Source organism: Vipera berus, assembly GCF_964194415.1.
Source record: "Vipera berus genome assembly, chromosome: 2".
Lineage (NCBI taxonomy): Eukaryota > Metazoa > Chordata > Lepidosauria > Squamata > Viperidae > Vipera > Vipera berus.
This window is the reverse complement of record NC_138203.1, coordinates 235,890,147-236,028,874: the sequence shown is the minus strand read 5'-3', so window position 1 is coordinate 236,028,874 and position 138,728 is coordinate 235,890,147. Positions and strand designations below refer to the sequence as shown.

At 38.8% G+C, this 138,728-nt stretch overlaps 4 protein-coding genes across 7 annotated transcripts in view; 3 read left to right on the top strand and 1 right to left on the bottom strand.

Moving 5' to 3' along the window:
- The window catches only part of MCM2 (minichromosome maintenance complex component 2), a 21,778-nt gene extending 14,190 nt beyond the window's left edge, over positions 1–7,588 (top strand). The window contains exons 13-16 of one of the 2 annotated variants that reach the window (XR_014025121.1): positions 55–297; positions 1,345–1,527; positions 4,549–5,283; positions 5,886–5,999. Coding sequence is in view for 1 of the 2 variants with exons in the window: in XM_081317727.1 (XP_081173853.1) it covers positions 55–297; positions 1,345–1,527; positions 4,549–4,704; positions 5,886–5,996 (693 nt within the window). In the remaining variant the exon portion in view is untranslated. Of the gene's footprint in view, positions 1–54; positions 298–1,344; positions 1,528–4,548; positions 5,284–5,885 lie in introns of both variants that reach the window. The other variant, XM_081317727.1, reaches the window with a different exon arrangement.
- An 18,329-nt stretch (positions 7,589–25,917) lies between these two features.
- PODXL2 (podocalyxin like 2) lies at positions 25,918–91,608 on the top strand (the record flags this gene model as incomplete). Its single annotated transcript, XM_081317734.1, has 8 exons — positions 25,918–25,963; positions 47,684–47,974; positions 75,220–76,088; positions 77,232–77,306; positions 82,609–82,765; positions 84,896–84,957; positions 90,645–90,824; positions 90,951–91,608. 8 exons carry the CDS (start codon positions 25,918–25,920, stop codon positions 91,158–91,160), a joined length of 1,890 nt encoding a protein of 629 aa, XP_081173860.1. The 3' UTR covers positions 91,161–91,608.
- A 14,739-nt stretch (positions 91,609–106,347) lies between these two features.
- FERRY3 (FERRY endosomal RAB5 effector complex subunit 3) lies at positions 106,348–109,851 on the bottom strand. Its single transcript, XM_081317735.1, has one exon. It carries the CDS (start codon positions 109,843–109,845, stop codon positions 108,220–108,222), a length of 1,626 nt encoding a protein of 541 aa, XP_081173861.1. The 5' UTR covers positions 109,846–109,851; the 3' UTR covers positions 106,348–108,219.
- A 482-nt stretch (positions 109,852–110,333) lies between these two features.
- Positions 110,334–138,043, top strand: ABTB1 (ankyrin repeat and BTB domain containing 1). 3 transcript variants are annotated; one of them, XM_081317739.1, is made up of 12 exons: positions 110,334–110,608; positions 113,913–113,975; positions 117,499–117,554; positions 118,634–118,778; positions 119,419–119,578; positions 120,628–120,673; positions 121,208–121,324; positions 121,862–121,977; positions 126,544–126,642; positions 127,058–127,225; positions 131,349–131,549; positions 135,076–138,043. In XM_081317739.1, exons 1-12 carry the CDS (start codon positions 110,553–110,555, stop codon positions 135,280–135,282), a joined length of 1,434 nt encoding a protein of 477 aa, XP_081173865.1. In that variant the 5' UTR covers positions 110,334–110,552; the 3' UTR covers positions 135,283–138,043. The 3 variants fall into 3 exon arrangements, with proteins under 3 accessions (XP_081173865.1, XP_081173864.1, XP_081173866.1); XM_081317738.1 differs by having other exon boundaries at positions 131,346–131,549; XM_081317740.1 differs by lacking the exon at positions 121,208–121,324 and having other exon boundaries at positions 131,346–131,549.
- The last annotated feature ends 685 nt before the right edge of the window (positions 138,044–138,728 follow it).

Sequence of the window (138,728 nt, the reverse complement as noted above, 5' to 3'; positions counted from 1 at the left end):
TAACATTGGTGTTTTGGATTTTTCTTTTTTCTTTTTTGCAATTCTTTCTGTAAGGATGAAATGCTGGCTCGATTTGTTGTCAGTAGCCACATCAAGCATCACCCAAACAGCAAGGATGCAGTAAATGGAGAGTCTCAAGAGATTACCCTCCCTAATACTTACGGCGTAGAGCCCATTCCCCAGGAGCTCCTGAAGAAATACATTATTTATGCAAAGGAAAAAGTCCATCCCAAACTCAACCAGATGGACCAGGACAAAGTGGCCAGGATGTACAGTGAACTCAGGAAAGAATCCATGGTAAGCAGCCAAGGAGGTGGGAAATCCTACGTTTCAGGGTGAGACTATTACCTGCAGAATCACTGCCCATCTCACCAGTTAAATAGAGCTGGACGGAATGTTGGTTCCAATAAATCTGAAATCTGGTTTTTTTCTTAGAAGTAATTACATGGTTGGTTCGTGAAAAAGTTCCCAAATCTATAAATGAGTACTAGATTTATCAGAACCCACTCAAAAAATATGCAAGTCTTTGCCTTCTTCTGAACTCTTTACTACTTAATGCTAGATGAAATTGTTCACCAAAATATCTCTCGGTAACTATTGCATCAGTATATACCTTGTGCTAAAATTGGCTTTGGATTACAGAAACAGCTAGCCTGATGTTTGGACTTTGTTCTCCCATCCTTGGGGCTGATTGGTTGGTTTCAACAACTTATCTAATAGACAGCTGGTAGCCTTTTGGCTGGACCTCAGTTCAAGGATCAAACAAAAAGGGTCCTGATTCCTGAAAAAAGAAGTAGGGGGAACAACCCCCTAGGAGGCATATTCCTTATAATCTATACAGTGCACTAGTTTGCCAGCAGATGGCAGAGTCCTCCCTTAATCATTGATGCCTTTTAAACACACTTTTTTGGGGGGGGGGAGATGTTTTTTTCCTATTTACTATCTCCTGTGCACCATTAATTGTTTTTAATTAACTTCATGCAGCATTAACAACTCCCCAGAGTAGAAATACAGGCTGTAACTTAATGGTGTGCAATTTTGGTCAGTTTCTGAATCATTTTGTGTGGCCGAACAAGGGCCACACTCTAAAATAAGCTAAGACAGGGTCCACTGTGGATAAGGTCAGCTCTTTTAAGAGGTAAAGTAGGTGCCTTAAGCCTGTCAGTCCTTAAAGGCATCCATTGACCCTCTTCAAAACTCCCCAGCTGCTTTTCACAGCACACTTAAGTGGGGCATAAAAAGAGGAGCGTAAAAAGAATGCTGGCAAGTCACAAGCCGTTCTTGGGGTGCCCTTTTTGCATTGCTGGTATCAGTCAACAGGGCCTTTCCCTTTTCTTCCTTCAGGCAACTGGAAGTATCCCCATTACAGTGCGCCACATAGAATCCATGATCCGAATGGCGGAGGCTCACGCTCGCATGCACCTGCGGGATTACGTGGTGGAGGACGATGTCAACATGGCCATCAGGGTTATGCTGGAGAGTTTTATTGACACCCAGAAGTTTAGTGTTATGAGAAGCATGCGGAAGGTATGCAGAGAGGTGGATCCTTCTGTGGTGGTGACGGTGATTGTTTCATTTGGGATGATGGAAAAATACCGGGAGAACTTAAATTTTGATGGAACTCCAATGGAGATTCAGGAAACTGGCTTTAAACAAGGTCTTGGATATTTTGCATATACACGTTTATGCACTGCACACTATTGTGGAAGTAAATTACAGAGCCTATCTGTCCTGTCCTTCATTATTCTGTGTGTAGTATGTTGAAACTTAAACTGGATGACTGGAAATTGCAGGGGAGGATAGATGGAGAAATTATAATTTTTCTCCCAATTTATCCAGAATTGTTAGGTATCCTGAAGAGTCTCTTAGGACAGGTGAGACTGTCAGCTATATTAGCACTTTGATCTTAGAAGATGATGAAATGTCAGGTTGAAAGAAGAATATTATTTCTTACTTTAAAACATTTCCTTTGGACTGTTCAAGAGATGAATAAATGTCCTGTGTGGTCCTCAGTAATGAATCCTGGAGAATGATGCCAGATGGCAAAGGAGTAGGCTGAGGGCACCATCATCCACACTGCTAATGAATGAAATAGCTTTTGAGATGAGGGTTGGAAGCTGGAGACACTAAATATTAGAATTGGGCCAACTTTGCCTTTGATGAGAGCAGAGAGAGATCAATTTCTAATCCACTCTTTAGGGAGTTTACTGAGTGATCTCAGATCAACCTTAGTTTGGAAAGCTAAAATATGAATAAATAACCATATTCATTATCCTGAACGTGTTGTTAGAGTGGTAGGATTAAAATGTACAGTGAATGAAAAATTATGTTGCGTATTTGTGTCTAAGCAGTTTATAGACAACTTTGAATCAGTTCAGTGCTTACAAAATGTGAGTACTTTAACAATGTTTTTAACTGCTTCCTAAACACTTTAAAAAGTCCAGAAAGTCCAGACATTTGAAGACTTTCTTACTCTTATATTTTTGCCCTCCACCATAAAAATCAAGTGTAAGGGGGGAAAACTCCGTTGCCCATCTTGGTATTTGGCAAAGGCATTTCTGTGATCCTTGCTTTGATTTAGTAATTATCCCTCCCATTTTGATGAATAGATAATGAATAGCCTGTTGTTCTTCCTTTACTGAGATCCTGTCCCCTTGAAGGCCGTGATGGATGGTTGAGGGGCAAAGTGGGTTGTTGGGATATTGGTTTGGGTGTTCATATGATTGGGTGTGAGTATTTTAGCCTGAGAGGAAGGAGTAGAAGGGCAGGGTGATGGTGAGCAGAGAGCAGGCAGGAGCAGTGGGACAGTGATGGGTAGAAGGAAACATGATGGGAACCTGAGGCAGACTGCACTAGGCCTACTGTTTGAAAATGATTTTGGTATCCAGCCCCAACTTCTACCTTCAGGGTCCTACTTCTGAATGCCAAGTAAATATGTAATAAAGCTTCCCTTTGTCTTGGATGAGGGCACCAACCTGGCATGTCTCATCAAAACCTGATGTCCCAGTGTCCACCTGGGTTTCAGGTTTCCATCAACCGAGACCCCAGTAAAGAGAGGGGTGTGTGTTATTATTGCTGTCCATGAATCCTTGCAGGCCCTGAGAGGCAGGGCGGATAATCAGATGTGAAACAGTCTTCTGAAGGTGGGCTCCAGTAAGCAACTGTTGGTTTACCACCCTTTCTGCTACCCAGCATCATCCCTGCCTGAATTTTGGTAGTTAAATTCCATTGCTGGGCTGGCGACAGAATCCCAGAGACAACAGTTGAGGATTTTAATCGGCTTCCATGCAATATTGAGCTTGGGGCAATGCAGGAACTCCTGGCCTGTATGGATGTGTCCCAAGTCATTGATGAGCCAATTCAAATAAAACATTTTGTTTTTTAACCTTAATTATTTTTATTGGTTTTGAATTGTGTTCTATTTAATTTTATTTTTGTTATGTCGTGAGCCACCTAGAGACATTTGGAGTTGGGTCTGTGTCTTAAAATCAAATACATTAAGCAAAATGGGGTAAAATTCAGTGAGATTAATTTCTAATTCATGTTTTAGATGCTTGCTCATTGAATTACCAAAATTCCAGCTTCGAAACCTTTTTCCCCCCAGTTAATTGTGTACTATTCTTCGGTTCTCCCCTGGGGTTTGATACAAATAAATAAGCAAACAAATAAATTAAAAGGTCCTGTGAAAATGTCTTGGAGCCTTTTCTCTCTTTATCTATTCAGCAACCAATCTCTCTTGGAAAGCTCTGTTTGCTCCCTCAAGAAGATGGGACTGAATCCTCAAAAGTCCCTTCAGTAGGCCAGTATTGAGTTTAAATTAGACAGTGATTAAAATCCTTTTGCATCAATAAAAGGCATCCGTTTTTCATTGAAACAGTTGTAGAATGTTCCCTTTTTTCAACAGTGATTTGTGCCTTTTATCATCTCTCCCTTGATTATTGCAATTCACTCTGTGTGGAATCATGCTAGGAGATTATGTACAATATGCTTACTCCCTGTTGACTAGTTGGTAGAAGCTACTCCAGCAGGAGAATGCCAATTTTGTGCAAGCTGCATTGTCTACTGGAAAAGTTCTCGGTCTACTTCAAGGTGCAGGTGATCCCTTATAGACTTGGGTCCTTGCTCTCTCTAAGGATGTAGAATTTGCTCACCTGATACATGCAGCCTGGAGAGGGGATGTTGCAGATTTTTAACCCTGTCAACTTTTAAGGGGAACAGGGTTGTTGTTTTTTACTGTAGCCCCCTCCCCCTAAAACAGTTCATCCATCCAGACGTCTCCTGTCTTACTAGTATTTCAAAAGGCTCTGTAAAAAAGCAGTGTTTTTCCAATGAACTTTCAGATAGGATTGGTAGTGATTAGGGTATCAGTGGAGTGAGTGCTCAGGGACGTTTCTGTGTTTGTATTAACTTAGTTTGTGTACGTGTATTCATTTTGATGTAAGCTTCCTAGGTTTGATTGTTAAGCATCCTATAGGTGTAATAAAGTAGATCATTTCAGATTGTTGTTGGCTCATTGCTGGCCTCCCCTCTTGTTCTTTTTGTACACAGACTTTTGCCCGGTACCTTACCTTCAGGCGAGATAACAATGAGCTCTTGCTGTTCATTTTGAAACAACTTGTATCAGAACAGGTAATGTATCAGAGGAATCGCTACGGAGCACAGCAGGACACCACTGAAGTGCCGGAGAAAGACTTAATTGATAAGGTATGGAGCATTTTTCCCTTCTGTGGACATTGTACCAAGACTAAATCTAGTTATTCTGCATCTTCTGGGTTTCCCTTTCGAAGATTTGAATAAGTGGGCTTTGAGCACTAAGTCTTTTGTCGTAAAGAAAAGAATGAGATATTAGACCAACAGGCAAAGTTGCTCGCTTCTGGGGTTGCATTTTTGTATTGTTCTGAACCCCAAAATGTGAGAAACTAGTGCAAAGGCTTTCTGGGGCCCGTGATCACAAGGACATCATAAAGAGGGAATGATCTCACTGGAAAGGGAGAAATTGGGATTTTTTTTTTTCTCTTACAGATGTTTTTGTTGGTGGTGAGCTGAGTTGCAGTTTTGCATTCAGTGGGATTTTTGGATGTTGAATAGACCCATTTTGTTTTCCATGAAAATTACAGAAAGCTTGCAATGCATGCTGGCAGATTGTTGCCAAATGTCAGTGTTACCTGGAAAGAGAGCATTGGGTATCCCATACGATACATCCATTATAACAATCCTGCCTTGTGAGCCTCCAAATGGACTACTGTAATGGGACTACCCTTGAAGAACATACAAAAACCTCAGGTGGTCTAGAATGTGGCAGCATACATACTTAGTTGTGGATGTACCTTGGTTAGCTTCTGCTCTGCAAGCTGTATTGGCTTTCATTATGGTGCAGCTAGATGACTGTTCCCTAGAACAGAGGTCCCCAACCTTTTGGGCACCAGGGACCGGTTACATGGAGAGAGGTTTTTCCATGCACTGGAGGGGGTGTGGTTTTGTGTGCTGCCTGCACACAACCTGCCTGGATGGGGCTTTGCTTGTTTGTGGGGCCCGGTTCCTGGCATGCCGCGGCCCCGTGCCAGTCCCCTGACCGCGAGTTGGGGGACCCTGCCCGAGAATGCTTTTCATGGAATGGGACTAGCTTATTTGCAGGTCTGCCTCTACCCAGTTGTTTTTAACCTAACCTGTTTAGGTCTGGCAAAAAAAGGAAAGCTGGGCATTCTGACAGATATTGTGAATAGTAGACATTGCAAATCAATAACCATATGTAAAAGTTTATTCTGGCCAAATTATATGTTTCAATGAATATCTCAATGGAGAGAAGCTGCCACAACATCTCCCATTTTTCTGCAAATTTGATTGTCACTTAACTATCCATGTCCCTCTCCCTTTCTCCTTGCCAGGCCCGTCAAATCAACATCCACAATCTTTCTGCCTTCTTCGATAGTGAGTTGTTCAAGACGAACAAGTTCAGCCGTGATGTCAAGCGGAAATTGATTGTACAAACTTTCTGAGGCAACAAGTTCACAAGTGGTTGGAGACATCAGAGCTATGCTTTCTCTTCTGTTGTAGCAGTCTTCAAGGCTCTTCCCTATATATTCCAAAAAAGAATAAGAAACTGCTGAAAGACCTGTGAATAGAACATAATAGAACGGAATGGTCTTGTGGTTAAAAATACAGAACTTCTGTGAGCCTGCATTTGCTGGACGAAGCCCCAGAGGAATTGTTTCCTGTTTGCCTCATTTTGGGAATTGGACTTGACATTGATAGTGGTGAATGGGTCAGTTCAGACTGTGCAACAAGCAGTAATACTGTGCTCATGTTCATTCTAGAGCATCTGCTGCTTTCCATTTCTCCTCTGTTATGCCCTGCTTATTGCTTCATGTGCTTGTTATGAAAAGCTGAAAACATTCTATGTTGAAGATTAGTAGAAATTCACATTTGTTTTCCTTTAGAACTATGTTAGAGATGTGCAAAACTAGTCAGAGGGACATGCCAGGAGCACCCCAAAATCTTGCCAGAAGCAGTTCAGCTGCGTGGGCCAAAGGAGGCTTAACATAGTTAACCAGAAGTTCTTTTCCCAAAGTAATATTTTTTGCACATCCCTGAAGATAATGTTTTTTTCTTATATTTTTGCCCAATAAAGTTAACAGGACAATGTTTACTAAAAATAATCCCCAAAGATTTTAAAATAGCTTCTTAAAAATAAAGGCACAAATTAGTTTGCTGTTTAAAAATGGCCCTATTCCATAATCAGCTGCTTCATTATGACTGCTGCATTTTTAACAATATGCTTTTTGGATAATGTTTATCATTTTTCCTCTGTTGTTTGAACTTTTGTATTAAAGATAACTTACATCCAGTTGTAACTCTTAAACTTTTCAAATCCATTTTTATATCAGGTTTGGCTGGAGATGGCACTTCATCAAATAACTGGGTCCTCCCCAGCATTTTAGCAAGCAGAATCAGAAAGAGTAAATATCTAAAACCCAATGTTTGTGCAGAAGCAAGATTTCTCCTGGAAAAATAGCAGGAATAAATTGTTTACTTGTCTTGAATTTTTGATAGAAGATTAACTATCAGACACTAAAGACAGAACATCTCTATGTCCCTCAAAATGTTTCTTTTGCACTAGTGCTGGGAGAATGGAGTGAAGTAAATAAAGAATAAATACAACAAGCTTTAGGCTTGCCTACTCATGATCTGAATCATGAAGCCAAGAACCTCTGTTTTTATTCCCACCTTTGTGCTTTAAGTTTAAATTATTTCCTGTTTAGAGCTCTTCTGAATCTTCACAACTCAATCTATTCTATGCAAGGGAATGGTCATTCTCTTCTCCTGTGTTTGTAGTTCCATTAGCAACTTTTCATGTGTCTGTTTTAAAGAGATCTCGGAGAAGGTTACTTGAGAGGTAATCCTGTTTATTATGCAACGTGGTCTGTTTATTATGCATCACTGCGCTCTAGAAGTTTCAACCTTTCTCTTTATAGGCTCCAGTGTTTGATTTCAAATATGTTCAACGATAATGCAGTTGTTTACCTTTAATTTCCAGAATGTTCAACCTTGCCAGATACCTTGTGTAGACTAATAAAAATTTAAAATACAAAATCCATTTTTGCTACACACTAGTAGACATATGCTTTCTTTGGAAAAGTAGAAGTACAGACCTAGATATTTAGCAATTGCATCTGCACTGAAATTGACTGTTGGCTCCATTGCTGCTGAAAGAGCTTCTTGGATTGTTACAAGAATTGAATTCTTTTTTTCCCCAACCCAGTGGTTAATTCCATATGACTCTGTGTTCGACCCTAGAACTCCTAATCTGATATCCTTAGCAAAGTCCATAAGGTTAGAGGCTCAAGGATTTATTCCCTGCATAGCATGTCATTCTGAGGTCCAGAATGTTGTGTTGATAACAACAACCATATACATCCCATTTCGAATGCAATATTACTGTCTAGGCCAGTGATGGCGAACCTTTTAGAGACCTTATCAATAGTTAAAATAGTTTTCCAAGCCTCTGGCGTTTTTCTTCCCTGTAAAATAAAATTAATCATATTTTGCAAAGCTTATAAAAGTTCATCGACACATTTATAATAATCCAGTAATCCATATGGTCCAGGAACCTTTTCCCAGTTTAATCTTTTTTATAGCTTCAGAAACGTCTCTTAAAGGTCCACTTATACAGTGATCGGTATTATGAGCTGTGGTAAAGGGCTTGCCACAGAGTTCTGCTGTAGGCACCCTTTTAGTACAACACAAGCAAATTACCCTAGTGGTGAACTATTAGGCTGCATTAGAACTTAATAAACCAACTACAGGTAGTCCTCAATTTATGACCACAATGATGCCCAGAATTTCTACTGCTAAGCAAAACATCCCCTTCATGGATTACTGCCTTGTCGTGGCGAAGGGGCTTGCGTAATTCAATGAAGCTATGAGCTATGCCGTGCAGGGCCACCCAAGACGGACAGGTCATGAATCAAGGCAAGCTGGACGTGGTCAAACAAGAGATGACAAGACTGAACATCGACATCTTAGGTATCAGCGAACTAAAATGGACAGGAATGGGTGAATTTAATTCAGATGACCATCAGGTATACTACTGCGGGCAAGAATCCCTCAGAAGAAATGGAGTAGCCTTCATAGTCAATAAAAGAGTAGGAAAAGCAATACTGGGATACAATCCTCAAAATGACAGAATGATCTCAGTTCGAATCCAAGGCAAACCAATATCACAGTAGTCCAAGTCTATGCCCCAACCACCGGTGCTGAAGAGGATGAAATTGACCGGTTCTATGAAGCCCTACAGCACCTTATAGAACTAACACCAAAAAATGATGTCCTTATCATGGGGGATTGGAATGCTAAAGTAGGAAGCCAAAAGATAACTGGAATAACAGGCAAGTTTGGCCTTGGAGTACAAAATGAAGCAGGGCACAGGCTGATAGTATTTTGTCAAGAGAATACGATGGTCATAGCAAACACTCTTTTCCAACAACCCAAGAGACGGCTCTACACATGGACATCACCAGACGGTCAACACAGAAATCAGATTGACTATATGCTCTGCAGCCAAAGATGGAGAAGCTCTATACAGTCAGTAAAAACAAGACCAGGAGCTGACTGTGGCTCAGACCATGAGCTTCTTGTTGCAAAGTTTAAGCTTAAACTGAAGAAAGTAGGGAAAAGCACTAGGCCAGTCAGGTATGAATTAAATCATATCCCTGTTGAATATACAGTAGAGATGACAAATAGATTTAAGGAATTAGATCTGATAGACAGGGTGCCTGAAGAACTATGGACAGAGGTTCGCAACATTGTACAAGAGGTAGCAACCAAAACCATCCCAAAGAAAAAGAAATGCAAGAAAGCAAAATGGCTGTCTGAGGAAGCTTTGCAAATAGCTGAGGAAAGGAGGGAAGCGAAAGGCAAGGGAGAAAAAGAAAGATACGCCCAATTGAATGCAGAATTCCAGAGAATAGCTAGAAGAGATAAGAATGCCTTCTTAAATGAACAGTGCAAAGAAATAGAAGAAAACAATAGAATAGGGAGGACCAGAGATCTTTTCAAGAAAATTGGAGAGATGAAGGGAACGTTCAATGCAAAAATGGGCATGATAAAGGACCAAAATGGCAGGGACCTAACAGAGGCAGAAGAGATTAAGAAGAGATGGCAAAATTACACAGAAGAACTATACAAGAATGAGCTTAACGTCCCTGATAATCACAATGAGGTGGTCACTGACCTCGAGCCAGACATCCTAGAATGTGAAGTGAAGTGGGCCTTAGAAAAGCTGAGCAACAACAAAGCTAGTGGAAGTGACAGTATTCCAGCTGAGCTTTTCAAAATCTTAAAAGACGATGCAGTAAAAGTGCTACACTCAATTTGCCAGCAAATTTGGAAAACTCAACAGTGGCCACAGGATTGGAAAAGATCAGTTTACATTCCAATTCCAAAGAAAGGCAGTGCCAAAGAATGTTCAAACTATCGCACCATTGCACTCATTTCTCATGCTAGTAAAGTTATGCTTAAAATCCTACAAGCTAGACTCCAGCAGTATGTGGATCGAGAACTACCAGAAGTACAGGTAGGATTTCGAAGAGGCAGAGGAACTAGAGATCAAATTGCCAACATACGCTGGATCATGGAGAAAGCTAGAGAGTTCCAGAAAAACATCTACTTCTGCTTCATTGACTATGCTAAAGCCTTTGATTGTGTGGATCATAACAAACTGTGGCAAGTTCTTAAAGAGATGGGAGTACCAGAACATCTTATTTGTCTCTTGAGAAACCTATATGCGGGCCAAGAAGCAACAGTGAGAACTGGACATGGAACCACTGATTGGTTCAAAATTGGGAAAGGAGTCCGACAAGGCTGTATACTGTCGCCTTGCCTATTTAACTTATATGCAGAGCACATCATGAGAAAGGCAGGGCTAGATGAATCAAAAGTTGGAATTAAAATTGCTGGAAGAAATATCAACAACCTAAGATATGCAGATGATACCACTCTAATGGCAGAAAGTGAAGAGGAACTGAAGAGTCTCTTGTTGCGAGTGAAGAAGGAGAGTGCAAAAGTTGGGTTGAAACTAAACATTAAGAAAACCAAGATCATGGCATCCGGCCCTCTCAATTCCTGGCAAATAGATGGGGAAGAAATGGAGGTAGTGACAGATTTTATTTTCCTGGGCTCCAAGATCACTGCAGATGGGGACTGTAGTCAAGAAATTAAAAGACGCTTGCTCCTGGGAAGGAAAGCCATGGCAAATCTAGACAGCACACTAAAAAGCAGAGACATCACCCTGTCAACAAAAGTGCGTATAGTCAAGGCTATGGTCTTCCCAGTTGCAATGTATGGCAGTGAAAGTTGGACCATAAGAATGGCTGAGCGCTAAAGAATTGAAGCCTTTGAACTATGGTGCTGGAGAAGACTCCTGCGAGTCCCTTGGACTGCAAGGCGATCAAACCGGTCAGTCCTAGAGGAGATCAACCCTGACTGCTCTTTAGAAGGCCAGATCCTGAAGCTCAAACTCCAATACTTTGGCCACCTAATGAGGAGGAAGGACTCACTGGAGAAGAGCCTAATGCTGGGAAAGATTGAGGGCAATAGAAGAAGGGGACGACAGAGAATGAGGTGGCTGGATGGAGTTACTGAAGCAGTAGGCGTGAGCTTAAATGGACTCCAGAAGATGGTAGAGGACAGGAAGGCCTGGAGGAACATTGTCCATAGGGTCGCGATGGGTTGGACACGACTTCACAACTAACAACAACAACAAGCAAAACATTTGTTACGTGAGTTATGCCCCATTTTATGACTTTTTGCCACAGTTAAGCAAATTACTGCAATTAAGTGAATCTGGCTTTCCACATTGACTTTGTCAGGAGCCAGCTGGGAAGATTAGAAATAGTGGTCACATAACCCGTGGACAGTGCAACTGTCATAAATAGAAGACCATTGTCAAGTGCCCGAATTGCAATCACATGACCATAAGAATGCTGCAACCATCGTGTATCTAAAAACCAGTCAAAAACACTGGAGGTTTTTAAGAAGAGACCGGGCAGCCATCTGTCTGAAATGGTATAGGGTTTCCTGCCTGAGCAGGGGGTTAGACTAGATGACCTCCAAGATCCCTTCCAACGTTACTATTATTATTATAGGTCACTTTTGTCGGTGCCATTGTTACTTTAACAGTCACAAAACACATAGTTGTAGGTCGAGGACTCCCTATACCCATTATTCTGTTTTTGTTTATATGTTGCCCATTGTTTATGATGTCTAGTTTTAACAAATTCCATTGTGGAGTATTGTAAACTGCCTTGAAAAAAATGGTTTGAAAAGCACTGCCGTTTTCAGTAAAGAAACATATTTAGAACAATATACAGTATAGGAAGAAGAAGGTAGCCATCTTCTGAATTCCAGTGATTCCGACAAGAATCTATTATTCAAAAGAGATGCTTTAAAGAGCTTAAACCTCTTAAGTGACTATATAAAGCAGGGTTTACCAACCAGGGGTGTGAGATGATATTCCAGGGGGTGGAAAAACTTGGGTTTTCAAAATTATAGTGTATATGCATAATTTGTTGCCGTTATTTTGTAAGGGGTACGAGAATATATCAGAAGCGTTCTAGGGGTGTGGGGTATAGAAAAGGTTGGGAACCCCTGATATAAAGCCATGTGTTAAGTATCATAAACTCCTGTGTAAATCGTGCTGAATTTGACTATAATCTTGATCTTCTATTTTTGTAGTTTCACTATTGGTTTACTACTAGGCCTGAGGCAAGATTGCATTTTCACTGAGAAAAGAGTAGAGGATAGGGGCCAGGGGCGAGGATGTCATTATGATTATTTGACTTGTCTCTTGCAGGAGGATAATGTAACGTTTTTGGTACAGCAAGTAGTGTATACTTTTGTTTCATCCACATGGTGTAATTGCATGTAGAGATGAGTATTTTAATAGGCTGTGGTATTACCAAATGTATAGCTATTCCAGTAATTTATAAGATGCAACCCGGTAGAGACTGTTGGTATTTTACTTTATTTTGCAACATACAGATGGTGGCCATATTTATATGGCAAACTCTGTGCATTCAAGTGCTTAGGGAAAAATTGACACACAAATAATTGCTTTACTGCAAAATTAGTGCCAATTCTGCTTTGGCATGCTTGTGCTGCATTTTTTAAAATTGATTATGTGCCCTCAAGGTATTGTCAACTTTTGATGCCCACATAGATATCCTTTTTGATAATCGGTCTCCAATCCATCTCTTCAAGTCTCCCAATGGTACACCCATTACTGCTGTAATCTAATCCATCCATCTTGCTGCTGATCTTCCTCTCATCACTTTTCTTTCTCAGCATCAGAGCCTTCTTCAGGCTGGAAGAGAAGATTCTGTTTTCTTCATCCAAATGAAAAAGTAAGCATGACCTTTGGTCGGCAGAATTGTAGGACAAACTCCAAGGGGTGGGGGGAGGAGGCAGGTAGCTTTATCCCCCAGTAACTGACCCAGCAACAGTAAAATCATAGATAAGATTTTTCAAAAACAGAAAATAATGATGGGTGAAAATAAATAAGTTATAAGCCTGAAAAGGCAATGTAAATTTACTCTGCCTTTTCTCCTTTTGTGGTCTTTGTGCAGTTCCACATGGAGGTCTCTCTCTCTCTCTCTCTCTCTCTCTCTCTCTCTCACACACACACACACACACACACACACACACACAAACACACACACACACACACACACAAAAGTTTTTAACCTTCCAGTACAGGATTGTGCAATGATTTTGTAGTTGGCGAACAACAAAATTCACCGCTGAATGCTCCATGGAAAGAGGTAGCAATAAGATGATGTTATTTGGAGGAGAAGGGTACGGAATCCTGCTTCCTATTGGAATGGATTTGCTTGTTGTTTTGAAAAATCAAACTTATCAGGAGCCTCATACGATTATTGCATTTTTATTTTCCTTTTTCAAAGAGCAGAAAATTTCGACGTACAAAAATTCAGCAGTGGCTACCCAAATTTAGCTGAAGAATCTTAATGGTCGGTCTGTCTGATTGATTTTTATCCTGATTTTATTATTTTTTTATAATAACTGAAAATAGTGAACATACCTAATACTTCTTCCTGTTCCTATTTTCCCCACAACAACAACCCTGTGAGGTGAGTCGGTGAGTGAAACTGACTGGTCCAAAGTCATCCAGGGAGCTTTCATGCCTAAGGTGAGAGTAAAGCTCATAGACTCTTGGTTTTTAGCTTGGTGCCTCAGTCACTAGGCCAGATTCATAAAGAGGACCTCAGTTGCTTCGTAAGAGCAGTATTTCCAGCTGGAGACATTTTCCCTTTTTAGTGCTGTCTCTTGAATTCTGTATTTAATCTGGGTTACTGTATTGAAGAAGTATATTTTTGTTTTATGGTGCCCAGCTCCCAGCTTTCACTATCTCCTTTTCCTTAGTGAGAGACCATGGTGGACCTCTCCAAAGCCTCCCCCTTTGAAAATTTTCGAGGCAAACATACCAAAACGGGTTTCCCATGTTGAATAGCTACTGGATACTGTTAGCTTCTATGTAAATGGTTACCTTGATCTTAGACTGTGCATTCCCTTTAAGATGAATTTTCTAAATAATATATTAAATTTTGGTATATACAGAGATAATTATCAAAAAAAAATATGTTTGTCCAAAATATCCTCATATTTAGGCGCATTTTCCCCCATATGCAAATAGTCTTCCAGTTTAAGTAATACTTCTGAATTCACAAAAACATCCCTAAAATATGTAGAAATTGCATTAGGAGTCAGACCTAAAGTCCTTGGGTAGCTGTGATTAGGACAGAATAAAATGTTAATGAGGCAAGGTCGCTGACAGACCTTGCTGAGTGTGTTTACTTCTGTGTGTTTATTTGGCCATGAAGCTGAATATTTCCAACTGCATCTCACAGCAGGGTGAGTCTTGTGGCAAAATGTCTCAGTACTTTCCCCATGATCTCCAAGGTGCCACTTAGCCAACCCATACTCATTTTTTGATATGATTCACAAGGTATTTTTCATCAACTATACAGCTGTTACTGCTTGCTACAGATACGATTTCAACTCTTCATACTAAGGAAAAGGCTAACTTTTGTAGCTGCTGCCTTCACACAACCACAATTTTGGCCTGAAACTTTACAGAGAAGAATAACTGCATTATTATAGGAAGAAAGTTGTAAATTTGCTAAGTAAACAAAACCAAGTTTATGTCTGATCATTAAAAGCGCAGTACTTCAGAAATCAATTGCAAAAGATACTTTGGGGTGTGCAGGAACATAATACAGTTTGTAGCTCTTTAAAGTAGCCACATCTTTCCCCAGGATCATGTGGCTGACTCCTGCATAGGGATTATACATTTGAAATACTACACAGTCCATAATAACTGTTTGGAATCAAATCTGAACCACTGCACTGCCACACTGGTTTACCCGTTTAATTGGCAAGATACCTAGCTGAAAAAATTGACTGATTTGTGCAGTTGTTGCTGGCAAGTAATGTTGGAAACCATTTTAAAATATTTCTGTGCAATAGAGAACAATCTATATTTTAAAATAGTTAATCTTAATTTTGCTTCCCTGTTAAAAAAGAAGTCTTCAAATTCAGCTTAGCCCTACCGTATGAATGCATTTATAAAATCCCCATGAAGGGTATTACTATGACTACCATGACTAATGGCATTCAGAATACCCTGGTGGGGAGAAAATGGAGATATTCTTCCAGCTGCATAAATTGGAGAAGAAAGCAAGGGCCTTGGGTGGCAATGCTCTTTGACTGAACATGCACCAATCTTTCAAAAGATACTTGAGCATATTGTTGCCTCAGGCTTCTCTTATCTGCCTTTTCCCCCTTATTCTCTTTATTTCTGTAGATTAACCTTGACATAAGTCTTAGTTTAGTTTTAGATAGATCAAGATCTCTGAGATATTGTACCATTCGTTTTTAATGATTATACAGCTGCCTCCTTTCCCTGACACAATCCTTGTTTTTCCTTTCCTTAATGTGTTTAAATTTCTTAACTATACAAGTAGTCCTCAACTTATAAGTGTATGTTTAATGGTTCAAAATTATAACAGCCTCAGAAAAAGTGACTTATGTCCCATCTGAAGTTAAGTTTGCCACACAGTCCCTATAGTTATGTGATTGCAATTCTGGTACTTGGCAACCAGCTCTCATTTACAACAGTTGCAGGGTTTTACATTCATATGATCATTAATTGCAACTTTCCCAGCCAGCTTATGATAAGCAAAGTCAATGGGAGAAGTTGGAATAACTTTAACAACCACAGTGATTAACTTAATAACCATGGTAAAAATGGTTGTAAATTGGATTGGTCACGTGATGACTTACTTAATGACTGCATCAATTAGCAAGCAAAAATTACACAGTAATGGTTGTAAATCAAGGATTTCTTGTACTTATGTTCAAATGTTGGACCAGCATGTATTTCTTTGAAGAAGCATTTTTCTCCTTGATGTCTAAATGTATAGAAAGTGAAAACTGATATGATTGTTTTCCTATTCAGCCATAAACCAAGGAATATTCCATTACTTGGAAATGATTTGAAGCTTCCTGCTCTGGATCAGGATTCAAGAAAGTCAGCTCTAGAGTGTGTCAGGCTTTATCAGTCTTTACTGGGTTAGTACAATACAGCCTCCAGATATACCAATTTTAATTCCCTGAATTCTCATTGATAGCACTAATGGCTGAAGTCCAAGTCCACACAATTAGAGGACTCCTACAATGAGGAAATCTAGATTGGGTACTCACTGAGACTGGAAAAATGAGCCAGTCACTTTCAGGACCCTGGAGAGTTCACTTCAAAATGTTACACTACTGTATGAGGTTATGTCTCTGCACATTATGTCTATGGAGATGTATGAAGTTATATAGTTTGTTGGTAATTCAGCATGTTCTGTGTTCTGAAACAATTCTTGACTTTTATCAACTAAGGCAAAAAAAAAAAAAAAACAACGCCACACCCCTGCCCAGACTCTGTGACAGAACTTAGATCACAGAAAATATCTGACATTTTGGAAATGTGCAATGCACTGCTTCCAATAATGGCATTTAGGGAATGGCCTGAAGGCTCAGCCAAGAATGAGCTGGGGAAGTGTTCCTTCAGCTTTTTAAAGCTTACAGCATTAGGACTTTAAAGACTATTCCAGCTTCTTGAACTGGACTTAGTAATAAATAGGGAACTAATGTAAACCCTCCAAATTTCATGTAATGTGGTTCTATCTTAATTTCTTAACGTCTCCTAGGTTCCCTACATATAACACACGAGAGCAATTCAACTTGAAACATACCAGAAACTAGATGCCTACTCAGGAAATGCATTGTTGATGAAGCTCTCTAAATCTATTTCAGGGTTGTGCTTAAGGGGAAATAAAAAAAATAAACATTGTAAATAAATAACTGACCCCTTTGAAAGCTCCCTAAGTTAATGATCTCTGCTATAATTGGGGTAGTCAGTTCTGAAGTTCAACAATGCTTCCTCCTCCTTCTCCTCCGTCTCTACCTCTCCCCAATCCTTTGTTTTCCCACTCCATTAAGCTTTACCAGATACTAAACAAAGGCAGAAAAATTCTCTCTCTCACTTGTCTCTATCATCTTCTCTTCCTTGTCACTCTGTTTCTAAACAAAATAGTCCTAAGCATCCTAACCCTTTCGCAAAAACATTCTGTCTCTTATTCATTTGTTTTTATATTTTGCACACTCCCCAGGTCTCCAAGATTTTTATGGTGTGCAGTATCCAGAATTGTACATAGGGTTCTAATAATAATAGGATCATAAATCTGTGAAAGGCAGGCTTATTTTTGATCTTTTGCCTAATGATCCCTAAAATGGATTTTGCCTTTTTCAAAGTTGCAGTACATTAATATTTTTTTCTTAAACCACTCAGCATAATCCCAAGATTAACTAATATCCTATTCAATTTCATGAACACTGAACAGATCCATATGAAAATTGAAAAAAAAAGTAAAAATAATTAGTTTAAAATGACAATCGTATCACTGTAAATCATGGTTTTTAAAAAAACAAAAACAAAAAAACCCTAAAGCTCCTCATAAGAACCATAACTTCACTGCCTTCCTAAACTCTAAAAAGTAAAAGGCTCGCAGAGTGAGTTCCTCTGTCAAAGACAATCCTATAAATTTATATATTAATATATCTTGTGAATTTGTGGTTCACAAGACAAAAAAATACAATAAAATAAAGCAACATAGATATAAATAGGCAATAAAACCCAGGACAATACAGACTGTCCTCATTTAGTGACAGTTTGAATATAATGGTGCTGAAAAATATGACTTATGACCAGTTTTCACACTAGCGACCATTGCAACATCCTCATGGTCATGTGATCAAAATTCAGATACTTGGCAACTGATGTGCATTTATGAAAGTTACAATGTCCTGGGGTCATGTGATCATCTTTTTTAACCTTCCCAACTGGCTTCCGATAAGCAAAGCCATGGGGGAAGCCAGATTTGTCTAACAATTGCATGATATATGTATATGGCAGTGATGGCGAACCTTTTAGAGACCGAGTGCCCAAACTGCAACCCAAAAGTCACTTATTTATCGCTGGGTGCTGGGTGGGCGTGGCTCACTGGGTGGCCGTGGCTGTGGTGGTCATGACAGATTGGGTGGGTGTGGCCAAGGTGGGCATGGTCACCTCAATGTTGCTCATGGGGATGGACACCTGTGGGGGCTGGGCAGGGATGGAGGAGATCCAGGGGGTCTCTGGCAGGTCGGTTAGTAGGCAGGAGGCTCATCCTGCGAGGTGAGATGAGGGAGGGTGGGGGTGCCATTGCCATGGGGCAAGGCAAGGGCCGGGGCAGCTGCTGCCTGACACCATCGGCCCCCGCACACAGAAGCCAGCGAGCGCATGGGGGCCGACGGTGTCCGTCAGCAGCCACAGCCTGCCGGCCCCTCGACCAGCGCACTGTGGGGCTCTGCAGCCCACCACCAGCAGTTCAAAGAAGCTGCCTCTGAGCTGGATGGCCAGCCAACAGCTGAGGAGGTGATGCAGTGGGTCGTGCCCAGGATAAGGAGAGCATGCAAGGCTAGGAGGGATGGGACGGGGGGAGGGAAACCAGCCGTGCCAGGATGCATCCGGCCACATGGGACCTCGGTGAGTTAGCAGGCAGTTGCTTGAAGAGGGACGGTTGCCATCTCTGGGGCATGGCAAGTGTGCCCATAGAGAGGGCTCTGAGTGCCGCCTCTGGCACACGTGCCATAGGTTCCCCACCACTGGTATATGGCGTCAGGCCCCCAATAGCTCTCTGGAACAAATTAAACTCCTATGAGAGGTCTTTGCATTCCACATGTGGCTTGTAGGTCAGAACCAGCCCTTTGAACTGTAGTCTGAAACAGCATAGCAATATTTCCCTAAATGCATATTTTCTTCATATTTCTTTCATTTCATCATCCTTTTTTTATACTCTGGCATGAACATAGCTCCACATACATCTGTTGCACTCTGCAGTTCTTTTTACTCTCTTCCAAGCAGCTTCCATTTTACTTTATCAGTATTTTATATTTATTATTTTTTTAGCAATTAATCTACCTTTCATTTGAAACTCATAGTTTCTTGGAGTTAGTTTAGTTTAGTTTAGTTTAGTTTTATTTGATTTATATACCACCCTTCTCCTTGGTAGGGACTCAGGGCGGTTCACAGGGCATATATAAAAAAGACAATACAAAAATTAAAAAAGATTAAACCCATGCCCAATTAAAACAGTAATACAAATTTAAAAACAATTAAAAACCCATAATCCCCCATCAGGCCAGACCAGCTATACCAGTAATGGTAGCCCGGACTCCCTCTACATATTTTTTTTTTGGGGGGGGAGGAGTTGTCTCCAGGCTGACAAAGATCTGCACCAAAGGGTGACTCTCTAGTGTTGCATATAATTTGTTATGGGATTCATCAAAACCTCATTAATGCAATAGTCCAGAAGTCAAGATCGCTTTGCTGTATTTATAATCTGGGTGGGTTTGAATTTTGTGGGCTTGGTGGTTGGTGATTTGATGAAGTATCCATTATTGAAAGTTGGACGTAGTGTTAGTTCTGTTCTGATTGGTCCACCTTGTCAGTCTGTTGTGAACAATTCAGATGTTAACCTGATTGGGAGGTAAATTATATCTAGTTCTATTGTTCTGTTGATGGTTCATTTGAATGAATGCCGTTTGAGTGCCAACCTTCCAGGAATTGTCTGGCTCTTCTGCTCTTTGCTTGGTTGATTATTTCTAAGCTATTCTAGTCAAATGTGTGGCTCATTCTGAGGGCATGTGGCTGATCTTGGTTCTTTATTGTAGTTTTGTTTTCTGATCTTGGTTCTTTATTGTAGTTTTGTTTTCCTTGTTTCTTTGCTGTAATTGGCATCTTGTCTGCCCTATGCAGTGAAGGTTACAGTCTTGTTTCTGTATATGTTGCCCTTTCTTGCTTAGTAGAATATGCAAGCTTTCGGTTTACACAAGATTCTTTGTACCATTTTTTGTAGACTTGTGGGCAGCAAGGATGCCCAGCAGACAGAGTACTCTGCTGGCATGTTCAAACTGATGCTTTCATTTCTGCTTCCATTTTTCTTTTTCCTCCCTGTCCATTTTATTCCAAGTTACACATGACCACCATCAAGAAATTGTCTGTTCCACTTGCCAAACTTCCCATTTCCTTTGTATTTGTTACTAATTCTCTCAGGCTTTAATAATGAACAATTAAATCAGCCTTGCTTATAGATGTACTTTTTCATGTTATGTATGAATAGAACTAGGTTTAAATCACATCTCTGAAGTAAGTGAATAAAATTAGTTGTTCAAACAATGAACAGCAGAGAGAATTGGACAGCAGAATAGCACAATAGTAGTATACAGCATTTAAATTTATATGTAAAATTCTGGCTTATAACGTAACTCACTCTGGGTTTAATAGCTGTTCTTTGTTACCCCAACCTAGACGTGTGGCAAATCGTATGCACGCTTTAATAGCTGTGATAAAAAATTTAGCACCCTTAAAGGTAATGTTAGGCTTAAGGTAAAGGTAAAGTTTCCCCCGCACATGCGTGCTAGTCGTTTCCGACTCTAGGGGCCGGTGCTCATCTCCGTTTCAAGGCCGAAGAGCCAGCGCTTGTCCGAGGACATCTCCGTGGTCATGTGGCCGGCATGACTAGACGCCAAAGGCGCACGGAACGCTGTTACCTTCCCACCGTAGTGGTCCCTATTTTTCTACTTGCATTTTTACGTGCTTTCGAACTGCTAGGTTGGCAGAAGCTGGGACGAGTAACAGGCGCTCACTCTGTTACGCGGCACTCGGGATTCGACCCGCCAAACTGCCGACCTTCCGATCGACAAGCTCAGCGTCCTAACCCACTGAGCCACCGTGTCCCTGATAATGTTAGGCTTATTGTAACATAAAAAAGTGAGGCTAAACCTACCAGATGGTCACCATTCTCATTTATTGTTGATGGCCCAGTTACTTTTACCCTCTTGCTTCATTCCCACCTATCCATTTATGCCATCTATATCGTATAGAAATTTTCTGTCAATACAAATTATGCTGAAATAGTTCCTATTTAATTTAAGAAAGCTTCCTGTATTTCTGTTCCTGTTTACTATACACTTCCTAGGAAAGCACGTATCTCCAAACATACACATCCTCTCCTTTATAGCTTTTTCTCATTTGAATAATTTGAGGATACCCATTGAGAATTCTGTTCCCTGCCAATGCAGCTGGCCCCAGCTATCATTAATACGTTCATTAGATTCATCCTTCTTTTGTTCAGTCATTTGGAGAGCCTTGAATGAGAAGAAGCTGATAGAAAGCATTTTGGCTGAGGCTCAAAGGAGCTGCTGTACCACACAAGGTCAGCATTGCCCTGCATGCAATTGATATCTGCTCCTGTAGTCAGTGGTATTCATGTAGAAATATAAAGGAATAGGCTGTGGGGCAAAGATGGGGAAACTGGGGGCTCTGCAAGTATTGCTGAACTACAAATACCAGAAGTCTCAGTCAGCAGGAGCAATTCTAGATGGGCTAGCAATAGAGAACAATCAATTTTACAATCTCTCTAAGGCAAAGGCCTCACAAACTGTTTTAGAATAGGCAATTTAGTGACCTCTAGACATTCTCGACTAAGAGATACTAGGATGGAACTGATAGAAGCTATCACACAAAACATCTGGAGGGCACCAGAACCTATAAAAGGGGAAAACTGGACTGCAAAATCAAAATGACAGCATGCCAGTTTAGGTTAAGTTAGGATGGAAACAGATGGGGAAGGAAAAATGATGCTTTAGAAGTTAAGAGGGACAACTACAGAATCGTGGGGCTCCAGATTAAGGGGATTGAAGAGCAGAAACTGTTAAGACACATAGGAGATGAAGTTGATCACACAAAGCAAGCTGAAATGTACCAACACCTCCTTCACCAACCTCAGAGGTTTCCTCCCCAAAATACATTACAATACTTGCTCTGACTGACAATGAAGCTCTTGGATAAGCAGCGAAATGTCTCAAACTAAGAACAAAAATAAGGAAATATTTGATGTTGAAACTTGAGATTTGTACTAAACATTTATGTATGTTACTGAACTATTGATTAACCCAGCCACCACGTTGCTTTTTAAATACTTAATTGTAAAATTAGAAAACTGATAAAATATTATTTTAAAAAAAGTAAGTCCATTTGCCATGACTCAGTCTTCAGACAACTTTACCTGGATAACTGTATGTCATTAACATACTGTTTCTGTTATTTGATATCCTGATATCAAATAAGAGTTTTCATGCAGTTGCAAATGAGCTTAGGAAAAAATGCCAACAGTGCTGTCTGAGCTCCAGATTGTCTTTCCCCCTTCAAACATAAAGCACTGTGCAGCACATAAAGCACTGTGTCTACGGTGGGATGGTGATGAAAGAAACAAGATGGTGGCTTTCATTGTACAGAGATTACCACTGTTTTTATTATTACTTGCTATCTCCCTGGATGCCCCTGATATAGCCCAAGTACCTATGGATAATTTTGTGGAAAAAAGGAGACTTTGGCTATAAGCCATTCTTCAGAGATTTGGGGGAGTTGTAATATTGGCATATCATATCTGGAGATCAGCAAGCGAGGAAGAATATGGGAGAAGGCATGCAGGATAGCAATGGGTAAAGATGATCAGTCTTTTGCCTCATCTGGAATTCTATGATCTTGTATAAATGAAAGTGCTTTCCATTAATGCAAAGCCACTGCTAGTTCTAATCCAGATATGTTATTTTTTTAATGCAAAATATTCAGTTATCTGGAAAGGCATGTCTATGACAGGTTGTATCAAATGATTATTTTGAAATTATGAATTAATTCATAGAACAATTCACACAAATGTTAAGTGATAATATGATTTTAATGCACCCAAGACCTAGATAGAGTTATTTTAATGTGAAATACTCCTATTGGGGGTCAAAGTTCAATTTAATTAGCTGATGTGTCTCCAAAGACTTCAACTACTTTTCGCTGCTGACATTTCCCTGCTTTATTACGTTCTTCTGCTTACTTTAATTCCTCTTTCTTCAAAATATCTTTCTGAATACAGGTAATCCTTGACTTACAAAAGTTTGTTTAGTGATCATTCAAAGTTACAATGGCACTGAAAAATGCAACTTATGACCCTTGTTATAGTTACAACCTTTGCAGCATCCCTGTGATCACGTGATCAAAATTCAGATGCTTGGCAACGGGTTCACATTTATCACCGTTGCTGTGTCCCAGGGGGGTCATGTGATCACTTTTTATGACCTTCTGATGAGCAAAGTCAGTGGAGAAGCCAGATTGACCTAACAGCCAGGTTGCTAACTTATCAATTGCAGTGGTTCACTTAACTAACTGTGGCAAGAAAGTTTGTAAAATGGGGCAAAACTCACTTAACAAATGTCTCACTTAACAGCAGAAATTTTGGGCTCAATTGTGCTTGTAAATTGAGGACTAGTAGGACTCACATTCTGACACTTGCTGTACAAGCTCTCTCTTCCATGCCAGACATTTGCAAAATACAAGCTGCAAAACTGTGTTGGTCAACCAACATGAACTCTGAAAATGGTATGGCTCTGGGTTGCATACAAAAGGATCGCTCCAGGTCTTCTCTCTCCAGTGGGTTTAGGACAAGGCTTTTCAACCAGCGGTACGGGTACCACCTGTGGTACATTGGCACCTGGCAGGTGGTACGCGACCATCCTAGAAAAGTGGTAGCAGTGGAGGGGAATGGCAGCACTACACAAGCCTGTGCGAGAGACGGATGGAGCTGCAGGGCTGTCAGGGCTCAGCGGAAGCACCAGGATCAGCGCCAGGCTCCAGCTGTAGCTCGGCACTGATCCTGGCACTTCTGAGCCCAGAAGAAGCACCGATCAGCTAGAATGTTGCAGCATCTCCAGGGTCTTGTGATTTACATTCAGATGCTTGGTAACTGATTCATATTTATGATGGTCACATTGTCCCAGGGTCATGTGAAGTGACCAAAACCTGCTGCAACCAACCAGCAGACGGGGGGGGGGAATAAAAACCCTCACCTCACCCCCGCTGCCAATCCTCAACAGAAATGCTCACAACAATGAAAACCTTGGACAGGAGGAAGAGTGCAGGCAGGGAGGTGTCTTGCTTGGCTGTGACTTGGGGGGCACTTTCTTCAGTGCCATTGTAACTTCGAACAGTTACTAAGCGAACTGTTGTAAGTCAATGACTACCTGTATTTCATCACTTTTTTCCTTTTTTTTTGGTCAATTTTTTGACACTTTGCTAGGCGACTGGTGGTACTCTGATATTGCCATATCCTAAAAGTGGTACAATGGGTGAAAAGGTTGAAAAGCCCTGGTTTAGGAGATTGAATTATTTTGGAGGCAAGAAGCACAATGGAAGCAAATACCTTGGGGAGAATTTACTGGAGCAAGATAAAAATGATTAGAAACCAGCAACTTTTAACAGGCTCAGGATTATTTTACTGGATTTTCAAGTGACAAGATGTGAACACGCAAGAGCCAGTTTTAGTGCTAAAGAAACGTATGTTTTAACAGGGACTCTGTATCCAATGTTGGTTCTGTACATATTTAAGACCAATATTCTGCGAGCTTTCTTTGTAATCTGAACCTTTATGAGATTTTAAGTTGTGCACATCAAATTTCTTATGCTATATAACCTAACTTTTGGAACTTTTTGTTCCATCGCCTTTTTTTCAGGGGTTGGTGGCAAAGAACAAGCCAACTGTCATTGTGATCTGACTGAATTGATGCAGTTTCAACTTTTATTTCCAATACAGAATATTGCATTTTTTTAAAAAAAAATATTAAGATTATGGTAAACTCCTTGAAATGGGTTCAGAGTAAACCCCTTGCTGGGTCTGCAGCGAAACCCAGACAGTTTTGTATTTAGACAACTATTCAGAAGAGTTTCCCCAGCTGCAGATTAATTCTGAGAACCCCCTCGATGGAAAATTAGTCCCATCCGGCCAGGGAAAGTAGTGCTTCTCCGTCTACCGCTTGATCTCGGCCTTCGTGGGTTCTGCTCAGGCAAAGACCAAGTTTCAGATCTTGGTTTAGCAGTTTGTCCCCGTTAAGTTGCCCAATGAATAGACGGAATCCGCGGCACCCTCTCCCTCTAGGACCCGGGTGAAAACTGAAGCCGGGAAGGGGCAGAATGCAGCCCACTGCGCAATGCACACGATTTCATACTTCAGCATCTTGGAAACCTGGGAGACCCACAGCAGCGGCCACACCGATCCAAGAGGGGGCGTGGAGAGGCAGCGCGTTGAGTCGCTTCCAAGAGCAAAGCCAAGCCGCTGCAGCTGCCTTCCTGCCTCCATCCTTATTGATTTCTTCGCTTCTCGCATATCTCTCTCTCTCTCTCTCTCTCTCTCTCTCTCTCTCTCTTTTTTTTTAAGCTGAAAAAAGAGAGATGCGCGCGACGGCTTTGCCAAGGGTCTGACCGGCCAGCCGAGCCAAGCAGCCTGCATGCATTTTGCTTGTGTGGATGCTTGCCGCCGCTGCATTTCTTTGCTGGCCTCGGACCAGTGTCTATTGATCGGGCAACGTAGAAGCCCTCCGATTTCTTTTATTTTTTGTTTCTTCTTTTTTCCACCCACGCTCACACCCTCCGGCTTGAAGCTCCCCTAGAAGGGAGGGAGGGAGGGAGGGAGAACCTAGAGAGGTTTGCAGGGAAAGTTGCGAGTCACCAGGGAGGGAGGGAGGGGGGGGGTCGCGGGGGCGATGCCGTGTGAGCCCGAGCTGCTGCAGCGGCAGAAGAGAGAGGGCTCTTCAGTAACAAGAAGGGGCCGAGCCCTGTGGGCAGCTGCTGCAGCAGAAGCTACGTCCCACTGAAGGAGGAGGAGGAGGAGGAGGAGGAGAGGAGCACGGCGCCGGCGGAGTGGAAGCATCATGAATCCTGCGAGGCGTCGGGCGCTGCGGCTGCTTCTGGCCTGGGGTGAGCCTTTCCTGATTCCCGGGGTGGTGGTGGTGGTGGTGGTGGTGGGGAGGTCCGCTTCGTAGTAACGGGGCATGGGGTGTTTTCAGCCCGCGCGCAGGCTCGAACCAGGAGAAAGGAGGGTTGCTCCAAGGCGTCTTGGGACAAAGAGGCAGGCGGCGCGGCGCGTAGCTGGGAGCGGGCTCCGGGCTGCCTGCTTGCCTTGTCTGCCTCCCTGCCGCCGCCTATGGAGCCAAGGAGCGGCGCGGTGGGAGGGTTGCAGCCGCCCCCTGCGGGCGTTGGGCCGGTCTGGGCAGGAGCAGCGAAGTGGCGGTTCTGGCGGCGGCGGCGGCGGCGGCTGCTCCGCTTCCTTGCTCGGCTCGCTCGCTCGCTCGCCGCGTTGGGCTCCTTTAAGGCGCGAACTGGAGAGGGGCCGATCTCTTCGGCTGAGGTGGGAGCCCGAAGGGTTCCTGAGGCTTTCTTGTCAGGAGGGAGGTGGGAGGAAGGACGTCTTCATTTTGGCCGCGCAACGCCGTTTGGAAAAAAAAAGAAGGTATTTCTTTCCCAGAAGGTTTCTCTAGGACAGGGGTCTTCAAACTTGGCCCTTTTATGACTTGTGGACTTCAACTCCCAGAATTCCTCAGCCAGCAAAGCTGGCTGAGGAATTCTGGGAGTTGAAGTCCACAAGTCATAAAAGGGCCAAGTTTGAAGACCCCTGCTCTAGGATGTCACCTCAGGATTGTAAGAAGTTACTTTCCTCCTGGCTGGGTCAGTTAGACGCTGCTATTTTTTTTTTCCTGGGAGGAAGGACGTCTTCATTTTGGCCGCGCAACGCCGTTTGGAAAAAAAGAAGGTATTTCTTTCCCAGAAGGTTTCTCTAGGATGTCACCTCAGGATTGTAAGAAGTTACTTTCCTCCTGGCTGGGTCAGTTAGACGCTGCTATTTTTTCCCCCCTGGAAACACTTCTTTACTCTGTTCAGGAGGTACAAAAACCAGAAATAAGCCAACCATATATTGTACCCCAACAGATTTTATGCCCAATATGATTGGGTTAGGGTTCAGTATCTCAGCCAAATCCAAAAAAGCTAGCCTTCCTGAGTAAATCATTGGGAAAGCATGTCTTGGGAAAGCAACCCGTGATGAGACAAGACTTTAAAAACTTCTCAATACCGTTGTGCTAAGTTGTGGCTTGTTTCACCCCTAGTGCTAAGATAGAAAGCCTGGTTTCTAAACTACATCTAGGTTCACACAAAGCATTGGGCAAAATAAATAATCGGGTGTGCATCTTGGGCTTAAAATTAATCAGATTTTAATAAAATCTGAACAGTTAAAAGAGTTCTCTGTTGGCGTAAGAAGCTAAGGGTGAAAGAAGCTCAAGATGGGGGAGTTCTTAAGGGATACAAATAGGATAAAAGGATAAAGCTTACAAATACTTAATTTCAATGAGGGAAAAATGGAGGCAGCACAAGCCAGTGGGGCTACCAACAAGCTTTGTGAAGATCTAAAAAAATGAAAAGAGGATAAGTCAGAAAGGAAGAGCATGGACAGTAGATTGAAACTGTAGAGCTGGCATCAAGCAAACAAATGATCAAAATAAGCTGACAAAGGCGAGGGAAAACTAAGAATGATAAAGACTTCTTCAGTTTCATTCATGTATCCTAGATAGCTGGTGGAGGAGGTGAAAGAGAGGAAAGGAAGATGGAGCAAACTACAGATTGGTGAAACATCAGTGTCTGGGAAGATTCTAAAGTAATCGTAAAAAGATCTGTATTTAGCACTTTGGATATTTTGCAGTTGTTACCAAAGCTCAATATAGATTTATCAAAAACAAATCCTGATAGGGTAGCTTTGTCTCATTTCTCTGGTCAAATAACTTAATAAATTGTGGGTATATTTCAACTGCTTGAAGCATCCCGTGACATATAAATTGATAAGCTACCTAACTGTGGGGTGGATGACATAACAATTAAATGACTATTAAATGTACACATACATACACATCAAATCATGTTAACTTCTGGTGAATATCAGAATTAGTCCCTGCAGTTTTCAGAAGTGGTTTTGCAATTGCAGATGTCAATGATTCCTCATCAAACTGATATTAAGTGAAGTGCTACAAGAAACTGTCCTAGATCCTCAGCCTGTCATGTTTATTAATGATTTGGATGAAAGGTGACTAGAAAGTTTGTATGATTGGCAGATGGCATAAAGGTAGCTGGATTATCTATTATCCTAGAAGACTGAGATAAAACTCAGTGGAATTTAACAGGCACAAGTGCGGGAAACACTGGGAAACAAAGATCAAATACACAAGTACGAGATGTGGGGATATATGACTTGGTAATGATTTTTTGAGAGGGTTAACTGCAAATCGAATACAGTAGGAGTGAGCAATATGAGTTGGTTGCAAAAAAGAAAAATGAAATTTTAGGCTGTAACAACAAAAGTACCGTATTATTTTCTAGTAAGCTCTCCACTTGATTCTAGTTTGATCACACTTCATATCTAGTATCCACTTTTGGACACCATACTTCAAGAAGGAGTCAGAGAAATTGGAACAGGTTCAGTGAAAGACTGCGTGGCTCACTGGGAGACCATGTCTTATCTTGAAGAAGCTGGGTAGCATTTAGGCTTGTAAAAAGATTGTAAAAGATTGAAGAGATATGATAGCATTCTTCAAATCAAATATACGAAAGGACGTCACATAGGGGAAAAAAGTCAAAGTGTGTTTACTTTCCTTCTAGAATGAAGGACTCATAGTAATGGATTTCAGGTACCAAATACCAAATTCCAATTGAATGTTTGGGAGGGTTGTTTTTTTTGTTTGCTTTTTTGTTTTTTGGAAAGGTTGCTAGTGTTTTAACAATTTGCTAGTGGAACTAATTTCCCAAATAAATGGTTAGGCTCAGTTTCATAGTATGTGTCCAGATGAGGCCTGCACAATAATCTTATCTGGTATAGCTTAATTTGTATGCATGGAAGAGCTGGTTTGGGGTGGTCTATGTATGGATCACAATATTAGTGCTTTGGGCACAGACCTGAAATAAGTGCCTTTGGTCTGAGCGTGGACCCAAAACACATGTATTCCAGAAAGACACTTTCAGGAGAGTGAAAACAGGAAAAAGTCAAGGTCAGTGGCAATGGTGGTGGTTAAGTAGACACAGAGAAAGGAAGATGGGAAAGATTTGTATGCTCATCTGTGTGCCATTGCTGCCACCACTGAATTCAAGTATGCATATCCAATTAACCAGCCTGCTCCTCCCCCCCATCTTTCCAACGTCTTAGCCACTTCTGCCACTCTTCTTTGTTTGTGATTCAAAACAAAATACATTTCTTATGACAGGCATGCCTGTTACTTTCCTTGCTGCTTTGAGCAGCCAGTTGGCCCAGTGGCCTTTTTCAAGTCTTTGATTCTATGAATCTTGTCTTATATGAGAGCACCTAATGCTTGTAAATTAGCATGCTATGCCACCTCATCGAACTGTGGTTTATTCGTTCTTAAACAAACTCCTGTTTACGGTGATGTGTGATCACATTATTGCTTGTGTCTGTATAGTAAAAGCCTTTGTTTGAGACATCTCAACATGCCAATTTAAGCTTTAATAGAAGAGAATATCTCTAGCTCAGGGTTGAACTGAGGAGGGCTTGGCGATCTCTGAGCTTGGTTGTTTACTAACAGACGTTTCACTACCTGACTAGGTAAAATCATCTCTTTGGTAGTTCCTTGATTTGGGAATTATTTTCTGCTTGATTGTTTGGTGTTAATCCCTGCTTATCTGGGTGTTGGTTGCTCATCCAAGCTAAATCCAAATCCTAGACAAAGCTAAATTCAAAAACACCAGGGAATTCCTGGAAGCTTGGTATTCAGATGAATCAGCCAAAAAAGACACACAGAGATAAACCACATTTACATATCGCTCAAAAGAAACAATAAAAAACTAAAAAGGAAACAAAACAAACAGAACATATCCTCTCCAGCAACCAAAACCAAGATAAGCAGGGATTTAATACCAAGGAAATAATCAAGCAGAAAATAATGCTCTAACCAAGGAGAAAACCGCACCCCCACCAATACTGGCAGGGCAAGCTATTGTATATAAACAGGGAACAAACTGTACACTCACACTAGCACTGATGATGTTACGTAGTTGGCTAATGAAATGTCTGCAAGCAAACAACCAAACCTAAACAGCACCAAGGACTCCAGGGTTTAAGCTTTATTGTACAGTGGGAACAGGAAGTCATAATCACTGTACTTGTCTTAAATATTTGTTTCTTATGGTGGAAAAGTTGAAATTTTGCCTGTCTTTTGTGTTATTCTTCTTGCATAGACTGAAACCTCCACCTATCGAAAATACTTATTGAAACTCTTGTTAACTTTCAGCAACTTTGAAATTTAAGGGTCATTCCATATATTATATGATATCTGGGGAAAACAGTATCCTATAAGTAGTTCTTGCTTAACAACCACAATCAGGACTGGCAAATAATAATAATAATAATAATAATAATAATAATAATAATAATAATAATAATAATAATAATAATAATAATAATAATAATAATAATAATAATAATAATAATAATAATAATAATAATAATAATAATAATAATAATAATAATAATAATAATAATAAGAAGAAGAAGAAGAAGAAGAAGAAGAAGAAGAAGAAGAAGAAGAAGTTGGAAGGGGAGATCATCTAGTCCAACCCCCTGCTCAGGCAGGAAACCCTATACCATTTCAGACAAGTGGCTGGCCAGTCTCTTCTTAAAAACTTCCAGTGTTGGAGCATTCACCACTTCTGGAGGCAGGTTGTTCCACTGGTTAATTGTTCTAACTGTCAGGAAGTTTCTCCTTAGTTCTAGGTTGCTTCTCTCCTTGACTAGTTTCCATCCGTTGCTTCTTGTCCTGCTTTCAGGTGCTTTGGAGAATAGCTTGGCTCCCTCTTCTTTGTGGTAGCCCCTGAGATATTGGAACACTGCTATCATGTCACCCCTCGTCTTTCTCTTCATTAAACTACACATACCCAATTCCAGCAACCGTTCCCTATATCTTCCCTAAATCTCTTGCTAAATGGTACAATTGTTAAGCAAAACATGACAAGCTTAAAACATCACTTCTGCTGCAGTCACTAAGTGAATTGCAGTGGTTAAGCAAAACATCATGTGACTATGATCTGCAATTTTATTGGCAGCTTCTTCATTAAATGTTTGTTAAAAGACTCCTGTGAAGCTGCCAAATGTCAATCGTGTGACTGTGTGGACTGAGCCATAAAGTTACTTTTTCAGCACTGTCATCACTTCAAATAGATGCTAAACAGGGTAGTTGTCAAGCAAGGTTTATCTACATATATTACCTGACTGCAAGGTGCACTAAATTACAGCAAATTAGAAAATCGTAACAGTGTGTAAGCTATATCATATAATGTTGGAACACCCAAATTTTTATTGTTACGTATTTGTACATATGACTCAATTTGGGTATTAATATAGTCAAATAGGTCTCCAGTGTTGCTTGCCTGTCGAGACTGTTTAATGTTTATGTATTTCAATTTATATTCATTTTGTTTGCTGGAATATACTAATTTATCTTAGAAGCAATGAAAGAATCTTTGATGTAACTCAGTTTCCCATACTACAGTTGAACTGGAATTGCTGCTCTACTTCTGTCTGGGAGATTGTGTAATTTTGTACCACACTGAGAAAATTTTAACTTTTGGTTTCTCTTCCATTTCAAGATATCTTGATTCTTTATAACTCCTTTCCAAGAAAAAAATAGTGTAAGTGACCTTTCTTTTAACAAAACTGTCTGAGCAAACAACCTTAATTTATAATCTCAATGAGCTATGCACAATTTTAATTTTAAACATTTTTAAACAACTACTTTAATAAATTTATGGGTGATATACTTGGAAAGATACAAATTGGCTGTTCTGATGATCAGATGACTTAAACTACTTTTACTAATAGGCTCCATATTAATTTTCTACGTGTCTGAAGGAAATCTGTAGAGAAATAACTATATATGTTGGAAATTAACTCTAAAATACTCAGCTTTAGTATTAAATGTTAGGGACACAGCCTTCTGTAGATGTCATAGTTTGACTTGGAAACTTCTCCAAGTGCCAGATATTTGGAAGTTCTTAGACAAAGCATTCTGTACTAAAACATAGACTCAGGTATATTTTTGTCATATTATCAATATCTCTTTTTAAAAATTATGAGATAGACAGTATGAATTAGACCCATATATTGCAAGGACTGATACTCTGCCCTGCAGCCAACAGTTGTATGAGACTCATTTTGTTTGGACATAGAATCATAGGATTGCAAGGATCTCAGAGGTCTTCTAGAACAGTTCTGTGCTCAAGGCAGAGGACCTTATACCATCCTGATCAAATGGCTGTCCAGTTTATCTTTGAAAACCTCCAGTGATGGAGCACCCACAACTTGTGTAGGCAAGCTATTCCATTGGTTAATTGTTCTCACAGTTAGAAAATTTTTCCTTACTTCTAACTAAGATCTCTAACAAGCTTTTACCCATTACTTCTTGTCCTGCCCTCTGCAGCTTTGGAGAATAAGTCAATCCCCCTCTTCTTTGTGATAGCCCCCTCATGTCTTCCTCTCATCCTTCTCTTTGATAGGCTGGACATATATAGCTCCTTCAAACTGTTCACCACTATTTAACGCTGATTCTTGTCATTATCATGGAAGAGTATATACTCTCCTGGGATGTCAGAGCAGATCTGTCCCAAATCTAATCCTTTTAAATGAGTTGGATGACAGCTCTCCTCATCCCTAACCAGCGTGGACAATTTCAAATATATCTAATATTTGTTCCATACCATTTGGAGGAAGGCTCTTCCAGATATGAAGTTAGTGTGATGGAACCATAAGAAAGGGTTTTTGGATACACATTTAAGTCAGTCCAAGAATTAAGCCCAAGTTCCAGAGCTCAGCTTCGATCTGGTTAGATTTAGTCTTCCTTAGGTGGATCATAACCTTTTTTTATACAGTACTCTCTTTGTGGCTCCGGGTTTGTAAAGTAGAGGTACCATTGACTTTTCTCAGTAAACTCTTGTAAAGATAAATAGGGGCATGAAATAAAATGCACTTTCCAGGATCAAACTACAGGGACTATGAAATGACAAACTATTATTTTGCTGCATAGTTTCTTTATACTGGAGTTTAGAGGCAGATTCTGAAAATGGCATCTGGGAAATTTCTAAGCTGGCTTTATAGAAAATAATTTCTGCCATCCTTTACTTCTGGTTATCAGGTCTTAGGCTACTGCAATGAGGCCTCTAATAAAATTAAGCAGATCTTATGAAAATCAAGTGTTTTCATATACGGGAAGAAAAAAATAGAAGAACTAAAAGCAGTTGATGATGTGTTGGTATAAATGCAACGACATGTGGTCCTTTTCAAAGTGCTGGCAAGTAACCTGCAGCTGATGGACAGACTAATAAAAGACAAAATGGATACTTCTTTAGATGGCAGGAAATGCTAAGAGGGCAGAGAAAGATGAGGGATTCACGAACAATCCAGATATGATCAAATTCTTATACAAGTGATGACTCTTACATTTAAAGGAAAACTTCATAATGTTTTTTTTAAACAGGAAGTCACAACTAGAAGTTTGAAATTTTCCACAGATGGCTTTCTATTTATAAAGTCTTCCTTAAACGCATCCCCTTCTGTTTGTGTCTTGATTAGGTTCACAAAACAGGCTAGGACAGGTTCGTTGTGAACTGATTTTATTAGCTATGGAATAAACTACAGTTGTCTGGCTTCATACAAATACATTAAGCCAGAGAGACAAACTTCATTATATTTTAGCATACTGTAATGTATAAACTCAGACTCAATCTTTGGACTGAAAATTGAAAATACAGTAGTTCCTTTATCCTGGATCCTGAGGATGTCCAGATTGTTCCAGTTCTTATTTCTTCAGTGGATCTGCCAGATGTGGGCACAAAACTCCAGACAACTGCTAGTTCAGAGGGTTTCAGATTTTTTCAGAAAAAGAATCCCTGATCAAGAGTCAAAGCTTTGGTGATAAAAAAAAATGGCACTATCCAAGTGACCTTCTATAGTCTTTCAGAAAACTTCATCAGGATCTTGAAGAATGGTAATGTTCTACAGCTCTCCACCAGGAAAAACCTTCTGGATGACACTATACTGAAAAACGCCACCTTTTCATTGCTACCTAGTAGACACCTGCATTTTGGTAGCATAGATCTGCTAGCTCTAGTTGATCATTGTGGTCATAGTCACTCTCAAAAGTAATTGTCAAATATGACAGTTTCCTTGTAACACTATCAAATAAGACTATTAAAATTATTTGCCTAAATTTCATTTTGGCCAAGATAGAAATTGCTTCCCTCAAAGAAGTGCTGTTAACTTCTTCGTCTGCTAGACCTAAAATTTATTTTGGCCCTTTTAATTCCCATGGGTTCTCATTTGCAGAATGACTCCTAGATAGTGTAATTTTATGGCAATGAGAAATAGCAGACACAGTCTGAAGCTTGCTAAATTCTGGATCTAATTAATAATCAATGAAAGTTGTGACAGTTCAAAGGCTTCAATTAGTTTTCCTCCTGGGGCTGTGGTTATCCATGGGGGACCAAGGAGGAGAAAACTATAAAGCACAAATGAATACATATTTTTGATGACATCACTGCATATGCATCACTCTTTAGGTATCATCATAGTTTGCTGAAATTGCTACTGGATGGGAACTTTCTCTTGTAGAGGTCACAAAAGAAACTGGTTTCTCATATTGTGTAATACCCTAATGTTAATTTTATGGTGTAGTGGCAAACCAGAGGCACTTTGATTACAACATGGTTACGGCTTGTCCTGTAAACTCATCCCTTTGAGTGAATGTTTAAGGAACTAAGAACTATACGTGACAGAACATAGATCAAAATGCATGCATCTGAATAAGGAAAGCTAATGTAGGATTTATGGATCAATAGGGAACCTGAATGTAAAAATAGTGACTTCATGGTGTCCTGTAACTAAGGTCCTGTAGTTTGCCAGCCCTTCAGAATGTTTTTTTGGACTTCTTGGTTTAGTCTGCAGCCCTGGAATTTCCTGAGAATAACCAAAATTGCTTAGCTCAGCTACATGCTGCCATCCAGCTGAGCTGTCAGGCTAGAAATTGCTACTTTAGAGCTCTTTCCAATATTGACTGGCAGCAAACCAGCAGGTGAGATGACCCAGAAAGACACTGTTTGCAATTTGAGATACAGTGGGACTAACATTGATCTCCACAGATTTCAAACTAGAGTCTTGGACTTTAAGAGAGCTAATTTCAATAAACTTAGAGAGAGCTTGGGAAGGATTCCATGGATGAAAATCCTCAAGGGGAAAACAACTCAAGAAGCTTTGGAAACTTTGAAAAGTGACATTATAAAAGCCCAGTCTAACACAATACCAATGAAGAAGAAAAATAACAGCTCTGAAAAGAAGCCGGCATAACTGCATAAAGAACTCTCTGATAAACTGAAAACCAAAAAGGTATAAAAAAGGTATAAAAAGTTTGGGAAAGATTCCATGGATTAGAATTCTCAAGGGGAAAACAACCCAAGAAGTTTTGGAAACTTTGAAAAGTGAGATTATAAAAGCCCAATCTAGCACAATACCAATGAAGAAGAAAAATAACAGCTCTCAAAAGAAACCAGCATAGCTGCATAAAGAACTCTCTGATAAATTGAAAGACAAAAAGGACAAGTAGAAAAAGTGGAAAGAAGGTCACATAACTAAGGCAGAATATCAGCAATAACCCCAAGCCTGCAAAGATGAAGTGAGGAAAGCTAAGGCTCAAAATGAACTAAGGCCTGGACAAAAGTCTAACAAAGAAAAAAGCTTATTTCAACATGTAAAAAACAAGAAAAATGTCAAGGAAACAATTGGTCCATTAATGGGAGAAAGTGGCAAGAATGTGACAAACAAAAGGGAGAAAGCAGAACTGCTTAACTTGCATTCATCTTTACACAAAAGGGAAAAAACCCAACCTATCAAAAACAGTACCGTAAAAAACAGTAAGTAAAAACAGGCAAGAAAATGGTAAGGGAGTACCTGTCCACCCTAGATGAGTTCAAATCACCAGGACCAGATGGATTACATCCCAAGGTTCTGAAGGAACTGGTAGATGTGATCTCAGAACCACTGAACTATATCTTTCAAAGATCCTGGAATACTGGGGAACTACCAGAGGACTGGAAAAGAGCTGATGTAGCTCCCATCTTCAATAAAGGGGGGAAAAACTGGATCCAGGAAACTACAGACCTATCAGCCTGACCTCAATACCTGGGAAGATTCTGGAAAAGATAATCAAACAATGAATCAGTGAACACTTCGAGGCAAACAAAGCTATAATCAAAAGTCAATATAGGTTTGTCAAAAACAGATCATGCCAGACAAATCTTATTGTATTCTTTGACAAAGTGACAAAATTAGTGGACCAGAGGAATGCTGTGGATATAATTTACTTGGACTTTAGTAAGAAATTTGATAAAGTAGATCACAACCTACTACTTGATAAGATAGAAAAATGTGGGTTAGACAGAATCACCACCAGATGGATTCATAGCTGGCTGACCAGCCATACTCAGGGTGTGGTCCTCAATGGAACTGCATCTACATGGAGGGAAGTATGCAATGGGGTACCCTAGGGCTCTGTTTTAGGACCACTACTCTTCAACACCTTCATCAATGATTTGGATGAGGGGATAGATGGGGAACTCATCAAATTTGCAGATGACACCAAGCTGGCAGGAATAGCCAACACTCCAGAAGATAGGCTTAAGATACAGAAGAATCTTGATAGACTTGGACATTGTGCACTATCTAACAAAATGAAATTCAGTGGTGAAAAAAGTAAGGTTCTATATTTAGACAAGAAAAACCAAATGCACAGGTATAGTATAGGTGGTACCTTGCTCAATAGTAGTAACTGTGAAAGGGATATCAGAGTCCTAGTGGACAATCACTTCAATATGAGCCAGCAGTGTGCTGCAGCTACCAAAAAAGCCAACACCATGCTAGGCTGCATTAGAGGGATAGAATCAAGATCACATGAAGTGTTAATACCACTTTACAATGCATTGGTAATGCCACATGTGGAATACTGTATCCAGTTTTGGTCACCACAATGTAAAAAAGATGTTGAAACTCTAGAACAGGGGTGTCAAACTGCCAACCCATGGGTCAGATGCATCACAATGAAATCGCACCCACCCTATTGCTGGCAATGGGGAAAAAGCTCCGATACGTCACAGGTTTGACATGTCTGCTCTAGAAAGAGTGCAGAGAAGAGCAACAAAAATTATTAGGGGACTGGAGGCTAAAACATATAAGGAACGGCTGCTGGAATTGGGTATGTTTAGTTTAATGAAGAGAAGGATGAGGGGTGACATGATAGCAGTCAGTCTTCCAGTATCTCATGGGCTGCCACAAAGAAGAGGGAGTCAAGATATTCTCCAAAGCGCTTGAAGGCAGGACAAGAAGCAGCGGATGGAAACTAATCAAAGAGAGAAGCAACTTAGAACTAAGGAGAAATTTCCTGACAATTAGAGCAATTAATCAGTGGAACAACCTGCCTCCAGAAGCTGTGAATGCTTGAACACTGGAAGTTTTTAAGAAGAGACTGGACAGCCATTTGTCTGAAATACCGTAGTATAGGGTTTCCTGCCTGAGCAGGGGGTTGGACTAGATGACCTCCAAGGTCCCTTCCAACTATTTTGTTCTGTTCTGTTCCGTTCCATTTTTAGGTGTCTGGCTGGATTTCTATACTGCTGATTCAGTCGGCCCTTTCTTCTCCTCTGCTGCCAGAGGTGTTTCCTGGTGGCATTACAGCAGTGGCCTTTCACAGTTATCTTGAGACAATTTTTGCAAGAGTTCCTATGACATTCTTGTTACTTTTCTAAAGATTAAGGGCTGATTTTGGTATTGTCTCTTTCTCCTTGTTCTCATCCTCATTAGATCCTCAAGATTTCATAAATAAATAAATAAATCCTACATTTAAAGGAGGTAAGCTGCGTATGTGTGCACATCATAGTTTGACACATCATATTAACTTCCATCTATACTTTACACAGGTGGAAAGAATTGGGTGACGCTCCTGTAAATGTCCTTCCTTTCTGTCCACAGATAATTCTAAAATATTTATAGTCTTGTGAGTTTTCTACATGATTATCCCCTATGCTACATCCTGAATCATTAACTAACATTTGTTTCCCCTCTTGGTACAAGCTCAGAAAATATTTAGGGCTCTTGGGAAAGAGGGTGTGCTAAAATCTCTGTAGGGAGTCTCTCTTTCCCTGCTTGGACTATTATCAGAAGAATGCTGGCCTTTCACCTATGTTTTCTACAGTCCTAATTAGAACTGATTGCTCTGCTGGGCTTCCTAATTCTGCATTCAGAAACTTCTACCACCAAATAAGAGACAGTCAGCAAAAGGAAGGAGATAGAGAAAGGGGTGCAAGAAAAGTACAAGATAGATGCTTTGCAATAATTCTGGGGAAACAGTCAAAGGAGTTCTGTATGGCTCCTGACCTTTCTTCATATTTATTTATTTTTTATTTTTATTACATTTATATCCCGCCCTTCTCCGAAGACTCAGGGCGGCTTACAAGCTTAGCAGTAGCCTTCATTCTATGTATATGCCTGCTTGTTAGGGCTTTCACACACACCCCAAGCGGCATTATTACAAAGTCAGCTTATTGCCCCCAACAATCTGGGTCCTCATTTTACCTACCTCGGAAGGATGGAAGGCTGAGTCAACCTTGAGCCTGGTGGGATGCGAACCTGCACTAATTGCAGGCAGCTGGTGTTACTTAAGGAGGCATTAGCCCACTGCTCCACCAAGGCTCTTTGCACAAGTAAAGCCACTGAGATCAGTCCATTGAGCTTTACAGTCTGGAGGAGTCTCTCAGAGGTGCCACCAATGCCTTTTTTGTAATAAAAAAAAAAGGTGCCGGAATTCACACATGTCATACAACCCACCTTGCCTACTCTACAAGGTTCCATCTAAAAAAGGTGCCGGAACTTCGTTTTGGGTGCTCTATGACAAAAAAAGCCCTGGGTGCTACAATCGCTACTTTTTTACCCTGTTGCTTGTGAGTGTGCATGTCACTCCCCAAAGAAGCACTGACACTGTTACAAGAATGATATAAGCATATATTTATCCACACCATACCATTTTTTTGTCAAGACAAATAACTTACAATGCTTGTGCTTTGACTGCAGAAAGGAAGGTAGCAAATTATGGAGTGGAAAGTTTGTGCTGAGTCACAGATTTGAGACAGTGAAGTTGCAATGAGCTGTGAAAAATATTAACGGGAAAAGACTGCCCAGCATATTCCAATATGTCCTCAATATCCTTGTAACAAAAATGGTTTTCCTGCAGAATGTCATCTTAGCCTCTGGGGAAAAGGGTGTTGTAAGCAGTTTTCACCTCACCAGACCTTCTCTACTATTGCTCCTATGTGTCTTCTTGTCAACTCTAAAGCAGGGATTGAAATGAATCTCTTCCCGCCTCTGCTCTCTTTCTGTACAAAAGAAAAGAGATAATAGCAGAGGAACAGCAAGAATGGGTTGGCAAATCATTTGTTTTTAGCACTAATTCTGGGCCAGTTTTTCATCCATCTGGCAGGAAAAGAACAAGAGCAGTTTTATCTGATCGGGATAAAATTCTATCTGCAGAGAATAGCTTGAGATACTGGAGCTGGGCCATGGGTGTTCAGTAGACCGAGTGACCACAGGGATGCACTATGACTTCATCATGGGAAAAATACTTTTGTGTCCATATGTCAGGTGGTCTTATGTGAGTATGTAGGTTGCAACATTTATGTAATTACATCATAGTGCAGGTATCATTTTGATGTCATCCCAATTTTCTGAAGATGCTGATGGATCTTACCGAAACATTTGCAAATACTTTCTGATAGGTATCTTGAATGGTAACCAGAGGCATTGTACCACTGAGATATTGTTTGGTATTACATCTAATCAGACTTGACAAACATCCTCCACAACATTGCCTAATACTTTCAAAACCATTCCCAATTTTGTAGGGCAATGGATCCCATAAGCTGATTTTGCTTTTTGTGCAGATACTTTTTCTTCATATGAAACGGACTTTATGCCAGGCAGGTTCATCAAATCCAACTGAAGTCTCTTCACATTGTTTTATTGCACTTACCCTGGCTAGATTGACACATTGCTCTCCACCTTAGTCTATGGTTTCTCAAATAAGCCAGAATGATTGGATTTACACATTGCACTAACCATAAGTTACAATTTGCAACCTATATTATATACTAAGGCAAAGTGAAACAAACCATATTAAAGTTTGATGCAACATGTGAACCCTACCATTTTCTCTTTTCTAAACTGTTACATAACCAAGTTGTCTAGTAACAATGACTGAGTTCACACATAGCCATAACTGGAGGAACAAGTGGGGCAAGTGATATTTGAGCATTAATATTGCAACAGTGGGATTTGTATCAGTTTTGTGTCACCATTGCTTGCTGCCTATAGCAGTCAACCATAATAAATATTCTGTTCCTAGATTCTGGACAAGAAAAAGAGGAGTCAGGTTATGGATGTTACCACAGAACTCAATTAAGTCTTACATGATGTAGTAAGAGATTAACCTAGTCTCTTCAATCTCGAAATTTGAGAGGAAAAAATACAGACAGTTCAAGAAAGTCACAAAAAGATGTACCTGGAGCACATGCAAGATTCAACCTAAGTTCTATCTATGATATCCTTCCAACAATACACTTTAGTGATTCTGGGAAGTTCAGGAGGATAAAGCCAGGTTTATTTCCAGATGGTGGGTACAGGTCAAACAGTTAGAGATGCTTTTTTAGCAATCTGACTAACCAAGTGTGTGTTATGCTTGTAACAGTATTCAAAATTTTTCTAAAATTTTCAGTTCTTGAGGAGCCCATTTTTGCCAGGAGTCCCAATTCACTGACCAGGATTTCTGCATTTTTCTGTTCTCTGATCCTCAGCTTAATGGAGGCAATGGTCTTACATTAAAAAACTTGTTTTAGGATTAATAATAGCCCGTAATGTGACTCTGTGGGTGATACAGAATCTCCAGTGCTTTCCTCTTCTGATATATTCTTCAGAAAGAATTTATACTAGGTAGCAATGCAAAGTAGTTTTGTTTGGTTTTAACATAGCATATTATGTGCCTGTATCCAATTGTTATTTAACTGGTAAGTTGATTTTATTGATTATATGCTATCAGGTCATCTCTGATGGCTAGTGACCACATATATTTTCTCCATAACAATGTATATTCTTAACTTGATCTTCCAGATTTTTCTATGGTGCACTTGCCATCTCTGTAACTGAGTCCATCCGCTTTGCTGCTGACCATCCTTTCTCTTTCATTCCATCTTTCCCAGAATTAGAACTGGTAAACCATTGTTTAAAAACCGTATGCTTTAGTGTTGATGTGTAAACTCAGGTTTTGCCTATATGTCCTGTATGGAAAGGGAGATCCTTGAAGGTGCTTCCAGTAGTTCATCTGAATTCTCCTATGGCAAATAAAGATTATTAGGAAATGGCCATTTTTGAACCAGCTCCCTATTTTAACCAATTTCAGCTAGGTGGGTGCTTGGATATGCAAAGGGAAGTCTCTTAGTTTTAAGTTGGAGAGAAGAGAAATGGGCTAGCATGGAAAGAAACCATCTTACCCAAGCCTTATTCCTGTCTTCTGGACAAGATGTTTCAACATCATGTAATGCCAGAAAGGCTAGAAAAATGCAAAGCATTTCTGAGCAGATTATATTCATTTACAGAAAACGATGAGCTCTCAATGCACTTCATTTCCTTTCCTTTACCGAATGTTATTTTTTATAGACTTTCAACTATCAGGCAAACTGATAAAAACATAAAGGCTGTTTCCTTTCATACCTTTTAAAACGTGCGTTCAGTTTATTCCCCAATTCATGGGGCAGCCACATGATGTTGCTATTTTTAATCATCTTTCATCATGCTTTATTTCCTCTTTGTGATTTTTTTCCCCCCAAGGAGATAGTTCCACTTACACAGAAAGATGCAGGAGAAAAATGTAGCTCTTCAGAGGGTGGTTCTTTATTCCTATAAAGCACACAGGTAGAGTAGAATTGACCAGTGATCCTCTGCTTACTTCCCCAAACACAAATGTTCTAATGAACATGTGCCTTATACCAATATGTATAAATATATTCATTTAACGCTAGAATTATGGGATAATATTTTCTCTGCTCTTTTGTCTTTTATACCAGAAGAGGTAGCCGAAAAACATGGGAACAGGGATAGGATTTTTTTTATTAGTGGACTTTTTTTAGTGGACTTTATGCAGGATACCTGTGCTGGTAGCAGACAACCAGCAGATCAGGGGCTTCACGAGGTTTTACTGACCAGTTTCAACATTCCACTAGGTCACAAAGGTATCTCCTGTAGGGATAGGAAGCTTACACAGGTAGTCTTCAACGTACGACCACATTTGAGCCCAACGTTTCTGTGACTAAGCAAAACGGTTGTTAAGTGAGCTCTGCCCCATTGTACAAGCTTTCTTGCTGAAGTTGCTAAATGAATCACTGCAGTTGTTAAATGAATCTGGCTTCCCCATTGACTTTGATTGTCAGAAGGTCGCAAAAGCTGATCACATGATCCCAGGCCACTGCAGCTGTCATAAATACATCCCCAGTTGCCAAGCATCTGAATTTTGATCACGTGACGACAGGGATGCCGCAGCGGTCGTAAGTGTGAAAAGTGGTCACAGGTCACTTTATTCAGTGCCGTTGTAACTTTGGGCACTAAATGAGTGTTTTGTAAATTGAGCACTTCCCCAAAACCAGGGGTAGGCAACCTTGGCTTTTTTATGACTCGTGGACTTCAACTCCCAGGATTCCTGAGCCAGCACAGCTGGCTCAGGAATTCTGGGAGTTGAAGTCCACGAGTCATAAAAGAGCCAAGGTTGCCTACCCTTGCCCCCAAACCCTTTTTTTACAGTGACTCCCTGAGCCAATAATCATTAAAAAGTATTAGCAAGTTAAACCCTGCTTTTTCAGGCTGCTCTTTTGCTCAGCGTAAAGCATTTGTGCCTGATGGTGCAGAGGGCTTTTCGAAGGAGTTGTGCTGCTCACATAGCATTTCTAGACTCTCGACTATAAATCTTATGGCATTCCTTCTGCAGATTTTAATCAACCTTTGCTGATTCTCTTTTTTCCTCAGGCATTTGATAGATTCCTTTGGTTGAGCTCTCCCTTGCCCTCGAGCTAGTCTGCCTCCTGACGTAACTCCAGTCTTAAGCCTCCTGACTTGATCCATCTGACAGGTGGTTCCTTCAGACAGACCTCCTTTTTGGCTCCACAGCCGGACTATTATTTCATTGGGAGTTTTGTTCTTTGCTCTCTTACTATTTCCTTGCTTGGGAGATACCCTTGCATCTGCCATCCTCTTACAACGGGGCTCCCCTCCCCACAGCTGTTAGCCTGAGGAACAAACCTCCCTTTCTTTGATATCCACCCTGGGTAAATGACACGCTACAGTCCTTCTGCTGTAATCTTCTTGCCCCCATTGGTGGAATTTTTATTTCCTCTCTATTCCCCAATTCTTATTTTGCAGAGGGAACTGACCTTGCCTGCACCCACTTTCCCAGCTGAATTCTGTGAGCCATTACAAAAGCAGTAATGAAGTTTCCTTGTCAGAATCTTGCTGTGACTTCTAAATAGATGAAAGACAGTTAAGGTACATATGTACTCCTTTCCCACAGCATCCTTTGTGAGGTGTTTGAGCTGTGTGGCTAAATTGTTATTATCAGATTCCACTCCTGATGTACAAAACACCATTTTGGGGTAGTCCAATTAGATACATGCATTTATATTTTGTTTTACTTAATCTTATCTGGCTCATGCTCCAATTAAGACTCAAAGACTTTTGCTTTTTCCAAAATCAAAGCTTCACAATTACACATAGTTTTCTCTGATTCTTTCCCCACCTCTTGTAATACCTAGAGATAAATCTACATTTGAATTAAACTCCAGATTGAAACCTGTGCTGAAAGTATAAGGTAAAGGTAAATGTTCCCCCGCACGTGCGTGCTAGTCGTTTCCGACTCTAGGGGCCGGTGCTCATCTCCGTTTCAAAGCCGAAGAGCCAGCGCTTGTCCGAGGATGTCTCCGTGGTCATGTGGCCGGCATGACTAGACGCCAAAGGCGCACGGAACGCTGTTACCTTCCCACCGGAGTGGTCCCTATTTTTCTACTTGCATTTTTACGTGCTTTTGAACTGCTAGGTTGGCAGAAGCTGGGACGAGTAACAGGCGCTCACTCTGTTACGCGGCACTCGGGATTCGACCCGCCAAACTGCCGACCTTCTGATCGACAAGCTCAGTGTCCTAACCCACTGAGCCACCGCGTCCCTATTGCTGAAAGTATACAGCATACAATTATTCCCTTTTGTATTTTCATTAGTGTAATTTTATCTTAGCAAGATACAGTAGTAGTCTGCTTGGTAAATAGGATCATGCATCTTAAGGAGTTTAAACTAGTTAGACAGTTCAGTATTAAATGAGGATAAATAAACTGCTGAGACCTGATCTCTTGCACTAATGGGATTAGTTTTCCTGAAGGCCAAGTTCATCACAAGCGTCTAGGGTTTAATTCAACCTTAGACCTTTCCATAATGCATATAGAATAAAGGAGTGACAAATAGATTCGAAGTGGTCCCTGGGGATCTGTTTAAATGTAAACAGAGATTCTTGAGATCAAGTCTGCAATTTGTTCCTTCATGTGATCAGGTTTCTAAAGTAAGTTTTGAGCATGGGATGCTAATGATCATAATAGAATAATTAATAGAATAAAACCATAAAAACTTTTCTAAACTTACAGCCAGAAGATTCTCCTACTACTTTTTGACCTAGAGTTGCAATTCTCAATATGCTTGTCAAGAAATCAATTTTATTGCACTTAACAGAACTGTGTTAGGAGTAAAATATATTCAGTGCTTCACTGGAAATAGAACTATGTCTAATCTGATATAAATCAGATCTGATTAGAATAGAAAATAAAGAATTACTGTTTTCCCTTCAGTTCAATACAACTATTCATTCTTCTTCATTCTGTAAAGGTACAGATTGTAAAAGTTGAATTCTGCTGGTAGCTTCCTAGAAACTTAGATTGGAATTAATATTTAATTGCTGGTTTATTACATTTACTGTACATTCCACCACCACAACTCTTGGTGGTTTGTATTTAAAATGGTAATACTTTAAGAAGAATGGAAAGACTGATAATTCCTCCAAGTATGTTATTTACCATATAAATATATGCATCAAGGGTCTGTGGTCTGTTCCATGTTTGCACATGGCAACTTTTTTCTTATTGTGTATAACATGACCAATAATAGAATTTAATTTTTGTGCTTTTGTTCTGCCTAACAGTGACTCATGTTTGCATCTTATGAAACTATGCAATAGAACTGAGCAATAGTGAACTAATGTATGTGTCTTCATCAGATGGCAGCTGCCAGAAGGTCTAAAGCTAAGCAGGGCCATTCCTGGTTAGGATTTGCATAGGATACCCCCAGAGAACCCAAGGTTGTAGGATGGCTCTGGAAATTGAAAAAACATTTGGGAAGACAGTAACAGTCAGTACTGTTGTACAACTGTCAAGAAAAATATGTAGATGTTTCTGTGGTCCCTAAGATCTGACCTTAACCTATGCCTTCCAGACTAGGTTAAATTATAACTAGAATAATATAAACAAGTAGCTCTGGGGATTGTCCTACCCATGGCTCAAGTCCAATTATATGGGGATTGTGTAGCTACTTATGGCTGCTTGGGTCCACTGCACTCCATTCTTGCTTGGAGGTCATTGGAAATGGAAGCTGGTGTTACTGAATTTGAAAATCAAAGGATCCTAGCATCATAACAATTTGCCCTTCCATTACTCAGGCAGATAGGATTAGTCTCTTTCGTTATAGCCAGTATACTTATGAGCTTGAATGTGTGTTTATAATCCTAGCCCAATGTTTTTATTCCTTGCTTCCACGGTTTTCTGGATGCTGCTATACTGAGGTGCTAATAATAGCAGAGTGACAGCTGCTATGTGAGGATAAAAACAATCCTAGACACACAGTTCTGCCACCCCCTTTTCTTTTTGTAGCTTCCTTGTAGACCAAACAAAAAGAGCATTGAAGCAAGATATAATCTGACCTGCAAAGATATATTCTATAAATCAAGCATGTTTGGAAATGTTTTGATCTGAGTGCCTGACGGACTCAACCATGTGCAAATAACACTTGACAAAGTTTGCTATCCCCTGGGTTGCCCAGAGATGTCTTGGTCGGCTGCTTTATTCTGCAGTGATTTTTCTTTCTGCCTCTGTCATAACTTCTGCTTTCGCAAGCCTTTGCCTTTGCCTAAGCTATTCTCCTGGCTAATTTTGTTTTATTGATCTAAGATGAGGTACATGATTGGAGTGGGAGGAGAAGAAGCAGAACCTAGAGCAATAAAAGTTTCCAAAAATAATATTGAGTCAGTTGTGGAAACTCTCTTCCAGATAAACAATAGATAAATGAATGTTTTCTTACTATTCAGGTGTCCAGAATTACTGGACACCTGCTTCTTTTATTGATTCTTTCTCTCTTTCCATGCTGACTACATACACAATTAAATCTAGTCCAAAGATTGCTCTGGTTACCAACACCCTTGGTAAAAAATTTTTTTTAAAGAAGAATTTATTCAGCAAAATGAAATATAGTGTTTTAAGATATTGGACAACAATGATGTATCTAATGAGTCAGGCTGTAATTCCTAGTGTTGCATAGTATACACACCATCTATTATCTATCTGACTCAGCCAACAAAGGGAGTTACATGCATTCTTTATCTATAGAAACTTGGCCTTTCAAGTCAAGGAAAATGGTTTCAAGGCTCTTTTACAGTGAATTACCGTCCTAAATTAATGAAAGGTCTGTCTGTAGAATATTTGGAAATAGTAATGAATGGTGGACTGTTAACCGACAGTGTAATAATTGAGGATTATCTTGGAAAGAAAAAATGGTTTTTAGAAGTTGCACTGATATAGTGACTAAACATACTGATTTCCCTATCAGCATAGGAAAACTTTAGTCTCAGAAAAAAGTATCTAGTCTTACAAGACTGAAGCTTTGAAATTAGGTCTACAGTGATATGACCCTTTTAAGGAGCAATGTGACTATGAATTTGATAATTTAATTTTCCATGTTCTGTGGCAATTAGAAAGACACAAATATTGTCATAAATACTTCTAAACGTATTTGGTTACATCCATGCATACAGCAGAAACTCATGCTACTATGGGTAGCCTTTAATATTTCTTTGAAACCTTTTGAGGGCAGATGGACATTTCAGTGTACACATATACAGGGTTGTCTGGGTTTGTGCATTGTTTGAAGCTCTTCAAACTGATTCCATGCTAGCAATATATTATTTTTCTCAGCCACAAATACAATACACTTTTTTCCACTTGAGAATGACCTTTTCCCAGATAGCATATCCATCATCGTTATTGTGCATTTACCTTGAGAACATAGTAATATAAAAATATTTTTTAAAAAGCTTTCCACAGCCTGACATTTTATAGCTTCTACATATGAGACTGTTTTTGAGACCCTACAATTTTTTTTCTTTCCTTCTAGGTTCACACAAGCTAAAACTGATGTGGTTTTTTTTTTTACAGGTTGCCTGTGCATTTGCCTAGCTATGTCAGAAGATTCTAGTACCGAAGGCCTGAGCTCAACTTCTTTGGTAGACTTCACAACAATGTCCCACTTTAAGTCTCTGGATTCCAGTGAACAGACCAACCTAGAATTATCGGAATCTGATTTTGGTCCTGGTGCCCTGCAAGTCTCACCTGGTTCAGGATTTTTCAGTGAGGAAAAGGAAGAATCCAAAGTCCTCCAGTCTCAGTATTTATGGGAAGAAGGTGGAGACAGCAATGATTCCAGTGTTTATATGGGGTCAGCAGCAGGTAACAATCTTCCGACTATTTTCTTCTAAGTTTTGTTAGACATTTTTTGTTAAAAAAAAAAGTGGGGCTTGGGTTTTTCAAACAGTTTTTCCAAATCATGTATTATTAGAGGGAAATTAATTTAGAAGTTTCAGGTGGGACGTTTTTAGCCTTATCATTGTGGTGCATAAGATTACAGTATTGAAATAATAGGACGGTAATAATAATGGTATTGGAAGCCTCTAAGTTGCATTCCCCAACTTAGAAAGAATCATCCCACATGGTAACCAAATCTGTTTCAGTGCCATTTTCAGGTCTAAAAACTGATGGAAATGAATCTAAACCTCCATTTCATTTAAGAATGCTTGGGTTGATTGGTTTTGAAGTGGGACACTGTCTAGGAAAATTATTTTAGGTATTGTTCTGCAGTTATTATGTAAATCTCCTGCGTGTAATTATGGCTTTCTCAGGACTGGTCTCATTATGAAATACTTTACTAGGCTTGGGAGCATTCCTTCTTGTAAAGAGGAATTTATAATTAAATCCAGCTGACCATCTTGTTGTTGTTGTTGTTAGTTGCGAAGTCGTGTCCGACCCATCGCGACCCTATGGACAATGTTCCTCCAGGCCTTCCTGTCCTCTACCATCTTCTGGAGTCCATTTAAGCTCACGCCTACTGCTTCAGTGACTCCATCCAGCCACCTCATTCTCTGTCGTCCCCTTCTTCTATTGCCCTCAATCTTTCCCAGCATTAGGCTCTTCTCCAGTGAGTCCTTCCTTCTCATTAGATGGCCAAAGTATTTGAGTTTTAGCTTCAGGATCTGGCCTTCTAAAGAGCAGTCAGGGTTGATCTCCTCTAGGACTGACCGGTTTGATCGCCTTGCAGTCCAAGGGACTCGCAGGAGTCTTCTCCAGCACCATAGTTCAAAGGCTTCAATTCTTTGGCGCTCAGCCTTTCTTATGGTCCAGCTTTCACTGCCATACATTGCAACTGGGAAGACCATAGCCTTGACTATACGTACTTTTGTTGACAGGGTGATGTCTCTGCTTTTTAGTGTGCTGTCTAGATTTGCCATGGCTTTCCTCCCCAGGAGCAAGCGTCTTTTAATTTCTTGGCTACAGTCCCCATCTGCAGTGATCTTGGAGCCCAGGAAAATAAAATCTGTCACTACCTCCATTTCTTCCCCATCTATTTGCCAGGAATTGAGAGGGCCAGATGCCATGATCTTGGTTTTCTTAATGTTTAGTTTCAACCCACATTTTGCACTCTCCTTCTTCACTCGCAACAAGAGGCTCTTTAGTTCCTCTTCACTTTCTGCCATTAGAGTGGTATCATCTGCATATCTTAGGTTGTTGATGTTTCTTCCGGCAATCTTAATTCCAACTTTTGATTCATCTAGCCCTGCCTTTCTCATGATGTGCTCTGCATATAAGTTAAATAGGCAAGGCGACAGTATGCAGCCTTGCCGGACTCCTTTCCCAATTTTGAACCAATCAGTGGTTCCGTGTCCAGTTCTCACTGTTGCTTCTTGGCCTACATATAGGTTTCTCAAGAGACAAATAAGATGGTCTGGTATGCCCATCTCTTTAAGAACTTGCCAGAGTTTGTTATGATCCACACAATCAAAGGCTTTAGCATAGTCAATGAAGCAGAAGTAGATGTTTTTCTGGAACTCTCTAGCTTTCTCCATGATCCAGCGTATGTTAGCAATTTGATCTCTAGTTCCTCTGCCTCTTCGAAATCCTGCCTGTACTTCTGGTAGTTCTCGATCCACATACTGTTGGAGTCTAGCTTGTAGAATTTTAAGCATAACTTTACTAGCATGAGAAATGAGTGCAATGGTGCGATAGTTTGAACATTCTTTGGCACTGCCTTTCTTTGGAATTGGAATGTAAACTGATCTTTTCCAATCCTGTGGCCACTGTTGAGTTTTCCAAATTTGCTGGCAAATTGAGTGTAGCACTTTTACTGCATCGTCTTTTAAGATTTTGAATAGCTCAGCTGGAATACTGTCACCTCCACTAGCTTTGTTGTTGCTCAGCTTTTCTAAGGCCCACTTCACTTCACATTCTAGGATGTCTGGCTCGAGGTCAGTGACCACCTCATTGTGATTATCAGGGACATTAAGCTCATTCTTGTATAGTTCTTCTGTGTAATTTTGCCACCTCTTCTTAATCTCTTCTGCCTCTGTTAGGTCCCTGCCATTTTGGTCCTTTATCATGCCCATTTTTGCATGGAACGTTCCCTTCATCTCTCCAATTTTCTTGAAAAGCTCTCTGGTCCTCCCTATTCTATTGTTTTTTTCTATTTCTTTGCATTGTTCATTTAAGAAGGCATTCTTATCTCTTCTAGCTATTCTTTGGAATTCTGCATTTAATTGGGCATATCTTTCTTTTTCTCCCTTGCCTTTCGCTTCCCTCCTTTCCTCAGCTATTTGCAAAGCTTCCTCAGACAGCCATTTTGCTTTCTTGCATTTCTTTTTCTTTGGGATGGTTTTGGTTGCTACCTCTTGTACAATGTTGTGAACCTCTGTCCATAGTTCTTCAGGCACTCTGTCTATCAGATCTAATTCCTTAAATCTATTTGTCACCTCTACTGTATATTCAACAGGGATATGATTTAATTCATACCTGACTGGCCTAGCGCTTTTCCCTACTTTCTTTAATTTAAGCCTAAACTTTGCAACAAGAAGCTCATGGTCTGAGCCACAGTCAGCTCCTGGTCTTGTTTTTACTGACTGTATAGAGCTTCTCCATCTTTGGCTGCAGAGCATATAGTCAATCTGATTTCTGTGTTGACCGTCTGGTGATGTCCATGTGTAAAGCCGTCTCTTGGGTTGTTGGAAAAGAGTGTTTGCTATGACCATCGTATTCTCTTGACAAAATTCTATCAGCCTGTGCCCTGCTTCATTTTGTACTCCAAGGCCAAACTTGCCTGTTATTCCAGTTATCTTTTGGCTTCCTACTTTAGCATTCCAATCTCCCATGATGATAAGGACATCATTTTTGGGTGTTAGTTCTATAAGGTGCTGTAAGGCTTCATAGAACCGGTCAATTTCATCCTCTTCAGCACTGGTGGTTGGGGCATAGACCTGGACTACTGTGATATTGAATGGTTTGCCTTGGATTCGAACTGAGATCATTCTGTCATTTTGAGGGTTGTATCCCAGTATTGCTTTTCCTACTTTTTTATTGACTATGAAGGCTACTCCATTTCTTCTGAGGGATTCTTGCCCGCAGTAGTATACCTGATGGTCATCTGAATTAAATTCACCCATTCCTGTCCATTTTAGTTCGCTGATACCTAAGATGTCGATGTTTAGTCTTGTCATCTCTTGTTTGACCACGTCCAGCTTTCCTTGATTCATGGATCTTACATTCCAGGTTCCTATGGAGAAAGAATCTTTACAGCATCGGACTTTCCTTTCACCACCAGACATATCCACAGCTGAGCGTCCTTTCGGCTTTGGCCCAGTCGCTTCATTCTTTCTGGCGCTACTAGTACTAGCCCTCTGCTCTTCCCCAGTAGCATATTGGACGCCTTCCGACCTGAGGGGCTCATCTTCCAGCGTCATATCGTTTTGCCTTTTGGTACTGTCCATAGGGTTTTCATGGCAAGATACTGGAGTGGGTTGCCATTTCCTTCTCCAGTGGATCACGTTTTGTCAGAACTCTCTGCTATGACCTGTCCGTCTTGGGTGGCCCTGCACGGCATAGCTCATAGCTTCATTGAATTACGCAAGCCCCTTCGCCACGACAAGGCAGTAATCCATGAAGGGGAGACCATCTTACTCCTTGTAATAAACCCTTAGGAGCAAGTGTTGAACACTTGACACAATGAGAAAGATGAACTCTGGGGTTTTTCCTCCATTGTCAGCCTTGAATTGGCTTGATAATGAATTCTTGTTAGTATTAAATTACCTCCTTCTGTTTTTCAGTCATCACCCATCTTTCTTCAGTGGACTGAATTTGAATAATTATCAGAAAGTCAAATGTTCTCTGCAAAGCAGGCAGTGATGAACAGGAGCCATCATGTCGGCCCTTTCTGCATTTAAAATGATCTGTATTTCTATTGGACTGTCCTCCCCAAGACTATTTGACAAACTCTCTTAATAGTTCCTGTCTTTCCTGTATAGCAGACATGTCAAATTCGCGACGTCACGAGACGTATCGGGACTATTTTGCCATTGCCGGCAATGGAGTGGGTGTGGCTTCTGGATGATGCGTCCAGCCCGTGGGCCAGCAGTTTGATACCACTGCTCTATAGAGAAAAATCATTTATGCAAGTTTAAATCAAAACTAAAGATCAAAAAACCAAAAAGTGTAGGTAACTATTCATGTCAGGCTGGTAAGAAACTGGGAAAGATCTATGTTTGTCCTGTGAAATCCTAAGCTATTTTAACTAGACAGTTTTGGCCTGTGTTGAAGTCTCCCAGAACTAGCATTTAGGGATTTTCAGATGTAGAGTGTTGCCATCAGTTCAGGTAGGAAGACTTACAAATTGAGCAAGACACTTGTAGAATTCCAAACAAGTTGTCCTGAGTGCTTACTAGGGGCTACAAGTGGAGAGAAGATGAATTCCTGTAGACTTCAACAATTCTCTCTCTCCAGCCTCTTGATGTGTCTCGATGCCAAATTGAGCATATCTCATTTTCAGTCCATACTAATAGATATGACAAAGTTATCTGCATGGAGAAAGGTAAATCAACTTATAGTGTGCAACCCATTTTTGGGAATAAAGAATGCTTTTGGGTGGGGAAATTGCAACCAAAAAACAAATTTTAAAAACCTTTGATAATCATAATCATAACAGTAAAGTTGGAATGGACCTTGGAGGTCATCTAGTCCAACCCCCTGCTCAGGCAGGAAACCCTATACCATTTCAGACAAATGGCTGTCTAGTCTCTTCTTTAAAACTTCCAGTGTTGGAGCATTCACAGCTTCTGGAGGCAGGTTGTTCCACTGGTTAATTGTTCTAACTGTCAGGAAGTTTCTCCTTAGTTCTAGGTTGCTTCTCTCCTTGATTAGTTTCCATCTGTTGCTTCTTGTCCTGCCTCTGGGCAATTTGGAGAATAGCTTGACTCCCTCTTCTTTGTGGCAGCCCCTGAGATACTGGAACACTGCTATCATGTCACCCCTCTGTTCTGTACCAGCCTGCTACCGGCCCTGCAGAAAAGGCAACCCCTTTACAAACAGCAAGAGGCTGGAATAACGTCTGCCAAATTATTTACTACAAAAACAAACAAGACACGAACCAAGATACAGGAGCTTTGAAACACTATCTGAGTGGTTGCTTTCAGCAAACCAGCCCTCCCCCACACATTCCCTTTATAAAGAGTTCAGGGCGTGGCTTCTCTCTGCCTCCTTCCGAGAAGCCCCACTGCCTTCCTCTGTTTATTCCTACTTGACTGCCTCCTGCGTCGGGCGTCCTTGAACAGGGCCAGCTGTGGGTCACCTTCATCCACACTGTCAGGCTCACACAGCTGGGTCTCCATGGTGACCAAGTGGGAGGGGCCTGCCTGAGGGCTATCATCAGCAAGATCTTCAACCCCCTCAGCAAGGTTTTCAACACCCCCTCCTCCTCTGAGTCGTCCGACCCAACTGCCGAACCCACAGGCTGACCCTGAATCACAACACCCTCGTCCTTCTCTTCATTAAACTAGACATACTCAATTCCAGCAGCAGTTCCTTATATGTTTTAGCCTCCAGACCTCTAATCATCTTTGTTGCTCTTCTCAGTACTCTTTCCAGAGTCTCAACATATTTTTTACATCATGGTGACCAAAACTGGATGCAGTATTCCAAGTGTGGCCTTACCAAGGCATTGTAAAGTGGTATTAATATTTCACGTGATCTTGATTCTATCCCTCTGTTAATGCAGCCTAGCACTGTGTTGGCTTTTTTGGCAGCTGCAGCACACTGCTGGCTCATATTGAAGTGATTGTCCACTAGGACTCCAAGATCCCTCTCACAGTTACTACCATTGAGCAAGGTACCCCCTATATTATACCTGTACATTTGGTTTTTCTTGCCTAAATGTAGAACCTTACTTTTTTCACCATTGAATTTCATTTTGTTAGATAGCGCCCAGTGTTCAAATCTGACCAGATCCTCCTGTATCTTAAGCCTCTCTTCTGGAGTGTTGGCTATTCCTGCCAGCTTGGTGTCATCTGCAAATCTGATGAGTTCCCCATCTATATACCCTCAGCCAAATCATTGATGAAAATGTTGAAGAGTAGTGGTCCTAAAACAGAGCCTTAGGGTACCCCACTGCATACTTCCTTCCATGTAGATGCAGTTCCATTGAGGACCACATGCTGAGTACAGCCGGTCAGCCAGCTATGAATCCATCTGGTGGTGATGCTATCTAACCCACATTTTTCTATCTTATCAAGTAGTAGGTTGTTATCTACTTTAGAAGACAAGATATAACCACAATGTCATGATGATGCCTTGTAGGAAATGAATGCATGAATGAAAAATAGTAGTTGTATATCAAGTGTCAAGCAATATAAATAATTTTAACAAGGAAAGTATTTGGGCACTAGAGGTTTTGAAAGAACATGGGATAACTTTGTTTCATCAGTCCATCTACTCCAGCATTTGTTATTCACGGTGTCCAACTAGTTTATTCTGTTCATAAGCAGGAGCTGGAGATGTAATTCTTTTCCACCACTGTGCCCCTGGATGCTACTCCCAACTCAGAGGTAACAATGCATTTTCAGAATTAATGGCCCTTGACAGACCTCTCCTTTATCAATTCATTTAATCCCCTTTTAAAGCCATCATCATATTTTTGACAATAAATTGCAGACATTAATGAAGAAAGCTCTCACTGAGGACAAAAGAGTTGCATTAAAGAAAGTAAAACTGTGGAAGCTATTTCATTGTCATTGATATTTGAAGGGAGAGGCATTGTTGTCTGTGTATTAATTAAATTAAATGGGCATTTATAACTTTTCTCAAAGCAAATTCACTCTATTCACTCAACTCTTACCTTGAGTTGTGCATAGTCACCAGTGTAAATTCTTGGACAAAATTTCTCTTGTTCAACAAATTTAACTCTTGAATGAGTGAGCAGCCTTTAAGACCCCTCAAATGTTTTTTTAAAAAAACAAAGTAATATATTCAAATTTTGTCCAGCAATATTTACATGACATACATACTGCTTGTGCTTTGGAAGACAAATTCTTATGCATCCAGTGGATCCTTAAATGCTTCTTTAAGGACTACAAGGTTACATCTTCAGTTAATTTAATTAGTAATATCATTTAATCTATTGATTAAACAAAATAAAATAACCAGGATCAATTAATTGATATTAAGTAGAATATAATTTAGTTATTTATTAATAATGATGATCTTGAGAAGTAATCTTTTTTCATTCACAGAAATAATCATTTGTTTCACTATTTTTCTGACTATATTATTAAATACATATTTCCTTATAATCAGACTCCAGGGCAAATGAAGTCCAGTTACATTTCTTTATTTATAAGCATTATGCTCCAAAGATAGCTGCAGATAATATTTGCTTTGTTTTTGCCTGATTTTCCATTTTGGTTTTAATGTGTTTATGTAAAAGTAACCAATAGCGTGGGCTGCAGGGTACTTTAAGACTAGGATACTCTTCTTTCAAAAAGATTCTTCACTGAAATCCTCCAGCCAGTCTTTCATCTTGGAAGGCTGGTAAGTAACATAGGATATCACTGACATAGTTTTTCAATTTCAATTTTTCTAATATAGTGTGCTATTTTTTGTAAAAAAAACAAACCTACCATACGTCTTTTTTCCTTGGAATGTATTGCTGCTTCAGAATTTAGTAGAAACTTAAAAAAATCTTTTTAAAAAGATTTGTTTCACCTTTTCCACTGTTCCTTTTATTGACAGACACCACTTCTCTCTTATTCTGGTTCTCCAGGGATGGGAGGGGGAAGTAGAAAACTAAAGTCAAGATGGTTGCCCCAGTGGCAACACAATTGAAACCCCCCCCCTTCCTTTTTACATGCAACACACATAAAAAAGGCACAGTGTTTCTGTCCTATAGTTCAACCACCCTTTTAATTTTTCTGCTCCTCTGCCAGACACCTCTGCTGTTTCTCAATATACCGTAATTTGTAATCTCTATTGCAAGAATATAGGAAACAATAAGCTATGAATTTTAGTTTAATAATGGAAAATGTGAACGATGCTATACAGGTGTGTCTTCTCCATTTCCTCCCACTTATCTTTCCCTTTACCTGAGCAGAAAAAAGAGCCTAGGTGGGTGATTTTAGACTGATGTTCAAACATGAGGTGATATATAGGCTATAGAAATTGAATGAATGAATAAAACAAATACATACAGTACATACATACATGCATGCATGGATGCATACAAACATGCATATCAGTTTCATAGCCACCATTAAGCATTAGCTGCCAGGCTTCCCACCTGAACTATGCAACAAATTACAAATCTCTAGATACTTAACATTAATTCAGCTCTTGCTTATATTTGGCAGAGAATATCTGAATATGACTTGGCAAGTTTAGGACTTTTATTGCAAGAAGAATGGAACTATAAAAATAGTTGACAGCCTGCTGCAGTCCAAAGCAGTCAATCTTTATATATCTATGCTCCAATGTTTAAACTTTTAAATTTCTTTTTCCTACTTTTCCATGTTAAAGGATGCTTCGTCTTAGGTAGTGCTGGTCCTTCCTAGACTAGAAGTCACTAGAAGTCCTACTTCACAAGCTTTGGCCGTTAGACAAGAGCTGAAGCTGAAATATGATCCTAGCTTGTTTATATGCCTGAATCTTGTTATGCTTTCAGTCTACATTATCTTTGTTTATTTTATGAGTTTGCACAAAGAACAAAATTGTAGCTAAATGGCTGCTTTTATTTATTTTATTTATTTATTTATTTATTTTAATCCCATTTATATCCCGCCCTTCTCCGAAGACTCAGGGCGGCTTACAATTTTAAGCACAAACCAATGTGCTTAGCAATAGCCTTCATTCTATGTATATGCCTGCTTATTAGGGCTTTCCCCCCACAAGCGGCATTATTACAAAGTCAGCTTATTGCCCCCAACAATCTGGGTCCTCATTTTACCTACCTCGGAAGGATGGAAGGCTGAGTCAACCTTGAGCCTGGTGTGATGCGAACCTGCACTAATTGCAGGCAGCTGGTGTTACTTAAGGAGGCATTAGCCCACTGCTCCACCAAGGCTCTTTTATAAACGTACGATTCATTCATATTGTTGGTCAAAAGTCAAAATGTTAGTTTAATGTGATGATTTAATTGTGATCTATGATGTTAAACAGGCACTTTGAGTTGCCCATTAAATCAGTTGGACAGGGGTCAGCATGTTCAAGGTTTCCTTACAGTTTATCAGATTATTCTGCCCAATCTTGACCTGATTTTAGACCAGACAAGATGAGAAGGTGACCTTCTGCCTTGCTGTCCTCTCTGCTGCCTTCTTTGCTTTCATTTCATCTTACCGGTAGTTGGTACCTGTCCAGCCTGGTTCTACTCTGGCACTAGAAAGTGATATCTATTCAAATGAAAGCATTATATCTATGAAGATTTCAGTCTGGGAGAATTGAATCCCCACAATTGAACCCAAAATTTATGTTGCTAAGTGAGACAGTTGTTAAGTGAATTTTGTCCCATTTTATGACCTTCCTGGCCAAAGTTGTTAAGTGAATCACTGCAGTTGTTAAGTTAGTAACACGGTTGTTAAGTGAATCTGGCTTCCCCATTGACTTTGCTTGTCAGAAGGACGCTAAAGGTGATCACATTACCTTGAGACACAGCAACGGTCATAAATATGAGCCAGTTGCCAAGCATCCAAATTTTGATCACATGACTTATGGGGATGCCGCAATGGCATAAGTGCGAAAAATAGTCTTAAGTCACTTTTTTCAGTGTCATTGTAACTTTGAACGGTCACTAAACAACTGTTGCAAGTTGAAGACCATCTGTATATAGGAATCACACTGGCGCGGGTGGGAGGTAAAAATGTGCAGACTGTACAACCATCATCTTCCCTAAAAAAGTTTTCAATATATTGCAATCGTGCATGTTTGACACCTCTAAATCTTCTGTGCCTGTTTTTCCTTTGATGAACTCGGCTATCTGCTTCCTGTTAGAAATATAAGCTGCTGCATATACTACATGCCCCTGTTGACGTTAGAAATAGTTAATACAAAATTATAGCTCTCTGGCACAGCTGTATGTTTAGTGGCTGTGTCACAGCCTCACTCTTGTCTAGGTTTACACATCCCATCAAAGTACAGGCAAGCAACCTAGTGGTCTCCAATTGTTTAGACTAACATTCCTACAGTCTCTTTCCATTCCATTCCATTCCACGCTAAAGAGACAAGGGAAGTTGAAATCCAACATAAATGACTAGATGCATAAAGTGAACAAAATAAAATGATTTGTTTGTCTGATGTCTTTAAGAATCTAAACATCGTTTAAAATCAGGACAGTAGAGTAAACAGAACTCACCATAATTAAAGCATAGTATGACCCTAACTGTCTCCATTGGAAACACCTTGGGCAGAAGTCGATAGATGCAGAAATAAACATTAATCAACCAACTTGATCAGACACTTTCTAATGGAAAAAAATGAGTGTTCTTCGGTCTCAGGTAAGCCAAGGGAGCCATCATTAAAGTGGAGCAAATATTTTCTTAATAGTTTTAATTTAGAAATCCATGGGGAAGAGAAAGAATATATTGGTGTTTTGAGAAACCAACAGTCTGTAATTTGTTCATCTGTGACAGCATAAATTAAACAGAAAATTACACATGAAATTGATCAGATGAAGGAAAAAGGAAGCATGTTCCTTTTTAGACTTATTCATAAACATTCAAACCATGATTTGGAATTGGAGAAATACTCTATCTAACTCTATTTCTCAGTGACATTTCACTTTCTTAATTAATGCAACTCACTGAATTATTCAATAGATTTCTTTTAAAAGATTTATTAGAAACCCGCTGCTTATCATCTTACAGTGAATGAAAAGCGGTTCTAAATGAGAAACTTCAACTGGGCTTTTGTAAGCACATAACTTACGTGCTATTATTACAGTAATCAATTCATGACTTTCAGCACACCAGACATATGAGTAGCTTTTCATTGTCCTGGAAGGGGTTGGATGAAAAATAATTAGATTATTTAACAAAAAATGGTTTTTGTGTGTGTGTTAACTCAAGACATAAACTAATATTCTATCTAGGTCAATAAAGTTTAAGTAGTGGTTTGCAGTAATGTAGAACTGGGGCTAACAGGGTTATGCAAAATAATAATAATAATAAAATAATAATAATAATAATAATAATAATAATAATAATAATAATAATAATAATAATAATAATAAGAAGAAGAAGAAGAAGAAGAAGAAGAAGAAGAAGAAGAAGAAGAAGAAGAAGAAGAAGAAGTTGGAAGGGACCTTAGAGGTCATCTAGTCCAACCCCCTGCTCAGGCAGGAAACCCTATACCATTTCAAACAAATGGCTGGCCAGTCTCTTCTTAAAAACTTCCAGTTTTGGAGCATTCACCACTTCTGGAGGTAGGTTGTTCCACTGGTTAATTGTTCTAACTGTCAGGAAGTTTCTCCTTAGTTCTAGGTTGCTTCTCTCCTTGACTAGTTTCCATCCGTTGCTTCTTATCCTGCTTTCAGGTGCTTTGGAGAATAGCTTGACTCCCTCTTCTTTGTGACAGCCCCTAAGATATTGGAACACTGCTATCATGTCACTCCTTACTCTTCTCTTCGTTAAACTACACATACCCAATTCCAGCAACCATTCCCTATATGTTTTAGCCTCCAGTCCCCCAATCATCTTTGTTGCTCTTCTCTGTAGTCTTTCTAGAGTCTCAACATCTTTTTTACATTGTGGTGACCAAAACTGGATGCAGTATTCCAGGTGTGGCCTTACCAAACATTGTAAAGTGGTATTAGTACTTCACGTGATCTTGATTCTATCCCTCTATTAATGCAGCCTAGCACTGTGTTGCCTTTTTTGGCAGCTGCAGCACACTGCTGGCTCATATTGAAGTGATTGTCCACTAGGACTCCGAGATCCCTCTCACAGTTACTACTATTGAGCAAGGTACCACCTGTACTATACCTGTGCATTTGATTTTTCCTGCCTAAATGTAGAACTTTACTTTTTTAACCATTGAATTTCATTTTGTTAGATAGCGCCCAGTGTTCAAGTCTGTCCAGATCCTCCTGTATCTTAAGCCTCTCTTCTGGAGTATTGGCTATCCCTGCCAGCTTGGTGTCTTTTGCAAATTTGATGAGTTCCCCATCTATCCCCTCATCCAAATCGTTGATGAAGATGTTGAAAAGCACTGGGCCCAGAACAGAGCCCTGGGGCACCCCACTACACACTTCCTTCCATGTAGATGCAGTTCCATTGAGGACCACCCGCTGAGTACGGCTGGTCAGCCAGCTACGAATCCATCTGGTGGTGATGCTGTCTAACCCACATTTTTCTATCTTATCAAGTAGTAGGTTGTGATCTACTTTATCAAATGCCTTTCTGAAGTCCAAGTAAATTATATCTATAGCATTCCTCCGTCCACTAATTTTGTCACTTGGTCAAAGAATGCAATAAGATTTGTCTGGCATGATCTGTTTTTGACAAACCCATTTTGGATTTTAGTGATGACTTTGTTTGCATCAATGTGTTCGCTGATTTGTTGTTTGATTATCTTTTCCAGAATCTTCCCAGGTATTGAGGTCAGGCTGATAGGTCCGTAGTTTCCTGGATCTATTTTTTTCCCCTTTTTTGAAGATGGGAACTACATCAGCTCTCTTCCAGTCCTCTGGTAGTTCCCCAGTGCTCCAGGATCTTTGAAAAATATAGTTCAGTGGTTCTGAGATCACGTCTGCCAGTTCCTTGAAAACCTTGGGGTGTAATCCATCTGGTCCTGGTGATTTGAACTCGTCTAGGCTGGACAGGTGCTCACTTACCATTTTCTTGCCTATCTTAACTTGCGTTTCTATTCTGTTATTTATGGCACTGTTTTGGTAGGTTGGACTGTTTTTTCCCTTTGTGTAAAGACAGATGCAAAAAATGAGTTAAATTGTTCCACTTTCTTCCTGTTGCTTGTCACTTTCTTGCCACTTTCCCCCACTAATGGACCAATCATTTCCTTAACTTTTTTCTTGTTTTTTATATGTTGAAAGAAGCTTTTTTTGTTATTTTTGACTTTGGTTGCAAGCCTTAGTTCATTTTGAGCCTTAGCTTCCCTCACTTCATCTTTGCAGGCATGGGCTATTTGCTGATATTCTGCCTTAGTTATGTGCCCCTCTTTCCAATTCTTATACTTGTCCTTTTTATCTTTTAGTTTATCAGAGAGTTCTTTATGCAGCCATGCTGGTTTCTTTTGAAAGCTGTTATTTTTGTTCTTTGTTGGTATTGTGCTAGACTGGGCCTTTATTATCTCACTTTTTAAAATTTCCCAAGCTTCTTGAGATTTTTTCCCCTTTAGGATTCTCATCCATGGAATTCTTCCCAAGGTTTCTCTAAATTTATTGAAATTAGCTCTTTTAAAGTCCAAGACTCTAGTTTGACTGTTTTTCTATTGCTTGTGCTTCCAGAATGTTGAATTCTAATATTGCATGATCACTTCCCAAGGTTCCTGTGGCTTCGACATTTTCTATCATTTCATCTCTGTTAGTGAGAATTAAATCCAATATGGCTAATCCCCTAGTTCCCTTCTCTACTTTTTGGGAGAGAAAGTTGTCTGCTAGGTTTGTCAGGAATCTGTTTGATCTTCCACTTGGTGCAGAGTTTGTCTCCCAGTTGATATCAGGGCAATTAAAGTCGCCCATTACTATTGTGATGTGCTTCCTGCATACCTTAGTTAGCTGATTAGCAAAAAGTTCATCTATTTCCTCTGCTTGTTTGGGCGCCCTATAGTATACACCTATGGCAATGTCATTTTTCTTCCCTTTTATATTGACCCAAATGCATTCATGTTTACAGTTTTCATCATTGTTGTGCTCTATTTCTGTAGAGATAAAGTTATTTATTATATAGAGAGCAACTCCACCTCCTCTTTTGTTTAGTCTATTTCTTTTAAATAATTTAAATCCCTCTAACTGTGTGTTCAATTTGTGGGTTTCATCCCACCATGTTTCTGTAATGGCAACAATATCATATCCGCCCTCATTTACCTGAATTTCTAGTTCACCCTGCTTACTGTTCATACTCTGCGCATTGGTGTATAGACATTTGAGGCCTTTATGACTGACCCTGTGTTTACGTGCTACATAACTTGTGTGGTGCCTGAGTTCCACTATTATCTTAGATTGCCGGGGACAGTGATGTTTTGTATCAATTAACTCACTGTCCCTGTTGTTTAGTTTAAATATTCCTCTAGAAAAGCTGTGAATTTATTGCAAGTAACTCAGTCCCTTTCTTGGATGGATGTAGACCATCTCTTTTGTACATTGTTTCATTGGACCAGCTACAGACATCGTGACTAATATAACCAAAGCCTTCTCCTTTACACCACTCCTTTAGCCACATATTAAATTCTGCTATACGCTGGCCTTTTCCATTTTGCTCCTTATACACTGGTAAGACCTCTGAAAAAGTGAGCCTACAGCCTATTCTGCTGAGTTCCTGCCCCAAGCTCTGGAAATCATTCTGCACACAGAGTACAAACCTTTTGGGACAGATCGTTAGTGCCAAGATGTACAATAGCATCCACATCACAGTCTTTGCTGGCATTGTTGACTATTTTGAAAATACGCTTCTTGTCCCTACTGGCAGTAGCACCTGGAAGACACCTGACCTCTTTTGAAACCTCTGTATCTTTTCCTAAATTTACATCTCTTATAACTGAATCACCAACCATAAGGTGGCTTCTCTTTTTGGGTACCTTTCTTTTCTTGCATGACTGATGTGTAATACCTGATTTGCACCTCTCCCTGTCAAAAACAAGCTCATCTCGGACCATGGTCCCCTGCTTATTTGAGTTATCACAATTACCTTGACCTGTTTCCTTAATGTCCCTATTAGAAATAAGAGAATAATTACAAAATATACAAATTGAAAACACAAAAATGCTCTTTATAAAAAATGCACATAGTCATCAAATGTGCCTGTTTTCTGGAGCTATTGGTTTATTGGGATGTGTGTGTGTGTTCAAGTGAGGTCCTGGAAGTGAAGTCTTAGATGTACTATTAGGCCATGATGGAAAAAGACTCAGCTTCACCTCCTTATATATCCAACTGAAATTCTCTTGCAAAATAAAAATGGGACGTTGAGGAAGAGATAAACTAAGTTTTCTGGCTCATGCAGTGGGATAGTTTGTTATAAACAAATCAGATGTGGGAAAGCACATCTTTGCTGTGTCTGACAAAACCCTGCACCTTCCCCGTATTCCCAATCTCCAAGTCTTCTCATCTGCCTGGCATAAGCTTTTGCAACTGACTGGGTTATTTTGCCTTTTGCTGAGTCAGTGTCATCAGGCCCTGAATTCCAAAAACCACATGTGAAAGCAGGACTGTCTGTGTAACTGAGAAAAGTATTGAATTCACTGAGAAGGAAAATTTAAATATTTCCACGGGTGTTGTAGGATGCTTCCAAATACTGGATACTTCTGTTTGTGGATAGACCTAAGCGTTGCAGGTATATATGAAAATGGGACATTTGTCCTTCATATGAGAATTATATTGCTTTTTGTAATGAATCAAGCGGTGCTAGACTAAAAATGAGAAAGCTAAGAGAAGCAAAGGCTGCATGTAAAAATGTATTTGTCTGGAACACTGCAATAATTCCACTATGATGGTGGCACTAATCCTGATCTAAACCACAGCTTAGTAATTCTGTAAGTACAATGGCAATCTTAATGAGACAGGCTCTTTACTTTTCTAGTGGTAACGCCACAAGATTCCTGGGTCTAGCCCCAACCTATGAATGGGGTGTTGAAATTAAGTATAGTCCTCCACGTATAGCCAGAGTTAAGCCCAAAATATCCAGTACTAAGCAAGACAGTTGTTGAGTGAATTTTCCCCCATTTTACAACCTTTCTTGTCACAGTTGTTAAGTGAAACATGGCAGTAACATGGTTGTTAAGTGAATCTGGCTTCCCCATTGACAGAAGGTCACAAAAGGTGATCAGATGAGCTCGGGGTACTGCAATCGTCATAAGTACAAGTCAGTCGCCAAGTTTCTGAATTTTCATCATAAGTATGAAAGACAGTCATAAGTCCCTTTTTCCAATGCCCTTGTCCTTTCCAATGGTTGTAAGTCAAGGACTACCTCCATTAAATGCAGTATTATATTTAAATTACATTGAATATGAAATTAAATTAGGCAGATTCTGGTCTAATTAGTTTTGCTTCAAAGGAAGCATTTGGTTGTACAGATAGTCCTTGACTTATCAATTGGGGTCACAATTTCCATTGCTAAGCAAAGCAGTTGTTAAGTGGGTCACACCTGATTTTATGACCTTTTGCACAGTCGCTGAGTGAATCACTGCAGTCATTAAGTAAATCGCTTTGCTTGTCAGAAGCTGGCTGAGAAGGTCAGAAATGATGATTACATGATTCCTGGATGTTGCAACCATCGTAAATACATGCCAGTTGCAAGGACCCAAAATTTGATCATATGACTGGAGATCCTGCAAAGGTTGCAAGTGCAATGGCCAGTCGTAAATCACTTTTTAAAGTTCTATTGTAACTTTGAATGATCACTAAACAAATGGTTGTAAATTGAGGACTACCTGTATTCTTAGATCTGAATGACAAAATAACAGAATATTGCTCTTCCCATATAGTCCGACTCTGACAGATTCAGCTGTCAGGAGTCAGGCTAATGTTTGCTCTGTGCCTGATCCTGGACTATAAAAATAATCAAAGAGAAGAAAGAGTTCCATGAGTCCATGCAAGTAAGAGTGTGCACCAGTGTGTATTTCTTCTCCTCTGAGTCTTTTGTATCTCAACATATTCAGGAAAATAACCAAGAGAGAACTAAAGAACTACAAGAATGTATGCTGCATGTGGCTTGGTTCCCATCTTTCTGCATATTCAATACATACCTCACTATTTATGACCTTGTAATCCCTTAATTCGGGGTAGAGTCAGGGCGACTGGATGGAACTGAGCATTTACGGGCCAGATGCCCTTCCTGATGCCACGTGGAGTTTACAGCAGATATTTTTTCCTTGCCTATATACTTTAAAATCATTTTTGGTGAAAAAGAAGTAGGCTACTTTGTATAAGAATTATTTAATTAATGTTATGACATCATCTCTAGTTTTGCAGCTATGTTTTAAGCCCAGATTGACATTAAGTGCATATCTTTTAATCTCATCTTCAGCTACAGCTGAAAGACAACACCTAAGAAGCTTAACAGCAAGTCGTCCTCCGCCCAGCTGCTACTGGTTTGTTTACCTAGACTTAAAAACACAGTAACATTTAAAAGAATTCTTTCTCAACTTTTTTCATACAGTCATGACCCAAGTGCTACTCCTAGGTGAGAGCTTCTGAGTACCAAATGTTACCATTCCTAGGAGGATACTTACTGTATATCATTACACAGTTCACATAGCAAAACCTGTACCAGGATCTGCTAATTACTCATTGCTGTAAGAGATACAGTATTGTCACTTAAAGCTAACATCCTGGCTGGATTCCACATCCAATACTTGCATTATCTTTTCCTTAATTCCATTTTCTCATCTCTTTTCAAGGCTGTGTTATATGAGAATTCTCTACAGGAATATGCATTAACTATTTTATGTATTGCCACATTATAAAATACAGCACACATATTTTTTTCCTATCAGAATATCGATCACACCTTAGTCTAAGAAAGGCTGTGCAACAAACCTAGATGAAGTCTGAATTCTGAGGATAATTTAGCACAGAATGATATTTGAATAAGATAGAACAAAAGGCAAAGTATTGAAGGAAGGAAGAAAGAAGGAAGCAAGGTTGGTTTACAAGGAGAGAAAAATATGAAGAACTATAATGAATGGTGCTAGTATAAACTACTTGTATTTCTCTTTAATTTTTTTGGCTTACTATTTCTCATTTTTGTGCTCGGCATATTGTTGCTCATCTCAAAATAGAATATTTTAGAGATATAAATCTAGCTAGAGGTATAGAGATATGCGAAGAAGCTAGCTCTAATTTACATAGGAGTCATGCTGACATGTTGCTTGTTGCAGCATAAATATGCTTTATTAACCATTTTTGAGGAGTATCCTCATGGTATTAGTAACATCTCATCCCTAATGTAGAGTTGTCCTTGGTGGTTTTGGTTTGGGAGATCAGTTTTCCTTCTTCTCCTAAGAAAAGTCTTGCCTTCCAGACAATCTAGAAATGAGTCTGAGGCTAAAGGATCTGGGCATAATAATCTGCTCAGTTATCGGCTTGGCAAGTCTGGTGGGGAAATGTTCCCTACCCAACTAGTTGCTGTGCACTGTGCCTCCGTGGTCATTTTGGGTTTGGCTGCAAGCAAGAAAGACCAGACACCTGATCTTTCTCTCTTTGAACTAGAATAGCAATTCCCAAGAGACTGACAGACCTGGCAGCCAGGTCACATAGATACTTTTTGGTGTGTCTGTATGTTCCATGTAAATAGTTGGGTGAATGCTGAGAAGATGGTAAGTATGGAAGCAAGGAAAGTACACAGACACTCAGAGGTAAGTAGTGGAGTGTGAGAGACAGAAAAGACTCTTTGCCTGGCCAAAAATGATGTATGGGGAGTTGGCTTTAGTAGAAGAAAGGAAAGAACTAGAAGTGCAATATCTGCTCTTTTGCTCACAGAAGCATAGATATTTTGATCTTCTACTTCTTGGCACAATCAACTATTCCTAGTAAATTAATTGTGCCATCAGAAGAATAATGGACATTAAGGCTAAATAAATATTTAAAAATTAATAAGCCTTGTACCCCTAAACCTGCCCCACACATTTTCAGGAGAACAAATGGTATTCAATTTCCCTAGGTAGATGATTCACCAATACTGGTTGGCATCCACCAATAGCTGTCTTGAAATGACACCACGTTATATTGGTGGGCATCTACCAATAGCTGCCTTGAAATGATGCCATTTTATTGTATGAGGGGAGCCACACACAATGAAGTTTTTAGTCCTTCTTGAATGGCGGGTGAGAACCTGAGAACTGGAGAGAAACAATGAGACAATGCAGAAGAAATTGAGAGGGCTAAAGATTGCTGGGATTTGGGGCCTGCTGCAGAAGAGGTTTAAGCAGGCAGCTTCTTAGATGCAGAGTCAGAAAACAAATAAGAGTATGATGTATCATGGTTATTTGTGCCAGTCAAAGTATTATGGATCATTCAGGTGGTATTGAAGACATATTGATGAAAGAAGAGCAATGTGTCTGTACCTTATCTGGGAATGTTCTCTTAGGGACCTTACCGTGTCATAAACTTTTCAGTACGTACATTAGGCAATCCACATTGGAGCTTCTTTCATTGTTGGTTAAAGAAAACCAGAAAGAAACAGTCTTTTAATGGAGATAGATGCATTCTAAAAAGATGTTTAGCCATCTTATCATAGTATCATTAGTCAACATGTCCCATTGTTGCTATCTACTATTCATCACCTCTACTTTACATGTTTGAGTTATTTATTGTTTTATATATTTTACTTCATTTTCAGTTCCCTGTCTGGTGATGCATGCTCTAGCACTGAATTCCCCAACCTTTTGAGGTTGGCAGCCTGGAGCAGGGGAAAGGTGGGAAAGAAGGGATGGTTTTGGGGCGGGGTGACTGCATGAGCACATGCACGCATGTAAACACCCATTGCTTGCACTTCTGGGGCCATGAGAGCTTGTGCAAGAGGGCCCATAAGCACCCAAGACGCTTATGGCAATGCTTGGACCACATACACCTGTAACGCTCATGATGATGCTCATGCAAATTGGGCCACAAACACCCACAACACTCATGACACACAAGTTGTACCACAAATGCCACAATGCTCACGATCACACTTGCACAAATGGGGCTGCGAACGCCTGCGATGCTGACGGCGATGTTTGTGCGAGTGGGGATGTGTAAGTGTGCACTGGCCAGCCACTCACACGGCCTGGTGGTCAATAGCGCATGGCCCAGTAGTGGGCAATGGCTCACAGGTTAGGGACCCCTAGTCTGTATAACTCTGACAAATATTAGCATTAAAAATATGAATGGTTTTGGTATCAATTTATGAAGTGGTTAACTACTTCGGGAAATAGAAATCAGTGTTCTTAAAAAAAAGTCTCAGTTTTTTTAAAAAAAACTTAATAAGCATGCACTTGCTAGATAATTTGATTTCCTTCAGTTTAATTAGAGAAATTCATTATAGCCATTATTGTTTCTTGAAAGTTCTATAGTGAATCTCCCTTTTAAACTTCAATTATGGACTGAATTGTATTTAAGCTTATTATAGGTACATAAAGGAAGGTTGATTAAAATAGAAAAATGATTGAATCTAATTATAATAAAACTGTATCAATTGCAGACAGATTATTCAGAACTAAATAGGAAAAGGGTTTTCATAGGTAAGACCAAAATTTCCTCATGAAAAAAGTCTCTATCACATAGGAATGCAAAGGATTTGGGAAATCACTGTTGCATTATTCCTTACCAACAAGAGGACTCTTTTTAAAATTCTATATAATCATTATACTGGATGCACATTTGAGATTGTTTGTTTTTAGCACAGTTGATTATGAGGAAGCAACCATTGTGATTTGCAAACTATGGTTTACAGCTTAATGTGTGGGGGCAATGATGGTTTATTCCATGAAGTTATTCATTTACTTATTTAACTATACTTAAATACTAATAGCTCATATGATACCATTTAACTTAATTGTTCAAATATAACAGGTAATAAAATGCTTATTCTTATCCATTTTTTTTAAAAAAAATCTTAATTACAGTTGATTGCATTTTGTGACAATGAATTATGTAAGTTAAGTACTAGAAAATGCAATTATTACTGAGAGAAGAGAATATTTGTAACGGGCTTGAACTGTGAGGTCCTTGGTGCTCTCTGAGCTTGGGGGTTTTCTTGCAGATGTTTTTTTATCAAATTAGATAATATCAGTTTGGTAATGAAACAGTTGCAAGAGAACCATCAAGCTCTGAGGACCCCAAGGACCGCACAATGCAATTGTTATGATGTATTTCCACAATTTCACATTAAACTTACTGCTTGCCAATTGATAATGTTTTATCTGATTCTACTACTGTTACTCTCCTGCTTTGTTGCTTGTGTCAAGCAAATATCATATGGAAACATATCCCAGTCATCTCTACATGGTTGCTATCATACAGAACTATTACTCTTTTTTCTTGGCTATAATTGTGGCCAAAAGATATTGTTTTGCTATATGTTAATGAAGTGCTATTAACTACAAAGATTCATGCAAAATAAATATGTTATCTTTGCTAGTTTAGGAGGCAGTGGTAAGGCCCCTCCTCAAGAAACCTGCCTTGGATCCAGCTATTTTAAACAACTTTCGTCCTGTCTCCAACCTTCGCTTCCTTGCGAAGGTTGTTGAGAGCGTGGTGGCACGGCAGCTCCCTTTGGTCCTGGAGGAAACTGAGTATCTGGATCCATACCAATCGGGTTTCAGGCCCAGGTACAGCACGGAGATGCCATTGGTCGCACTGGTGGATGATTTCTGGCAGGCCCGAGACAGGGGTTATTCCTCTGTCCTGGTCCTTTTAGATCTCTCAGCGGCTTTTGATACCATCGACCATGGTATCTTGCTGCAACGTCTTATGGGGTTGGGAGTGGGAGGCACCGTTTTACGGTGGTTCTCCTCCTACCTCTCGGGCCGCTCGCAGACGGTGTTGACAGGAGGGCAGAGGTCAACCCCTAGGCCCCTTAATTGTGGGGTGCCTCAGGGGTCGGTGCTCTCGCCCCTTCTGTTCAACATCTATATGAAGCCGCTGGGTGAGATCATCCGTGGTTTTGGGGTGAGGTATCATCAATATGCCGATGATACCCAGCTCTTTATCTCCACCCCGAACCAAGACAGTGATGCCCTCGATGTGATGTCCCGTTGCCTGGATGCGGTACGGATTTGGATGGGGAAGAACAGGATCCAGCTCAACCCGGCCAAGACTGAGTGGCTTTACGTACCGGCATCTCGACTTGTCCAAGAGGTTCCATCTTTGGTTATGGGAGGAGAGGTGTTGCCTCCCGTTGATAGGGCGCGCAATTTAGGCTTCCTCCTGGACTCACGACTCAGTTTTGAAGATCATATTGGAGTCGTGGCCAGGGGGGCATTTGCCCAGGTTCGCCTGGTGCGCCAGTTGCGCCCCTATCTGGACCGAGATGCCCTACGTACGGTCACTCATGCACTCGTTACCTCTCGGATAGATTACTGCAATGCTCTCTACATGGGGCTGCCCTTGAAGACCACCCAGAGGCTTCAGCTGGTGCAGAATGCGGCCGCGCGGGTAGTGATGGGAGCATCCCGATACTCCCATATTACACCCCTCCTGCGTGAGCTGCATTGGCTACCAGTTGTCTTCCGGGCGAGATTTAAGGTGCTGGTACTTACCTTTAAAGCCCTACATGGCTTAGGCCCGGGATATTTGCAGGACTGTCTGCTACCGGGGACGACTTCCCATCGCCCAGTGCGCTCACACAGAGAGGGCCTCCTCAGGGTGCCGTCGGCCAGACAATGTCAGCTGGCGACCCCCAGGGGGAGGGCCTTCTCTGTGGGAGCACCAGCCCTTTGGAACCAACTCCCCCTTGAGCTTCGGATGGCCCCAGACCTCTGGTCCTTTCGCCGCGACCTCAAAACTTTTTTCTTCCATCAGGCTGACCTGGATTGATGATGGGTTTTTAAATATGTTTTAATTTTTAACTGTGTAGTTAATTTATTTTGGGGCTGTTATTTAATTCTTTTTTAATTCTTGTATTGTTGTTTTTTATTGTTGTTAGCCGCCCTGAGTCCTTCGGGAGATAGGGCGGCATATAAGTCCCAAAAATAAATAAATAAATAAATAAATAAATAAATAAATAAATAAATAAATAAATAAATAAATAAATAGGGCAGCTTCTGTGGACCTAATTAACTAGTGTGCCATTGTGTCTAATTTGTGTATTTCCTTTAATATCTTTTCAAGCTTTGGTCTATTGCAGGGGTAGGCAACCTTGGCTCTTTTATGACTCGTGGACCTCAACTCCCAGAATTCCTGAACCAGCTGGTTCAGGAATACTGGGAGTTGAAGTCCACGAGTCATAAAAGAGCGTAGGTTGCCTACCCCTGGTCTAGGTCTGTTAAGACATCAGACTAGAAACTAGAGTTCTAGTCCCACTTTAGACATGAAATCCAACTGGCTGATTTTAAACCAGTCAATCTCTCTGTCAGACCAATTTACTTCAGAGGGTTATTGTTGTGAGGAAAATAAGAGGAGGAAAGAATATTGGATATATTCACTGCTGTGAGTTATTTTTAAAAATAATAAAAGATGGGATTAAAAATCTAACAAAAAACCTTAAGCAGGAGAAAAGAAATAGCAAATAGGTAAACTGAGGAAGAAGTCCAGGATAAAGTAATTGAACAAAATAATTCATTTGCAGCCACTCTTTAATTTAGTCATACATGCATCCTATTTATAATATTTCCACTTTTCACTGGGCACAAAAAATGTTGCTCTTTGCCTTTTCAACAGTTAATTACTAGTCTTCCTGATTAAAGTACTTCCATGCTCTTCTATGGGAGATCAAATAGTTAAGAATTACCAAGAGCTCTGGTGCCATCTTACACATGTGAAGTATTGCACAAATCCCAATGCTCTGACCATTAGTCATGAACTAAGATTTTGACCTGAGCTTAGCTAATGAACCATCTGAACAAATTCTTCTGCTGAATTAAGCGATGCTGTTTATGTCCTATCCCAGTGACCGGAGGTTATGATGGTCTGGATAGAGAACTGAGCTCTGGCAAGACTAAGTAGCTCTGGATTTTGAGGCCCTCTGGCTCGGGGACTATTCCATCTTTGGTATTGGGTGAAGTTGCACTCCCCCAAACAGAACTAGTATGCAACTTTGGAGGATCATCCTAAACTCACCACTTTGCTCAAAGAGCAGGTGACAGTTGTGGCTAGGAGGGTTTTTGCACAGTTTCATATTGTGCACCTGGACTGAGAGGTTCTGCTCCCAGACACTCATGCCCTGGCCACCTCCTGGGCGGACGACTATAATGTGCTGTACATGGGGCTGCCATGGAAGAGAATCTAGAAGCTTCATCTGATGCAGAATTCAGCAGCATAGGGAGTGCACTGGTTGCCAATTTGCTTTAGAGTCCAATTCAAGATGCTGATTTTGGCCTTTAAAGCCCTTTGTTGCTTGGGGCCAGGTTATTGGAAGGATTATCTTTTCCCAGTTACATCTGCCTATCCTATCAGGCCCTTTAGAAGAGGTCCTGTCTACGAAAATGTTTCATCTGGTAGGATCCAGGCAATGGGCCAGGGCATCCACATTGTCTTCCCCAAGGGGAGATTGGCCACATCCTTGATACTCTTCTGGAAGTCCCTCAAAACATGGTTGTGTCAGCAGCCTTGAGGATCTGAAGGAAATGATGATCTAATGAGATAATTGTATTGTGTTAACGCCAATTTTTCCCTACTATCTTGTTATCAGTAATGTTGCCTGATGTCTTTTTAACTGTACTTTTTAATATTTTGATTGATTAGTTTTTTATTGTGCACTGTTTTGTTGACTGTCACTCATAACCTCATGACCTCCCATCTGGATTACTGCAATACATTTTACATAGGCTTGCCCTTGAAGAGCATTTGAAAACTTCAACTGGTGCAGAATGTGGCTGCTCGAGTAGTAAATGGTGTTTGATATTTGACACATGTCTACTGCTATGTGCACTGTACTGGCTATCAGTGTACTTCCGGGTACAATTCAAGAGGCTGTTATCACTTTTAAAGCCCTTCATGGCTTGGGGTGGGGTTACCTCAGGTCTGTCTTTTCCCAGTTGTTTCCACCCATCCAATTTGGTCCAGCAGGTTGGCCTTGTGCAGGTCCCATCTGCCAAGGAATGTCAGCTAGCAGGGATGAGGAGGCCTGCCTTTCTGCCATAGTGCTTGCTCTCTGGGACAATCTAGAGATTAGGATGGCCTCAGCCGTGTTGATGATGACAATGATGTCAGTGATGTCTGACTCTTGATGATTCTATGGGCCAAGTCTCTCCACATCTTCTGATCTTGCACTACTTCTTTCAGTTTTTCTATGCTCTGGCTGATGTCAGCTTTGATGGACTCCAGCCATTCTGTTTTTTGGCGGTCTGGTTTCCTTTCATCGCTAACTCTTCCAAACACAATTGCTTTCTCCAGTGAATTCCCCTGCATGACATGGCCAAAATAAGTGAGACACAAATTTGTGATTTTTCTTTTCAACGATATGTCTAGTGTTATGTGCTCCAGTACTTGCTTGTTGGTCTGTTGTATCAACCCCGTTGGCCTATTGTAATGCCTTGAAGAGTTGGCTATGTGCCCAGGCCTGGGATCCTGAGGGTGTTAAGAGTTCTGTTTCCTGGTTATGTTAACATCAATGGATTATAATTTTATCAGCTGCTGTATATTTTATTTTATTTTGTATTGTGCTTGTAGTTTGTTCTTAATTAATTATATGATTGCTTGCCATCCAGAGTCAATTGTTTGATATGGGCTGCCATATAACAAATAAACAGCATTTGATATTAATGTATAATACTTTTCCCCCTTGTATTTAGTGAAGTTGCATAATAATAGCCTGGAATTATTGGCTTTGATTTCTGAGGTGTGACTTCAACATTCAGTTCAGTAACATACCAGTAATATCAAGGAGATAAATAATGAGAATGCTGCTGAGAGCAGAAATGAAATCATGTTCTGCATATTGTCCATTTATTCTATTTTTTTATTTTTATTTTCTTAACGGGGCTAGGGAGAGATTCTACCACCCTCCACATTATACATTCCTATCAGTTCAATGCTTACCTCCCCCCCCCGCCACAATTCATTCAAAGGTTTGCTCTTCTACCTTTGTGTCTCTTGGAAGAGAGGCACTTACTACCTGTGAGAACAATATACAGATATGAAAATCAAGAGGGTGTACTTTTACGTTTTAGTCATCTCTCCATACGAGATACCTTCACTCTTAACAACATGAGTACATAAATCTTTCAGGTGGAAAATGGGCTCTGCAGGCTGTTCCCACTGCCCATGGGGTAGCCTGAGATTACATCCATCTGCTATGAGAATGCTGCATCATTATTAGTTGCACATCAAGTACCAGAATGAATGTAAAATAAAGAAATTCCTTTCTACATCAAATACTCAGGTATTCACTATGAACTGTGAGGATGTAATCCTTAAAACACATTACTGGTACTACTGTTACATATTTTCTTAGAAAATATAGCTTAGTACGCAAATGAATGTGAGGGTGACATTAAGACAGTGTGTTTATAAATTGTTCCCTAATAACATGGCTCTGGCTCTTTTTCTACAGCCTGCGTACAATTGTTGTAATTCATAGCCTGGACTCACATCTCATACCAACATGTGGTTTGCTTATTTTTCACCCAGTATGTGTGAATCCAACCCACTGTGGTTTGTAAAATAGAGCTTATGCTTCAGTAAATTGTGTAAATGCAGGCAGTTTTTGTTTAATCCATAAGCCATTATTAAACAAAATATAGGTTAGCAGAATGAGCAAATTCAGCCTTTAAATAATATGATCAGTATGCTTTGTATTATAAGCAGAGAATGCTTTCCCCTATCCTAGAGAGTATATGAGATAGATAGGATAAAATATAACAGCAAGGGGGTGTGTGCCTAATATGGATTAAATAAAATGTGCATGTACACATGACTTGCAAAGGTTTGATTTGTGAGTAGTATCTAGTGCTGTAGATCGAAAGAGGCATTTTAGAAAATTGACTAAGATGAAATTTCATAGGGAAGGGTTGCCAGGAGCTGGGGAAAAAATCCTGAAGTGTATTTTGAGAGGCAGAAGGAGAAACTGAGGTTAAAAAGAACAAAGGACAAAATAACATATTAGGTATCTTGACTTTTTCCTTAGAAATAAATGCAGGAGTTGGGGATGTTCCTATTTCTAGGACTACTCCTGACTTTGAATGAAATGTCTACCTGCAGTGTCATGAAAAAGCATTAACTACTTATTTTTTCCAGGTAAATTTTTTAAAGAGGGGCTGTTTGTGGGATTTCTGCTACGTGATTTAAGGAAACCCGCTCTTTTTATTTCCAGATTACAGTTCTCCACTTGCTTCTCAAAAAGCCTTGCCCAAAGAAAATGGAACACAAGTGAAAGACACCCAAGGAGGCCCCACTTTTCATCCCGTATCTGATTCCCTCGATCCAGACTCCGAAGCCCCTTCCACCAGAGTCCTTGAGGAAGAGGAGGAAGGATTGCTTCCTATCAACCAGTCAAAGGGAATGACTCAAAGCAGGCAAATGTCAAAAACCACTTTTTCTGAAAGACCTACGGAGGATTCTTTATATTCTATCCTGTTTTCCACCATGGCCAGCAAAATGGATCCAGCTACGAACAAGCACGGGAAAGAATCTGCGCTTGAGTATTCCTCTTCAGGCTTTGACCTAGGAAGCAGCATGGGACCCAGTCTCCTGCCCTTGTCTCCCATCTTTTCAACTGAGACTACTACAGACCCCCAGCTGGTCTCAGAACTTCCTCCCAAGATTACCCAAGAGAGCTCAGTGGCTGCAGTAGAAATAGCAGGGCAACAGTTAGCAACTGTCGCTGCAGTAGAAGGTGATCTACCAGAAGGAAAAGACACAACACAGGAGGAGATTTCAAAACCTGTAGCGGGAACCATTGCAGCTGAGAGGGAACTGACAAGAGAAGATCTCCTAGGTTCTCATGAAGACAATTTCCAAGTAACCGAGACTGTTTCCAGGACTCCTAACAGCCTATCAAATCCCAGCTCTTTGGGGCATTTTGGGGACTGGACCAGCGGACAAGCCCCTACTCCAACTGCTAATCAGAATAGCCAGGATACAAAACTGCCACTCATCACAACAGCTGCAGCAGAAAAGAGCTATACAGGACAAAACAGAGATCTCTTGCTTGCCTCAGGAGTTCCCTGGAGTTTGACACAGGTAAGAAAAGTGTGTGTGGGCCATTGAGTGATGAGTATTTAAATTTAGGAACTCCTGTGTTTTTAAAGGCTGGGAGAAAACAAATAAACCATTTAACCTTGTTTTATGTTATTTACATTCTTCATCGTTTGTGATCTGCCTGTTAATTTCTTCACAGGTGGTTATTTTCATAACCCGCACAAGCATGAACCAGAACTATAGTACTAAAGTGCCATAGATGTGCAGGATCAAAATCCTATTTTAAAAAGCTGTAACATTTTTCTATAGAGGGGCTTAAAACTGATTAATTGAAAATTAATTTCCAGGTTATCTTTAAGGCCCAAATCCTCTCAAGGTGGGTATATATGATAATATGAATAAAAGAAATGTGAAAATCAGTATACTGCAAATGTTATAATAGCCCTGCATATCAGTAAAACAAACAATTTTAAAAGAAATCTTCATTGAGTAATTAATTACTTGAATAATAAACTATCAAGTTTTAGTTTGGAGTAATTGAGATACATTTTTCAAAACCATGCTAAACCTCATATATTTAGAATAGCCTAGTAATGACAGCTTAGCATTTCTGCTTAAAGTCATGAAACAGTAATTCTAGAATTCTTAAAAGTTTGAATAAAATTTTTTAACAGTAAGACTTCTGTAGGCATGTCAACTATTTTGATACAGTTGAGTGTGTTTTGTTTCATTACATAGGAGCAAAAATTGCCAGTTTTTTGAGATTTTTAAATAGGTTTATTGTATTAATTGATCTATTTAATTTATTAATCTTTAAATTAACTGAACTGATTCTCATGATATTTGAAGTATTTTAATTTTTTCTCAGACATTCTTTTTTTAATTGTAATTGTGATACTATGAAGACCAACTCTGAATTAAGTGTTTGTTCTTCTGATGTTCTTTTGGTCATTTTTAAAGGTTCAAATAACCCTTGTTCTCAGATTCATCTACTGTGTCTACTTCTTTGAATACCCACATCAGATCTGAGAAATATGCTACCAGCTAGAGTGTAAAATAAGGGATAAAACAATTGATTGTCTGATTTGGGATAAAACTTCATATTCATTTTAAAAAATGATTATGCTGTTTCCCAAAATATTTCCATGTTAACTCAGAGATGTCTTCATTGGTTTTGTTTTGTAGATTATCTGTAAGGACTGGAACAACCTGGCAAGCAAAAACTACATCATCCTGAACATGTCAGATAACATTGATTGTGTGAGTCACTTGCTTCTATATTTAAATCTCTGGTTCTGTCATCTACAATTTCCCCTCCCTTTCAATAATGCTTAATGAAAGTGGTTTATTATTTCCAGGAAGTAGTAAAATACTATTTCATCATCAAGAGCAATATTTTGAATGTTCGTTTAAAATATGTCTCCTGCCACATTGGCCATTTATTTATTCATTTCATATATTTATATATAGTGTTCCATTACTGTAGATCCTGAAGCATTTTAACAAAATATGGCTGTAATATTTTTTAAACAATTAAATATGTGCGCATAAAGAAGTTTGGATAAAGTTTTTATATAATATTTCTGGACAGATTGCTGCTATAATACCCTTAACTAATATTCCTTTTCCTGCACATATAGTATCAATTTAGGGTGCTAAATTTAGGATGGGAGGATCTTTGGATCTGACTCAAGAGAGAGATTTAGACTGTTGGGATTTAGACTGGAATTGGGTATGTCTAGTTTAACGAAGAGAAGAGTGAGGGGTGACATGATAGCAGTGTTCCAATATCTCAGGGGCTGCCACAAAGAAGAGGGAATCAAGCTATTCTCCAAAGCACCTGAAAGCAGGACAAGAAGCAACGGATGGAAACTAGTCAAGGAGAGAAGCAACCTAGAACTAAGGAGAAACTTCCTGACAGTTAGAACAATTAACCAGTGGAACAACCTGCCTCCAGAAGTGGTGAATGCTCCAACACTGGACGTTTTTAAGAAGAGAATGGATAGCCATTTGTCTGAAATGGTATAGGGTTTCCTGCCTGAGCAGGGGTTTGGACTAGATGACCTCCAAGGTCCCTTCCAACTTTCTTCTTCTTCTTCTTCTTCTTCTTCTTCTTCTTCTTCTTCTTCTTCTTCTTCTTCTTCTTCTTCTTCTTCTTCTTCTTCTTCTTCTTCTCCTTCTCCTTCTCCTTCCCCTTCCCCTTCCCCTTCCCCTTCCCCTTCCCCTTCTTCTTCTTCTTCTTCTTCTTCTTCTTCTTCTTCTTCTTCTTCTTCTTCTTCTTCTTCTTCTTCTTCTTCTTCTTCTTCTTCTTCTTTTTATTATTATTATTTGCTCCTTCCCATTAAATGAAACTTATTTTATAAGTTGCCTTTTCCTATTTTTCAGAAAAAAGGAGACACCCAGGCATGGAATTCAGATAGCTATATAGATTAGAACTTGATGAGAAGTTTGCTGATAGACTGGTAAACTACCTGCAGTTTTAGTAATTGGCACCGCAGGCTTTAGAGTTATATCTTTCCTCCAGTTTGGAAACAGGCAGTTTAAATAGGCAGTTTCCTTCGGCAGAAGCTGTTTTCTTGTCCTAGTTTCTTAGGTAAGGCATATAAAAAGACAAAATGTTTTCTGTTTCTTAATATAATGAACAGGAAGGAGGGAAATAGTGTTTTTTTTCTTTTCCAACAGCAGCATAGCACAGCAGGACCTAGAAAATGCAACAGGTTATTTGCTCTCTTTAATTGATAAGTTAGCTATCCAACAAATTTCCAGACACTATTTAGTATTTCTTGGAGTTCAAATTATTGACAAATGAAGGAGATACTTTTTATGGGTTTGGATGGCTGGAATTAAACAGATTTAGTTCAAAAGATTTAATAATCAAATTTTTTATTTTTATTTTATTTTAATTCCATTTATATCCCGCCCTTCTCCGAAGACTCAGGGCGGCTTACAAGCTTAGCAGTAGCCTTCATTCTATGTATATGCCTGCTTATTAGGGCTTTCACACACACCCCCAAGCGGCATTATTACAAAGTCAGCTTAATTGCCCCCAACAATCTGGGTCCTCATTTTACCTACCTCGGAAGGATGGAAGGCTGAGTCAACCTTGAGCCTGGTGGGATGCGAACCTGCACTAATGGCAGGCAGCTGGTGTTACTTAAGGAGGCATTAGCCCACTGCTCCACCAAGGGTCTTAATCAATGATGGTGATTGGGTAAGAACAAATTTAGACATTCTTCAGTATACGTAAGTCAAGGAAGGATGGTGAAGGAGAAATCTGCTCATGCTGAACGTTTATTGTATTGCTCTGTTTGTAACCCAGCAGGAGTGGGTCACAGGTTCTACAGAGGCAAGGGAAGGAATATCTGTCTCTCAAGCTTAATTGGGTTGAGGATGCAAACAATCATCCTACTCTACAACGGATAAAGTGTTTATTTATAAAATTTAGATTGCCGTTCACCTCATATGAAGTGATTCTAGCTAACATACATCAATTAAAGCAATTATATAGAACAGTCATTATTATCATACAAAAAATCCACAAGGCACAACATCAAACACAATAATGGAACCATCACAGAATGCCACTGGTCCCCTGGGACCCCAGGCCTAATAGCATAGCCAGATCTTGAGGGACTTCTGAAATATTGGCTGGAGCTAATCTCACTTTGGGGAGGGGAGTGCAGAATGTTCCCACAGTACAGAAGGCTCACCTCCTGGGACCTGCCATGTATAGTTCCCTACCAGACAGGACCATAGCATGCCTTTGCTACCAAATCCGATGGGATGGGTAGATAAAATTGAGGAGAGGCAGTCCCTCAGGTAATCCAACCCTATCCCATGAAGGGTCTTAACCTTTAGAGATTAAAGGCAGCACCTTGAACTGGACCCAGAAGTATGACCCAGGTATGACATTTACCCAGTGAGTACGATAAATGCTTATTTAATTCTGCACTATATTCTGAACATTACATCAAAAAAATAAAATTGTATAGAATTCCATGCACCTAAAGGAAAGAGGTACATGTCAGCCATATAAGGTAGACCAGACTAAGAAACCGATGCCGAGTTGGCCTAAAACATCCCTTATTAAGATAGCTGTGATAACAGAGTCTTGCAAGTCTGAATGTGCTTTGTTTCTCCCTCACCTTATCAATGTGTGAATCAGGTAGGGGGCCTCAAATTCATTTCTTGCAATGGATTTAAGCTACACTTGTCTGATCATTGTCTTGCTAATGGGTATCCCCACTGCCCTTCAGTACCATCCTCTGCCCTCTACAGTATACATCAGTATCCAATTCCTCCTCCTCAGTCTTCCAGGGGAACCACCAGCACTACGTTTATTGAGTAAATAATTGGGGAAGCAGCAGAACAAGACTTAAATTACTTAAATAGATTAAATTACTATGGTGATGTGTACATTTTTGGAAAAGGATGGGCTCCAGCATAAGTCTGAAAGCTTGGAAAACTAAACCTTTGGTGCCGGTGAGTGACCCAGATTGGATACTTACAAGTATTGGAAGACTTGAAGGGCTAGGTTAGGGACGATCATCCTGCAGAAGATCTGTGTAGATGGTTGGTAAGAATTGTCAGGAACCTGATGGCATACAATCAATTGGGGAATTGTGCCTGTGAAATTGAACAACTTTTTAAATTGCATTTTTATTATATTTATCTTGGAACAATATTCTAGTCTAAGAGTTCCCCCCCCATATGTGAAATGATGTAATATATAAGAACATTGAACAATGAGCTACATAAATCAATTTTATAAATAGCTTTGTTTTTAAAGAAAGGCAGTATATAAATCTTTAAAATAACCAAAGAAACAAATTAAGAATTCTGGTCCTGTCTAAACTGGGTTTTCACTAGGTTTTCACTAGGGCTGCTAAGTTATCTTACAGGCATATCAGATATACTGCCAGTGCAATTCTGACCTTTAGGTAGCCAAAATGGCACCAGTTATATCCAAATGGAGGCTTAATGAGATATTGGGATGTTTCAGTGTTCCCAGACCGATAAAAATAAACATGTTCATTAGCTTTAAAAAGATGTACGTCAGAGACAATCAAGGAAATAAGAAATGGCATATAATAATCATGAAATAAATCTGGTCTTGCCAGCTAAAACCCAAAACAGATTACTGCACAATGCATTAAGAGATCATGCTTTGCATCCAATTTTTTCTGCCAATGCAGTATGATTCAAAAATATTTAAAAGGTGGAGTGTTTGTACTTTGAGTAACTTGATGGAATGTAACTTTTCTTCTATCGCATATGCTCATAGTGCTAAAAGAAATTATAGGCATTTTCATTAATTTTTAAAGGTTATCAGCTCTGGTTGAACAAGCATGTAGTCTTTTACTTTGTATCATGATGAAAGATAGTTCTTTGAGCTCTCCTTGTTTTACATTATTTATACTGACATTTCTGAATTACAGAAATGGAAAAGAGATTGCAAGAAAGATGCACTGGCCATTTATTCATCAAGTTCTACCGAAAAGGGGTGGTATTTTTCTGTCCAGTCATATCAACGGAAATGTTATTTTTCTCCCAGGAACACATTTCTCTCTGCTCCCCATAAGGCTCTGACTGCTCAGTCTGTGTTGATGGAGGGGGGACTTATCACCACACCAATAATTCTGATGTGGTCCAGGGATTGCATACTACTAATGCTGCTTTCCTAATTTCCTTTCCTTTTTGTGGGGGGTGGGGCTCTGTTGCTCTGCTATCCCAGATTTTTATCTTCTGCTGTTCATAAGCTTTGCCTTGGGAGCTGAGGTTCTGGTGGGTCCTTGTGACTCAGATCTGGCTCCTCCTTGTCTTTCCCCATTCAGCCTGTGCCAGCCCCAAGCATTTGAGGTTCCCATAGCAACCAGTAGTGTTAGCACATATTAATAACTAGAGTGGCCTTTGAGTTGGCACGGCAACTGAGCCAGAATAGATGTGGGGATGACATTGCCAATTGATGTGCAAGATCTTAGAAGAACAGGACCGTCTCTGTTTGACCTGCAGTCTGGGTACCAATAATTAGACTTGCTCTTTAAAATATTATTAATTCTGTGTGTTTTTCCTTTCCTCCAAAGATTGCAATATTGATGTAGGTAGATATACCCTTCTATCATCAATCAGGGTGGCATCTTGTCAGATCCTTATGTGTTACCTTCAGCACCTCCAGACTATTAATTTTGCATTTTTGTTCCTCCCTGAGTTTTAAATGATAATCTCACGCTCATCTTGATCCCCAGGTTATATGACCAGCTGATAAAAAATGAATTTAATTGTGTTTGTGTGCTTGCATAAACTAAAACTGGTTGGTAACATTTGCCGCAGTCAGAAAATGACAAAATTCAAGAATGGCAGCAGTTAGGATGGAGCCATTACATGAACACACATTTTGATCAATAAAGTTGATAAGAGTAAAATGGAAATGGATACCTTTCAAAATCTTGGCTTTTAGTAGGTATCTTTTTTTCTTTGATAGACTGTATTTGTTTGGGAAAGTGTGTATTCATAAGATCTGCTTGTTTTTACTTAGGCGACTAACAGATATTTGTTGCTATAGGAAGAGTTCCGAGTGGAGAGAGGCCTCCGGTTGCTTGCCCTGATGGAGGATGCCTTCTCTAGATATGACAATGGATTGCAGGGGCAATGGTTGCTCTCCTTAAGCAAACCTAACGAGAACGACAAACATCTGTTGATGACCCTGGCAGGAGAACATGGTAAAATTTTGATGAAAAATAAAGGGTGTCTGACTCTTATTGTGATTATTTCAGTCTTTTCTCTGTACAAGCATCTCTCATGCTGTTAAAACATCTAACTGGACATCATGAGACATCATTTCAACAGGATTTTACTATTTCACAAATGAAGTGTCCAGTCCTAGGGTAACAATGCAGGATCCAATCTGGGTCAGTCACAGGAACCAAAGGTTTAGTCCTCCAAGCTTTTGGACTTGTACTGGACCCATCTTCAGGGAACTTCTTTCAGCAGAATGTTAGAGAAGTTTTGCTAGAGAGAAGTTCCCTGAAGATGGGCTCCAGCCACGAGTCCTAAAGTTCGGAAGACTAATCCTCTGATCCCAGTGATCAACCCAGATTGGATCCTGCATTTTATTATTTGTTCAGTAAATGCCATAAGGTACAGACAAGGTCTCCCTCAAACTGAACTCACTTTCTGCTAACTTTATAGTCATGTCCATGTAATTTTCATAGCAACACAGAAGAGGTAGTGGTCTTCTTCTAGAATTTTTTCAACTTCCTAGACTAGCCTGTACATAAAATTCCCTGCTTCCCTATCATCCAAGTATTAGTGAGATAACACTCTGCCTAGCCTTGTTGGATCATCAAGGTCAGGTAATATCTGCTTTGTATAACAGAGGTGTGAACTGTGATTGGATTTTGGACATTATATTAGGAGTCATGCTGTAGGACAAATAGTTGAGAAGGGTGAACACCCAAATCTTATTTACTTTATGATTTTCCATATGTATTTCCAATTAAATTAAATTAAAATTGCACTGCAGTGGCTGTTTTTGGAAAGGTTCTGTGGGACTTTCAAGTGAGCTTCATAAATCAGTATATTAACTCTTATACTGTCAGTCATTTTTCAAACTATTTCTCCCCTTTTAATCTTTTACAAGATTCCTTCTGCTGTCTTGCATTAGAATCTTGTCATATTTTCTTCAAACCTCTTAAATTATTATATAAATCATAGACATCCTACTCTTCCCCCATCATATTCTTCTACACATTTTTGTTGGTGCAGCATTTCTAAAGACATTCTTTGATGACTACCTGTTATCATTTGAGCTGATTTGTGATGTAATTTTCAATGTATGTAAAATTTTGAGTTGGATTTACAAACTCTGTCCCAGATATGGAGAATCCATTACATCCCCACTTACTCTGCAATGTTTTCTTCAGATCACATTCTTATATTTCTTTCTAGACTGGTAAACATGTCCTTCACCTCCCCAATAGTGATACTATTTCAAAAATACCACTCAGTATTACAGTGAGATATAGTGGCAGCATGTGAAGACAATAAGTATGCTTGTGTTTATATGAGCGTGTATTTACACAGGTGGTTCTGGTCCAAGCAAGCCTATCAGGGCTCGCAGGCCAGCAGTGATTGCTTTTATCCAGTTTATTTTTGGTTCACATTACTGATGTTCCTGTACCGAACAGTTTGTCTCTGGGGTTGAAATATATTGTCGGTTCTTGCTTTTTCTTGCTCTGCCACCCAAAATTAAAAGATCTATATCTTATTCAGCAAAAAAGTGAGTGGATAAAAACAAATTCTAGAATTACGTAACATCTTTTTCTCAACCATTTAATGTTAAAATGGCAACTGGTTGCTTATTTCAAACAGTTTTAATGCAGAGGTAGGCTTGCAATATGTGGGCCTACAGAATGTTTACAAAGAATCCATTCTTATGACTGTGTATCCATGGAGGATAAATGGAGAGGGGGCAAAAAAACAAGACATATGAGGCAACAATTTATGTACTTGTGTCAGATGACGGGAATTGGCATGATGAAGTCACTACATGCACATCAATATTTCGCAGTGATTGCAGACCCCACTGGTTCTTGTAATAGTGATGGCGGGATGCTTGTAACATACGGTTTTTCTATCCATGTAGAACTCCACCTCCGATATGAGCATTGTTTTTGAATTCTAAAAATATATGTAGCACTCTACATTGAAATGGTATTTGCAATTATATTATTACTTTTAAATAGGAAATAATGCTTTGATATAGACATTTTTCTCTACTCAAGAAAGCAAGCAGAACAGTACCCTGAATTAATGCATTTTTAAAAAATCTGATACATTTCATCTCCTAGGGGTTGTTCCAACAAATGATGTCCTCTTGGCATTAGGTGATGCGCAGAAAAGTTTAGCTGAGGTAAGACCTTATTTACTTACATAGGAGAAGCTAAGCTGTGTAGGGTAAATGAAATGATTTTCTCCTGCAACCATGTACAGTAGTCTCTTCTTTTCTGCCTGTTGATTACTGATTACATTGTTACTACATTGTCAGTTTTCATTAGCTGTGAGTGATTATGTGGGTTTGTATTCCTGCACTGAGATCTGGTATGGTCTTCTTGGTTCTGTTTATCTAACCAATACAATTGATTAGACCTACCAGCAGTTACTGTAGAGCCTGTGCATTTTTTTAAAAAAAGTGACATTAAAAGTCCAAAGTTGATATGTGACGGAGATGGGTGGTTTCTAAATTTAATATAAAAATAAATATATAAATTAAGCCTGCATCTCATTCTTGCTCATTGTATGCAGAGAATTAGGGCTGTATTGTTTCCAGTAATTGAACTTTTCTGTCCTGTCTGTAGGAAATCCTCATTGGCTAAACTTTGCTTTGGGCTTCTCATTCTCTACCCAAATGTGATGTATGCTGAATTTCCTTATGGAAATTTGTTTTTGTACCCAGAATCTAGAAAGTTCACAAGGGACCACATGAAGATCAGAGGGCTTTGCACAATGTTCCCATTGGACATTTCAGCAATATCAAAGCAATGGCCTCTTGATATACAAGGGTGATAAGTTTGTGCAGAACAATAGCTATACTGAAATTTGCACTTTTTACAAAATCTGACAATCTTTAGGATTTTTTGTGATGACAAGAAATTTAAAAAAATCCTCAAATCAAGAAATGGAGGGAGGGAGGGATGAAGAGACCCGAAAGAAGGCATAAAAAAGGGGAAAAAATGTCCAACCCCGGTTCCTCAAAACTTACCGCTCAATGTATTTTAAATAAGACAGAGCACATTTGTCTCACTGTTAAACATTTCATCACAAAACATACATTTACATGTAGTATTATATCTATTTTTTTTCTATCCATAAATATGTAATAGTCATGAATTCATTGGATACTTCCAAGTGACATTTTCATTACATGATTATTTTGCCTTGGGCATGGAATTTTAGTAATGGTTGTCCATTTTTTCAGCCTGTAACCTTCCTGCATGTTCACCAAAACATCCACTAAAGAGAGAAATTGAATTAGCAGACAATTTCCTCCAATCATAGTAATATAAGCTGACTGAAAGTGCCTATTATTGGGACGAATTCATTTTCTCCAGGTCCAATTTGTTGTGTTGTGAATTTAAATATGACATCTCATTTCTGCTGAATGAAACACGTGTACTGGAAATGAGCCTTCAGTTGAGCTCATAAGGACATACTACTGAAGCAAATAGAAAAAGCAGAGCTGGTGTTTTTGAAATCCCTCCCAAGCATTTGTTTATAGCCCTGTGACCAGAAGGAAGGAGGGCTTAGGAATGGAGCAGTCAGCAGTTCCTTCTTTTTCCCTTAGGAAGGGTGTTTCCCCCCAAAAAAAGTGTCATTTTCCAATTCACTCTTTTTTTCTGACAGTTTCTCCCAAACTTGGTCCCATTCCATTTTCTTTGGGGGGAATTAATTGAGCAGATGGATGGCAGAACAGAACAGATAGAATCCAAGCTTCTTTACATAATTTATTTCTAAAGTTCTGCTGAAATGGAAACATCCCTTGAAAACATTCAAGAAATGGTGATTTGAATGTGATCTCACTGCTTGAAGGGGTTGATTCTCTAAAGGTTTACTTGCCGCTGTTGTAACAAAGTCCAGAGGGAAACAATGACCTTGTCATGAAGAAACATGCTTCTTTAGTAGCATACATGCAATAAAAATCACACTGCCAATTCTTCTGGTCCAGTTACGCTGCCAAACACCCACTCTTCAAGAACCTCTACAGGCTGAGGTTTAAACCTCTTTGCCCAACTATAGCCTTGGTGTAAAACACACAAAGGGGGATGCAAATGATCATGTAGAAGGGAGCATCCCCATGGTATCCAGGATGAAAGTTCATAATAGCTCTTCCAGAATAAATATTCAACAATAATTCAGAGAGAGTAATACCACGAGCCGTGGTGGCACTGTGGTTAGAATGCAGTATTGCAGTCTGACTCTGCATTCTGCTGCCAGGAGTTCAAACCTGACCAGGCTTCCAGTTCGCGCACGCGGTGCTTCCAGATGTGCAGGAACAGTCTGCTTCCTGCCGTCCGTTTCTTTCTTTTTTGGAGGACCCTGAAAAGGATCAAAAATCGGCCTGGAGGGGTGATTACCGAGAGGAGGACTTCCCTGTGATTGTGGAAGGGCAGCAACCCTCTGCTGGAATCTGGGATCATCTCCTTTGGCCTGAAGAAGAGGAGACCGGCCATAAAGATGGCCGATCACTAAGCCACTCCCTGCCGAAAGCCAAAAGCACTACCTAGCACTAAGAAGCAATCTGGAGGATCTGGGTGAGCTTTTACCTTTCCTATTCCCTTAACCATCTTCCTGTGGGACTTTCCTGAAAATCTCCTTCCCCATTTTTTGAGAAAATGGCGAATATCTACTTTGGGAACAAATCTTAAAGCCTCAAAGCAACAAAAAAAATTCAATTAATTCAGCAAAGAATTTAAGCAATTTCATCTGTATTTACTAAAAAGCTTCTATTTGTTGCTGGGGATCCACTATCCTATCCTCTTTCTAAGCTGTAAATTAAAGAAAAAAATTTGGACTAATCCTACAAAAGTTCTATATTAATTTGGAGGAAAAAAAGAAAAAGAAAAAAATTCTTACATTGCATGTTATATATTATTGATGACATCTTGTGGCAAAACCTGGTACAGCAAGTAAATTTCCTTTTTCTGTTGTGAGAGCTGACTGAATAACAGAGCTGTCCTTGAAACAATGCTTAAAGATAAGTGTGGGAACACCTGGCACTGAATACAACTCTTCAGGAGGTGGAAAATCTGTGACTATTATTAAAACAGCCTCCATGGAAGATTTAACTGCAAACAACAAATGGATGAATATATCCCACCACTTGATTATAAACTGATACTAGACACGATCTTGGCAATGACAGAGCAAATTAAAGCCAAACTCCCAGAAAAATCTGACAACTTAAAGCCACCAAATCAAATTCTGACTGTAAATGAGGAAAAGATAACCCAAAACCAAATAGAAGAAGTGGAAACTAACACTAAAATAGGAGATTTCAAAGAACAACAAAAGCAACCTACAGAAAACCTTAAAGTCCAAACTTTAATGGCAACTACAAAACTTACAACAGCATCTGAAGAAGGCAACACCAAGAGTGAAGACACTAAAGGCCTTCAAATATACTATATTGAGAATTCAATTGATCAAATGACAACCATAATACCAGCTACTACTTTCTACCTAACTCAGATAGAATTGGAAGAACAAAAAGCTTTGACTGATTTAATGACAATTATATTATATCAAGCACCAAAAACTGAATTATCAAAGCAAAAATACAATGGTTACAAAGGGGACATTTTCCTTGCAAAACTGACATTTGGATACGCCCCCTGGATTCAAATATGGGGTATAGGAAGAAAGGAAGATACATGTGAGAATTTAAAGATGCCAAGAGGGAAGCATGATTGGCACAAAAGAAAGGCAAGAGTTAGATTTTAAAAAACTGAACTTGTTTCTCTTTTGGGATTCCTAAAGATAGACTATAAAAATATCTTTCTATAGATTAAGGGGAATCTCTAAAAATATCACTGATTTTACTTTTAGCTTTTAGATCTGTAAAGGAAAACAAAAGTAAGCTTTTAGAGTATAACTCCGAACTATATTATAGAATTTGGAATGAAATATCAAAAGATAGTATTTTAATAATTGATGTATGGTCAAGATGACTTATAGAATATTCAGTGGTTACTTTTGAACTATAGTATAGAATCTAGAATTTTATATATAAAAGATAGCATTTTAATAATTTTTGAACGGTTAAGGCAAAAAATATTTCTAATAACTGGTGATTTGTTAAGATGAAAACTAGACTTTAATGCTAAAACATAAGAATGTTTTGTAATGAACAATATAAGTTTTGTAGACAAAAGAATTATTCTTTCTTGAAATAGGGAATTGTGGGTTACCCAAAATTAAGCTTTTTCCTATATACTATAGGCTATGCTAGAATATTTTATTGCAATTAGATAAAATTTAAAAACAGGATATTGATATGTATTACTGAAAATATATTTTAAATTTTGTTGATTGACTAGGTGATAACTAGAAGTGTACTAACTTGCTTATTTTGACTATGTAATCACTAAGGGAATTAGAGAGGGCATTTTTGTTGATGTAACCTGAACTATTTACAACTGGATATTTCTTATTTTAACTACCCAACCACCATATTGTTTCACAAATACATGTTTATGTAAATATTAAAAAATCAATAAAACTTGTTTATATAAAAAAAAGCTGACCCGCTCAAGATTGACTCAGCTTTCTGGGGTTGGTAAAATGAGGATCCACATTATTGGGGGCAATACACTGATTCTGTAAACCCCTCAGAGAATGCTGTAAAGCACTATGGAGCAGTATCTAAGAATAAGCATTATTGCTAATATTGGGTGTCTAGGAGGCAGCTCTGTGGTTGAATTTTTGTCTTCCACAATCAGGGCTTTTGTTTCTCATAGAAAGCTCAGAACGGAGTTCCGGCACCTGTTTTGGATGGAACCTTGTAGGGTAGCGCAAGGCGGGCTGTATGACATGTGTGAGTTCCGGCACCTTTTTCTTTTACAAAAAAAGCACTGTCCACAATCACAGCCCTTTCTTCAGCTTTGGAGGAGATGACTTGATGGTTTTGCCGTCTTGGAGGCAATCTCCCAGAGTCAAACAGTTATATCTTAAAAATGTAAATGTTTCAAATGTAAACAAATAAAATTCATTGATTTATTTTCAGCAGGTATATAGTTTTATCATAACACAGGTTTTCTGGCTGACAATATTGAAATGCTGTTTGTACGTAAGTACTTAAGAGACTTATATGCCAGTCCATTTATATACAATAATACCAGATAGTTCATAGCATAACAGTAAAACATAAAAAAAACAATAATACTAACATCAAGGCTACATCTCATGGAGACCCAGAAAGAGAATTCCACCATACATCTGCCGCGTTCCAGTCTTACTTAGTCCAGTGCCTGGAGGAACCAGGGCTTTTTTTCTCATAGAATGCTCAGAACGGAGTTCGGCACCTTTTTTTGGATGGAACCTTGTAGGGTAGGCAAGGCAGGTTGTATAACATGTGTGAGTTCCGGCACCTTTTTCTTAAATTAGCTTCACTGTTAAAGCATGAATTTCAAATAGGAAAAAAACCTATTTACAAGGACAGGGAAAATTTAAAAAGACTTCATGTGGTTCTGAGCAGATCATAAATTTGTTGCTAGGCAATCTTATCTGGAAAGGCTATTCCATAAATGGGACACTATTGCCAACAAACAAGTTATGCACTTCACCAGTCATCTGCCTCGTTTCAGTTGAAGTCGGACCTGTGAAGAAATTGCAAGAATGGGATTTTTCTCTGTGTGTATTATAAAAACTTCACATTAATGTTTTAGCTTTCAATGCCCAATTCTTTAATGTTTTTAAAACTTTTAATTGTTTTATGCTGTTATTTTATTGTGAGCCACCCAGAGTCGCTTGATAGTGAGATGGGCAGCATATAAATTTAATAAATTATTATTGCACTGAGTGTATTTAACAATTCATTTTTAGATTGGAATCCAGAACTATACAACTACATCAAGTTGCCAGTCATGTCCCAGCCAGACACACAGCGATTATGGGAAGCTCTTTGTAGTGCTGGTTATTATCGGCTCAATTTGTGTCATCATCATTATCATGGGACTGATTTACAACTGTTGGCAGAGACGCATGCCCAAAATGAAGAACATGGTGAGTCCTTTCAGGTTTATGGGTTAAACTCATATTTTTCCAAACAAAAGCTTCCTGGTTGCTTGCCTTATTTCCCAAATGCATTTTTTTTTCATTTTCCTCTCCCACCTGTTTCCTCTCTTCTAGTCACATGGTGAAGAACTACGATTTGTTGAAAACGGTTGCCATGACAATCCCACCTTGGATGTAGCCAGTGATAGCCACTCTGAGATGCAAGAAAAGAAGCCGACTGTAAATGGTGGGGGAACTGTTAATGGACCGGAGAGCTGGGATGTTCTGATTAGCAAGCAAACGAATGAAGAGGGAGAGGCGTTTGAGGAAGATACCCACCTCTAAGCGAGGATCCCATGGATGGGATTGCACTTGCGCTTGATTTAAGGGCCTAAAGCTGAGGGTGGCTCCTCAGGAACTCATTTTTCAGTTTGGAATAAATCTACTCAAAATGATTCTGAAGCATTAGCACAGTCCTGGAGCCAGAAGGGCCACCCTGAGCCAAGGGGGTGGGGTGGGGGTGGGCATGTTTGTCTCTTGCTGTCGGTAGCGCCAATGCTTTAATCACATTAAGATGCACTTGCTCTAGTCTTTTGGTAGAAGAACGGAATGGCCAAGTTTGAAAAATAAATGTTATCATGCTCCAACATGATACTTCCTGAAAGATTTGCTGTGGAGATAGTAGAGCAGCTGGAAGAATTGGGTTCATAACCTGTCTCCAAAAGTGCAATAGGAGAAGCTATGATAAAAAAATGCATATTCCTTGAAATGCTTTGGGATGTAATTTTAAGACCATCTGTCAATTCACCACCGATCCTGTTGCTCAGTTGTCCTACTGGAGGTTTGTGAGGCTTTCTCCTAAAGCCACCATGTACCACAGAAGGGCAAGTGGTTAGGCTAAGGCATCTTTTTGTGGGCAGCAATTTTTTTTAACTACTCTGAATGGTTGTGTTTAGGCAAGAAAATATATTCTGCACAAGTCCTGATGTCCTGTATTGCCCTGACTTTAGGTTCTCATTTGATAGATTGCATGACTTCCTTACCTTGGTAATTATCTTTGCAATAGAAGCTCCTTAATGTGGATCAAAAATTCTTAGTGGAAACTGCAGGATTAGACATGGCCCTGAATTACTCTAGCTTTGTTGGTGAAAATAAAGAAAACTATTTTCCTAATATAGAATAAATTCCTACTAACATTTCAACAAGACGCAGTATGTTCAGACAACATGATGAGCATAGCAGATGGTTAGTCAGGAATACATCATGCATACCAGTTATTAGCTCTTCTCTCACACCTCTTCCATGGCCATGGCTGGCTTTTAGTGCATATCATATTATCTGCTCATTTAAATGTGTTCCTCTAGCTGGCAGTGGGCAGAAATTGTGGATAAAAACCATGATTATCTATCATATTATCTATCTATTTATCTATCTCCCTATCTCTCTCTCTATATATATGGTATCAACAATTGTTGGGCAGCTAAGAATTGCAAGAAAAGTCACATTGTTATGATTACCCTTATGCTCTGAGTGCCATGTTGTTTAAATACAGCATTAGGGTAAACTAATCTATAACTTTGGTAATGTGGTTCTCTTTCTCCCTTTTTTGTTACTGTGAAGGGACAGTGGTGGATGGTCCAGTCCAAACTGAGACTCTACATGAGGAGAAATGAGCCTAATTTTTAGCCCAGGCTCCTTGGTTCTGAAAATCAGCACGCATCCTATGATAGGATGATGATTCTATAATTTTAGAAGTTGGAAAAATGGGGTTTTATTTTAAAAAGCAACAGTAAATTATGATGAGAGGATGGATGACAAACATCAGTGAAAAGATAGGGAGAAGGAGTGAGATTCCTGCAGAAAAAGAATAAGAACAAAAATGGAATGAGAAAAGAAATAAAGAATAAGAAAATATGGAGTTGTGGGCTCTCTTTTAAATATATCAACTGGATAAGTTCTTAAGATTGGCAGTTAGACCAGAATAGCAATAATTAAATAGTTTCAGCCTCAAAGGTGTTTTACTGCAGCTAATTTAGTTCCTATGAGAACGGAGGTAATTACTGTCTCTAGTTCTTGTCTGATCTTGGAGGAAACATAGGGAATGCTGTTCTATAGCTATGCAATACATTATAGTTTAGTCTCACTTGGTCTGTGTGAGCAAGAGATTTATTTAAATAAATTTGGTTAGCTTACAAGAGCCCTTGAGATCAAAACTGGAGCCAAGATTTCTCATAAGAATGGAAAGAGTTGATTAAACCAGAATTCCCCAAGGCTTTTTCCAGAAATTCTTTTAAGAAACACAGAAGCAGAATTTGATTCAGTCTTATTCAGTGTTGATAAATAATCTTGTATTTTTTTGCTCTGTTTTCTTCAGAACATTACCATGTTGCACACATCCCATAGTCTTATTTTGAAAAACAGTAGATTTCTCATTGCATATCCAACTGAACTGCAACTTGCTCTTTAAGAGAAAATTGCACATAAAAATTCATATGTACTGAAAGAAAATTGACAATAGTTTGTAAATGAAATCTATATGTATCTCATCTATAGCTCACTTTGAGTACTGAAAGCTGTCCCCATAAGGCAAAATGATTTTTAGCACAGTTTAATTTCAATGATATATATATATATATAAATACTATATAAATACCTTCTCTTAGACAGTCTTGTTGAAATAGAGGTAAAATTATTAATAAATCCCTAGCTATATTCCAGTTGGGGTAGTAAACTTGTGTAAATTGTATATTTCAAGATCACATATTCCTTCTTGTGGGGGAGATACATGCATCTTAATTTCTAACTGATGCTGTTTTTGAGATCTTTTGTATCTTTCTTTATTCATTTGATTTATTGTTTGTCTCCTTTTTGTCCTAACTATATCAGGAATTATGAGGAATAATTAGTTATAACTCTGTAGCTGATGTTTTTCCTATCTTGATTAAAAGAAGCGCAACCACATTTATTTTCTTTCACTCATATTTCCCTAAATTTGTTTTGCTCTTCAATTTGGTTATTCTTTGCTCTCAAATTGTGTGTAGGGTATGCCAACCAGCCATCTCTGGGACTGAATATGAGCGGCAGAAAACGGCACCATTCAATATTAAGCATGACAATAAAAGAATGCTCATTTAAATCAGGGGTGTCAAACTCGCAACGTCACGTGACGTGACATATCGCAACCTTTTTTCCATTGCCGGCAATGGGGTGGGCGTGGTTTCGGCAGGACGCATCCGGCCCATGGGCCGGCAGTTTGACACCCCTGATTTAAATGTAAGGTTAGAAATATTGCTTATGATCTTTCCTTCCATATACAAGAACACACTGCAATCTATTATAAAAGATCTTGTTCAGTTGTGCCTCAAGGAATTTAGACTCTAGGCCACTAGTGGGTATTAAAGAGGACAGGGCAAATAGGTTTCACAAGATGTCTTATAATCCAATATTCCTCTTTCATGCCACTCCCAGTTTATTCCACCAATGGCTTTTCTTCCTCTGCATGTTACAAGGATGTTAAGCATAGTCTTGTGTGCAGATGCCATAATGAGTGTACTGAAGTTGTATTCAAATAAGATTTTTGAGTAAGACCAAGGATTGTCAAGTGCTGATAGCTAATGGATCCAACTCTTTGTTGAGCAGTTAATTGCCATGACACAGATCCACTTTCAAAATCTTTTTCTTGTCTTGTCTGCAGCTGGTGGTATTTGGTTATTTTATTATTATTCTCTTGCTCTATCTGGTTTAAGGACTAATTAATTGACTAACCCATTCTGTTTATGTCAATTTGGAACCAACTGATGAACAGCTACTTCCATGTTTTCATGGAAAACATACAAGTTGTTCATGGCCAGCAGTTCTGACATATAGTAAGAATATTTTTTTTTAAAATTCCATTTATATTCCGCCCTTCTCCGAAGACTCAGGGCGGCTTACAAGCTTAGCAGTAGCCTTCATTCTATGTATATGCCTGCTTATTAGGGCTTTCACACACACCCCAAGCGGCATTATTACAAAGTCAGCTTAATTGCCCCCAACAATCTGGGTCCTCATTTTACCTACCTCGGAAGGATGGAAGGCTGAGTCAACCTTGAGCCTGGTGGGATGCGAACCTGCACTAATTGCAGGCAGCTGGTGTTACTTAAGGAGGCATTAGCCCACTGCTCCACCAAGGCTCTTTTAATAGCATCATCCTATCTTTTTGCAGTTTCTTACATTGTCTACATGCTTTCATAAGATGTCTGTCACATGCAATTTGCTTTGAATTATTCCCTGGAATGGTTTTTTATGTTGTCCAGAAAATTTTCCCCAACCAATAGGTTCAGTGACTGGGTTCATACACAATAGACTAATTTAAAATACGATCAGGGAGCTTGTGGTTCACTGCGTTATAGAAATCTATCTACAGTCTTGCCCTAATCTTAACATGAACAAGATCTTCATATTAAACCATACCATTGTTGGCCATAGCATGTTATATAAACTCATTTAATAGGGTTTAAGGCTATCATGTAATATAATCCTAACTATTGTTTGATTCTGGACACCCATATATTTTCCTAATCTCTACTCTGTCTTTTCTCAGTCTTAATCTTTTTCTTATCAGGCCATTCTATACTAAGTTAAGGTATTTTGTTATAATAATTTGTTGTAGCAATGTAATGAACTCACCTGTTCTTTTATTCAAAACTTTCAGCTAATAATACAAAACTGGGCCTGGTGAGATTTGTTGATGGGAAAAGGGAGGAAAGGAAGTGAACTGAAGACATATTTGCAAAAATACCTGCTTTATAACCAACACCTTGCCTTGGTTTCTCAATAATTATATTAACTGATAAATTTTGCACTTATCTTTTCCTTCTGTAAGAAGGCAGGCCAATTAATTTGCAAATGTCTACAAGCAACATTTCTGAAAAGAAAAACTATATATTATGACAATTTATTAATACAACATGATGCCTTGAAAACAACATAGATATGATCAAATGCTACACTGTTTCTTGTGTTCCTATTTTGGTTTTTAATAGCGTTGATTAGTTTTAAAAATGCATATTTATTATACTTGCATAATTTTTAAAAAGTGACTGTTAATCGTAAGTTGTAAGACAGGGAATGCTTTCAATCTAGACAAGTTTTTTTTATTAAGCCTTCCTTTATTTAAAGAATTTTATAAAGTATCCAGGCGCTGTCATATTTAATCTGGTATGTTGCCTTCTTTTCTATTACTTTTCCTATCTTTTTGTTTATTATAGAAAAAAAACTTATTAAGGAGTAAAATGCAGAATAATCACACAATGCATTTCTGTCTGAGAGCACTCAAGGTCCCTAAATTACGACCTTCTGTATAAGCATAGAAGGCAGCCATAGAAAAGCAATCATAACTATCCACTTCAGCTGGACAATGCCTTTATTGAAATCAAGCAAAATGGTAAAAATAATGGGCAAGAATAAGAGGGAGATGGTCCTCTTCCACAAATTAAATTTATGGCCATCTTGGCAACTTATGTTAAACCACACTGACCTCTGGTGGCTAAGAAGAAACGCAGAAAAATTCAAGCTACTTTGTTCCCCACCTACCCCCATTCTGTACTCATCCACAAATATAATTATTTCAGTACTTTTTCAGTATTTGGTATTAACTGACAACTCTTTAAAATATGGTGTGTTTAGCGAGTTAACAATCACAGGGAAAATAATGGAACAAAAGGTTTGTATGTTAATGCTGCAAGAAGACTTCTGTAGAAAAAAGGTGCAATATTTTAAGAGTTTATTGCCAATCAATATTATAATCCAAGTAGTAGTGGATGATTGGTAGATAATTGCTTGTTCCATCAATGAAAATAACTATGGGAGTATTCCACCTTTTTCCCCCCTGTTAACATATCTTGTTTGATAACAAAAAGATTGTAATAGAGCAGGGGTCCTCAACCTTAGCAACTTTAAGACTTGTGGACTTCAACTCCCAGAGTTCCCAGAGTTGAAGTCCACAAGCCTTAAACTTGCCAAGGTTGAGGACCCCTGTAATAGAGAGCCAGTTTGGTGTAGTAGTTAAAATAGTGGCCTAGAAACCAGAAGACAGAGTTCTAGTCCAACCTTAGACATGAAATCCAGCTGGCTGATTAGAGCCAGTCACTCTCCCTCAGTCGAACACACTTCACAGGATTGCCGCTATGAGCAACTTAGGAGCTGGAATGAATATTATGTTTAATTTATAAAATGAATTTTTACAAATAATTTATAAAGTAATAAAGGTGGGCTTAAAAAGTATAGTAAATAAATAAGCACCCATGAGCTGTGAGGAGGCCTACAAAGGAGGATTCACTTGAAGGACAATTAGGATAAAAATTAAATAAACCAAGGAAGCGTAGAAGAAATGCCAGGAAGAAAACCATGTCGACAAGCACCCTAGAATATCTCACCAAAAGGTTCCTGGAAATTAATGTCCAACAACAAAGTAAATGCAAACACTTCTGATATACAAAGAATTTTAACTGATGAAAATAATATAGAAAAGAAGGGAGCTGGTGCTGTTAGAATGGAATGACAAGGCAAGTTTATTTTTTAAAAAATAGAAAAGGAAATTGTTGCAAAAATGTCTAGAAATAGGTTTGTTGCAATGTAGAGTACATCTTTGATCCTTGATCAAATGGATTTTAAAAATTGCCTTTACTCCTGTATAGATCTGCAACTTCTGGGCTGTGTCACAAGTCTTATTTTTAAAAAGAAGAAAGAATAATTTTCAATAATTGCAGAAATACTTTTTCACTAGACTTTTTTATTCATATGAAATTATGCAAGCATGAATGATGAAAATTCTTAATCAAGTGTCTAGAAGATCTATTGGTATAATTTCCTGATTGTATGGAATACTACACATTATGATAATTTATGGAGATCTCCTGTGTCGGTAATTTGTTGATAGCCAATAATTTGCAGAAGATGTTCCAATATGGCACATGAATCTTTGTCACAGATATAGAAGAGCAAGATTTCAGAGATTATGGGAAATGACTATTTCCTTGGACCTGTATGGCAACCCAGATCCTTCGACTTCTTGAAAACTGTGCCTCTATACAAGCATGCATGGATTCATATATCACACTAAGCCACACTGTGGTTTGATTTAGTGCTGGGACCACAAATGCTTTTAATTACAGTAATGGGAAGCTGGCTAACTGTAAAGGAAAATATTCTGGCATCAGCAGTGGGTTTAACTACCTCTCATTTTACTTTACTAAGAAAGCTTTTGAGAGGTAGTTAAACCCATTGCTTTCTCTGAAAATACCCCTACCTCAGGTGGGGGGGGGGAGGTAAGAACATATAGTAGGGATTTTTCTATAATAAAGGTAGTGATTTAGCAACCACAGTTGAGATTGGCAAAACAGTTGCTTACATGATGCAGTCACTAAATGAAACTGAAACTGTACTTATAATCTTACTTCAGCTTTCCTATACTTTACAAACCTACAGAAGTTATAAATGTGAGGGGTGGTTGCCAAATGACTTTATCATCACCACTGTAACTGCAAGCAATGGCTGTCTGAGGCAGTTGCTAAATGAGAACTACCTGTGATCTCTTCAAGTTCTATGACTCTGTTCTCAGAACTTCATGTCTCCACTGTCTCCCCAAATCTGGGGACTACTAGCTAACCATATGATCTAAAGTTTTCTGGTTTTATACACCTTGATTTATAACTGAAGGTGCAGTATAACCTCAATCAGTTCTGTCCATTCCAAAATCAGCTTTTAAAGTATCAATCTTAAGCTCAGTAACAATGTTTCTGTCTTAAAGTTGTAAGTTTAAATGATTTGTTAATGAAGACCAAATGAAGGGAAAAAATAAAGTTAGTACAAACTAGTTTGCAAACCTCCTTTAATATGATATAATAAATTCATTTAAAGTCCCTCACAAATGATGAGACACTTTGTAAACTGTCACGGATTTACAGTAAGCATTAATGCCAACCATAGCTAGGAATGACATGAAATTAGCCTTAGATTTTAAAATTGGAAAGTTGCAGTTGCTGCCTCCTTTTTCTCTGGAAACTGCTTTAGGAGCTATAGTTGAAAGTTAAACTATGCTTATCTCTTAGGAAAACTGCTAAAAATACATAAAGCCAAATTTAACTAAACTTATGAGAAGCAAAAATATGGTCTATATTTATTTACATGAAAACATATTTTACTTGTCTGGTCATTTTCTTAGGGCTGTGAATCCCTGCTTGATCAAAACTGATTGATTACATGCCATTAGGTCAGTGCTGACTTCTTGATCACTATATAGACCTTCTCCAATATATGATCAGCCCCTGGTCTGGCCCTTTTAAGTCTTTCAGCAGTGTTGTAAGTGCATCTTTTCTGCTGGTCATCCTCTTTCTCACTTTCCTTCCATCTTTCTTTCCTGTATAGACCACGGGTGTCAAACTTGCCACGTCAGATGACGTGTTGTGAGGTATCGCAACTTTTTGCATTGCCAGAGCTGGGGTGGGCACAGCCTCCGTATGTTGCAACCGGCCCACGGGCCGGCAGTTTGACACCCCTGCTATAGACTTCTCAAAGAAGCTGAGTCTTCATATAATAAACCGAGCCTTGTTATTTGTGCCTTGAGTAACACTTTTATGTTGCTTTATTCTATGACCCATTTGGCAATCCATAGTATTCTCTGTATTTTAGTCTTCTCCAAAAGCAAGATCTCTTTTAATCCTGCTTTTTCAAAGTCCAACTTCCAGTTCCATAGAGCACTGTCAGCACAATTCTGATCTTTGTCAGTGCAGACATATCATGGCATCTGAATATCTTTTCTATTGCTACTCTACCAAGTGCTAGTCTGCAGTGTACTTCTTGACTGCTTGTTCTTTTGCTGTTGATAGTTGATTCTAAAAGGCAGAAGCTATCCATCACTTCAATATCTCTGTTGTCCCTTAAAAGAATGGTTGCTAAACCTGTTGTCTTAAGTTTTGTTCATTTTAATTGTCCCAGTTTTTCACTGTGCTCCTTGACTTTCATTATTAAACTATCCAGATCATTTGCATTTTTAGCTATCCGTGCAGATTCATCAGTGTAGTGCATGATTAAACCTACAAACTACATATTTAATTTTATAACAATTTAAAATATGGTAACTGAGCTGCTTAAACTTTACATATGATAGTACTCATGAATACATAATATTATGCACTCCAATACATTCCATACAAATCAATAACCAGTTTTTCCAAATTGGTAATTCTACTTCAAAACGCAGGTTTAGAGGTAATGATCTTACACAATAATGAGACTCCCAGCTGGAAAATAGCTCATTAGGATAGGTCCCCAATATTATTCTTCGTATACAAACATTATTTTTCTTCCTTTATACTTACTTCCTTCTTTTCAGAGGATCCTGGATCTCTATGAATTCCCAAATTCCCAATCATGCTGAGCTGTAGTTTGTTGGACAAACTTCATTTGCGTGACAGTAGTGTGTACAGTTTTGTGCACTTTACAAAACTTGGTGGCTATGTTCACAATATTACAGCAGAACCAAAAAGCAGAACTGCTGTGATTAAGCATGAGATGTGAACTGAGCCATAAGCATAATATTTCTGCTGTTGTTGGTAATGATCTTGATGCAATGGCTTGCACAGAATTTCTTCACACAAAACACAATCCACTCTAATTTTTTAAGATAAGAGGAAATTTTCAAATGAATGAAAGAAATTATAGTTTTAGGTTGTTGTTTTTTGTAATACACTTCAGAGATAAAGAATAGTCTTTAGCTTGAAAAGCATTGAATTTATTTGAGGGATTAAAGGACACAGATTGCTGTAAAGATGTTGCTTAGCTGGGTCAGCCATGGATACTGATTTTCATGAATTTCTGATTAAAATAAATTAGTCTCCTCTAATATTATGTTTCTCTCAAGAGTACTATTGATGGGAAAGAACATATTCTAACCCTTTGGACCATCTCATGAAACATAAGACAATTTAATCAGATATGTACATTATATTTGATTTGGAGCAATTCCCTAGATCACTGCAGTGATTTTAAAATAGGGGGCTAAATCTTCATTAGTATAATAGCACAATTGTCAAGAACTGGAAAAAAAATCCTTCTGTGGGCAAGTAATTTATGGACTAAATTAATTTGATTCAGATTATTCCATCTTTGAAAGACCAAGGTTGCCATTTTAAATCTAATTGACAGTAAACTGAATTAGAGATGACTGTACCGATACATCAAAACACTTAGGATATATACGTGAACCCTTCTTGTCTCCCAAGTTTTATTTTCCTAAGCAGCCTCTCATTAATGGTTTTCATTTGAAAAATTTCTATAGCCCACATAAGAGCAGAATTTTCTCAATGTAATTTTACCTTTTGCAAAATACAATGGATTTATCTGTCATTTCACTTGCCAGTACTGTACATATTTCTTAGTTATTGGTGGCACTTTTTGAAATAAAGTTTCTGATCAGAACAAGATTATTCCGGTGTCTTTTCTTCCCCCATCAACTGTGCTAATGATAAATTCAAACTAGGGCAGTTTGAACAAACAAATACTGTATATGAACTATATAATGTATACATCTACAGTGAAAATAGGTTATAAATAGATGGTTATTTATTCATTTGAAAATGTAGTGATATATAGCAATTGTATAAAATAAGTTAAAATTGAGATTCGCTTTCTTGTCAACTTTACAGCTGAATAAGTAACTTACTTATGAATTACTGAATTACTGAAAATTACTGAAATTTTCTGATTAAGGTAATTTTTTTAACATTTGGGCTCTTGCTGCTGGAGAATAATATTGAATTTCCATTCTAGAAGACAAAATACAGAATGTGCAAAGCCATAGCAGGAATCTGAACTAAATCCAACTAAATTTTGCAGGAAAAAAAAGAATTCACCTTTTGACTGGAGAATCAACCAACTTCCATTATATTTGGATTTTTAGTATATCTTTGTTTATAAATATTAAATCCAGGTTTTGAGCTAAAATACATTTTAACCAGCTAGGAAAGTAGTTCATAGCTCCCATTTTTTGGTACCAATAGAGAAATATATAATATATAATACTCTTGGTACATGTCTATTGGCAGTAAGAAATGGAAAAGTTGCAGTTATCTATGATGGTTCCTTCTGATATAACCAGGGTGGCCATCAATACTTCATCACAGAAATTACAGCAGAATTTGATCCAGTTATACACTAATCCATTGTACTGAGAACCAGAAAATTGGTATTTCATGATAAAAAATTCAGGGGCCCGATAATCCCAATTTAAACACTCCTTTTTTACTGAGATGGAGACTGGAGGTACTAGTACGGGGTATTATTTCAAGGATTCATGAGCAACTGACACAAAAAGAGAAAAGAGGCAACTAGCTGATTCTTCCTCTGTAGATTGGAAGAGAAGATTAACTTCAGAATAGCCTTTGTTTTGGTTTGGATGAGAAAATATACCCAATCTGTATGAAAAAAGCTATTGACCCATGTCTATATTTTGATGACACACTTGGTTAGTTTTGCATGGTCTGGGAAAACAGTCCCTTTTAGCTTAACAGATAGCTTGAACATATAGATTTCATTTACCATAAGCAAAGCCATAACGCTGCTTTTGGGACTGGGTTTGAATCTAGTTTGTGTGGTTTGTAAACCAAGCATTATGCTTTAATATCCCATGGCATGTACACCAAACAAGTTGTTCAACAATAAATATAGCCATTTTGCTTAATCTGGTTTAGTGAATAAACCACATTGGGTCTTAACATGTTGCATCACCAATGTAAGAACCATGTGAAACAAATCATGACTCTTCCACAGATATGAGGCTAGGTCATAAATGAGCTCAAAGTAATGTTTGTTTGAGAGCCACGTTGATCCAGTGGTTAAGGCAGGGGTCCCCAACCCCCAGGCTGCAGCTCAGTACTGGGTGGCAGCAAGCGGGTGTGCAAAACTTCATTTGCACTGAACAATTACTCTCTCCCGTTGGTCTACATAGCCAGAAAGGTTGGGGACCACTGGGTTAAGGCATTCAGGATAGAAACTGGGAAACTGGGAATTCTAGTCCCACTTTAGACATAAAGCCAGCGGGGTGGCCTTGGGCCAGTAATTTTTCTCAGCCCTGGAAAGGAAACAATGGCAAACCATTCTGGAAAAAAAATCCCTCGCTAAGTGCAGCGACTTGTCCAGGCAGTAGCTAAGAATTTGACAGAATGAGAAAAAAGTTTGTTTATATGCCATAATTGTCAGATTTATACATTATATTAAGCTACTATGTTCTTAGTTTATACAGATCTGAAATCTTAATAGTTCACACACTATACTCAGTGATTATACTTAACATTATGAAGTAGCATTATATGTGAATGTCAATGGAGATTCTCAGTCATCCAGGTCATGATTGTCCCAAAGGTGCTTTTTCAAAGAGGCAACTGGAATTTCTTGTCTTTCTTTGAAGACGTTTCGCTTCTCATCCAAGAAGTTTCTTCAGCTCTGACTGAATGGTGGGGAATGGAAGATTTATATTCCTTGCAGACAGCTGGTCATTTGCATTATTTTAGAGTCGTTGAGACCGCTTGGAGGTTTATATGTCCCTTCAATATCACCTACAATGCTCAGGAAGATCTTCAGCCAACACAGCGTACGTACACACTTTAAACCCAAGAATACACTAAAGCAGAAGCTTGTTCAACTGAAGGATAAAACATTGAAACACAAACTAAACAATATGGTATATGCAATACAATGCAGTGAGACATGTGCAAATCTGTACATCGGGGAAACAAAACAACCACTTCATAAATGCATGGCACAACATACAACAAACCCATCAGGACAAGATTCAGCAGTCCATCTGCACTTAAAAGACAAAGGCCACTCTTTTGAAGACAGCAAAGTCCACATTTTGGAGACAGGACCACTGGTTTGAAAGAGGAGTCAAAGAGGCCATCTATATCACAATTGAACAGCCCTCTCTCAACAGAGGGGGAGGGATATGACATCTATCTCCAGTCTACCTCCCAGTCCTTTCAGCAGTTCCCATCTGCACTACTTAGGTGACTTTGGAGACACAGATAAACCTCCAAGTGGTCTCAACAACTCTCAAAAAGAATGCAAATAAATCCTTTTGTTCCTCACCATCGCTGAAGAAGCTTCTTGTATAAGAAGCGAAATGTCTTCAAAGAAAAACAAGAAAGCACAGTTGCCTTTTGAAAAAGCACCTTTGGGACATATAACCACGTCCACTGCCTATGGCACTCTTCTGTACCTAATAATTATATCCAAATAATAATAAAAGTAACACATTTGGTTCAAAATTGTCAATATTTTTTACTAACACATGGATCATCACGGAATTAAGCAAGTCATTTCAATATCAATGGATTGCTTTCCCTCAATACACATTTAACCATAAATCTCAGTTAGCAATGCTTTAGCAATGGTCTGTAAAGACCAAGAAGAGCAGATTGCAAGTTATCAGAGAATGGGAGTATTTACCAGTTTTAAGCACAAGTTTTATATATTTTAATCTTTTTACTTTTCCTTATAATTTATATTTTTTATTTATAAATTTCTTGAAAAAAATAAATACTACTATGGTGTGGTACAAAAATGTTTCCAGAAGATAAAATGTTCAGTTCTACAAACTTTTACCACTGCAAAGTTATTCTACAAAGAATAACTTATCCAAGTCAAAGTGATGAATTTTTATTTAAGTTTTTTTCTAAGAAACAAAGCCTAATGTATTCTGAACATTCTGCTCTGTTCAATTTTCTATCACCATTCTTTTCTTTAATGTTTTAATTTTGGGGTACTGTACTTTCCTACGTCCATGACTTCCCACAACTTTTTCCAAAATTGTCTTTGAGTCCTTCCTTTAATCTATCCTATGTTTTTGCTTATCTAAATGGTTATTTCTGATAAATACTTTATTCTTCATAATTTTTCATAACAAAACACCTGATACCGCTACAAGAGCATTAGCAAACGATCAATAGTAAACCTTAACTTAACTTAAAAGTCAAGCGAAGTTTTTTCTCCAAAATATATGACAAAATGGCCCAGAAGACATGAACATTTACTGCAATATAAATTTTAAGTTGAGTTCGCCTCCAAATAACATCTAATTCTATGGTATACATTCTAACATTATAAATTGGAATAGCATAGGATGTTAAACCCCAATTTGTTATAATTTTTGTTAGGGGCTAAGTTAACATTAACATACATTAGTTATAATAATAGATGGAAAAGCCACAATACAGTTCATATATTGCTATAAACATGCTTTACATACTACAATATCTAAACTCATACAATTTACTTAGCTAAAAACCAACCAACAAAATCAAATCTTAGTCTGACACAAAATTAATTTGCTTAATTTTAGCAAAATAGGTGCTAGTGACATCAGTGTAACAATAGGAAGAAGAGATAAGTTTTACTTAATATACTCATTTTTTTTCTTTATCAAAAAGGTATCAACATTTTTTCATAAAAAGATGAAAAGGATGTTCACTTCACTTACTGCTATTTCATCAGAACTCTTAACAAAGGAAATAAAGTGTGTTTGGAAATACAGTGATTAGAAACTAATTGCACCCACTATAAATCTTTTTGTTAATTATATTGCTCTAATTGTGTGAAACACAAGAAAATTCTACAATTATGAATACTTTTCTAACTTTTGGAAAATTAATACGTTTATGATATAAGTATTTCTAACTCACTATTTAGATAAAAAATCCTACAATAAAAAAATCTATTGGGCAAATCATCAGGGATTCAAATCAGTAACACTCAATAATCTAGAGGTTTATGGTCCCAAACATTTGGACAACTATTTTAAACCACTGGTTAATTACTCAGTTAGGAAAATGAAACAACGGTCAAAATTAGAATTATAATGGTTTGCTCAAAAATTAGTGAGAATAGGTAGGTGTGGTACTTAAGGACACCAAGCCGAAAACAGGGAGACTATGAGTTCTAGTCTTGCATTAAGCATGAACGTCACGTTTAAGAAAATGGAAAATATACATCCATCACCCCTTCGTACTTTTATAAAAGTGTTATGATGAAAACAAAATTAAATAGTATCAGGTGTGGGAAATTAATGTTATTATTTAAAAGAATTTCCACAGGGACTTTGAAATGACAGGAATATTCTTAAAACTAGCAAATAATTGCAAACATTTTTAAGAATTTCAACTCATTCATGGTTTGAAATATATATTCTGCATCTTACTGCAGTTCTAGCAATCAAAACCTATACAGCTAAAACCATGACTAAATTTGAAATTAAGCTAAATTCATCACTCAGTAGGAGAAAAAGAGGATTTCAAAAATTTACAAAATTCTGTTACAAGATAAATTTTTTGAATTGGTTAAAATTAACATTGCCATCAGAAATAAAAAAAAATTATCTTAACTTTATGGTTATTTTTTGGTAGAGAAAACCACTCAAATCAATTTTGCCCCTAATTAGGGAACACTCAACAAAAGCAATCTATACTAGATACTATATTAAAAACTAAAGCCCCATTTATTGGAGGAAATATAAAGAAATATGTAGATTTTATACAATGTGGTTGTTCTGTATAGGTAATCCTCAACTTATGACCTTGAGCATATAATTAAGGTTAACTGGATCATCACATGACTGATCCGATTTTACATTTTTTTTGAGGCAGTCACTAAGCAAATGGAATGGTCATTAAGCAAACAGTGGCTGTTAGGCAAATCCATTGTCTGGAAGCACAAAAAATATAAAGTGAAGTCACATGACTGTAGAACATTGTAAATGCCCTTGTGGGCTGGTTGCTAATTGCCAAAAATGCAATCATATGACCGCAGGGGGACCCAGCCTTCAAACTTCGAATCTGTGTCATAAGTACTTTTAAGGTCCATCATAACTTCAAATAGTCACTAAGCAACTGGTCATAAGTTGAGGACTATCTCTAAAATATTTCAATCCTTTTGGATTTAAGTTTTTATTAAACAGGCAAGCCATATCTCTGGTCATTTCATTGGATCTTAACTTGGCCTTTTTCTTTTGGATAATCCAAGCAATACCTTAAAAGACAAGTATTAACAAGATCCTGGAAAACAGGAAAGAACTGGAAATGTTGCCAAGGTGACAAATATGTTAGAAAATCTATGTATTTTGCTTCTCTATATACTCCATCAACTTGCTTATATATATATTTTTCAATATCAACTTAAAATCAAACTGATATTAGTATTAACTGTGAGTTACAAACTCATTTCTTAATCTAGATGAAAGAGACATGCCTGTACCAAGAGCAGAGGCATGTCTGGTTTAATTATGGTTATACGTTTTTTTTAATAATGTATTTCTTCAACTTCAATCCCCTCTTTCTCATTATTACTATTACCGAATAGCACCATGTTCAACCAAATCAACAGCAAAAGCTCCTCAATGTACTTTATAAAGGAAAATGTTTTTGCTCATTGGCAGAAAACTAAGATGTAGTTGTTCTGATGTTATCTTTACTACCTATAGTATAGAAAATATCTTTTGTCTTTTCAGAGGAGATATTTTCTACATATCGTGTGAATCAATTTTTAAGCCATGATTTATAAACTACAACGGCTAAGTTTACACAACATATGAAGCTAAAGCCAAGCAAAGGTCACAGTATATGGTTAGGTAAAGTGCATGAATCCCACAAAGAAATTGGAAGGACATGAATCGCTTCCCTGCTCTTATTAAAAAATTGAAGCTTTTAATTTACTGCAGTGGTTTTGAATTCTCCATGTTTATCTCTTTTATGAACTCAAGACCAAAACATAATGCCATCTCAAATATAACTACTGTATTTGGGCTGCAAAAATCCAGGCAAATATTTCAAAGTAGGAGTTACAGCTCTACAGAATAAAATATAATCTAAAATCCCATCTGGCAATATAAAAACTGTTTAGCATGTGTTATTATATTTACCTGTGTTAACATTCTATTCTGTGAAGTAACAAACTGGTATCACACTCAAAACAAAACAGGTAAGAAAATTTCTATGTGAATGCAACCATATCTAGAAAAAAAGCAAGTTTTTTCCTTTGATAATTATATTTTCAACATACAGCTACTTTCCAGTTATACACAGACATTTTTAGTTTCCCACTTTTCTACTACAATTCTTGTTATCTAAGAGTTGGAAGGACCTTAGAATAGCATTTTACAGTGGGTGGGCCTGGAATGCAAAATGGGAAAAAAGAAGAAAAAAAACACCCCATTACCCATTTCCCTTTGTGTAGCCATGAAAGTACAGTGATTTTTTTTTAATATTGCAGGTGCTTCTGTTAGGAATTTTCCCAGTCATGTTCAAGTTATCAGAATGTTTCATGTATTAAAATCCAGTATCATTTTATTAATCCTTTGCAGAACTTTGGAGGGAGTTCAGTGTTTGGATGTCAGAGTTAGCGTAGATGAAACACGGAAAATCTGTGGCAACATGTTACTCAGTTGGTAAAACATTTCTTCAGAAATACTTTGTGGTACCAAGAATTGAACAGTTCGAGAAATCCCACCATCCCAGGAAGCCATTTCCATCATAAATCCTTTGACACACTTAAATACAAGTTCTGCTCTTTTCAGACACCAAGATATTGTCATTTCTTCAGACATATCATGTATCAGCAGAAGAGGAATACTAATTGTGGTGATGTCATGGGTGCAGCACACTTTAAGGATATTTCGGAGGCCCATGATTGCAGGATCCCGGGCTGTAATATTACCCGACCTCACATTGTCATCCACACAAAGATGAAAAGTCACATGAATTTCAGAGAGATTTGAATGTCGGGTGATATAAAATTCTCCTGGAAAAATATTTGATTGATTCTGTTCCCCATTCTTAGTTTTATCTTCATTGCCACTATTTCTGTTTCCTGCTTCGTTTAGTCTTTTGGCTTTACTACTGTGCTGTGCTCGAGCATAAAGGACAACTTGCTGAACAACTTCAAGCTGCTCCTGAACTCCAGGAAAATGGAAATCTGTACACTCCTGGCAAACTGTTGCAAAATCTCTTTTGATCCCACTATATGAACTGATGCGATTATCCACAAGCAAGACTAGGCCACAAAGGGAAGTTGAATAAAGTGATAGTGCAGTTTGAAGACGGTGGAGTTTGACTCCGCTGCGGTGACTGCGCTTGTGCTTGCAGAAATCTAGCATATCTGCCCTCAGTAGTCGCAGATTATGCATGGTTTTCAGCTGTGCTCCCAAATGGATAGTGAAACTTTCTTCCAATTGCCTCTGGTCCTCAAAAAGTCTTCCAGTTCCTTCTTCAGATTCTCTCCACTGATTGGGAGTAACTTTGATCTCATCACCAATAGTACTGTTGGGATTTTTCAGATCCTGGTGAAGTTTTACAACCCATTCTTGATACTCTTGTTTTTGGATTGCTGTGGTTTGTTTCAATTCATTGTTCCACTTGTTCTCCAGTAGCTGCTGGGATTCAAAGTGCTGAGCTGCCAACTTGTTTACATCTTGATCTGTTAATGATTTCCCCAGTTCTTGCATCACCTTATCCATTTCTGCCCGCTGTCTTTCTCGCAGTTTTTTTAGCTCCACGTCCCTTTCACTTATTAATTCAGAGATGCTAACAAAATAATTATGTTCCAAGTTTAAAAGCGTTTCGGAGGCAGGAGAGTGGATCAAGTCATGATAAACATCTGCAAAATCTTCATCCCAGCTGGGGTCTTCTGGTCTGGCGTGCTCTGATGTTGTCTCAGTGTAAGCTTGGGCCCAAGCCTTCGCCAGCTGGTGTAAATCCATTTTACCAGATTTTACAGCTTCCAGAGCCGCTTCCGCTTCTCTGTCCAAATCTTCTACCGATTCCTCCTCTATGAACTTAGCAAGAGACTCTCTTAAGCCATTTTCTACGAAGCAAGGCAAATTATGAAGAAGCATCAGACGCCTAGGCAAATGACGAACGTTTTCTTGGGCGGGGAAGGTCAGCGGCACGGTAAGCACAAAATGCTGCTTCCCGGCGTTGAATTCATACACAAATTCTCTCTCCATCCTGCGGCTTTTTTTTTCCCCCCTTAGCGACTCTTCTTGCGGAGGGCTGGCTGGCTGCCTTCCTCAGCGTTTTCAATTTATGTCCTTTTCAAAAGCAACCCTCCCAACGTACGCTTCCGCTACTCAGTCGCTTCTGCAGCGCCCGCTCCCTTTAAATGGAGCCGGCTTCCGGAGTAGAAAGAAGAAAGGCTTTCCGGCCCGCGGTGGTCTTCTTCGAGCCTTAAGCGAGCAGCGTCGCCGTTTGGGGCCGAGGGTCGCAAAGCGGCGACATAGGAATCCCCGGGCGGGACGGGGGCTTCCGGGTGCGCCCAGGCCGTACTCCAGCTCCTCCGGGCCGAGTAGCTTCCGAAGGAGGCGAGTCGCCGCCGCCGCGCAGCTGAGACCGTCCTGAGCCACGGAGGGCCTTTGAGGGACCGACCGCCGCCCCGGCTCACCTTTCAAGCGGGGCAGAGGCGGCACGGAGCCCTTCCCGCCGCGAGGTCCAGCCTCCTGCAAAGCGGCGAGAGGGGCGGGCCTGCGTGCAAGCCGCGGCCCCGGGGTGGAGAGCGAGGGCCGGCCTTGGTAGGCTCGGCCCCTGCCGTCGTGTTGACATCCGTCCCGCTCGGGGTTCCCCAAGGCGGTCTCGCGCCCCCCCCTTCACCTCCCCCCAGCCCCAACCCACCTTCGCTCCCTCCAGGCCGGGTCAATGCGGCGCTTTTCGCCGGGCCATGGACACCAGCGACCTCTTCACCAGCTGCAAGAAGGGCGACGTTTGTCGCGTGCGGTGAGGCCTGGGCCGAGGCTTCAGGGGGGCTCCGGGCGGGCCGAGGGTGGAGAAGGTGCGGCTGGCCCGTTTGGGGCATGACTGACCCCACCCCACCCCACCCCACCGTGGGCCGGGTGTTGGTAGTACCGGGAGGTATATATAACTCCTGGCGCTCGGGGGTTGGCCGCCCTTTGTATTTGTCGAGAGTCGTGGCGTGTTTTGCTTACGAGCGAGAACTTTTCAAAGTGGGTTCTCGCGTTTTCAGACTCTTCCAACGTGTGAATGCGGAGCAGGCTGCGCCAAGCGCTTAACTGAAAGTGCTTCTGGTTATATTAGTTACTTATTTGCCATCGTTTGAAAGATAACAGAAAATGCAGCCACTTGGCACGCAAGGGAAAAGTTGAGTCTGTTGACGGAAATGTACGGTGAACACTCTGGTTTAGTATTCGAGGTTGGGAACTAGCATTTGGGAGGAAATAAGCTGTATATGTAACCACATCTGTTTTTTTTTGTAGCATTTAGATTACAGGGGTCTTCAAATTTGGCCCTTTTATGACTTGTGGACTTCAATTCCCAGAATTCCTCAGCCAGCTTGTCTGGCTGAGGAATTCTGGGAGTTGAAGTCCACAAGTCATAAAAGGGCCAAGTTTGAAGACCCCTGATTTAGAATAACAGTAGTAAGATGATCAAAAGGAGCATTAACACCTTTTCTCATGGTGACTAACGTTTCTTATCACGCTACATATATTAAAATGTTAAATGAAGAATGCCTGGTTCACGCTTATTTGTTAGAAATCACTTATACTGTAGATAATACTCATTAGCTTTCATCACTCCCATTTCCATTTTCTCTCCTCCAAAAGCAGCAAAGTGTGTATGCATACTCCACACATTTGATCATTTCAAGTATGTGTTAGAATCCTGTGTTGGATAGTAAGACAAATGTGCACAGTATATTAAATATTTGGGACCCAAAATGATAGAAGGAATGCTGTGTTAATTTTGTTATGATGACCATACTTTTGACCTGCCCTCATTTACTTCTCTCCCAAAGCAACCGCTATTATTAAGTCTCTTACTCAAGTTGTTTCATGTTAGTAGTGGGAAATCCATCCTCCTTGATTAGGTTCACTTCCTGGTGACTTGATGGATATGTCAGTGCAGTTTTCTTGGCAACAGCATGGAAGTGGTTTGACATTGCCTCTGGAATGTTTCTTTTGTTTCTTGGCCTAGCCTTGGAATTACTGGTGCTTTACCGTCCAAATATTAAGTAGAATGAACCTGCCTTATGGTTTCATTTTGTTCTGTTTTAACCATCAGTCAAGTTATTCTAAATGCTGCCATTTAGCTGAGCCCCTGGTTCTTATATTCTTTCTGAAAAAAAAGTTTTTCTGCTTATCAGTTCTACTTCATCCCTAAAACAGCTGACAACTTCAGATATCCTAACACAGCTAGTTTAAAAAGTAGAGAGATACAGTACATGTGAGATGAGCTTTGAAGCAATTTATAAACATTCAGTCTCATACTAAAATTACATGGTATTTGAAGATAATTTGAATCTACTGCTTTTCTATTAAATGAGTTTAGTGTGCGGCTTGTAACAAGGAAGAATGTAACACTGTTACTGTATAAGAGGACATAATCAAAACACAAGCTAATAATTGTTAGCAATTTATAAAGAGGGAATGTATAAGTCAGCACTATAGGAATAATTATCAACTGATTTAGTCATCTAATGCTAAAAATTATCTCATACTAAGCAATGTCAGTTACCAAAATAATGATTATAACAGATTTAATTAGATTTAAATACTGGAAGTACACAATATAATCACAAACATAGACAGTTAATTTTAATGTTCTTATAACAAGTAAGAACATTTTTTTAAAAAAAATCTATGATGTAAAAGCCATACCAACCAAAATGTACAACAGCAGTAGTAATACCAGTAGATGAAAAGAATAATCCAATGTAGTACATTAAATGCTGCCATTTTAGGGTTTTCTTAATTGTTTTCTCTATATCTCTGAAGTTTAAGCTAAAACAATTAAAGTCCTAATTCAACAGTCTGTTTATAATAGTCTTTCCCCCCTTTGAAAATGATTTTTCAAGAAACAAAGGATGCTTTATTTTTATTTATTTTTTATTATTTAGTTTTAATCTCTCCTTTTATTACTTTATAAATAACTCAAGGTTATTTATATATACATACCTATATACATACCTAATAGTTTTTCCTCGTCCTATTTTCCCCACAACAATAACCCTGTAAGTAGGCTGGGCTGAGAGAATGACTGACCAAAAGTCACCTTGCTGGCTTTCATGCCTAAGGCAGGATTAGAATCCACATCCTCCTGGTTTTTATTCAGTCAGTGCAAATCTAAGCAGCATGGAGCAAAACAATATAACAATACTATTAATGTGTATTTATGCACATTAATATAATATAAACATATATAGTATTCATATCAGAAGAATGCTATTTTAAAAAATGATGAATAGCATTATATCCTTACTGTACTACCATTAACCTCCGGCATATGCATTCCTTATTTCCCAGTCCAAATGTTCTCTGATAGAGCTGATATCCTAAATTCCAGGTATGAAGAACCAATGCTATATTTGGTAATAGGAAATTCCTTAATAGGAGAGTCTCTGCAGAGAATGCTTGTCTCTAGTCCCTTCTACCTTAATTCCTGATGAATGGGAACTCTGAACATGTGGTTCCTGCAGGCGGATTCCATGTGGAATAAGCCCTCTTGATAATGAGACTCCAAGCCAGAGGTGTCAAACTCGCCACATCACATGACATGTTGCGACGTATCACAACTTTTTTTGCATTGCTGGAGCTGGGGTGGGCACGCATCCGCATGATGCAACCAGCCCACGAGCCAACAGTTTGACACCCCTGCTCCCAGCCATGAAGGATTTAAAAAGCAATAACATTGAATTGCACCTGAAAACAAAGTGGAAACTGCACTTTGTTGCATGCTTCTATTTCCTCGTACTATATAAAGGGACACTGTGCTCATATCAATAATACCTTAAAGAACTTTTGTTATTTGTTTCACACACACACACACACACACACACACACACACACACACACACTAGAAGGTTGGATTTGATCTACAGTAGGTAGACAAATGGCATAAGTGTAATATGAAAAAAATATTTTTTGGCAGAATCTCACTTATTTTGGTTGAGTCTTTAAGGGGGCACCGTTGCTGGGACACTTTTTAATAAAAATAAAACTCAAGCCATGAATAAAGTGGGTTGGAATAGATTCTTAGTTATTAAAATTGTCTGTTTGTCTTTCAGATACCTTCTTGAACAGAGAGATGTTGAAATCAATGTCCGAGACAAATGGGACAGTACCCCTTTGTGAGTGCTTTGGCCTTGAGACACCCATACTGTTTGGTATCCCTTACACAGGGATTTAAGAAAAACTAAGGTCTTTCAGTTTTTGCAGCATTTTTCTATCCTTTCTGGATTTTGTTTTTTTTTAAAGAAAATGCTTTTTGTTATAAGTATTTTAAGTAATCTCTCCCAGGTTATATGTGTGAAGAATACTAAAATGTCTAGCCCCTCTGTTAACCTGGAAACTTTACTTCCTTTGTAAAAAATATTCTGGGTAACAGTAGCGATTTTATCATTGCTTGAGTGTGGCCATTTGAATAAGTTGCTAGAAAAATCCTGCTAATTTGAATTAGCCAGTAGAATGGAAACATTAATTCTCATAATTTGTTTTCAACTTACATTCAGAGCTATATTATTATTGAAACAAAATGGCTAACATTTAGCAGGATAGCCTAAGGATCTCTAGAATTATACAAAATGATCTGTCACACCATAAAGATTTCCAATTATTCATTTGTAATGCAATTTAATATGTACTTGTGACTTTGCATTGTCTTCATTGTCTACAGAACTCATTTTTCGTAGCATGCTGCCTCAAATTTGTACGTTTGGAGTTTGCAGAAAACTTCCTTTAACCAGTCATTGCTCAGTCTTAAGTTAGCCATTTGCCAACTAAGAGGGTGGTAATCAACAAGTGCTCCTTTCTCTATCAAGTTGACCAATTGTTTTCTGTGGTTCTTAAATATCCCTTAACCTTTTCTTCACAGAAAGCAAAGCATATACCCTGTTAGCATGTATCTTTTGATTCCAAACAGAAAAGCTGTGCATCACCACTTTGTGAAGTGGTGTATCTTAGCAAACATTAGGACAGCATTTGGGAGCTTTTATGCTATAGCATATTCCATGACAGCATGTTAATGAGCTGAACTAAATGAAATGCCAGCTAGATGGTACAAGGGATAAAGTGTTGCAGGCAGTTTCTGCAGTGAGAAAACAAAACACCCATTAGCATAGCATTAGCTCATTGGAATGTGAGTTTGGCTGATTTTGAAAATTGGGGGGAAAATGAGAACATTTTTTCAGAGGGTGATGAGGAAACAGCTTATGTAAATTTATTTTGCATTAGTAGTAGTTGAAAGACAACATTGTGGGATTGGTGAGGATATCTGCTGTCTATGAGGTAGGCAAAAATAACTATAACTTTATCTTTCAGAATATTATGCATTACATCAGTCCTGAAACAATTGTTTTGGTTATCGGTCTGAATCTAGGGGGAAAAAAACTGAAGTGGTGCTTTTGCCTTAAAAGCCTAAGCAACTTCTGGACAGCTTAATATTGCTTACACCTTGTTTTATCTTGATTCCTCAAGATGAGACTGGGGAAAGGACTCTTATTGTGGAATGAATTCTTCAGGCAAACGTTTGCTGGCAGTAACCTCTTTCTAGAGCCAAGACATTTAAGTAGACATAGTTATATTTAAATCTAAGGCCAAGTGCTTTTTATCATAAGAAATTGCTGCTTAAAATGTTCATTATTTATGTGATCTGTTCCGGAAATCTTGCATAAAAGGAACAGAATATTTATACTTCTTAAAAATGTTAAATGTGTCACTTTTTTGGTTTGTTTGTTGGAGATGAGTTCTTCCCAACTAAAGGAATATCAGGTAATATATTTCTCCCATTATGTGGCTATCATGCTATATTATATTTTTCTCATAATGGGTTACTAAATAAACTATATAAGGCTGGTCCTAAAATATGCAAAGCTAATAACAAATAGGCCAGATTATAATTTAATATGATGTGTGAACTCAGTGATACAATTAGTAAGAGTGCTTAGGAACCAAGATTTTTTTTTATTTGCTACAGTTGCAGAATTCTAATCTTGTGTTTTATTGGAGGTATCATCCTATACTGTAGTGGAACTGAATAATTAACTTTTTTATTTTAAAATATGGTGCCAAAGTAAACAGCTTTATGAAAATAAGCTTGACTTTGAAAGCTTGGTTATACTGCAATAATTTGTTGCAAATGCAGCAACACTTTTGGATATTTGAATGCTTACAACTATAATTGAGCTTGGAATTAGGGTCATAAGTCATTGGAGTTGTAAGTTGAGACACCCATGTAACAAGAAGGAATTTTCCAGCTTTTTTCACCGTGGTCATTAAGGGAATGTCATGGTTTTAAGAAAACCCATTCCTTCAAGTGGGTTTTTGTTTTTGTTATGTATCCAGTGCATGGCAACAGCCACTAGGGGGCGTTGGCCTGGACGGTTTTGGCGGGAACCTCAGTTTCGGCGGGAAACCTAGGGCCAACCCCATTGGCTGAACGCCTACCTGGCTGGGTATTTAAGGAGGCCAGGTAACCCTTGTTCCTCAGTACACTACCCCCCCCAATAAAGAGCTGAACACGTACTCCGACTGGCGTCTCTTCCTTCTGTCGGACCCACTAAATTGCAGTTTTGCCAGAAAACGAGCAAAAAATATCACAAATCACATGACTGTGGAACTCCCAATTGGTCATAAAGCTGACATGCCCAACATGCAGTCAGGTGATTGCAGGAGGCATTGCACCACCCTTTACGATTGCAGAGGTGCATTATGGGCTGCAAAGTGCCCATTGTGTGGATGTTGTAACCTCGACTGGTCACAAAACGCCCAGTAGTTAAGTGAAGATATCTGATAATATCTTAACGTGGTAGGGGAGACCTGGCTTGACAGTAGTACATTTAAAAGGGATTTGGGTGTCCTTACTGACCGCAAGTTACAGGTTAGCCAGCAGTATGATGCAGCTGCTTAAAAGGCAATTGCTATCTTGGGTGCATTAATAAGAATATAAAGTCTAAATCACAGGAAATGATTGTTCTACTTTACTTTGCCCTGGTCAGACCTCACTTGGAGTACTGTGTCTGGTCCTTAAAAAGGACAAGGAGAACAGGTTCAAAGGAAGGTTACCAGGATAGTGAAGGGCCAGAAAAGCAAGCCTACAAAGAATGTGTAAAGGAGATTGAGGAAGATATACCAGAACATCTTCAAGTGTCTGAAGAATGGTCGCACACAAGTAGGGCATAGACTTATCTTTTATTGCCCCTCACAGGTGATGGTGTTAAAACCACAAGGGAGCTGTTTCAGGATAGATGTTGGGAGGACATTTTTGATTGTATGAACTGTCAGCCAATGGAATAGGCTGCCACATAGCATGAGTTCTCCTTCCCCGGAGATCTTAAAATGGAGGCTGATTACTAGATGCTCATCTTTCAGACTTGCTCAAGATTAAATTATATTTAAGATATCTGAACTCTAGGATTATTCACGTTCACTACTTTCCCCTGTATATGACATACAGTTACTTTAGTCTGCTTTGGCTTTTTCATATTAAAAAACAGAGCAATAACTCTGAAGAGACTAATCTTTCATGTAATTCTAGGGTTTCCATTCATTTGCAGAATTGGTGCTATGGACCAGCTTTTGGGACTCATGATGGATTGTTCTGTAAAGATTTTATTTTTATTAGTTTATTTCTGATCTCACTGTTATCTTTTATAGATATTATGCTTGTCTCTGTGGACATGAAGAACTTGTGCAGTACCTTCTAGCCAATGGTAATAAGGCTGACATATTCTTCTAGAAATAAATATATGTTGTCACTTTATGCCCTCTAGAATTGGAAGTGTAAAGTTGGCTAATAATCTTGCTGTGATGAAAACTGTAGTTCCTTTCAACTTGTTTTAAACATCAAAGAAATGTGGTCTTTTCCCCTTGGATCTAGCTGATCCACATTTTACACTAGAAATTACAGCTGTTGTAATCTATGAAATGCATAGTAGAAGAAACCTGAAAATCAGGAATAGCTCTTTTGGCATAGAGATCCATCTAAACCAAGCTGTAGCTCACCCATATTTTCTTGAGAATTAATACTGTTTCATAATAATTTGATTGCAAGGAAAAATATATTAAAAAGAAATGCAGTTAACTTTATACAATTCTTGTTACTTGAAAGTTTACCTGAGAAAATAAAGGTCAGACATTAAAACCAAATAACTTCTATAGAGCCTTTAGAGATTGTGGTTTAAATCTTAAGGCAGATTCATGTCTTAATACGTGAACATATTCCTGAGGTGATTTGCTGCTTTTCTGAAATTAGGGATACAGGTATAAGATATTTTTAAATTAAAAAAAATTAACAGAAGCTGTATGTAAGCCAGTCACCTAGAAATGAAACTTAATAGCTCAGAGTGCTAATATATAATACTCAATTCACTGAAATGACAAAATCAAATTATTTTCATTGTCTTTCTACAACTCTTGTACTTTGTATGTAAATTGATTTTCTCTATTATTTCAGCCAATTAGGGTAACTCAGTGTAATAGTCTAATATTCTGAGGACCTAAATTTCTCCACTACAGGAATTCAGTTTTTATTTTATTAGCATTTTTATAAGTTTGATCTAATTCATGGACAATAAAAATCTATTTTCTCTAAAATATCACTTCATAGTCTTAAATGAGCTCTTAAGTGGATGAAATTTAATTTCTTAAGCTTTTTTTTGGACCTAAAAATAACAGTTATGTCTAAAGGCGCTATAGAAATTATTTGGTTACCCTCTCAAAAATAGTACTGATAAAAATGTGTTATGTAATCTGGTACATTTTTACATTATGTAAATTATCTTCCTTACAGGTGCAAAATGTGAAGCAAACACCTTTGATGGTGAACGTTGCTTATATGGAGCTCTAAATGATACTATTCGGCGGGTATTGAAGGAATATAAGCAGATCACCGCAAAGTGCATGAAGAGGGACTACTATGATGCCTTTCTTCAACGGTAAAGAGATGTATTCTGATGTTGGCAAAAGAGTCATCTTCAGAGGGGGCTGTATCATTGTCTTCTATTTCTTATCATGCCTTCCATAGCAATCAAAGTGACAATTTTAAGTTATTGCACTAGGTTATATAGAAGTATGCAGGGTTCCTCTCCCTAGCTGTCTTTTGATCCTTAAAGAAGCCACACCTTTGCCTGGATTTGCCCAGTATCTGCATAGACTCAGTAAAATATATCTTTGAGCTGAAGAGTTGGTTTGTGCAGTTACTGTGGAAGTCCATGGAAAGACATGGCTTCTTTAAAGATTTTTGGAAAGGATTAGTGCAGGATTTGATTGCCAGGAATTTAAGTGGAGCGTGTAAAAAAGCTACAGTGGTGGTTAAAACTGTTCTTTCTTCATACAGTTGTAACTGGTGAGTTATATCTGAAGAATTTATCATCCAGAATAAAAACTGTAACAGTACAATAAGAAAAATAGGATTTATCATATTCAGTATTAATAATGCTTTTTTAAATATTTTCTTTGGAGAGGAGGAGGGAAAGGTGGTGATGTATGCTCTCATTGCATATAAATGTCAAGTTGAGTTATTCCACGCTGTTCTTGTTTAATCATGAAACTACTTTTCTCTCTCAATCTCTGCAGGCTTCTAGAACAGGGTTACCACAGTGACATTGTTTTTATTGTTCATGGGAAGTCTTTCTGTGCCCATCGCTGTGTACTTGGTGCTCGAAGTCCATATTTTGCAGAAATGTTTGAGACTAAGTGGAAGGGGAAGAATGTCATAGCACTGAAACATCCATTGGTAAGAAACCCACTCTTAGTTTTTCCCTGAATATTTTTTATATTTGAGACTTTCTTACTTGTCAAAAACAGATGCCAACAAGTTTTATTGAAAAGTGATGGAATTATGGGTTAACATTAAGATCATGCTAACCGAAGTAGCACACAAATATTACACATTTCCACTTTCAGAAACATTATTCTGCAGTGCAGATTAACATTCAGCAAATGTTATCTGGGAGCTTAATGTGTCCTCCTTAAGATGGCAAAAGTGTCAGCAATAAGGAGTCTGCTTCTGCCACCGTGTTGGATATTCCTAAATCTGACCCAACTGATTACATAGTCTGTAAATAGATGACTTATTTCCGTTAAAATTTAACTGCTGAAGGGAATTTCCCTTGTTATTTTTTGCCACTCAACTCCCAGTGACTCTGGTCAGATATATAAAGTAAAAAAGAACAAGTCTAAAAAAGAAACAATATTCATAAAACAGTGGGCACCCAGTAAGCCATCCATAAACATTCCCCTCAAGGGGAGCTATCCATTCATTTTAACCCAAGGCTGGGAGAAATTTAAAAAATGCTTGAATATGGACAAAGTGGGAGCCAAGTGGATTTCTGGAGTGGTGGGGAAGGGGGCTGTTTTAACAGGCAGATCCAGCAAAGAGAGATCCTGCTTCTTAGGTTCCCTATAGATGACCTTGCCCAATTAATGGAATCTGAAGCAAGCCAACTATCAGAGCACTCAGGGTGAGTGGACCTCAGAGGACTCGTATGGTTCCTCAAATTGCTAGGCTCTATATGCCATGTGGAGCTTTGTGGATGATAACCATCAACATATTGAATTACAGCCAGAAGCCAACTAGTAAACACTGTATCCCATGTAGCAGGGGTGTTACAGGACATAATGAGACTTGCCAATTTTACAAATGAGGCTGCATTTTGCACTAGCTGTAGCTGCCCAATTCAGCCAAAAGAATTTTCTAGGCCTTGTTTACTTTCTAGTTTAGGTCTCATTTATGTTATTATTTCTTTCAAACGTTTATATCTAACTCATTTGTTTCATATACAGATAAATCCAGCAGCCTTTAGCTCTCTTCTGCAATACCTCTATACAGGTAAGTCTAATGTGATATATTAAAACTATGGATTTTATTTCTTATTTGTAATAGGTTCTACATAAATTTGCTGTCAACATTTTCTTTGAAAGTTTCAGATTTGTTGGAGTTTCTTGAAAGATATTGGGAGTGAAGAGATCATGGGTGGCAATTTTTTTGTTGTGGATTAGAATTAAATAGTTCCAAATGTAGTAGCATAATTTTTGGTACTTGTAAAACAATGATTTTCAGTGGGGAAAAAAAGAACAAGAAATATAAAGAGTTAAAAGCAGTAAAAGAGTAGAATCCTCTTAGGCTTCATGTTAATAAAGTCATTTAGAAGATAACTTCTAAGATACCTACTGTATATAACCTGTTCTGTTCACAAGAGTATTAATTGGTGTTATTTTAAGCCACAGGGTGGCGCTGGAGTTTAAGTTTATAGCTATGGTTGTAGGGAGGGAGAGAGTGTGAGTTCAGAGGACATTGGTAAACAATAACAGGAATGAATTGAAAGAATGAAGTGATAATTAGCACTTTTCTTTTGTTTACCAGGGTGTTTGGACATAGATGTAGAATATGTAAATGACTGCAAGAGATTGGCCAAACAATGTCAGCTCCAAGATCTCATTGAAGACTTGGAAACCAAATGTAAAAAGGTGTATGAATTTGGTAAGTCTCCCAATCTTAACTGTCCTTCTTTATAGGAAAATGGAAAAGTAGCCATTTCTCTGACATTAATTACCGAAAGGTTAATAAGTCTTCTAACCTTTTGGTAATTAGGCTTTAAAATAATTTGGTTTAAAGCATTTGGGTCTTCATGGTGCCATGCCACTTCTCCATAAAGGATAGATGCCATTATGGAGATAAAATGAAGGGAGAACCCTAGGTATGCTGCTTCAAGTTCTTGGGGGAAAGGTGGGATAGAAACCTCCCACTTCTCTGGGAGTCACTTGATCAAGCTCAGCTCAACCACTTCAAAGTCAGCCCATGTTCATAAAAGCAGTCTAGCTATAAGTGACTGCAAGCAACTTTATCCAACAAATGTTTTCTTACTATATGTCCTCCCTTTTCTGGACTTACACTCTGAAATACACATGTAGGTAAATCACAGACTAACACTCCAACCTCTAGCTCATGTTAGAAGAACAGGTCAATAAAATAATCAGTATTTTAAAGTTTTGGTATTTTTGCTTTTGTTTCTTTTAGTTTCTTCCAAGCCAGGAACCTGTGTAAAAGTGCTTACAATTGAACCGTCAGGTAATTCACAGTTGCAGGAAGACCTCGCTCTGCTAGCAGAGTGCGCCTTGCCAGCTGAATTCAGGGTAGGAAGTATTTCATTTCTTGTTTCCATCTCTTTGATGTGTTCCTCCATTTGAATAATCTAATATAATTGCATTTAGCTTAATATTCTGCCAGGTAATTAGTTTGATCACTTATTTATTAGGCCCAGGATCCCCCTGAGTCATTAAGGTGTCCTGGGAGATGATTTACAGTTAGGTCTGTGCTGTATTATTGGCTGGGGAGAGGGTGAGTGCCTTCAGTCTTGTAAGAAATAGTGATGTGCCTTCTCCTCAAGAGACTGTCCTTGGATCCAACAATTCAGAACATCTTGTCTCCAGTTTTCTCTCTTTAAGGAAGGCTATTGAGCAAGTGTTTGGCTGCAGTTGCAGAGAACCCCAGAGAAAGCAAATTATCTCAGTTTCAGTAAGGTCTCAGGCTGGGATTTAGCCCAGAGACAACCTTGGTTGTGATGGTTGATTACCTTTTTGCCCAGCTGGGTTAAGACTTACGGAACTCGCCTTGTGCTCCTGGAATTTTTGTCACTTTTGATACCGTCAGTAATAGTATTTATTTGGGTAGGCTGTGGAGATTGGAAATTGGGAACAGTGTTTACAGCAATTCTCTTCCTTCATGGTTGGTTCCAGTCAATCCGGTGGAGTGCCATAGTTCAATACTCTCTCCCCTTGTATTCAACACTACACGAGACTGAGGTCCTCTGCCACTTCAAGATTTGATATTATCAATATGACGATGATACCCAATATACATTTGGATCCTGAGCTGGCCAAGTGATGATGTCAAGGTCTTATCCCAGTGAATGGAGACCATGTGGATCTGGATGAGGAGAAAAGAGCTCCAACTTGATCCTATCAAATTGAATGGCTGTGGATATTGAGGTCCCCAGGTCCAGGGATTTTCCATCTCTACCCTTGAATGGGGTTGTATATAGGTATGTAATGTGGCCTCTTGGCTTTCAGCTCCTGTCAGAGGTCAGGTGGCAGCTGTGGCCAAGAAGGTATTTGCGTAGCTTCTTGGATTGGGAGACCTTCAGAGAGTCACTCATGCCCTAGTCACCCCATGGCTCAAATATTGCACCGTTCTGTACGTGGAGCTGCCCTTGAAAAGCACTTTCAAGCTTCAGTTGGCCCAAAAAACATTGGTGCTGGTAGTTTTTAGCATGCCTCGCTGTGCCCCCATGACATGCTTATTTCAAAGCTTAATTGCCATTGTGCTTCCAGTTGCAAATCAATGTGCTGATTACAAACCCACATGGCATAAGGCCAGGTTATTTGAGGAACCACCTATCTTCCATGCTTTCTGTCCACCTACTGAAAGCTGGCAGAGTTGATGCAGCGCAGGTTTTTATGATTATTATTAAACAATGCCATCTGTCAGGATCAGGAACTATGTGTTCTCTGTCATAGTGTCTACCCTCTTGAATAAAGTTCCCTTCAGAAATGTGTGTGGCTTCCACTCTGATTGCTTCCAGAAGGCCTTATAAATCTGGCTGATCTACTAGGCCTTGGGAATAGAACAGATGTGGTCCTCTTGCTAGACGTGTTTCTGTGTGTATTATGTATTTTTTCGCTGGATGCTGATCTTGTTTACTTGTATTGTTCTATTTATTGTTACTTGTTTTGTATTGTGAACCACACAGAGTTGTCTTGGAATCTGGTGGCACCGAAATCAAATCAATAATGGCTTTGTAGTATATTAGATAAAAGCAGCCAGAATTGCTAAATTAGACATTATCTGTTCTCATTTTCTGCTGGCAGTCACACAAAAATCTTACTATCCTTCATGATATAGTATAATCCCAATCAGAAAAAAAAGAAAAAGAAAAACTTTGCCAGAGTATCCTAGTAAATTATTCATAGGCAGGACTAAAATTCTATCACTTGTGTTTTTATAGTAGTACAATGGAATTTGAGCAATTATTTCATTGCTTCTATCTAAGCCATGTCTTTCATATTTTCCTATATCTGCCAATTACATTTTAGGAAATAAAATATGAAAATGCACTAACATGTAACTCTTACAATCAAGATTCTTGGCTGAAAAATTATCTCATATAATTGTGTTAAGGATTTCATTATGTTTTTTTCTGTCTTTCAATCCCATAACCCAAAGGCATAAAGACAGTAGGGGAAACCCCTACCATTGTAACGTTTTATTTACAGACATACAGCAATTATATTAGAGATTATAATCCTGTGAGAAATTAAGAACACCCCATGTGAAGTTTTTTTTAGTAAGTACATAACAATAACAATATTTATCTTCAATCATTTAGTATAGAAAGATAAAGGTAATGTAATTGAACAAAAAAGAACTGTGAAGAATTGGCTTTGCCATATTTATTCAACAAAAAATTTAACAGACATTTCATTTCCTCCTGTACAAGAAGAGCACCCTTGACTAATTGACCCTTTTGGCGGAAACAACCTCAAACAGATGTTTCTTTTAACTGTCTTATCAGTCTCTAATGCTGATGAGGAGGAATTTTCTCACTTCTCCATGGAGAATGTTTTCAGCCGTGCTTAGCCAATTTGAAATCATTTTACAATATTTTGATGGGATTTAGATCCAGACTTTGACTTGGACATTACAGAACCCTCCATTTCTTTATATTTATTTTTTCAGCCATTCCTTGGGAGTTTTACTGGAATGTTTAGGGTCGTTGTCTTGCAGCAAAGTTCTCATTTGTCTGAGCTCTAGTCTTCTGACAGATGGTCTCAGATCATTCTCAGTCATCCTCAGATAGCCATGCAGTGTCCTGCCTAAACAGTTTCTTTAAGAACATAGACTGAATTACTTCCATCATGGTGAAATACTGTACTGCTGAAAGCTAAGATGTATCATATATAAAAATGTATGGCACTTTGAGTTCCATAACCATTAAAAGAACAGGAACATAAATGGGGGGGGGAGACCCATATTTCTTAGGGTAACCAGAGCCACATAATCTTGATGGGCAGTCTACCTACTCATAACTGTACTTTTGACATGAATTGATAGCCTCATTTCATCTTGCTTTTTTGTAATATCTTGCAAAAGGCTTGATATTGTCAATAGTCCCAGCTCAGAAACGGTAGTTTTATTTCAGTAGCCATTGTGTTTGGTAGAAATGTTATCGTTTTCCATGTCACCGAAAAAAACTTGTGGGTTCAGTCCAGCCTTAACAAGCACATGTTTCAATTCATTCAGCTCTCCAGATCCCACTTATTCTAGCCTTAGGAAAATGAACTTTGATATTTGGGGTTTGCCAATACTGGATGCCAGGCTTCAGTATTCACTGTTTTCCTTTGCAATATAGTGGCATGTTAGATAATAGAAAAACTGTGCTTTTCATTTTATAATAGTTGCAATATATAGTTGTGTGAGAGCTCTTGCGCTTCATACTGTTCCAAATATATGTGACTTTCACTCTTATTCCAAAGAGAAATTGCTAAAGTTCCCATTTCCTGTGGGAGAATGTGTGGCAGAAAATTGAAGCATGAGCACACGTCAAATAAAAGGACTCTATGAAGTTGCACACATCCTTTGACTCCATATGGATTATATTGATGAGCATTCAGAACTCAGACATTATGTGTTTTTAATTCTATGTTAAATCCTTTTCATATTTTTCTCTACTTTCCCTGCATTTTTGGCTCTGTTAACAAAAGTAAACTAATAAAACGTGGAACTCATAGAGAACTTTGGACTGTAAATCTAAACATTGCAGCAAAATTTTCTGATTTGCTATAAACAGAAAATTTACCATAAATCATTTTTATACCAAGTCTCCTGTTAGACAACATTTATTGTATTGTATTGTATTGTATTTAGCATATGACAGGTGCTCTCTGCTGGCCTTTGTTATGTATGGTAACTTTTCTGCTAATAGAAACATTTTCATTTATTTCTCCTGTCATTTGATTAGTAGGAATAGAATAGTTATCTTTATTAGACAAAGCGTGTAATAAAGCAAGTAGCTTTGAATTATTGCTTGAATATGAAGCTTGATTGCTGACTACATTAACAGCAATTAATGTATAATGGAAATAAAGTATGCATGAAAGGAAAAGGAACGCCTAAAAATAGCTCAACACAAAGCAAGACTTCAACAGAGATGTGGCTCTTTAATGTATTTGTAGATGTATGTATGAATAATGCTGGTTTACAGCTCATTTGACTTTCTGAGAGAGTCAATGTAGAGTCTCATAGTCTTACATAGACTGTAGATCTATGATGTAACAAAGAGTATAGGTTTAAAAATTTAAGGACAGCAGTTTTAGGATTATAGCCAAACAGTTCTCCAACCCCACGAGCCAAGGGCATTCTTTAATTTACTGAAATATCCTAAGAAATGGAATGGTTGGGGAGACTTAGAATGTCATTGGGATTAAGGTAAAAAGCAAGTCTGATCAGAGTTTAGGTTTAATCCTATGCCATGGTGATAAAAGTGGTAAAAAGGCAATATTTTTCCAATCATGTGTTGTGTTATACATTTGAATATATAATTGTATATTATGCATATACATAATTGTGCATTTATGTAGTGTACTATTAAATATACAGTACGGTCTAATACTAAAGTTGTTTTATTTCTGTTTTGTGTTTAGGTAGGCTTTGGAGAGCTGCCTTTTGATAGCACCGACAGCTTCAGTAGTTATCCTGATCTGTGTTTCCGAGTGTCAAATTACAGTTTCTTGTGTCACAAGGTATAGGATGCATTGATTTGATTTGGGTCGATTCTTGTTGTATTCCTCAATATTAAAAGATCTTGTATAGAACCAATGATGCTCATTTATTTATGTGATATCTTGTAGGAAATGTCCAGAATAGGAATGTGCTAATAAGTAAATTATTAATTATTAAACTTGTATGCCTCCCAACTCTCAACAATGAAGTTACAATAAAATCAATAAAACAAAAAGATAAAAGATGGCAAGCGTGATCAATTTTTGATCTTTAAAAAGTTTGGGATGGGTACCTTGTCACAGACCCTTTTCTGGATCCTGCTGCTTGCTTATTTTAACCAAGAAGATTCCATTATTTGTGTGTGTGTGTGTGTGTGTACATCCACATCTACACACATACATATGTGTACATGTACGTATTCTTCTCTTTTTGAAGGCATTTTTCTGTGGCCGAAGTGACTATTTCAAAGCTCTTCTAGAGGACCACTTCTCAGAGAGTGAGGAACTACAAACCCAACCCAGTATCCCCGTGGTGACTCTCCATGACATTTCAGAGGAGATCTTCATCAGAGTTCTTTATTACATCTATAGTGATGACACAGAGGTGAGACCAGGGTTCTTCTTTTTCAGCATGAGGCGTTTTAGACCAGAGGCCCCCAACCTTTGGGGCACTAGGGAACGGTTATGTGGTGAGAGGTTTTTTCGCAGACCGATGGGGGCATGGTTTTGTGTGCTGCCTGCATCCCACGGATGGGGCTTTGCTTTTGTTTGTGCAGACCGGTTGCTGGCATGCCGCGGCCCAGTACTGGCCACGGACTGGGGATTGGGGACCCCTGTTTTAGACTATTTCTTCTGGCAAGGACCACGGTGTTATTGAGCAAAATAAACATGGCAGAACCGGCATTGTGTGATGTTTGCTGTACTTGTATGAAGATAAATGAAAGTACCCATTGAATATTTATCTTCCTGCAATTTTTGTGATTCTTGGCTGATTAACCTTTCTTTGCTTGAATTTTACTTGAGGTTTTATTAATAAGCAGTAAAGGCATATTTGAATATAATTAATGCTTTTGTTCTGGTTAAAAGGAAGTTGTTTATTAAATTTGTACTATTTACTGGATTCCTGCCCAGTAAAATAATAATAATAATAATAATAATAATAATAATAATAATAATAATAATAATAATAATAATAATAATAATAATAATAATAAAAATCCCTTCCTACCCTTATAGGTGGCATAGGTCCTCCTCAGTTTCAGGTCCTTGAGCAGAGGCCTGGAAGTTTGAGGTTTCTGTGCAGTCTCTTGGCTGTTCCTAGCACTTCAGTCTTCTGGATAGAGAGCTCTGATGTCGTTTGTGGGATCTGTCTGAGCCTCTGTCCCTGCTTAGGAGAAACAGTCCCAAATGCTCATACCACCACTGGGACCTTTTTTTGCCCTTTACTTTCACGTGTATCTTTTCTTTCCCTATACGTGGATGAGGCTCACTCTGTGTCTCACAACACGCTGACGCACTCATGTGCATATATCAACACACATTCATTCTTTCACTTTTGTATTCCTGATAGTAACAAGGAATATTTTTGTAAGGTATACAGTTGGCTTATCGGGAAAGATGAAAAGAAAAAAAAAGTCCCAGAAGCAAAAACTGTAGAGATTTCCAAGAATACCACAGGGATGTATCCATAAAGCAAGCAGGAGTTGAGCTCAATGGAAGTGACTTTACAGTAGCCTGATGGCACACGGAGTGGTCAGTTTGCCAGTAGAGGGCAGTATACAGTTAGCAAACTGGCCAGAGCTAAAAAATAGTTTAAGCTGTTTTTATGCTGCATTTTCTTGTCGCATATAGTGCAAAGTCTTGGTTGCAGCTTTAGAATTTAGAAAATTCTCAATGGAACTGAACTCTGTAGCATGGATGCTATGTTTTCTGTACCATATGCTGACAATTCAGTTCTGAGGAACTTTCTGAACATGTATTTTTCACAAGTAATGATGGATTTGTTTAATGGGAATTATTCAGAAAGATAGAGGATATGAAACAATAGTCTGGTGTTTGTGATGTCAAAATGATTATAGACACTAGTCCACTAGATATCTTTTTCCCCCAAGATGGTGAATGTTCAGTGTAAAATGGAAGTGTGATAGCGCACATTCAGTAATTCATTATAATGCAGTCAAATAAGCAATGGTCTTTGGACAAAATGAACTTTAAGATATGTGCCTTATTTTTCTAAGTAGAAAGAGAAATTAACATTAACAATCTGAGCCATGAAGTTCCATCAGGTAGTAGTAGTATGATAGGTAAAATGCGAGGTAGAGACCTCATTCCCATGCGTTGAACGTATATCTCACATTGAGCTAGCCTAATTTCACGGCAGAGGAACTTTGCATGTGTAATTATACGTACTGTATGTACATGTGCACAGTACTTCATGTACTGAAAGGCAAGAACAAAGGCAGAGAATACTTACCGCCTTTCTTCTGAAACGGATTTTAGGCATTAGATTGCTTTCTGCAAGAACTGCTTTTTGCCTGTTTTTTGTCTTAGAGACGTAAGCGAAAGATAGTGCAAATCAAATCTTTATAAAGTCATAGACCAACATAATAGTGATAGCGACGATAGCAACTTCTTTCTGGCATAAAAGCTCAGTTACTGTGTCTGTCCTCTCCCTAAATTTATCGCATCAAGAAGATATGTTGGTTACTCCACAGTCTTGAGACATTGTTCTGTAGAGGATAGATGGTTGCAGGAGCTCCTGTCGCTCTGTGGAACGTTGTTTGAGATTGTGCACTTTCTCTTTTTCCCTTGCTGCCCTGCAGGGCAACAGTAAAGATGCCAACCAAGCCATCTGTCCTTGTTTTCCTTTAGCTAGCTAAAAAGCAGTTTCCAAGTTGCACTGTCAAGGTCATTTTGAATCAGGATTTCATTCTTTAAGATGTTACTTGGCATCCTTTGCAAATACAATACAGGTAGTCCTCATTTAAGGACCATTTGTTTAGTGACCATTTGAAGTGATAACGGTGCTGACAAAATGCTATTTAGATCAGTCCTTGAAGATAACGGCCATTGCAGTAACCAAGTGGTCGCCTGATCAGAATTTGAGCACTTGGCCGCCTGCCTGCATTTATGAACGTGGAGTGTGTTTCAACTCTTCCCCCCCCACCCATCTTCCCCCCCCCACCTATACCCTTTTGGCCACTCTGCACTCCGCTGCCTCTGATCTCCTGCACTTTGCCAGCCCTCCTACCCCTAGCCGACCTTCATGAGACGGCTTCACCTCTTAGCAGGAGGAAGAAGATAATAAAGGTCAGACGGAGGTGCAGGCAGGCTGATCAAAAGAGCAGAGATGCTGGGGAGAAGACAGGTTGATTGGGGGCGTTGAAACACTTTGTGGCTGAAAAGGTGAATAGTATGCTCCAAGCACCTGAATTTTGATCGCGTGGCTAAAGGGATGCTGTAAGACCCATTGCAGACCCATGATAAATACCATTTGTTCAGCACCATTGTAACTTTGAATGGTTGTTAACAAGGTTACCTACATTGTGAGATAAATAAAAAGTCTGAAAATATGAATGCTGTGTGTAATCATTAACAATATTGTAGGTTTATTGATCTTAAACCTATCAGGGATTTGAGGAATATGATCCTAGAAGATACTTATTGAAGTTAATACGTAATATCTGTTTGTAAATTATTGTTAATTATACAATGTAGTGATTACAGGGAAATGTTTGTGTGATTCTTCCAACTTCAAGTTTTAATTAATATGTACTCCTTTTTCTGTGGAGAAGTTATATTTTTACAAAATCATTTCATAGGAGAAATTTCTATAATGTGACACATACTTTCTTGAACCAAATTGACTCTACCGAATGGATTTCACTTCGCTTTTCAAATTTATTTCTTTGATGACATCATGAGCCAACTTGAGAAGAGAATTTGCTTCCCTCTTAAAACTAGCTTCCTTCAACCTAGGCAATGCACATTCCCTTGACTTATAAGAGGGCTCTTTTCATGATGCTTTCTGGGTTCTCTCAGTAATTTACACAATAGATATCTTTTTGGTGATATCTATGGTGGTATCTAGTAGTTGTTAGATAAATAAAATAAAACTACTACTATTACTACTATGGATTTAGCTTTTTGTGTACACTTGTGGACATTAAAATTATCAGTGTTACATCTTTCAATAGCAATAGCACTTAGACTTATATACTGCTTCACAGTGCTCTACATCCCTCTCCAAGTGGTTTACAGAGTCAGCATATAGTCCACAATAGTCTGGGTCCTCATTTTACCAACCTCAGAAGGATGGAAGGCTGAGTCAACCTTGAGCTGGTGAGAATCGAACTTGCAAACTGCAGTAGTCGGCAGTCAGCAGAAGTAGCATGCAGTACTGCATTCTAACCACTGTGCCACCACAGCTCATATGACTGTGATTTGTTGGATTTATACTACTACTTTCCTCAAGGAACTGTAGGCACCACACATAGTACTACGCCTTTAATTCCTCCCCCCCCCACACACACACACAAACAGTTCTATGATGTAGGTTGAGGAGAGAAGAGTGGTCCCAAGTGTACTTCCATGGCTGAGGTTGTACTGCAGTCTGCATCTCCTTAGTCCTAATTCAGATTGGGCTTTCAATCTGTCTTGTAGTGGGGCAATGTACTGGTTTAGAGTCATACTGAGTCTAGTTATATTGATGCCTTTTGTCCCAGCAGTTGTCTCCTGAAAATGCCTATGAAGTGCTTTGTGTCGCTGATATGTATCTGTTACCTGGGCTTAAGCGCCTGTGTGGGAGAACTTTGGCACAGGTTCTCGATGAAGACAGTGTTGTCAGCATCTGGAAGATTGCAAAACTATTCCAGCTGACCCGATTGGAAGATCAGTGCACAGAGTATATGGCAAGGATAATTGAGAAGGTAATAAAAAGGAGGTAAAGGACAGCTACCATAGATATTATTTGTCTGGCAGGCTGCAAATAATTATTTGATATGAAAGGTCTTTAAAACCTAAGTTCCAATAAGCGATTAGTTTATTTGTAAAATTTACTATTTTTTTATAACCATAAGCACAGTTGGTTTCTATAGAAATGGATGTCTATAGCAAGGAATGTCATATAGTGGAATAAACACTATTTCCTATGTTATAGTGAGAAATGTGATAACTCTGCCATAAAAATGAAGCTGTTTCTTCATCTAAAAAACTTTATCAATACAAATACTATGTACAATTACAAATTATATTTAGCCAGAAACACGACAACCCTAAATTTAAAGCAGTCCCATCAAGGTTATAATAGAAGAAAAATATGAACACTAACAAAAATCCTAAAATGCCAACTTTGAGTGAAATCAGTCATAGATATTCCCCTCCCAACTAATGATCTGATGATGTGAGCTGCAGCTCATGAAAGCTTATGCCTTTTAATAAAAAATATTTGTTGAAAAAGAAAAGATGCTATCAGTTCCTGATCTTTTCCCCACTTCAAGATAGGTGTGATGATACACTTTTATATGTTTCCATACTACCCAAAAAGTCATGGTCTAGTCTAGAAAAAAAAGAATACCTAATAATAATGAAACAGAATTGGTCTAAAAGAATACATTCTGTCAGTTGTTCTAAGATAGTATTTTGTGTTCTTAACCAACATGTGATCCATTTTAATTTTGTCAGGCCAAACCTTTATAAAATGAAGGAATTTCTTGGAATTTCTGTGAAGTGATTTAAATTTGTCATGAACAAAATGAATTCATAAGAACAGTTAATTTAATCTCTAAGCTTCTTTGAACCTCTGCGCCAATTGTGTTAACATCCATATAAGTGAGAATTGATGTAATTAAGAATGCGTATGACAATGTTCTATAAAGCCTCTATTACGCATTGGAAAGTTATTAACTTTTTTTTAGTTTAAACCCTGATTTGCATTTTAATGAGTGAAATAAGCATTTGATCCCCTATCAGTCACCAAGATTTCTGGCTCCCAGATTTCTTTTATATAGGTAACGAGCTGAGATTAGGAGCATTTTCTTAGAGGGAGTGCTCCTAATCTCAGCTTGTTACCTGTATAAAAGACACCTGTCCCCAGAAGCAGTCAGTCAATCAGATTCCAAATTCCCCACCATGTCCAAGATCAAAGAGCTGTCCAAGATGTCAGGAACAAGATTGTAGACCTACACAAGGCTGAAATGGGCTACAAGACTATTGCCAAGCAGCTTAGTGAGAAGGTGACAACAGTTGGTGCAATTATTTGCAAATGAAAGAAACACAAAATAACTCTCAATCTCCCTCAGTCTGGGGCTCTATGCAAAATCTCACCTCGTGGAGTTACAGTGATCATGAGAACGGTGAGGAATCAGCCCAGAACTATACAGGAGGATCTTGTCAATGATCTCAAGGCAGCTGGGACCATAGTCACCAAGAAAACACTTGGTAACACACTACACCATGAAGGACAAATCCTGCAACACTCACAAGGTCCCCCTGCTCAAGAAAGCACATGTCCAGGCCCGTCTGAATTTCGCCGGTGAACATCTGAATGATTCAGAGGAGAACTGGGTGAAAGTGTTGTGGTCAGATGAGACCAAAATCAAGCTCTTTGGCATCAGCTTAACTCGCTGTGTTTGGAGGAGGAGGAATGCTGCCTATGACCTCAAGAACACCATCCCCACTGTCAAATATGGAGGTGGAAACATTATGCATTGGGGGTATTTTTCTGCTAAGGGGACAGGACAGCTTCACTGCATCAAAGGGACAATGGACGGAGTCATGTACCATCAAATCGTGGGTAAGAACCTCCTTCCCTCAACCAGGGCATTGAAACTGGGTCGTGGATGGGTATTCCACCATGGCAATGACCCAAAACACACGGCCAAGGCAACAAAGGAGTGGCTCAAGAGGAAGCACATTAAAGTCCTGAAGTGGCCTAGCCAGTCTCCAGACCTTAATCCCATAGAAAATCTGTGGAAGGAGCTGAAGGTTTGAGCTGCCGAACGTCAGCCTCGAAACCTTAATGACTTGGAGAGGATCTGCAAAGAGGAGTGGGACAAAATCCCTCCTGTGATGTGTGCAAACCTGGTGGCCAACTACAAGAAACATCTAACCTCTGTGATTGCCAACAAGGGTTTTGCCACCAAATTCTAAGTCATGTTTTGCGAATGGGTCAAATGCCTATTTCATTCATTAAAATACAAATCAATTTATAACTTTTTTGAAATGCGTTTTTCTGGATTTTTTATTGTTAGTCTGTCTCTCGCTGTTAGAATAAACCTACCATTAAAATTATAGACTGCTCATTTCTTTGTCAGTTGGCAAACTTACAAAATCAGCAGGGGATCAAATAATTTTTCCCCTCACTGTACATCCTGTTGTTTTAATCTTAATTTTATGTTATACCTTTTGAGAGTACATATAGAGAAAGCTACTTTTATCATTCTAATTAAATTGATGGGGAAATCATTTTTCAGTTAAGCTTTAAGTAGCCCGTAGTACATTGTATATACACTTTGTGCATGTGTTTGTGTATGTGTGATGATAGATAAAGATAGAGATTAGATATAGATATATAGATGATATTGATATCCACACCAGTGTTTGACCCCAGTAGAAGGAAATGATCTTGTTTCTTCACATGTTATTTCACACTTGGTTATGGAATATAGAAGATCTGTTTGGCCAGCACCAATTTTTCCTAAGTGAAATTCACTGTTCCTTAGTCAATTTACTGATTTTATAAATGGTTTTAATTAGCACTCCCACATAAGTTGCAACATTCTTTACTTAACAGGCTTTGAGAGAGGTGTGAAATTCTTTCCTGTTTGTGAAAGTGCACCCCCCCCCAAAAAAAATTAACAGTTTCACTAATACAAAATTCCTCACTTATGTTTTTAGTAGGAACAAGCATGACCCAATTTTGCTTTTCATAGGCCCAATAATTGATTTTTTTCTAATTGTCCTTCTCATCTCCAAGCCAGTTTGACTAATCTCCCCAGAGTTCAGAATTCAAAGAAGTCCTTCATTGTTATAGTTTATTGGACAAAGCTATCAAAAACAGAAGCATGTATTAGAGACAATACTTGCTATGATGTGAGTGAGGCTGCAAACATTCCTCTGTGAGTTGTGTGTTTAAAAGCAATCTGGCTAAAAGGCCAAGGGTCAAGGTTTGATTCCCAAGATCCTTAGCAAGTTTTTAAAAGATTGTGCCATCACCATATCATATTGTTACAGTGTTAGAAGGCTGCATTTTTAAAAATATATTTTTCATCTGATTCTCAGAGCAGAATTACGCTAGTGAAAACAGTGGTTTTTAGGGTTACCTCACTTGCACTCATATGCTGCAGGATTCTGTGCTCTGAGAATTTACTTTGGTTGCCATTGACAGCATAAGTGAAAACAGTCTGATAAAAGATTCTTCTGGATTTATCCATTTTCTGTCTCTTGTTTCTTCAGTTAGTGGAGTTTGAGGAATTTGCAGCAGCAGTGAAAGAGAATGCTGACGCAGTGGAGGAGCGGCAGGAGACGGACTCTATTCCTCTTGTGGACGACATCCGTTTTCACATAACCAGCAATGTTCAAACGTACAGTGCCATTGAAGAGGCTAACCAGAAATTAGATGCTCTGGATAATCTTTTGGCTAGTATTGGACTTGAATGTTAATCTGGGAGATTTTCTTGTGTAATTATACGAAGTATCAGTTCAGAGTTCATTTCTGCAAAGTTCACATCTTTTTCTTTCTATTTTGATTTTCCCATTTCTTGTATGTTTTCACGTTGCTGACTACAGCATCTGAATTAATATTTTTCTCCTTCCAGGAAACAGGTCCCCAGAAGAATCTGTAATTTGAAAACATGGTTAGGTGTCTGTTATATTGTTGATGAAAGATTTGCATGTAATGAATGTACTATTTGGCATACAACCAATTACTGCAGTCCAAAACAGCCCAATGAAAATGGGTCCATCCTTCAGAATATTGCCATTCCTGCTGGGTAAAGAAGGAAATAAAAGCTTTTACTGAATTATAAGAATATGAAGTTGGTGGACTAAAAGCTGAGATTGCCTGCTGTTAGTCTTACAGCCTTATCTTCCAAATGTGCACAGCTGGAACTGAGCAGACCCTCAGTTTTCTATTCTGGCTGCCTTATTCATCAGGTGATCAAGTCCATTTACTTTTTTTAAAAAAAATCTAATCCTTGAAATAAAATATTTTGTCACCATATGGTGCAAAAGCTCTTGCCCCCTCTCCTTTTCCTGCTGTTTTATAGGGACACTGAGACAAGAAGGTTTAGTATATCTGCATATCTGTAGATAGTAATGTTCTTTTGATTTTACTGTGCTTGGGGATTTACTTATGTGATTTCCAAATTTCAGCATGGAGTATGTATGTACAAGTGACTGTGTTGTACTTGCATGATACCACAATGGACTGATGGAACATTGTTTCCCTTTGCAGTGGAAGCATAAATTTGTTTTGTGAAGATCCCAATATTGTGAGGCAATAGAAGGCATCACCTTGCTAGCTAGTTCTACCCTTTGATATATTGAATGGCAGATGAGAATATATTCACATGTCATAGTATATACAGTGCAATATTTTAGGATATACATCATTTGATTTAAGTCAGTTCACTTTAAGGTTTCCTAGGTGAAGGTCTGTATGAAAATTTAACTATATTTTGTTGGACGCAGTGAGGTGTGTGTCATCCATATGTACACAGTTCTGATGTCTACAGTCACCTGTCAATAACAGATGTTCTAGCTGGCTCTATGTAATTGATTGGCAGGTTTCCTAAATGAGACTGGTGCTGTTTCCCCATACTGTATGTATTCAATCTAGGGTGTGTGTGTGTGTGTGTATCTCATGAGATTAGTTTAATTACTAAGTTCAGAACTGCATAGCAGAGATATAGAGGTGCCCTGAACTACTATTTGTCAAGTTTTCTATCTGACCTTTCATAATCTGCATCGTCATGCCATATTTTCATGTTGTGCAGAAAAGACAATTCAGACTGGTTATTAAGATCTTTGTAAGTAAATAGTGTCTCACCACTGTCCAGTTCATTATGTTCTTTGTTATTCCCCCCATTGATATGAATGATAGATGGAAAATGCATTGTGGCCATTCAGACAGTGGGAGGGGGGAGGGATAGGAAATGCAATGAAATAAGTGCTTAATATAGAAACCATACTAGGTAGATCAGCCAGGGTTCTGTGTCACCCAACCACTCTAGAATTATGTGCTCATTATTAGATAAATTTGACAAGAAAAGAACTAAATTCCCATTTGGATTATCCTGACATTATGAGGAAATATTGTTCTATATTACAGTAATACTGTAAGTAAGTCTTACAGCAATTGCGTTGGTAGATTAACTTTAGTGAGACATTGATGTGACAAAAATGATGTTGGACACTAGCACAGTTTCCATGCACTGATAACTCTTTACACGTAAGGTCAAGAAGTTGTGTATTCTTAATAGTATGCCAAGAAAAGCATACCCTTAAAGGAATGGTGCTTATTTAAAAGCACAAGGAACTAGACTGTTATTCACAAGCCATAAATAAAAGCCTAGCCAGGATCTTTCTTTTCCTGCGTTTTACCAGGAAAATGAAGGGAACTAAAATGCTGGATTTCTTGACATTTCTTTTTGGCAAACATCTTTGGCAAATATAGAATCTTTCTTGTACCAACTTATTAGCCCCCTCCAGTGAATAAATGGACATCATACTGGAATAAATCATAAGCTTTTCTGTTTCCATTTTTTATTTGAACAGTAAATTATTGCAACAGAAACAAAGCACAGTAAGCTTTTTTATACATAGCATCCTAGTGTTCTCTCCCTTGCAAGTGTCTAGTAAAGTTAACATGATATAAGCACAGAAAAACTACTGTTAATTGCATTTGGATTTTTTTAAAAATAATATCTTTTTAAAGATATTGTCAAGTGAAGATCCAGTTAACTTTTAGATAGGCAGTGAAGGTGGCCGAACAAAGCTTTGTTTATAATACAAAGAGAATGGTAAGTAAATTCAGAATGAATTGTGTTTCTCACTACAACTGCTTGATGAGCCATCCCTTGGTCTGTCTTGTATTTTGTTGCTTCCCTTGTATAAATCAGAGTTGTGGATAAAAACAGACTAGTACCTATTTAACATACAGTGAAAGGTCACCTCCCTTAAATCCAAAGAAGTTAGGAAAATAATGGATCTCTTAATTATTTATTGTTAGTCTTCCTGGCTATTAATTGCATTGTAGAGAGTTTAAATGTCAGACTTATTATTATAATGACCTTACTTTAACTTGGCCCTCTGTTATTTAAAATAAAAAGAATGTAAAGCTTTACAGAATGGCAATATAATTATATATTTTAAAGCTTAATATATAAGCATGTGTGCAGCAATAAAGAGTCTATTTCATTAATCTGCTTTTCCTGTGCCTCATTAAATAGCAAAATTGAGTGCTGCAAAAGTTCCATGTTACTTACACTCCCAAGACTCAACCTTGATGCCATCTTCCAATCAACAGTAAGATTTACTGATGGCATATTTAATTACCAGTAGTTGCATAAAATATCCTTTTCAGTTACCATTTAGAGATTATCAGTAGCTTGGGAAAATGCTTTATATATGTAGATCTGATACCATTTAATTCCACATTTAACACAATTACACTGTGTGCACAATTATTAGGCAAGTGAGTATTTTGACCATTTTCATGCATATTTTCCACTCCAAGCTGTATAAATTTGAATGCTTAGTGGATATAAGCATATCAGGTGATGTGTATTTGTGTAATGAGGGAGGGTGTGCCCTAAGGAGATCAACACCCTATATCAAGGTGTACGTAATGATTAGCTTCTTTTCTTCAGGCAAAATGAGCCCCCCAAAAGATTTAATTGACTCTGAAAAGTAAAAAATTGTAAAAAGTCTTTTAGAGGGATGTAGTATTCTTGAAATTGCTAAGATATTGCGGGTGGTGGTGATCACAGAATTATTAAACATTTTGTTGCAAATGGTCAACAAGGTTGCAAGAAATATGTTGAGAAAAAAAGATGCACAGTAACTGCCAAGATTTAAGAAGAATCAAACGTGAAGCTACCAGGAAC

Coding starts and splice junctions, on each gene's coding strand:
- FERRY3 (XM_081317735.1), bottom strand. CDS start 109,845: ATGGAGAGAGAATTTGTGTATGAATTCAACGCCGGGAAGCAGCATTTT.
- ABTB1 (XM_081317738.1), top strand. CDS start 110,553: ATGGACACCAGCGACCTCTTCACCAGCTGCAAGAAGGGCGACGTTTGT. Junction 110,609..113,912: donor GGCGACGTTTGTCGCGTGCG/GTGAGGCCTGGG, acceptor TTTGTCTTTCAG/ATACCTTCTTGAACAGAGAG. Junction 121,325..121,861: donor TAAAAAGGTGTATGAATTTG/GTAAGTCTCCCA, acceptor TGTTTCTTTTAG/TTTCTTCCAAGCCAGGAACC.